General features: G+C 40.2%; 1 long non-coding RNA gene across 1 annotated transcript; it reads left to right on the plus strand.

Moving 5' to 3' along the window:
* Positions 1–44,120: 44,120 nt before the first annotated feature.
* LOC121314625 lies at positions 44,121–112,325 on the plus strand. The gene is made up of 3 exons (XR_005950123.1): positions 44,121–44,208; positions 44,319–44,439; positions 111,441–112,325. It is a non-coding gene; the product is annotated as an uncharacterized LOC121314625 (long non-coding RNA).
* Positions 112,326–144,179: the final 31,854 nt, after the last annotated feature.

Below are 144,179 nucleotides of genomic sequence, written 5' to 3' on the forward strand. Positions count from 1 at the left end.
GGGTAACAAAAGATTGACTTTCAAGATCTTGTGTAATGGGACATATGTGCTGGCTATCTGACTCATGCATGATTCTGCAGGAGGAGGTCGGCAGACGCGCAGGATCCTCCTGTCAATCATGGCAGTGACACGGAGAGATTGGGTGAGGGTGTGTTATCTTTCCCTCTCTCTGAGTAGTCAGGAAGCAGGCCTGTGGGGTCGCTCTAGCTATAAGGGTGTGACTTTGCTATTCATTTGGGCTAGCCCCTTACAGAAGAAATACAGTGATGCTGGGTTTTGATGCCAGTATAAACAAACCAAGGTAAGAACACCAGCAGCTGGAGCGAGAGAACAAGACAGACAGGCAGGCATGGCAACAGCCACTATGAAAAGAAAATATTAGTAATTATTACTTACCCATGCGGGACGTGTGCAGTTAGCTGGGGAGACCTGGGCAACCCCAGAGAGTATAGTGAGGGAATAGCAAAGCAGCACCTTTTATTTTGTAGTTTTGATTACAGTGTTTTATTTTCCTTTTTCTTTGTGCATTTTGTTTTGATTATTATTTCAGGCACCTGTGTGTGCCCCACAATCAAATTGCTAACCTTTTACCATTGCTGGTATTGGGCTGAGCTTTGCAGCAGTACCACCTTGTGGTTTAATTAAATCAGTGCACCTCAGAGGTGTTTCAAAAAAAGCTCCTCTTTCCCATGTAGAATAAGAGTCAGGAAATTCCATTACTGTTTTATGCATGTTATTCACCACACAACATGTCATAATAATATGTAATATTTCCTGTGCAATGCACTAATAAAAATATTTAGCAGTGTATTAAACAGAAGATGTGCATTAATGCATTGAATCTGCTTAATAAAAAGGCAACACAACATGCTGTCTTTTTAAAGTGGTTAATTGATATTGACACTTCCTCCATCTGTTTGGTTTTGGGACTAAGTTGGTTTTGTGTGAAAAATACTGAATACCATATTCCTTCTAATTTAAGACACTTCTTTAACCATTTTTTGCTTCTCAAAAACAGCCTGCGTCTTAAATTTGACTACAGCATAGGGATGCGTGCTTTTACAATTTCAGCATTTCTAACAAACAGTACCAACTTGGACAGGTCGGAAATGCTGATCAGACCTCCGTATTTTATGAGGTAAGCAAGCAATACCACAGTTTACAAATTAGTAAAAAAAAAAGAGGTGTGAGTAATCACGACTGTATATAAGAAACAGCACTTAACTATAATGCTTTGTGTGATAGCAGACAGCTGCAAAATGCCCCCAAATACGTAATTGAAGTTGTACCTTTGAAAGTGTATGTTTATCTTATGTTTAATTTTTTTCTCATATTGAGGGTGAGAAATGTGGGCTGCGTCTTAAGTTCGAGGGCGTCTTGAATTCAAAGGAATATGGTACATTAAATGAACATAAATATTACATTTAATGCCAGGCAGAATTGATTTTCATGCATTTGTTTCCTAATTACCTTCACAAGGATTAAATCATTTAAAGCATGTATAATTAAATAAGTACGTATCCTAAAAAAATGCTATTCACCATATAGGATGACCATACATCTTTTCCTTCCATTCTATGCATATTGCATACTTTTCAATCATTTTTGCAAAAGAAATTGGAAACCGTTCACAACTACTACATAATTGTGTTTTTACCTAACACAACCTTGTTCAGAAATCACTAGGCTGTTACTGACCTCTGCTCCTTACAAACCAATAACAACTAAACTTTAATTCCATGTTGTCCGAAAATCTCATGCCTTCAATGAAAGCCCACTGTAGACTAAACCTGTTAGTGTAGTGCTTGTGCATACTAAAATAAAGACAGGCCAAAGCACCTTAAACACAGCCTTATATACTGAACAAAAATAAAAAACCACAGCCTTATAGACTGAACAAAAATAAAAAAAAACACAGCCTTATAGATCAAGCAAAAATAAAAACGCAGCCTTATAGACTGAATAAAAATAAAAACACAGCCTTATAGACTGAACAAAAAAAAAACACAGCCTTATAGACTGAACAAAAAAAACACAGCCTTATAGACTGAACAAAAATTAAAAAAAAAACACAGCATTATAAACTGAACAAAAAATAAATAAATGTAGTAACAATATGAATCACTCAGAATGATGCTTAATGCGTTATACGCTATGATTATAAAATGCCCTAATGCTGTAGGTTATATTCTAACTTTGAAAAACGACCAACTTTCTCACCGGTGACAGACTTTGTTGTTTACCCTTGTTGTTGTCATTGCACCACTGAGACCTCTGTCAACTTTCAGTGAAAACAGAATGTCATTTCTAAAAACCTGGGATGAAAGGGGCTGACTCATCCACAGAATGAGACGTGCACTTTGTACACACAGTGCCTAGCTTTCATGGACTTGTAGAACTCTTGCCACACCCCTAAACATCTTAACCTGAGTTTTAAAAGGTGAGACAAAAACACTGACAGTGACAATGCACCCATAATCACTAAAAGCACGCTAAACTACACAGAATCCTCTGCTTTATAATCTTTACAACCAGTTGTCTATCCCTCTGAGCAATTGGTTGAATTGAATTTAAACAGTTTGAGTTGAGTTCAAACCACTACAGGTTAAATTCAGTTAGACGGGAGTACTGCTCATTCAGGACCTCATCTTTAGCATCTTATCATTAATGTTTAGTCTTCAGTTTAACTGTTAGCAAACTGTTATAATAAAACAGACATGTGAACATTTTAAACTAATTTCAGAGTGTAATCATAAAGCATTAGCACTGTGGTAGATGCACTGCAATGCATTGCTCCTAGGGTTAGCATGTTGGTGCTTTTGTAAAAAAAAAAAAAGCTTCCTATCCATTTCATTTTAAAGATGGCACAACTTGTTTTCTATGTCACAAAATTGCTGTGGTCTTAAAACCCCAAGTCAAATGAACACTTCTCTGTAGGTGCAAGAGTCACACAGCACATAGCAAAATCACAGTGGAAACCAATATGCAGATTATAAAAGTCAGATCCAAGACTTTACATACTCATTAGGGCTGATTAAAATGAGTCGTGATATAGGATTCAAAGAGCAGTATTGAAATGCAGTAGGTGATGAATAATGAGAAGGGGCAGTGGTATTATCTGTGGTATCCTTGCTCCACCCTGAAGAAATCTACATTTCATTTGTATTTTATCTATGGACTGCCCTTGTAGACACGGTTGATGCACAATATCAACCTTTCAGTTAATTTGCTCCCTGCAGCTGTGCAGGGGTACAATCTCAATGGACCTATTGTCTCACCATTGTTCACAATGAAAATGCAAGCTATATTTAACATTTTAGCAATTAAATGTTTACATTGTTTCAAATATGATCATAACAATGTGTTAGGCATTAACGTTGAGGCTAGCGTTGATGATGGTGATATGATTGTTATATGCTCATGGGCACAAAGCATTTATGATTTTATCATATCCTGCAGCTGCGATTGATTGGTATTTCACAACAACTCTTTATAGCCTGCAGATGTAGGAGATTGACAGGTAGTAAATAGTTTTTGGTGTCCTTTTCCACCCTATGTGGGAAAAGAACAGAGGATATAAGGCCCTTGAATATGATAACAAAAGGTAGCTCAGGCTTCAAACTTATTATTGTTAATTAATAATTTAACAGACACTTTTATCCAAAGCGTCTTCCCAAAGGCTGGAGCACAAAGAGGTTAAGTGATGCTCAGAGTCACACACACAGTGACTCAGTCGAATTCCTCAAAGATATAGGATAGTGCAGCTCCATAAGGAGCCGTGACAGATTACATAAATAAGACTGTCTGAGATAAAGCAATAAGCACACAGAAAGGTAAACTGTAGTGCGCATATGCTGCACATTGTTACACTAAAAAGAATCATGAAAGATGGAAAAGAAAAAAGGAAAGGGAAGATTTAACCCTTTGCGATCCTAAGTCAGACCAGGTCCGACATTAAAATTTTTCCTTTCTGGTTCGATGTCAGACCCTGTCCGACATTATCAACAAGGCGTCAATCACAGGTCCCTAGTCGGTCTTTCTCCGGAAAAAGCAGAGAAAAGCTTTCAATGGCCAAGAGAGGTCGAGAGAAGCTGGAAAAAAAAATAGAGGCAGATCTGAGCAATACGCATAGTCCCTTCACCACAGATATAACACGGACATAAACAAACACGATAGCTGCTTCCACATCCAGCGCTCAAAGAAATCAAATGCTTAGAGGTGCAGCTGAGGCAGCAGGGAGCTGTAGTACTGGCAGTATGGTTTCAGATACCCCTTATGATAAAAATTCAGAAAGATTATTGGGAATCAGAAAAGGTTGATCCCGACAATTGTATAGATGAGGAAGCTTGGAATTGTGAAGCTAATAAATACATGCTAGACATTGCTAAAGATAACCATGTGCAGGTTTTAAAGAATAATGGATGGCCACCCCCAATAGCACTTTTCATCACTAAAACACGATTTGACATGCTGGTGTTGCAGAGTGAAAGCTCAAAATGTGTGTGTATATACACACACACACATACACACACACACACACACACACACACACACACACACACACACACACACACACACATATATATATATATATATATATATATATATATATATATATATATATATATATATATATATATATATATATATATATATATAGGGTTGGCAGGGGGCAGTTTAAAATCATCACTGCCAGAAAACATGTGGGTATGTGGCTGGGGTCTTAATTGAATGATTGATGGTTAATTAGGCTCCAGCCACATGATATACAAAGAAGAGAAAATCCTTTATTGTGGTGGGTGTGAAAGGAGATAGGCCAGTGAAGGCGTTGCTCAGCCTGGTCTGTGTATTTTTGCCCTTGTGCACTGTTTGTTTGTTCCTGTTTAATGGGATAGTGACAGACATATTATGATTCTTGGTAGTAAGTCTTCCTCCCGACTTGTGAGGGCGCTAACCAGTGAGAACAGAGTACCTTGGACAGTAGAAAGGGGAACGTCGGTGCATTAACTCATCGACCCGGAAGGGAAATGATGTGGCAGTTACGGATTGGAGGGGCGGCTTTCACACACACACAAAGTAAACTAATAATAAAATACAGTACGTGGCTAAGAAATAGAACAAAATATAAACGCAACATGCAACAATTTCAAAGATTTTACTGAGTTACAGTTCATATAAGGAAATCAGTCAATTGAAATACATTTCTTAGGCCCTAATCTATGGATTTCACATATGCATCTGTTGGTCACAGATACCTTAAAAAAAAGGCAGGGGAGTTGATCAGAAAACCAGTCAATATCTGGTGTGACCACCATTTGCCTCATGCAGCACGACACATCTACTTCGCATAGAGTTGCTCAGGCTGTTGATTGTGGCCTATGGAATGTTGTCCTTCTCCTCTTCAATGGCTGTGCGAAGTTGCTGGATATCGACTGGAACACGCTGTCGTACACGTCGATCCAGAGCATCCCAAAAATGCTCAATGGGTGACATGTCTGGTGAGTATGCAGGCCATGGAAGAACTGGGACATTTTCAGCTTCCAGGAATTGCGTACAGATCCTTGCGACATGGGGCCGTGCATTATCATGCTGAAACATGAGGTGATGGCGGCAGATGAATGGCACGACAATGGGCCTCATGATCTTGTCACGGTATCTCTGTACATTCAAATTGCCATCGATAAAATGCAATTCTGTTCGTTGTCCATAGCTTATGTCTGCCCATACCATAACCCCACTGCCACCATGGGGCACTCTGTTCACAACGTTGACATCAGCAAAGCGCTCGCCCACACGACGCCATACACGCTGTCTGCCATCTGCCCGGTACAGTTGAAACAGGGATTCATCCGTGAAGACCACACTTCTGCAGCATGCCAGTGACCATCGAAGGTGAGCATTTGCCCACTGAAGTCGGTTACGATGCCGAACTGCAGTCAGGTCAAGACCCTGGTGAGGATGACGAGCACACAGATGAGCTTCTCTGAAACGGATTCTGACAGTTTGTGCAGAAATTCTTTAGTTGTGCAAACCCAGTTTCGTCAGCTGTCCTGGGCTGGCGTGGTTACACGTGGTCTGCGGTTGTAAGGCCGGTTGGATGTACTGCCAAATTCTCTAAAACAATATTGGAGGCGGCTTATGGTAGAGAAATGAACGTTCAATTCTCTGGCAACAGCTCTGGTGGACATTCCTGCAGTCAGCATGCCAATTTCATGCTCCTTGTATTGTGTGACAAAACTTCACATTTTAGAGTGGCCTTTTATTGTCCCCAGCACAAGGAGCACCTGTGTAATGATCATGCTGTTAAATCAGCTTCTTGATATGCCACACCTGTCAGATGGATGGATTACCTTTGCAAAGGAGAAATGCTCACTAACAGGGATGTAAACAAAATTTTGCACAAAATTTGAGAGAAATAAGCTTTTTGTGAAAATTTCTGGATCTTTTATTTCAGCTGATGGAACATGGGACCAACACTTTACATGTTGCATTTATATTTTTGTTCAGTTTAATAACGGCTACAGCTAAATAATGTCTCTGTTCTTCACACACACACACACACACACACACACACACACATACACACACACACACACACACACACACACACACACAGAGTAAACTAATAATAAAACACATGGCTAAATAATAATAATAACATCAGCTAAATAAGTTTGTTCTTTACATAGGCTAATGTAGCAGGGCAGTAGGAAAGCCCTGCTTAAATATATTTTGTTTGTTTATTTTTAGAATGGTATCTCCCCCTCCGTCCCTGTGTTATTTATTTGTTTTTTTTTATGTGTTTTTATTTTGTTTATAGATGTCGGCGAACGGCATGTGTTATTGTTTTGTAGCATGGATGGGAAGCCCCATCCACATTAAAAACCTTGTGTTAATGTGTGGCTGTCGGCTAGTGTGTTGTTAAACTAGCCAGCAGTCACACAAATTAATGAACTCATGCAGATTGTGGCCGAGGGGTAATAGAATAATTACAAACTAGTTAAACCCCTCGGCCACGGTATTTAAGCCTGCAGCTCTCCCTGCTCTGTGTGGGTGTTCGGAGGAGAGAGAGAGAGAGAGAGAGAGAGAGAGAGAGAGAGAGAGAGAGAGAGAGAGAGAGATTTAAAATAAATAAGGGTCAGTGAAGGCAGTTGCCCAGTCTGACCTTAGGTATCTATATTTTTGTGTTCGAGATTTGTTTTATTTCAAACCTTTTATTTTGCTGTGTGAGCAAGTGTTTATTTTTGTTTAAATATTTTATTTATTTTTGTATTCTTTAAATAAAATGGCACACACGCCACTGCACCGTACCCGTCTGTTGTTGTTCCTCCTTCTGATCTGAGTCACCACAATGTCATTTCCTGCCACAGCTACATACAAAGTAAAAACAAAAACTAAACCAATAATAAAATACCTTTAACTCATCAAATAAAAAAAAAATTAAGTTAAAAAAAATAATAATAAATGCATAGCTAAATAATAATAACAACTACAGATAAATAATGAATCGACTGGAAAAGGTAAACAAAAATTAGCTGTGTAATACACAGACGTACACAAACACCTAACTTTTGGCATCACATGTGATAGACCTATTTAGTTTTGCCTCCTCTCCTGAGGAGAAATTAGGCTCCAGCCACATGCTGTATAAAGGAAAGACAATTATGTGTTGTGGGTGTGGAAGAATATGTAAATGTTTGTATTATCTATAGTCCTTGTTGTGTTTTTATTAATATTAGAATGACCATTTTGACAGTTTTGGGAATTTAAATTGAAATTGCTGGGCTTGTGTTTAAGATAAGGAGCTGTGCTTTCCTGAATTTTCCTAAATATGTGTACTAATTCCCATAACAAAGAAAAAATCATGTAGCAGCAAAAATTTGCAAGATAAAATACTGTCATACCTATTCTGACCAGGACTGACAGATACATATAAAACATATTATAACAATTCAATGTTGCACTATTATTTGTGTTTATCAGTCGTGACTTGCAGCCTGTATTCCTCAAGTGAGCGGTCTGTTGACATTTCTATTGTTTCAATGAGCCTCTGATAGCCCATCAATCAGCCTTGACAGCTCATTGTGCAAGGCTGTCTGTTGAGGCAAGCAAATTGGGCATATACGATGTAATTATGCTGTATATCATGGGGCAAAGGATGGTCAGATGCTTCGTTCAATTGCTATTGGTATTGCTTGACAAAATAAAGTTTCTGCTCTGTCGAATAATTCTGTGCACGACCACTAGCCATGCCTTCTTTGGTATGAATACAACAAATATTACACCTTTATATACTTGGGTGACTTGATTTCAATATAGCTGCCCTGAACCTCGGAAACTGTCTGCTGCTGCCTTCACCCACAGTACGAAGCCTTGGTATACTTCTTGACAACAACCTCTCCTTTGATGCCCACATCTCCTCTGTGGTCAAATTTTCCTTCTACCATCTTCGAAACACACTTGGACAAAGCTCATTTAGCTTCATGGCTCCGACTCTGTGGAACTCTCGCTTTAAATCAAATCTCTTGCTTTCCATGCTCCTTAAGCCTGATATCTGCTATTAGCTGCTGCTACTATTTCAGGTATTGTTACTGTCATGTAATATGCACTTTCCACAGTATTTAATGTACTCTTTCATGTACTATGCACTTTCCACTGTATTTAGTGTACTATTTCATGTATGTTGTACTTTCCACTGTATTTAATGTACTATTGCATGTATTTTGTACTTTCCACTGTATTTAATGTATTATGCATTTTTTTAAACTGTATATCATGTATTATGCATTTCTCTGTATTTGAAGTATTATTGACTTTCTTGTTTTTACCACATCTTGTAAAGCGCTTTCTGATGGTGTTCCACTATGAAAGGCCCTATATAAAATAAAGATTGATTGATTGATTTATATCTGATTACATTTACAGCTTTGATAAATTCTTGCTCTGATTTATGGTCTTTTTAATTATGCGGATAAATACATTTTGTAAACCACGCAAAACTATTAGGCCGATTAAAATGTATTATCTTCATGTTTTACATATATATGGTTTTTTATTGTTATTTATTTTGTTGCAGATAAAATACAAATGTGCAATTACAATTTAATTATTATTTGAACTATAATGAACTGGAATCAATTGGTTTTTGTGCGCGCACCCCACACTTGAGGTTTGGAGATAGTTTTGATCCTGTGCTGGGTACTAAACCTGAGGATCAGCTGATCCACAACTCGTTTGTTCGTCCCTCCTGATGTGTTTTATTTGCAGGAGGAGAAAATAAAATGCCATTGAATTGACCAGCGAGTTTGGGAGTACAGTATTGAAAGAGTCTTTGAGTAGGCGGAGCCAAGGCCAGGGACACTGCATGACTGACAGCCTTTATAGCAAGTAGCGCCAATCCTGACCGAGATTAGAGGAAAATTTAATTTTAGAGTAGAATAGCCCCATTTTTCTACAACTTGTCTAGCCCATTTGTTACTATATAACCCCATTTAAGGTTTAAATACTTAAGTTAGCCCTGGTTACTGATTTAGTCCCATGTTAGTAGTGGTTAGAAAGCTTGCAAGTAAGGGTACATAGGCAATATGAACCCATTTATTTAAAAACAATATATACTTATTTACATCGTTTCAGTTTTGTATGTATATAATATACATGTATATATAGAAATTTATTTTCAAATATTTATTTTTTTTTCCATTTTTTGAGGATGTGCGTTATGTAGTTTGTCTCAATATTTACAATGTTTCGGTTGTGTAGATGCTTTATATGATGTTACTGAGTAAAACTATGACTTATATTCAATTGTTTGTCCTTTCATTATAATATTTATGTTGTTTTTAATATGCCAGTCAAATTGACTGACTGGTCATGGTTGTTCCAGGTATGTCTATAAACGCGGTCGTTCTAGTTAAACTCATTATTTTGACCTTCATGTCCTGTTTGTTTGTTCCTCATTCCTGATGCTACCCGGTCCCAGCTGGTAACAGGATGAGTACTGAAGTATTTTTTGTTGTTTTTCATTATAATTATCACTGATTGTTTTGTGTGAATAATATCTGTGTAATATCTTATTGATGTCAGTTGTATATTTTGTTTCTGTTTGTCTATAAATGCCAATGTATTGCTGGTATTGTTTTGATATGTGGATTGTATTTATATAGATGGATGATAGCCGTCAGTCACTATTATCGTTTGATTCAGCAGGGAGAATCAAGGCCATCTGATGCAGAGTTAATGAATTGTCAATTATGTCATTAACTCCTAGCCACCTGATATATAAGGAACTGCTTTAGCACCATTTAAGGGGTGTTCAAAGTGGAGAATGGGAGGAGAGAGAGAGAGAGAGAGAGAGAGAGAAACAAACTATAAAGAAGCTATTGCTATGCATGCTGGTTAAACAATAGAACCACCAGATTTTCGAACCTAGAACCGCCATGTGGGTCACTTTGACCCATACTTTTTTAATCTGCTTGGTTATGAAAATGAAAGACATACTATCAGATACAACTGAAAGGTTTTATTCATGAACATCATATCTATCATGTGTGTTGCAGAAACACTGTATTTAAATGTAAAATTAAACATAAAAGGCTTTATTTTTAAGATGCGCGCATATATAGCACAATTATAATGAAAAAATATAATAAAATACACATTTAAAAAGAAACGGCTAAGTACATATACACATGTACAGGTGTAAACGGGTATATGTACACACAAAACTATAAAACCAAAATCATTGTTTCTAATACTACATAAAAAGAAAACATAACACTACTTCCGGTATGACGGCTGCTTTGTTCTTTATGGAGGAGTGTATGCGTCTGCCAGCTGACTATGCCTGCATCCACAGACGCAGTTCCATTGAACACTATTGTGTAAAACATGTGTAAACTGGTACATACAAACCTGTACAACCATTTTTTTTTCTAAAAGTAATATAAACAAAAAGTTGTTATCCTACCTGACACTTTTGCTGAGTGCGGTTTGCCGTATTCCAATCTAAATGACTACTTTTAATATTCAATATTTCCTTCTGATCCATACCCAGTTGCATTTGTGGAACAAAATAAAGAATTGTTGTCTCCCAGGTACATTGAAAAATAATGCAGTAGGCTTTGACTGAGTTGGCATCTTGACAAATCCACAATCATAGCAATCTTTGTCTCGTAGTCAGTATACAAACAAAGAAAGGTAACCAGCTTTCATCTCTGGATTCCAGCAACAAGTGTAGCTGCCTTCCATGGGAATCCAGTAACATCTTGGGTCCCTGTCATCTCTCTCTTTTTCTTATGCTTATATCTCTCTCTGATCAAACTTCTATCCTATGTATAAATACAGTATCATTATTGATCTTGCTAAAAACTGTATAGAAAGATTAATCTTACTACCTTCTAGTTGTTTCCTCCCCTGCTCTGCAGGCAGTGATACAGAAACACACATGCATTTGCAACTCTCAAACATGATTGTGGCAGGGTTGCTGTAGAGGAGATAATTCCTGCATCACCACATTCAACACAGAAGCAGTATCCTACCCCTACTGATGCTGATGTCCACATACAAGCCACCATAGACAGCCAACTACAAGAAGAAGTGCTGCAGTTGTGCATTTCCACTACCAACTCCCCCACTGACTGGTAAGTGCACCTGTAGTGGCTGACATATGTGGGCAAAATGCACTACCTCCAAAAGCGAAGATGTTTACAACCCTGGACATATCCAATGGATTTTAGAGTATATCAGTTTTGGAGTATACATTTGCTTTTACATTTAAGCACCAACAGTACACGTGGAACTGTCTGCTACAGGGTTTTCATAACTCATCCTTTTCATAATGTTATGCAGCAGCAGTGTCCTCCTCACAACCACAATGCCTTCTGCAGTATGTGGACAACTTCTTGTTGGCAACAGGAACTATAGAACAGCATCTCCTCCTCCTTGATTAACTGTTAACTGTTGACAAAAGCTGGACTGTGCAAGCTAAGAAGGCTCAGCTTGGATAGCTTCAGGTAGATTTTCTTGTCCTCTCATGCTCTCAAACGGAGCACACTACTGATCAACATAAAGTTGAAATCATCCAGCGACTGCCACTTCCTGTCACCAAGACAACACTGCCATCCTTCTTAGGTCTAGTGAATATCAACAGGACTTTATTCCAGACTTTGCTACACACGCTAAATGTTTGTACAATTTACTGCACAAAGATGTACCTGAGGACAGTATGAGAGAAAAGTGAACTCCTGAACACACCACTTCAGGCAGAAGCAACCAGGCAGTTGCTTTTGGACCTGCATTGTGTTCCCCTGACTCACAGCTACCATTCGACTTGGAAGTAGCTGCATCAAACACTGCCCTGGTGACTTTAGGAAACTAACTCCAGTCGCTTATGCATCAAGAGTTAAACTACAAGGAAAACTACAGTACTTGGCCTGTGAGTGACATTTATTCAATACTTTTTGAGCATGACCTTGTTACTCCATCCCTCCAATAACATGGTATCTTCACAACGGCTGTCTCACTGGACTTCTTGTTTGATGCAAAGAGACTTGGACATTGCTTGCAAACAAACCATGTTACTTCCCACCTGCCGCCTTTTTGAAGGTAAAAAAAAAACTCCTGCCCACTGCCCTCTGGTAACAACCTGCCACTGAATCCTGTTTCCACCGCACCTATTTCTAACTCATTACATCCACTCACTGTCTTTTTAAATGGGTCATATTATCAAATATATGATAAGCCACACCCTGGGCTTGCTGTCTGTTGTGATGACTGGGAAACCATCTACCCATGCACACCACACTCCGCACAGTACTCTGAACAAGCAACAGTACACACAGTACACGCAGTACCGTGGTACTATGGTTTCTCTTTACTCCTTTAGAGGTTTCTGCTTTGCTGAAGGCAGACACATGCATCTCTTGTCTGTCATCTGGCAGCTTTTAAAGCAGTGAACTCAGCCTGTTTCTCCTTGAAAGTTAAGGCACATTCTAAATCTTCTCCTTACCATAAAGAAAACTCCAAGGCAGATCGGCTCGCTAAAGCCGCTGCACTGGACGGACCTTTATGTGATGAACCTCTGCCCTACCCCCCCACCTACACCCCCTAATTTATTTTCCTTATGCTATGGTGCATGACTGGCATCTGGATGGCTGTCCCTTACCAGCACCTACATCTTGGGTTCACTGCACCTCTCTTTCTCCAGGAAAAAATCTCATCCTTCTGTTTATCCCTCCCCCTACCCCCACTACTCCTTCTTTTTCTGTGACATTCTTTCCTTCCTTTGGGAAAAAAATGTTCTATTTACTGGGGATCATTATGGGTATGCTATTATGTTGGAGCAATAGTGAAAATAGGATGGCATTCATATCAAGAAGCAGAATTAGAAGATATTAGAGATGTTATGATTTAAGCCGAATTTAACAAGTTACATTTATTGATTCCAATAATCAAAAGTCACACTTACAGCTTAATCATTATCATTATACATAATAATGAGGCCACTAGTTATTAACAGAAATTACGTTCAAATACACTCTCAAATGCCTGCTCATGACAAGTATCCTTACATACAAAGCATGTGTCAGCAACGTCTTGAACATTCAACTGTTGCTTGCACCGGGCCAGGTTAAGTCAGTTTTATTGAGCCTTCTCGGCAATAAAACATTCTTACCCTGATAGCAGCCAGATAACAGCATACTTTGCACAGCTGCTCTATTAATTTCAAAAGAAAAACAGGACAGCTTTAATCATGGTCATCCATGTAATGGATAGTTTTAATTTATTATTATAATTTGTTAGTGTGGTTTGCTTTTGTACAGGGGAATAATGCTTTGTTTGGTTTTGTGCATATTGTTTATATTTATATGAATCATTATCCTTTCCTGCCAGGCAACCCGGTTGCTCAGCGGAGACGCACTGACAGTCAATTGATTGAAAAGGCTTGGCCAAGGTTTGGTTCATCAGAACAGGGGTGGGCCCGTGTACATCCGGCATAGCCAGGACAGAGATCGCCGGATACATGAACCAGGATGTATACATTTGGGATCACCAGGACAGAGATCGCCTGATACATGAACCAGGACTTGTACATCCAGGATTAAGCTATAAAAAAGGCCAACAAGATGCTCGGATACATTGTGAAAAGTGTTGAATTTAAATCAAGAGAAGTAATGTTAAAACTGTACAATGCATTAGTAAGACCTCATCTTGAATATTGTGTGCAGTTCTGGTCACCTCGCTGTAAAAAAGATATTGCTGCTCTAGAAAGAGTGCAAAGAAGAGCGACCAGAATTATTCCGGGTTTAAAAGGCATGTCATATGCAGACAGGCTAAAAGAATTGAATCTGTTCAGTCTTGAACAAAGAAGACTACGCGGCGACCTAATTCAAGCATTCAAAATTCTAAAAGGTATTGACAATGTCGACCCAAGGGACTTTTTCAACCTGAAAAAAGAAATAAGGACCAGGGGTCACAAATGGAGATTAGACAAAGGGACATTCAGAACAGAAAATAGGAGACACTTTTTTACACAGAGAATTGTGAGGGTCTGGAATCAACTCCCCAGTAATGTTGTTGAAGCTGACACCCTAGGATCCTTCAAGAAGCTGCTTGATGAGATTCTGGGATCAATAAGCTACTAACAACCAAACGAGCAATCTTTCTTATGTTCTTATGTTCTTATGAACCAGGAGGCGTACATCCAGGATTGCCAGGGCTGAAATTGTTGGATACATGAACCAGGATGTGTACGTCGGGATCCGGAATCGCCAGAACAGAGATTGTCAGATACGTGAACCAGGACTTGTACATCCAGGATCGCCAGAACTGAGATTGCCAGGTAAGTGAACCAGGACGTGTACATCTGGGATTGCCAGGGCTGAGATAACCGGATACATGAACCAGGACGTATACATCTGGGATCTCCAGGACTGAGATCATCGGATACATGAACCAGGACGTATACATCCGGGATCGCCAGGACTGAGATCACAGGATACATGAACCAGGACGTGTACATCCAAGATCACTAGGACTGAGATCGCAGGTACGTGAACCAGGATGTGTACATCCAGGATCGCAAGGGCGTGTACATCCAGGATCGTCAGGACTGCGATCTTCGGGTACGTGAACCAGGACGTGTTGTTTCATATGTGTGTGTGGCATTAGGGCGAGTTTATGGGATCCGGTTACCGATCCCCAGTAGTACAGTGAGGATTCAGTTGAGCATTTTAACAGCGGGACCCTCTTTATAGTGGAGATAGCGAACGACCCGACCATGCCACCTTTTATTTTCTTTAGTTTTCTTTTCAATGTGTTTTGTGGGACATCCTTTCACTGTTTAAAAACACTGAGGCCCAAATTTATAAAGAGTTAAAACCGACCGCAAAAAGCCACAATTGCGTGTTCAGTACGGCCGCACTCATCATCAAAATAACAATGTATTTTGTAAGACTAATTAGGTAAAGCAGGCGATTCCGCAATCAACCAATTTAAATACCCCTCACCGCAATTAGCGGTGGAGAATTACACACCTCTCACAATAAATAGCGGGTTTGGGTCAACCCTGCGTGTGTAAGCTACACATTCCAAAAGAAAATGAATGGCACATAAAGACCTCAGCCTGGTACTAGCACTGGCGATGAGCGAAAACTGAAATTTACCAATATGAAATTGGAGATTTTGGTACATGCAGTACTTGTTTTTTGTGATCAGTTGTTTTTTTTTGTTTTTTGTTTTTTTTTTAATAACAGAAACAACGCATAAAAACAAAACAAAAAAATAATAAACAATTTACAACATTGCCAATGCTTGCACATTAAAATAATAATAAAATAACTAAGAAAAAGTTACTACAATATTGTTATCTAAAAATAAAATTACATAGCAAAAATACAGGCTAGTATGAAGGTAATGGAAAGGAAGCCCATGTCATTTAAACATCAGTGTAGCCAAATTGGCAGCAGTTGCTCTCCATGCCTGTATAGTTGTCAGACGTGCCTTATTAATCCTGGCTGTGGAGCTTTCCAAAAAAACAATGCTTCTAAAGTCCAAGAGCCAGGTAGCAATCATAGAAGGCGTAGGGTCTATCCAAAGCCATAAAATGGATTTCTTGGCTGCAGTTAACCCTGCCAGAAGTATCCTGCTCTGGTGTAGAGAAGGCCCAGGGAGGAGTCATCATTCAATAGAAATACAACCTGATTTTTTATGATCTGAACCTCCGTCAACTCAGTAATAGTTTGAGCTACACTGTCCCAGAATGCAGCCACAATCGGACATTCCCAAAACATGTGTAGGTACCCACTGCACCAGTCTGACAAACTGCACAGAGCGGACTAGGGGACCTTTTCATTTTAAAAAGCATGTATAGAGTAGCCAATGCTTTATGGATATTTTTAAAGTGTATAAATTGGTGAGCTGGCTTCTTGGAAGCTAAAAACGTATTGTTGCATACATTGTCCCAATGAGGAGAAAATCCCAGCTTTTCCATTTCACTCTCCCAAATTTTTGTAACTGGCAGAGTATTACAGCCACCATGCTGCAGGGTGGAGCTGGTCCGAGCTCTAGCGAGAATGGCCTGGCGGTCATTGTAATGCAGCAGTTTGAAAAACAAGGTGTGCGGCCTATTTCTACGGCCTTCCTTTCCGCTGTAGATGCTGTAGGCTCTTTTGATCTCAATAGATCTGGCCCCCAAAGTTGGAATCCATTTAGGAAGATTGCGTTGGAGAAATTTGATAGGGTCACCCTTCTCTTTGCCCTCGTCTAACCCAACAAACCTTAAATTATTTTGGCGCTGTTTGTCCTCGTACTGAACCAGTTTCTCCTGCAATCTATCAACAGTGAGTCTGGTTTCAGCTGACTCCTGTTTGACCGCCCGAACAGTTACCTGCATATTGTCAAACTTAGAAGTAAATGTGTTCAAATCCTTTTCCAAGGATCCAAGCCTCTCCGTTAAACCGTGAAGTTCTTCCCGAATCACTTGTCTCATTAGGGGCTGCAAATCCCCGAGGTGTTTTCTCAGTAAATTCATAACGGTAGCACGCAGCTGTGACTCGGTGAGGTCGGTACTCATATTCTTTAACTTTTTCTTTAATGGGGAGGAACTCATGTCTTTATCACGTTTCATTGCCATCTCCAATATTTTATAATAACTTTTATCAAATTAAGTGGCTGAAAAATGCCCGGATAAAGTTTAAAGGAAAAAAATAACGGGTGGAAGGGAATAGCAGACTCAGGTGTCCATTCCTGTCTGCAGGTCACATGATCTCCTACAAGCAGTATTTGTAACACATGAAGATGTGTTACAAGCTCAAAATACATCACCAGGACAAATGAATAAAATATGGAATGTGCGGTGGATTCTTAATAAACAAATGTACCACTTCAGAGTTTATAGTAGGTTGCTTATACATTACAACGCATCATCCAGTTACTGTGCTTTGCATATTAGTTCAACTTGTTATTTCATATAGAATAATTCCAGGCTATAGCACGGCAGTAGGAAAGCCCTGCTATTTATAGGTATTTGTGTATTTTAGAACAGGGTTTCCTCCTCCGCCCCTGTCTTATTTCGTGTTTGTATTACGATTTATTTATTTATTTGTTTTTATATACACTGAGAACCGCTGTGTGTTTTGTATATTTTTGTAGGTGTAAATATAACGGGAAAGACGCATGGTTTTGTTTTGTTTTGTTTTGTTTTTGTATTTTGTTGCAAGCCCATCCACGTTAATAATTAAAACTTGTACAGAAGGTGGCCATCTCCCAAATTAATTAAGTGATTAATTTGTTGCTAATCGGGAGATGGTCACCTGCATAAATATCTGCAGCTCTCTGCACTCCGGGTGGCTGTACGAAGGAGAGCGAGAGAGGAGAAAATAAATTTAAAACAATATAGGAACAGTGGCCCAGCCTGACCTATATTTGTTATTGTTTGTGTTTGTGATTTTGTTTTCGTTTAAATATTTTATTTGTGCTCTGTGAGCCAGTGTTTATTTTTGTTTAAACATTTATTTTTGTATTCTTTAATAAACTGTGCATGCCCCGCCTGTGAACTGCAGTTACCTGGTTTGTTACTTTCCTGCCTTCTGGCCTGACGTCACCGCAATGCCATTTCCTGCCACACAGACGTATAGACTTTTCAGACTTCAGAAAAAATAAGTTTTATTTACTTGCATCCATGGCAGTCAAACGGGTGGATAATCCTTCCATTGATGTACAGCAATATGTTCAGCAACAATACAGCTGCATACAAACAGTCTTCAGTTTAACTATGACTAATATCTTCTATTTTATCTTCTTAAATTTTCACACGCGCTGTTTATTTTACACACGCTGTTTAATTTTTTTTTTTTCACAGTAAAACAGGTTTAAAATGCATTAAATTGAAAAAGGACACTCAGTTCTGTATCTCCAGCCAAGCTCCACCCCTTGTTTACTGTATTTTTCACATACCTCTTTATAGACTTGCATACTGATAAATCCTCTCCTGATCACTCGTTTTATTACCAAACTCCTCAATAATGTGATCCATGTCATTATTTTATTACTATAACATCTCAAAAAGCTCTGCAAATGTCAATGATGGATGCAGAAGCAGCTATCTCCTTTGTCTGTGTCCATGTTACCCCTGTGGTGCATGGGGCTATCAGATACGCCCTTTTTCTCGGCTTCATTAGGCTCCTATCGATCTCACTCGGCCATTGAAAGGTTTTCTCTGCTTTTTCCGGAGAAAAAACGACTAGAGACCCGTGCTTTACATCCGACATCAGACTGGAAAGGGAAAACTGTGATGTCGGACCTGGTCTGACATAGGACCGCAAAGGGTTAATCTCCTCCACCTTTCTTTTGCCTACACTCTAAGAAGTAAAGGCTCTCGTTAGAACCTTACTTTGCCACTGTGGGGAGACTTTTTAAGGTGCTTCTAAGAACGTTTTTTTACATGGATTCTATATTTTCTATTTGCAGACTTTCTGTTTTGTCATGTAATCTATGAAACATGTATTGAAAAACAATATGGTACCAGTATTATAAACCATAATTTGCAAACTAACTTGATCAGAAGGGTTAAAAAATTAACTCTTTGCAAAATACTATCAAATGTTTCTTTGTCCTTAAAAACAATGTCTCCTTGCTACAGTCAAATCAGCTTGCCTTTTATATAGCCTACTGTCTGACTGTGGCAAATTACCAGCTGTTTTTCAGAATTATTAAAATAATAACGCAAATACAAGGCCTGCAATTACTGTCAGCTTTAATTACTAATAATTTAATTAGACGGAATATTTAATAGACCTCATTTGCAAAATCCCCTCCCAATTTTAGTGGTTTTGTTCAGAAACACCCCAGAATTACATATGAGTATACAGAATTACATATACATCAAGGGCTATAGTGCACAGGGACATTGCTTCCACAAATCACGTCTTAATTGCGTGTTTATGCTATTCTGTGTGTTTTATAAATCCCATCCAATAACTCAGAACCATCTCGCCCGTTTTACAATTATAAAACATGCGCAATCTTTAGAAATCTGGGCCTGAGTGTTTTCACCAGCCCTAGGGATACCATTGCTGGGACCCTAGTGGTGGCCACCTGCCACTGCATGCGTTGAATAATTGTAAATAAATCTGTGCACCGGTATAGTAAGTGTCCTTGCCCAGTGAATACCCACAAACCTTAAAAAGTACCCTTTCACAACATGGAATTAATGTATCTAAGAATGGGGCAAAAGCTGATGCACCATATTAAGGTTGTGAAGAATCAAAGAGTTGTAGTATCAGAGTAGGTCAAAATATCATTATGTGTATGAAATTAACAGAATTGAAATATATAGGGAGTGCTAAGCCATTCTGTGTGTCTACTTGGTTTCTGGTTACAAACTTCCCCACTGACAAAGAATGCTTTTAAAAAGAGTCGTAAACTAAATACTGCACACGTGGCTTACCTTCGCGATCGCTGAAATTTTTTCAGACAGTTTTGGGTGCCTTGACACCTAGGACACAAAACAGTCCAGCTCATAAATCCAGCCAACAGGAGGCAAAACAATAGACCAGTTGAGAACAAGGGGCCGTCTAGGAACGAGAACAACCAATGCAAAACACCCCACATGGACTCGGGTACAGCTCAAAATAAACCAACTAGCCAATCACAGGGTTGAAAAAAGAATCATAAAAGGAGCCGCGCAACTTTCAAAGGATGTGCTTCCCACTCTAAGCGAGAAACAGGGCTTCAGACAAGAGAGAGCTCCACACACTAGAAACAGTACTCCTGGCAAGAGAAAGAAAGTTGTGCTAAGATGAAGTGGCCTGGAGTTCAGAGGAACGAAATGGAAGCCATGTCTGCTCTGCTATTCCTCCGGTCCGCCCTTCTAGGAGAACGACAGTGGGAGCTCTGGTCAAAAGCTACCACAGAGAACAAAACAAAACTCCAGCGTCTGGAGCTAGGAGAACAGACCAGCAAACCATGCAGAGGAAGATAGACTGAAATCAGGGAAGACAAACTTTTAGTCACGGTCCCAAGGGGGACATGTGTAGTCAGCGGGAAAACCTTGGGCATCCCCACACAGTGTTAGTAAAGGAATAGCGAGCAGACACAGGCTGAAGACTCGAGCCGTACAGGTATCGACGGTGGGGGAATGCTGCTAAAGCAGCAACTTTTATTTATAGTTTTGTTATTGTGTTTTACTTTCTCTTTTTGCTTTTGCCTTTTGTTTAGATTATTATTTTGACACATTAATAAAGTACACCCCTGCGGGTGTCCATGCAGTGTTTACTAACCCAAGAGTGAAGTAAATCAATTACTGCTCATTTGACGATTAATTTGATATCCCATGCTATACTGGTAAGGCTGGACTAATATAGTTTGTAGGAATACAATTAATTGAAAGTCCAATATTAACAAACGATCATGCACTGATCCTGAGTAATTGACTTATATTTCAAAAGGGATTGAAGTAAACAGGATTAAATTCCTGGAAGGAATAAAAAGGTAAAAATTAACCAATTAATAATTTTCTGAAAATTATTGAACATAATATACTGAAAAATACAGAGGTGTTTGTGAAGGATGCTTTAATGATAAGTAACCTATCATTGTACAACTGATATTCTCAATAGTTTGGTTATGAGACTGACGTGTGCAAAACAATGTAATGTAACATTAAGGTATGAATCGATCAATACAATGATTACTTAATTCTCAGTGGAGATTTAGTTCTCTTGGTGAGCAAGCAATTTGTTCAAAAAGCATGAATGCTTTCATTGCCAGAGGCGTTATGACGTGTCACATGGATACTGTCTTAGAGATTGAGTTCTCTTAATGAACAAATAAGTTGTTCAAGAAAGTTTGTAAACTTTCATAGCCTAGTGGTTTATAATGAAGCTAGATTGAATTCTAGACATTTTAAGGAGTAAAGTATTTCACTTGTTAAAGATGTTACATAACCTAAATCTCCTGTGGGAACACAGTGATGAGGTGTACTGACTAGTGTGCTGACGAGCTGCTGTCATGAGTGTGATCTGCAAGGTTAGATTTTACAATACAAGTTATTCTGACTAATTATGATGAAGAAATCTTCGTGTGTAAAGAGTCAACACAATGCTGACCTCCCCACATAACCCTCTATATGATTTGGATATTGTATTACATAAATCAGTTAAATTACCGGATATGGTTTAATATAGACTGGTAAAGGTGTGAAAATGTTTAATCAGAACTACCTGTAGTTCTAATGGACATTAGAATAATTCCAGCTATGTCTACTGAATGTTCATCCCATAATGAGTAAGAATGGTCTCACTCTATATAATTTACACATAGTAAATAAGGAAATGTAACTGATTAAGGAGGAAGGGGGTGTACATTTGATTTAATTCAATGTCTATCTTTTTCACATGTAATACACTTGAAAGAAGATATGCAAGAAACCTTTGCTGTCGTGCTACAAATTAAAAAAGATAAATCCTTAGTTATATTATCTTATAGTTTACTAAATTCAGCATAAGTACTCCTAAAATGCCATTTTCAAGTATGTTCATATTAGCTAGTTGAGGTAATATTCTCCTGTTACACAAAATATTAGTAAGCCTAATAATCTTTTAAAAAACTATAATCAGAAGAAAGAAACAATGAGATTTGGCGATTTAAATATCTCCAGAATGGGAAAATAATTCCAGGAAATATCACAGCAACCACAATGGTAATTATTCAGGTCTCTGGGTTAAATATGTCATACTTATAAAACAACTGGGAAACTTGAAATAAATAACTAGTGTATTGTTGTTGAGAAGTCTATAATCAATGACATGTTGTTGTTTTAAAGTTAACTGAAATTGATAAATGTAACACTCACCGTTTTATAAGAATGGCTCACTGAGGTTTCATGACTAGGTTGAGGAGGTGACTGTTATTAGCATGTGTACTGTGTGTAACAGGCAGTAAGCCTTTCAGTATAAATCTCATGTTAAGAAAACATAATAGATGTGGTCTATGTTGCTGTATATTGTTTGTCTTAAGGATCTGTAAGTGAATCTATTAAGATTAGATTACAGTAATTCCATTCCTATGAATGCTGATTGTCATATATTGAAATCAGCAGACATGTTTTGCACACATGATAAATGGTGAACTATAAGTTCGTAAGACCCTGCCACGAAAATGCTTTAGATCTCCTGATTAAGAACACTGTTACAGTAATGCTGTTATATGCACTTTCTAACGTAGAACTGGTAACTATTGGTAAAACTAACCTTAATATTGTTAAGTAATTCTTTACCAAATTTCAAGCTTTTTACTCCCTTTTACAAGAAATACCTGAAAATTGTTGGAGATAACTGATTCCTGGTGCATGTAAAATGTGTAATACATTTTCTCTCATTTCTTACATTTTGATGTCCCTGAGTGGGCGACTAGAGACAAATTTATATTTAAATAAATTGTATAACAACAATTCACTAATTCACTACAGAGTCTTTCCATGCCAGGTGTGGACTGTTTTATTATCAATGTTTTTGGGCACCAAGCATTTTTGGGGTTAACATATCCTACAGCTGCAGGGGACTGCTTTTTCACAACAACCAGTTGTATGGTAACAAAAAGCAGATCATGCACCAGGCAGTCCTGTTTCCAACACAGAACCAGCAGATCACATCCAGGCCGCCTGACTGTACCATATATGAAGGGGTAATATCCTTTCTTGGTGTATGCTTATGGCTTAAAATAATATGTTGTCATATTATAAGTAAATAATAACTTTGCATCTTTGTATGATGTGTTGTCACTTTCGGGCAAAACCCTTAAAATCTTACAATGTGAATGCATGTTATTTTGGTTTTACATGTTGGAAATGATAATCAAATGACCCTTAACTATGAGTGCAGGTTTAGAATATTCATATAAAAGCTGTTGGGTTTGTAAGTTGTTTCTGCATGGTACTGGCTTGGCTTTTGCTGTCTAATCAAATTACTGCTGTATTAGTCCTGCTGTCAGGAAAAATCTAAATCACAAGAACTTTAAAGGAATCCCTAAGGAATATAATCAGTGCCAAGCAGCGAGGAGGTCTCTGGTGCTCAGAATTTCTGAGAGGAAGCTAAAATAATCTTCTATTAAATGAGCAAAATCAGCATTGTATTTTAGTAGTTGGCAGGAAAGTATCCCAAAATTTAATGCAGCATACTGCATACTATAAATTTATTTAGATTTATTTAGATTCCTTTTTGTGTTGCATACATGCATACAAATATACAAAATACATATTTAGGAACATAACAAAAAGCTTATTTTTCAAACAGGAATATATTTATTTATTTTTATACAATGGATCCTGAGACATGTTTAGTATATCCATTTAGTCATTGTAAAATTGTAAACAGGCAAAGGCTTTATAATTGCCTCACTTTTGCCTCTTTGTTTTAATTAGGTTTTCATTTTTAATTTCTAAAGCTAAGATAATGAACTCTGCTCTGGTGTCCAGGTTTTATTAAACACATACAGAAAGTTGCAGAGGTAGATGGCCGCCACTAGGGTACCAGCAATGGTATCCCTAGTACGGAAGAACATTCACACGTGTACATTACACAAAAAAACAAAAAACAGTGGGTAAAAACAGCTAATAAACAAGCCAAGCTCGTGTCCCACTAAAAGGGACGTCCCATTTCAAGAACCTTCTCCCTGCACAGCTAAATGAATTTAAGAGGGATTAAAATCCCCTAAATTAATCCCTCCCATAAAGACACACACACATACACACCTGCTGCACATTAAACTTCAATTAAGCAGGGAGGGAAGTCTAACCTCCCATCCCTGCCATATCTGTCACATGCTTTGTTTTCATACAATTGTAATACATTTTATTTTTAAACCAAACAAAACTATTTTATTTATAAACCCAAAGTAAAACATACTATGTACAGGGGCAGGCCTCAGTCCTGCTACATACCCTCCCTCTCGGTCCATTCGAAATTTTCACCCAAGAGGGGGAAATAAACAATAAACACACAGGTGGGTGGGAGGGAATGATGGGGCCAGTTGGCCCCAACACTAACTCCACACTACTTTCTGGGCTTCTGTAAGGTGGAGTTTATTCAATCCCCTGGCCTACCCCCTAAATCCAGTGTCCCATTAGCCCCTTCTTGGGTCCACTCCAGAGGACAGCCCTAGCACTGCTACGAGCCCCGGGCTTACTGCTGGTGTCACTTCCAAGGGGTTCTCCAGCAGAGGTACTGGAGAGAGGCACTCCGGCAGTGCTGCTGGCTCTCTGGTGGCACAGTAGTTCCAGTTCCCTTACTGCTGGTGGCTCCTGTCTCTCTGGCGGTCGGGAAGGTGCCCCCCCCCCCCCCCCCCCCCCCCCCTTTTTGTACACAGCTCATGTCCCTGTGACGCGCAGGCAGGCAGCTCCTCCTTCTCTGGCCCTTGAGCAGACAGCTCATTCTTTTGTGGCTCTTGGGCAGGCAGCTCCTCTTTCTCTGATTCAGAATGGCAGCCCGTTCTCTGGTTCCCTCAGCAGGTCCTCCGCTAAAATAGGTTAAATGTGATGGTGGCTCTGGACACGGCAGGGGCTCCTCACTCTCTCTCTCTATCTCCCCCTCCTTTTTTCTCTTTATTTAGCGCCTTTCATAGTGAACCGCTATCACAAAGCGCTTTACAGAGATAGGCTGTGTACTGTGTATTATATACAGAGTCACGAACAATAGGACATTGATTTAACATCTCATCAACAGGATAGAGCACAAGGAGGTTAAGTGACTTGCTCAGGGTCACACAGTGAGTCAGTCAATGGCAGAGATGGGATTTGAACCTGTGACCTTCTGTATACAATCCCTGGACCTTAACCACTGGACCACACTGGTTATAAGCACTGGACCTTAACCACTTGACCACACTGCCTCCTACTCTGTGCCTGTGTCCCTGTCTTGCTCCGGGCAGTTGGCCTCCCTATAGAGCAGGCAAAGGAAGCACCATGGAGCACCCTCCTGGGCCAACCTTGGCGTCATGGCATCCAAGGTCCCCTTTAGCACAGGATACTGCCCTTGAATCCCCTTGACCTGGACCGTAGGTGGCAACTGGACAAAATCTTGGAGGATCTTGCTGTTTATGATCTCCAGGTGTTTTCTCCCTTGTCTTTAGCCACTGGAGGGTGCTGGAGTCCAAAAGCTATCTCTCGGCTACATCCATGTCTCTCTCAGGTGGGTGGTCTTGCCTTGCCTCGGCAGTACTCAGTGGATCCCACTCTAACACCAGGTGTAACAGGGGTGTTCTGTTACTGTGTGGGTATCCATTGAGAGATGAGAGACAGAGGTTTTGAGATTGAAAAAGCCAGTCAGGCATCCCAGGTTTTATTAATCATAGGCGGTTGCAGTGGTTGGTCTGCCACTAGGGTACCAGCAATGGTTGCTCTAGTGCAGAAGGATATATAGAAACAGGTACATGGAAATACAAAGCACATTGTTCCCAGGGGCAGGCCTCAGCCCTGCCACAGCATGTTATAAAACATCACGCTGAGGATATTTTGTTGAATCCCGGTTCTCAAATCTTTGCTGAATATTGAATGAATGACGCATAACAAAGAAAACACAAGGTACAGCAGGTATGAATCTGAATGGTAAGGTACACAATTATGAGCCCATACTGTAACTCAACTCAATAAATAGCCATTTAGTAAAAAGACACTCAGACACACAAAAGAAACTTGAAACCTGGAAGGTATGAGTACCTTTGACTATCTATCTGGAAAATAATTACTCCAGATGACTGAATTAATGTATTTGTTTTGGCAGAGGAGATTCTGGGTTCAACTGGAAATACTGTACCTCCCTCTCCTCTGAGCATTCAGACTGATACTGCTTATTTAGATAACATATTAAGTTCTAATGCTCTTCAAGCAATCTCACTATATAAATTGATAAGAGCTGAGAACATATAATGTAACCTTGGTTATAGACTATTGCAAGTGTAAATAAGTCTCTTTTTAAAATTTTACATTAAGTGCATCAAATAAAAAAATGAAATAGTCATTGTAGTCAAGGACAGCATTAGAGCTGGCAAATTCAATTAATTAGAACTGCATTTTTGAATGTATCAGTTGCTTGAAATCCCGATGCTGCCTTTCTAGACAACATCCTACAACATTGCACACTCTGTTTGAGGTTCTGCACCACAAACAGGTTGTGCCTTAATAGTCTGTGCTCCAATTTCTGCTACTGAACAGGTGCGATCATTTTGGTGAGTACTCTGTACAGAATATGGAATGATCAAGTAGTAACACCAAGGGAATATTAGAAAACATGAACCAAAGGCTAAGTGTAAGCTAATGCAACATGGATGTTAGATTATTTTTATCTGAGCATTTTTAGAATGGACAGATGTTGTGAGCTCAGCAGTGGATGGTGCAGCACAGTCCAACAGAAGGAGGCATGTGTTGTGTTGGAGCTGAACCATGTGCTGTGTTGGAGTTGAAAAGCTGTGACCAATTTAATTGTGATGAAATAAGTTTCATCAACCTAAGAGGGTTACATGACTAGACATTTTGTAGAACAACTGCATGGTTGAGGGTACAGTACTGTGCAAAAGTTTTAGGCAGGTGTGAAAAAATGCTGTAAAGTAAGAGTGCTTTCAAAAATAGACATGTTAATAGTTTATAGTTATCAATTAAAAAAATGCAAAGTGAGTTAACAGAAGAAAAATCTACATCAAATCAATATTTGGTGTGACCACTCTTTGCCTTCAAAACAGCATCAATTCTTCTAAGTACACTTGCACACAGTTTTTGAAGGATCTCGGCAGGTAGGTTGGCCCAAACATCTTGGAGAACTAACCACAGTTCTTCTGTGGATTTAGGCAGCCTCAGTTGCTTCTCTCTCTTCATGTAATCCTAGACAGACTCGATGATGTTGAGATCAGGGCTCTGTGGGGGCCATACCATCATTTCCAGGACTCCGTGTTCTTCTTTACGCTGAAGATAGTTCTTAATGACTTTCGCTGTATATTTGGGGTCGTTGTAATGCTGCAGAATAAATTTGGTGCCAATCAGATGCCTCCCTGATGGTATTGCATGATGGATAAGTATCTGCCTGTACTTCTCAGCATTGCGGAGACCATTAATTCCGACCAAATCCCCAACTCCATTTGCAGAAATGCAGCCCCAAACTTGCAAGGAACCTCCACCATGCTTCATTGTTGCCTGCAGGTACTCATTCGTGTACTGCTCTCCAGCCCTTCGGCGAACAAACTGCCTTCTGCTACAGCCAAATATTTCAAATTTTGACTCATCATTCCAGAGCACCTGCTGCCATTTTTCTGCACCCCAGTTCCTGTGTTTTCGTGCATAGTTGGGTCGCTTGGCCTTGTTTCCACGTCGGAGGTATGGCTTTTTGGCCGAATGTTTTCCATGAAGGCCACTTCTGACCAGACTTCTCTGGACAGTAGATGGGTGTACCAGGGTCCCACTGTTTTCTGCCAATTCTGAGCTGATGGCATTGCTGGACATCTTCCGATTGTGAAGGGAAGTAAGCATGATGTGTCTTTCATCTGCTGCAGTAAGTTTCCTTGGCCGACCACTGCGTCTACGGTCCTCAACGTTGCCCGTTTCTTTGTGCTTCTTCAAAAGAGCTTGGACAGCACACCTGGAAACCCCTGTCTGCCTTGAAATTTCTACCTGGAAGCGACCTTGCTGATGCAGTATAATTACCTTGTGTCTTGTTGCTGTGCTCAGTCTTGCCATGGTGTATGACTTTTGACAGTAAACTGTCTTCAGCAACCTCACCTTGTTAGCTGAGTTTGGCTGTTCCTCACCTACTTTTATTCCTCCTACTCAGCTGTTTCTGTTTCAGTTAATGATTGTGTTTCAACCTATATATTGAATTGATGATCATTAGCACCTGTTTGGTATAATTGTTTACTCATACACCTGACTATATGCCTACAAAATCCCTGACTTTGTGCAAGTGTACCTAGAAGAATTGATGCTGTTTTGAAGTAAGATTTTTCTTCTGTTCACTCACTTTGCATTTTGTTAATTGATGAATATAATCTATTAACATGTCTATTTTTGAAAGTATTCTTACTTTACAGCATTTTTCACACCTGCCTAAAACTTTTGCACAGTACTGTATGTACTGTTAAATTTACAGAATTCGGTTGTTGCGTAATAAATTAATAGTGAGGTGTTGTGATTGGTTGAAATCTTTCCTTAACTATAAATACTGGTATTGGTACAGTATATCTAGTGTTCCGCATTTCTGGTTAATTTCTAATTTTACTGAAAAATTACTGATTTTTTTTTTAACTGAATGTTAGTTTTTACTGATTTATACCTGATTTCTTGTGTACTTTTCAATAGTTTCCCGGTACTCTTTTCTAGGAAATACAAAATATTTTGATTAAATGCTGTTATATTTTGACCCCGACATTGTAATAAGCAGCACTACACTGTATCATACAGCAGAAATTTAGACGTCAGAGGATAAAATAACATTCAAAAGTCACACATTGGTTCTCTGTTCACAGACACAATATCACCTGATTCTGTTGGCCAATCAAACTAATAGTAACTAAACACTATGGGTACATTTGATTTGATCGTACAATCATTGTAACTATACGTATCATTGCATAACTAACTACTCTGACTGAATGAACTTACTGAATACGTTTTATGAAAACTTTTTTATGAATATTCAAAAAGAAAACTAATATTTCGAAGTATTCAATAAACCAAAAGCAGAAGGGTTATTTGAATTTCGCTTCCCGATCTACTGCGGCACTACTATGAGGTAACATGTTCGTGCTGACAGAATAAAATAACATATTGAAAACTAATGCGACATACGAGAATTCTTAGAACGGGGATCTCCCCCCTCCGACCCTGTGTATGGGACACGTAGGTTTGCGTTTATGATCGCGCGTTTAGGCCACATTTAACGCACGAGGAAAGACGGTATGTTTGCCAACATAATGTGTTCTGACAGGCGCGGGTTGGCAGCTTCTCTGCAAAAGTAGTTAATACTGCCGCTCCAACCAGCCGAGGCGAATAGAATCATTACAGCTAGTTTAAACCCCTCGGCCAACAACGTATACCCAACGACGCGAGCTCTCGCACTGGGGGTTCAGAGGCTCACCAAAAGGACGACGAGGAGTCCTGGACTTCGAGCACGACCGACGCAAGATTTAAAATAAATGGCAATTTAAATAATAAACTTCCTGGGGATGACCAGTTTGCAGATTGTAACCGGGGACCCAGTTGGCACATTGAACGGGGAAGCCTGCCGTTAATTTGCCATTGCCTGGGGATGCCAGTTTGCCATTGACCGGGGATGCCTGCCTTACACCGCTCAGGGATGCCACATCCGCATCGCCTAGGGTTGCTGCTGCTCCTCATCACCTGGGGTTGCCTGCTGCTCCGCATCGCCTGGGGTTGCCTGCTGCTCCTCATCACCTGGGGTTGCCTGCTGCTCCGCATCACCTGGGGTTGCCTGCTGCTCCTCATGCTCCACATCTGGGGTTGCCTGCTGCTCCGCATCACCTGGGGTTGCGCCTGGCTGCTCCGCATGCCTGCTGCTCCTCATCACCTGGGGTTGCCTGCTGCTCCGCATCACCTGGGGTTGCCTGCTGCTCCTCATCACCTGGGGTTGCCTGCTGCTCCTCATCGCCTGGGGCTGCCTGCTGCTCCGCATCGCCTGGGGTTGCCTGCTGCTCCTCATCACTTGGGGTTGCCGGCTGCTCCGCATCGCCTGGGGCTGCCTACTGTTCCGCATCACCTGGGGTTGCTGAAGGCTTTGCTTGGCCTGGAGTTTCCTGTGTCCTTTCTATCCCAAAGGGTTGCTGAAGGTCCCACTAAGGGGAGCTGAAGGCCCCAAAAAGGGGAGCTGCCGGCTAGGAAGAAGGAGGGTTAGGAGACCAACTCCCCGAGCCGCATTTCGGCCATGAAGCGGGGGGGGGGGCAGGAGACCAGCTCCCCCCGCAGCAGTTTCGCTGCCTGATAGTGTGTGGTGGGAGCCCTGGAAGAGGAGTCACCCCCATAAACACCATGCTCCACCTCTTCTGGGACTTGAAGACTGAGGGGGGAGATGGCCTTTGGGGCCATGTGTGCGTTGCACAAGGGGGAGGGGGGGCGTATGTAGCATGGCGGTAGGAAAGCCCTGCACATAAAAAGGGGGCAGGGCAAAGCCCTGCTGTGTAATTATATTTATTTATTTATTTTTAGAACGGGGTCTTCCCCTCCGCCCCTGTCTACGATTGGTGTATTTGTGTTTATGATGGCGCAGCTGTGTTAGTATTTGTTTTATGATTTATTTTATTTATATATGACAGCGAGAGCCGTATGTTTTGTTTATTTGAATGTGTTCTAGCAGAGGCGAGGTTGACAGCTTGTCCTCTGCCAGTAGTTAATAAACTTGTGCAGATTGTCGCAGAGGGGTAATAGAATAATTACTAGCTAGTTAAACCTCTCGGCCATGGTATAAAAGCCTGCAGCTCTGGATACTTGGTGTGAGGGTTCGGAGGAGAGAGAAATTTACAATAAAACAAACGTATAGGATCAGTGAAGGTGATTGCCTGACCTGTGTTTTTGTGTTTGTGATTTTGATTAATTTTTTTAATTTGCTCTTTGAGCAGTGTTTTTGTTTAAATATTTTATTTATTCTTGTGTTTGAATAAACAAATACTTCCTGCATTCTGGCCTGACGTCACCACACATGGCCAGCCTGTCACATATATTATAAGGCAAGGAACTGAATATAACAAAATCATTGTGGACTTACTTGATTGATGAAACTTGACTGATGGCATTTGAGAAATCCATGGGGAAGATGAAGAGCCAGCCAGTCAACCATTTTGTTTTTTTCATACCATGAGCAATTAAAAAGGCAATTTTGTTTTGCTCCTCCCTGTTGAAGGTCCAATTTAGGCTTTGGATGACCTATATTGCTATTTTTATTTTAATTTTTTCCTCAATTGAAAGCGAGGAAAATGATGTATTAATTTAAAAAATCTACAACGTACTGAGCAGCCACATATGACAAATAACCTGCCTGGCAACAGACACATCAAGATAGCATAAGCACCATCAGCCATCTGTTTTGCATTATTTTGAAATATGCACATGCTTCAGCACGTCATTACTTACACTATTATTATTATATATATTATATGTATTTTTAAAATGTTAACTTTCCGTTTTATAAATGAGATGCACTTTTAAAACAACAAAACATATCTCAAAATAATGCAACATTCAGCATGACACCGTGCTTAATACTTTTAGAGGTTTCGTGAGTCATGTACACGCAGAGCAGCTGACGGTTCAATTTCTTCCAGATTGACTAAAGTCTGTATGCAGCGAAGCATAGAAATATTCTGGTTTTAAGGTGGCTGATGATGAAATAGTAAAATGTAGGGACCAAATTTTAAATAAAGATTCTCCGAGAGTTGATATGAAACAGCAGTTTTATTAAACAGAATTCTGGAGAGACAACAGTTCACAGGCAATCTGTTAATGATTCTCTGACAGGTATGTACAATATATAGTTTGTTATATTCATTATTTATTTATTTATTTTAAAACAACCTTTCATTCAAATCCCATTTTTGTGGGTGTTACAACTTGGCGTAGTCGTCAGGATGGTTACTAGTGATGCTCGGGGGATCCAGAGTGAAGAAATCATTCTGTGTGATCAGTTTGTGACTGGGTTGCGGGATGCGGCCTTGCGTCGGGAGCTGCTCATAAAGGTTGCTAACAGTAAAGATCTTACTTTTGCAGAACTAAAATGAAAGGCATTGAGGAGGGCAGAGCTTGATGCAGACTTGGACCCTTATCATTGTGGAGCAGTTGGGGCAGCAGCCCTTGCCCCTAGTAAAGTTGAAACATGCGTCAGGAACTGAAAGCTGAACTGGCTAAAGACTTGGAAAGCCAGATGAGTGACCTGTCTAGGAATGTGCTGGATGAACTGAGATTGGAGATGCGAAGATTGAGCGCAGAGTTACGTCCACTAGCCGGGCCCCCACTGTTGCAAGAGTAGGATTCTGTTGCAATTGCTCCCTATAGATCTCCAGCAAGAAAGATGCCACAAAACCAGTATGATACACAAGGTAGGCCTATTTGTAAGGGTTGTAATCAAGCTGGACATTTTGAAAGATTCTGTCCCCTTAGATGTGAGCAGGGCGCCAGCGGTGCGTCAGCTTTAAACTAGGATTACCGACTGTTGTGGATCAGACAGTGGGTAGAGTAGGCCAAGGTACATTAATGAATCAACCCACCGAAGAGGCTGTTGGCCAAAGCCCTGTGGTTGAGGTGTGTATGGAGGGTGTACTGGTGCCTTGTTTGGTCAATATCGGGTCAATAAGTCCAGTTTGGACAGACTGGTAAGCAATTACAAGACCCCACCTCTTGGCTTACTTTGAGGGTGGCTAATAGGCTTTCGATTCCTTAGTTGGGGTATGTGGAGCTGGACTGAGGTAGCTGGGGTGAAGATTATGAAACGGGATGTTGTAGTTGTAGAAGGTCTGTACTCTGCCCCAGGGCTGTTGGGAATGAATGTGATTAAAGAATGTTGGAATGTTCTTTTTCAACAGACTGGTTCCACTGTAGTAGGAAATGGTTGTTGCAAAAACTCCCGGTTAGCAAGAGTGGCAGCAAGCTCTCCAGAAGTGCAAGAAGTAACAAGGAATAAGGAAGATGGCCATGTGGGGGCTTTGAGAGTCGATGCCAGGGTTTCCATTACAATCCCTGGAGCTACAGAAATGGTTCTTCGCTGCTGTGCCAGAGTAGGACCAGGAGGCAGTGATTACCAAGCCTTGGTGGAGCCTGGCATGAAGAGAGGATCGGTGTTTGTCACCTGCACTGTGACCAATTTGAGGGGTGGTAAGCTACATGTGAGGGTGAAGAATGTCAGTGAGATGCCAGTTGTTTTACATAGGTACCAACTGTTGGGCTCTGTGTTCTGGTTTGAAGACACTGATGTGCATGAGGAGGAAGAGCTGGAATGACCTCCATTAGAGGGAAGTATTGTTGAAGGGTGTCTGCAGCAGGCCCTGGACTCAGCTGTTGGAACCAGTGGGGTGGAGTTGACCAGTGAACAACAAAGAAGATTAAAGGGCCTTTTAGAAAAACATCAAGGGGTCTTTTCAGACCATGTTGAGCACCAGATTCACACAGGGACTACTCTGCCTACCCGGGAACGCTATAGGCAGATACCCCCTAATTTATATAGAGAGGTCAAGACATTGCTTCAAGGTATGGTGGAAGGGGGGATAATCCGAAAGAGTTGTAGCCTGTGGGCAGCACCAATTTTGCTAGTTAGGAAGAAGGATGGGACACTGAGATTTTGTGTAGATTATAGGAAATTAAATGGGGTTACACATAAAGATGCTTATCCTTTGCCCCGAATAGAAGAGGCTCTTACTACCCTTAAAAAGGCTCAGTTTTCCTCCACTCTGGATCTAGCCAGTGAATATTGGCAGGTTGAAATAGATCCTCAACATCTTGAGAAGACCGCCTTTACTACCCCAATGGGCTTATATGAATTTGATATAATGCCCTTCGGACTTTGTAATGCCCTGGCTACCTTTCAACAACTTATGGATAGTTGCTTGTCTGAAAGAAAGTTAGAATCTCTATTAGTCTACCTGGATGACGTGATTGTTTTCTTTGCAGATTTTGATACCCACCTGGATGATCTAGACTTTGTATTGAGAAAGCTGTAACAGCACAGCTTGAAGTTACAGCCCACTGTCAACTTCTACAAAATTAGGTACGTTACTTGGGGCATATAGTTTCAGAACACCGGGTGGCACCAGACCCTGAGAAAGTGGCTGCAGTTCAGCAGTGGAAGACTCCTACTAATATTACAGAGCTGAGCTCCTTTTTGGGTTTTGTAGGATATTATCGGCGATTTATCAAACACTTTTCTAAGGTGGCAGTTCCATTCCATGCAATGTTAGGTGGAGTCCCTAAAAATAGATGCCCTCGGAGGAACCTGGCCGTACCAAATTGAAATTGGACCATGCACTGTACTGAGGCTTTTCAAAAGTTAAAACAAGCTGGTGAGCCACCAAGGATTGGGTGCTGTACTGGCACAAGAAAAAGAGGGCACTGAAAAAGTGATTGCTTTTGTAAATAGGAGTCTCCAGCCTTCTGAGAAGAACACTGATAACTATAGCTCTTTTAAATTGGTGTTATTGGAATTAAAGTGGGCTGTAACTGAAAAAATTCAGGAGTATTTGACTGGGTCACAGTTTACTGTATACACCGATAATAATCCTCTTGTCCAAGTTTCTTTTTTCTTTTTTTGACTAAACAGACTTAGGATGGTTTTTAGTCAATCTGGTGCCCTTTCTCTGTGTTAGAATTGTTATTGTGCTGTGACATTTACTTTTTTTGTGTGTTTTGGAATTGTTATTGTGTTATACAGTATTTTCTTTTGTGTGTGCCTGTTTTGATGCACCAGTTATTTTTGTTTGATTGTTTTATTTTTTTGTTTGCGGTGATGTACTTGTGCTATTTATTATTATTGCACTTTACTTGCTGGGTATTTAGATGGCTGGATAGAAGACTAATAAATTGCCTTAAAGTCAAGACTGTGTTTTTGTGTTCGTCCTGTGGTTGCACTTGTCAGCTTGCCCAGATTTAAAACAACCTTTCATTCAATTCCCACTTTTGTGGGTGTTACACATACTTACAAAGTACAGCTTTTATAGTAATGCACAGACAAGACAAAATAATGTGTGCATGCAGCAGAACTTATATTCATCTTAAAAGGAAACAAACTATCACAAGATGTTCTCGGCATACAGCCAAAGTGTGATGTCCTTGTAAAGTGCTGACTTTCCATATTTCAACATAGCTTTCACAGACATACTCAAACATTTTTATACTAGATAGTGAACTGATATTTATTTTAACCCTTCACAATATAACAAGACCTTGTTTTTCACAAAGCATCACTAAGTTAAAGTAAGTTATTGCTTGTCATATGTAAATACCAGTTAATGTCTACGTATGTTTGATATTGCAATTGTGTTATTATAGTTTTGTGTTTCGGAAGACTAATATTATCGATATCAAAATACATGCATGATATTGATATACAATTTTCATATTGTTGCTCATCCCTAATATATAACATATATATATACAGTAGAGAGTCAATTATCTGAACCAATTGTTACTCATACTAGTTTGCATAATCGATTTGTATGCATAATTGAACAGGTATTAATAACCATTACTGTACATTTAATAATGTATAGAATAAAGTTAACATACACAAGTACAAGTACCTACTGATAATATATAACTAGTAACCTATTCTGTCACATTAAGCATACAGAATTACAAAGCTTTACAAATAATTAAATTAATGCAATTAAATAAAACTACAGTTAAGGTAATATAATACTGTAATTAAACGTACCCTATACCAAACTTTGAAAATCATCAAAGAATACAATTCAGTACAACTTTATATTACAGAACTTTAGGAATCATAAAACTTCAAAAATTCAGTAAAATGTTTCTATACTTTGATACTTGCTGTTTAGGTACTGTAATATCGTGCAATTAAAATGAATAAAATAAAAGCTCTCAGCTGCTCAATAACAGACAGGTTCTCCAGCCCTTAGTGATGAAATAGAAGAAAAATCAAGAATGAGGTGACTGTTTTAATTTGCTTAACTGCAACAATTTAAAGCACACAGTGCTCCATCTAATGTTTTAGTGGTCTGAATCATTCTGTAACCTTCACTTGCTTCAGAATGCTGGTCCTTTTTTGGCAGCTACATCTTGTAGCCATTTTAGTAACAGAAGCTGTGTACATAATACACTAAGAGTAATCCATCACGTGATTACAGGAGCGTTCGGTTGATTAGACAGTATGGTTGATCAAAGATCGGATAATTGACTCTCTACAGCAGTGGTGGCCAATACATCAAACACTGAGATCCATTTTGGTGGATCTCAATAGCTCCACTATCCATCAGCAAGCTAGACTAAGAATTATTAGTGGGATTTACACCAACACGTAATAAACGTGCAATCAAAGCATTTTTAGTATTAAGCATGGGTAGTTATAAAACAGAAACTTACCAGCATTTTTCAGTCTTGAAACCTGGTGTCGGCAGGGCTATGCTAACTTTTTTTTAGGCACACACACACAAAAAAAATACAATTTTGCTAATATGTATTGTTGAATATCTCGAAATATTGTTTCCTTCCTTTCTTACATAACATGTGCAGTTAAATACTTTTGCATCAACAAAATTATAATGGACAACTTTTTTCTAACTTAAGTGATTTTCAACTGCCTGGTGACATCTTCCTCAGAATGTGCTGCTTGTCTGTTTATGGTAGTGTAGTGGACACTGCAGTCACATCAGGTTGTTGCTGGATATTAATATGCACCGTTTAAACATGTGTTTGAAAGTTACAAGTTAATGTCTTTCTCTTCTCCCATCTCTTGGTCAAAGTGAGACAGATGCAGTTTTCGAAACATTCCTTTGTGTAATCACAAACTGAAATCTCTGCAAACAGGCAACTCTGGACATTGACAAGAAGTAGGTCTCTTCCCCCCTCAAGAACGTGGACAGGGGGGAGAACGGTCAATCACCCTTGACAAAACAAAGGAACTTTGGTCGAACTGTCAAACATGAGCTGTGGGCATGGCCAAGGAGTGGACCAGAGATAAACCAACCAGTGTTTAGGCACCACCCATGAATTTAATGATCCAATCAAGATGGGTCAAGGTTTAATTCAAAAGGCTGGGACAAGAAAGAAGTTATGGTCTGAAATCTGCTCTGAAGTGGAGGTAGAAATTGGTCTGAAAAATGGCTAAAAATCATGTTCTGAGAAGGCTAAGAGGAGGCTGAAATCAGCTCTGAAGATGGCCATGCACTCTGCTCTGCAAGAGACTGACCCAGGACACAGGACACTGCATTGATCCAAAAAGAGGTCTTATTCCGTTACTTGAAACCATGAAATGAACTAAAGCAAGGAGTGAGCAGCTGTGCCGCTGAAAGGTCCTGTAGTCCCTACCAAAGGAATTGCAACAAGAACACTTTTACAAACTATATCACTTTTCAATTGTAATGCATTCTTTGAACTGTGAGTTACGTCTGATCAACAGAACTATTTCCAGTTGGAAACCTGCCGATAAGTCAAAGCTAATGTTGCAAGACTATAAGACCTCAAAAGCCGTCTCCCTTTGAAAATAACTATTGTTTTGCTGAGAGCCAACGCAATACAATACCTAATTCCCATGGACAACTGTCTTCTTTTCTTTTGGTGGAACTTCAGATAGAGATATGGGAGAAACTGCAGTGTTCTCATCACCCTAAGAAGACTGACTTCTTTGTTGAAAGTATTCAACATATCAAATATATAAAATTTTATGACTCAAGCAATTAACTTTTGCAAATGCTATCAAGTTAGTGAATAAATTGTTCTAAGTATAGAATATAACTTCTTGTTTTGGAGTGTGCAAGAAATGTATTTTGCTTGTTGAAATGTGTCATTCAAAGGAGTTGCCTCATAAATGCAGAGAATTTGATCATTGCCCCATTTCTGAGTTAAATTGAACATAGAATCACCTGAGGTTGGTAACATATTGTCACTTTGGTTGATCACATCCAAACTAAATTAATGTGGTAAAAGTAGTTTGATAAATTAGTTATTGAATGGGAAGTTGAATTAATTTGTGTGCATTTTGATATGAAATATGATTATTAAAATGAGAAACAAGTATTGAAAATACTAATACAAAGTACACCATTTTGTGCGATTAGTCATAATTAATATTAGTACCATAACCATGTATGCTAATAATGTTGTGGTCATAATCGTTTGACTAAGAAATCAATAAACTGTAAACTATTCATGCATATTTCTAACCAACAGCCTTGTCTTTCTGTAATATTTGATTAGTTATGTAACCTTTTTATTCTTAAATAAAATCCTGTTTTATATTCCTGACACATGGTGTGAATGTTGATTATTGTCAATGGAATCCTGGTTCTACCTGATGCTAAACTCATAAAGTTTATCTAATTTCTTACATTTTGACGTCCCCAGGTGGGCGACTGTAACAGCGGGAGTTCTGTGCTGACTCGTCTGGTGTGTTCATAGTGCTGCAGGAAGAGAGCAGCAGCCGTTCAATATCCATCTGTTGGTCATGGCAATGACACGGAGAACTGGAAGAGAGGGTGTGTGGGGTTTCCCTCTCTGTGAGTGGCTGAGAGGTGGGTCTTTGGGGGGGGGGGGGTTGCTAGCCCTATAAAATAACATTCTGTTGTTCCCTCAGGTCTGCCCTTCTAAGATATGCTGAGCGTGCAGAAGCTGTGGTCCAGGACCGAGAACGGCTTGGAAAAAAACCGTGCAAGAAATCCAAAAGAAAACAAAAGTGTGGTAGTGTGGAAACCTTGGTCACTCCCTCACTTGCAGGGGACTGGTGCAGCTCTCCCTCACTTGCAGGGGACTGGTGTGGCTCTCTCTCACCTGCAAGGGACTGGGGCGGCTCTTCCTCACTTGCAGGGGACTGGGGAGGCTCTCCCTCACTTGCAGGGGACTGGTGTGGCTCTCCCTCATTTGCAGGGGACTGGTGCAGCTCTCCCTCTGGCAGGGTTTCTCCCACCGATGTTGGACACTTAGGAGCTGACGGCAGGAGGGGACCCTGGAGAGGCAATGGCAGGTACTTTTCCACGGTGATGGAGGTAAAACCAACAGGCATTCTCCCTCTGCTGGTTTAGGTGGGAACAGCAGGTATTTTTCCTCTGCTGGTGGAGACTTGGGCTGGGGACGCTCTGCCTTCCCCTTCTGGAGCTGTGGACACACCGATGCCTGTAGGTGTGTCCAGAGCTCCAGAAGGGGAAGGCAGAGCGTGTCGGCTGTAGAAGGGGAAGGTAGAGCGTGTGGGCTGTAGACGCCTGTGCTCAGGCTCCTCCTCAGACGTAGGACGTTCGGGCTCCTCATTCTCTGGCTCCTGCTCTGGGCAGTCCTCGTCCTCATGCCCATAGGCAATGCACAGGGTGCACCACCTTGGATCCTTCTGCTTCCTTCTCACCTTTCCCCCTCTCTGCCTCCTTCTCCTCACCTTCCTCTTTGTATGGACAGTGTACCACTGGGTGCCCGAACTCCCCACAGGCAAAGCACCAGCCTTGGTCCTCTAGACCACCGAGGAGGTCCTCCAGTTCTTGGCAGCCATCATTCTAACCTTCCATTTCTTTATTATTTATTTATTTATTTTTTACCAAACACAAAAAAAATATTCCTGTTGCGCAAAAAAAAGGTTCACCAGCCGTATTCCTGGTCTGACACTTGGAGGCGCTGTAATCTCACTTTTAGACACCAAAGACGGCTGTAGTGGGTGACGTCAGACCCAGGAACCGAAACCAAAACACGCTTTTGCTGGCAGGTGCAAACTGAGCCGTGGCACTCAGTTTATTTATTAAATAGTAATACAAAAGAAGAGTTAAACAAAAACAGCATACCAAAACAGTACACGGCACTTGCGGCCAAAATAAAAAGGTAAACAAAATGGACAACACTAAACAAGACAGTGGACAAACAGACAAACAAGTACCGTGCTGGTTTTTAGCCAGCACGCTGTAGCAATTGCTTATATTTTTAAATCACTCTCCTCTCTCTCACCCATTCTCCACTTCTCAAACACACAACCCGAGTGAGTAAAAGCATGCTACTTTTATGCAGCTGTACCAAGACTCGATTGCTAATCAGTCACACTGGAGTCTCGGTACAACTGCATGTGAATTAATAAAAGAGCAATTCCCTGTGCTCACATATCATTTTACCTGCACGTGAAGTGCTGTGCAATCCTCGTTCCTAAATACAAATATACATTTTAAACACTCGTGCTCGTAACCCATATTTATATCCTGTGTATTTTATACATAAACACCAACATTAACACACTACATACAACTTAAAACATTAATAAACATAAAGGGGCGGGACACTCCGCCACACACCCCTAAATAATAATAATAATAATAATAATAATAATAATAATAATAATAATAATAATAATAATAACAACATCTTTATTTTTATATAGCTCCTTTCATAGTAGACCACCATCACAAAGCGCTTTACCGAGGTAGGCTGCGAACTGTGCATTATAAGCAGTCACTCACAATAGGACATTGTTAGTGGGGCATTGTCCGTAACCAATTTGAATTCCCTTCCCAAGAGGAAGTACCTGAGTGACTCTATAGCCCATTTGATTGCCAGGCACTCTTTATCTAGTACCGCATAATTCACTTGTCTTGGAAGTTACTACCTGAGACAACACTGCTCCTAGATCCTTGTCTGATGCATCAGTCTGTAGTAAAAATGGTAGTGTGAAGTCTGGGCAGTTCAGGATCGGAGCACAAAGCAGCTTTTAAATCTGTCAATGCTGCCAGGTTTCATGTTACCATTTAGGGGGTCTTCTTTCCTTTTAGAAGCTCTGTTAATGGAGCTGCTCGGGAGGCAGTCAGGTAAGAACCGCCTACAATATCCCAAAAATCCCAGAAATGCTCTAACTGTGAATGTGTGGTTTGCAGTGTTCTGGAAATGACAGGCACAAGACAGTTCACAATTAAACAGCTGTTTGGCTGGGTTAAACATCAACAACACGTAAATAATAAGCACAGGCTCTGCACATGTGTATCACGCCGTGCAAAACAAGGGTTTTAATCTGAAATAATAAGACACAACACAGACACGGTCACTTCTCCAGACAGCGAGTGCTCTTTCTGCAGATGTGGTGCAAGACAATGATTGTGAAACAGTGGTGCAGTGTAGTCCAGCTTTGGTGCTGGCTTGTAGCGACAGCTCCCGTTTAGTGTTAGCCATCTAACAATGACAAATAACAACAGTTAGAACAACAAAAAAACAAAACACGAAACACTCACGGTATGTTTACACTCGGTCTCCTTTACAGGCCCTTACAGTAACCATAACAAAGGAGCAGATTGCTTCATCACATCCCTGAAATACCCTTAGTCACGCCCCCATCAATAGCTAGTGCAACCACAATCCATGACTGACCCATTGCTTACCATATTAAGTCGATGACTTCTGGTATTGTGACTCCGCCCCCTTCCTAGATGGCTGGCTGACCCTGGAATGAACTGACAAACTATCCAGTATTGGTCACACTGTTCCTGTTATACAGCGCCTTCCCAGTTCAGGAGGGAGATTGTTGACTAGGATTCATTCGCTCTCTGTCACACCTGTTTTTTACTTACTGGTTGTGGGCACACTTTAATTGCCTCCATCTTACTTACCTGGGGTTTAATAATTCCACCACCTAGAATTTACCCCAAATATTTTGTTTCCCTCATGGCTAGGGCATATTTGGCAAGATTGGCCCTCAAATTTGCTTTTCTTAAGGTCTCTAATACTGTTGCCACCTTATCCAAATGTGACTCCCAATTGCTACTATATATGACCATGTCATCCAAATAAGCTGCACCATACTCTTAACAATTTATCCATTAGCCCTGGCTTCTTGGGAGAAAGAAACTTGCCAATAACTTTGGTCTAATCCAGTGTGCTGATATACTATGCTTTCCCCAGCCTTTCAATTAGCTCATCAATGTGGATATGCATCAAACTTTCAAATCATTAATTTTCCTGAAATCAATACAAAAACAAACACCGGTTTACTGACCAACACCACTGGACTTGACCAATCACTATAAGATTCCTCTATGACCCTTAGGGCTAAATGGGACATTACGAAAAAGGCTTTGAAACAAACTTTAAATTTACAAGTGTATAAAGTTGTCAGGATGTTACCCCTTTGTGGTCCATTTATTCAGCGCCTGTCAGGGCCAATTTATTTTCACACGCGCTGTTTATTTTACACTGAAAGGAAAAATTATAATGTCGGACCTGGTTCGACATAGGACCGCAAAGGGTTAACAATAAAAAGAACAATTACAGGTATTTTAAACAGTTGTAGCAGCACGAGGAGACATGTAACACTATATTTTTCAGAACCCCGCTAGTTACTCCTTAAACTTGGTGCTAAAGCCGGTAGCCTGCAGCAATAGTAGGAGACCACTGGCACACATTCCCAGCAATGCTAATTTAACTTCTATTACTGTCTTTCTTCTTGATAGGTTCCCGACCCTTGATAGGTGCTACTAAAGACTAGTTTAACATGAATTGTATCTTATTGCTAAGGGACAGAAAAGTTCAAGCTTAAACCAGGCAGCTAACCAGTCACCAAACAAGATAATTAAAAAGGGTAAAGAAAAAAAAAAAAAAGCGTTGTATCCGATTCTTTCCCCGTTTATTTATTTATTTATTTATTTATTTATTTATTTGTTTATTTACTTACTTATTTGCATAGGGCTGCACTTTTTTATTTTTTTTACTTTGTAATAGTTTCAGTATTTTTTGTATAACTTGCTTATAAAACAAATAAACTATGGCACTATTGTTTTAGGAGTCACCTGCAAAGGCAATAATTTGAAATGTTAAATAAATGGTGTCACATAAATAAAAAGAAAATACTGAATGAAGAGGTCTCTAAACCCCTCATGCTATGTGCTTACTTTTTCCTATTGGGTCAAAGAAGCTTGCCAGGGCCACTTCCAGCAGACCTCAGTTGTTAATAAAGAATTGCTTGGTACAGCCTTTAATTACATTACAAAGTTGTATATGGTTACGTCACAAATCTTCAGTGCTGAAGTCTGGTAAACATATGGTATGGCTTTTGGACATGTTTCCAATGTCAGAAAAACTTGTTTATTTGGTCAATTTGTGCAGCTTTTTAACATGAGAAGCCAATTTACCCACCCTTTTAAGTCGCACCATGTTTTGGCCGTGCATGTGCTATAGCATGAGGAATGTGCATGGTATGTGCTGCTACAACACTTTCTTACAACAATGGAGAGAGAATTTGGAGTTTCTAAACACATGGTAACCATGCCAGTGTATGAAATATTGTATAGTTTGGACTACCAGGGTTTGGACTAGCAGAAGTCTAACATACATAATGTAATAATACAGATTAAGATACAGTTGATGCAGTATAGTATTCTGTATTTCTTTGCTATAGCAGTCTGGCCCAGCACATACTTCATTTTTGGATTTTCATTCTGTATTGGACAGCTTTGTAAAAACTACCTCCATCTATCTAGAACAACGCTATAAAAAAATCAAGAGAAAGGATTACAGTTCAATTTACAATTACTAAGTGACACTGACAAACCTCTCCTGATACAGGCTACTCATTTTATATAACAAGCTGTTCAATTTAAGCATTTTCCCATAGAGTCCAGTGCAAGTCTAATAGTAGGAAAAAAAAGGGGAAGATATTATATTTTCTATAAGAAATCTGAAGAAAAAAAGTCTGAATCTTTTTTTCAGGCTTTAGGACATCCCCTTTTTCATCTGGCTTCCTTATTTGAATCTTAATCAGGGACAGGCACAGGTTTCCGATCAGTGGGTAGCTGCTGGAAGGGACCACTTGAAGGCAGACAGGGGTACACAGCATCAGCAGTGTGCTGATAACAGCTCCCACTCCCTGATATTTCAGCAGGGTGGTACAGTCTGGCAGATTACAAAAATCCCCTCCCATGTGTCACTCAGTTCTCTGTGCCAGATCTGATTCTTTAGCTGGTGAGCGCTACGAGTGACTCCAGGTGTGCTGAACAGACAGGCAGAAGAATCCAGCACTAGCATCAATACTACTACACTAGAAGAGACCAATGGTGAGTTTTAACACAATGCTTTATGTGCATCTGCTGATCCCTCCTGCATTGCCTTGTAGAATTCACTGAGTATGTACCATTTTATGCATTGTAATGCGCAATTATTACAGGATGAACTAAATGCAGAGGGCGATGTCTTGGCCACTGGATACTGATGCGCAAAGTAGTTTTGATGTACACTATGCAGACCAGCACTACCCCACAGTGTACTATACTTGATGATGAACACAGGTAGAGTACATGTCCCATTTAACTATATAATGCATGACTGAAAATTGCATCAGAGTCTATTAAAGTTGCATTAAAACCTGAAGTTCTCTAATTGCTATGCAGCTCATCAGTGACATTTTTACAATATAGAATATGTACATTCAAATAAAAATCTACTGTAAATGCCAGAAGAATCTACTATAAAAATCTACTGTAAATGCCAGAAGAATTTACTTTGGGTGTGAACATCAATTTTCAAATAATGTATTTATAATTATAATGATGATGCAACCCGCAAGACAAAGACCTGCTTTTATATATATATATATATATATAAACCAATACTTTGATCCCAGCACAATATGTATGTTGACAAATTAGTGAATCACACAGTCTTTCTATAATTACAAAAAAATTGCTTGCTGTTACTTTGTACCTTTAGTGTAATAATTTAGAATTTGAAACAACATTTTAATATGGAACGAAAATGAAATGCATATGCATTTATACGGTTCTTATATAGGCACATATATGTTTTAATCACCCTATTTCAGGATGGAGAAACTAAACATATGGCTGTTTTTAACACATCATGGGTGTTGCATGCATCTTTAAGAGGATGTTGCCTTATCATTGTTGCCAGCGTCCCCTTACCTCCTGTCAGCATACTAGGAAAAATATCGCAGTTATGCAAGTATGGGGAATCTGGGTATGCCTTGGGAAGACATTTTCAAGGTTTGCTCACATGGCCAACCTGTCTGGACTGAATGTCTGCCGGTGCTGGGATAAAGACAGGCGTAGCCTGGGGAGCTGACTTTTCTGACAGCCTCAGATACCTGTAGGGTTTCGTTGTGTGTGTGTTAGAAGGGGCTCTTATTAGAATACCTAGTGGTATGAGCCTTTTGTGACAGAAGTGGCTGCAAACTGTCACTTTTGTCTCTAAGACTAAACACCCCTCTGTTCACCCGACACAGACCATGCTCCTTTGTTTTCTACACTGAGAATGAACAATAGGAAGGTTTCAACACTGACCACAGGGTGAATTATAAACCATTTACAAGTTAATCTATTGTTAATATTAATGAAAAAATACAAAAAATGTAACTGTACTGTAGCATTTCAAATGGATTTAAAATGGATTCTGATTAAAGTCAAATATAAAAAAAAAATACTTATGCATTCTTTTTTTTTTTTTTTTTTTTTACATATTTAAGCATATTATAGTTAAAAATTAAACAAATGTAAAATTAATCTTATTGTTAGTCAATGCTAAGGGATCTGGACTTCATGAGATGCTGGCATTGAAAATGTCTAAACATAAAACATTAGTGCAGTACGATCTATGATGCTAACATAGGTGACACATGACAGAATATTCCAGAATATGTCACTTCATAGGCCAATAAACTGAAGTATCCTGGAAAGCCCCACCTACCTATTAACACGTATAATAAACACACCCACAAATACTACTGAAAATTGTTAAAATGATGTTTGTCAAACAAAAGTGGATTATACAAGCATTATTGTACAAAGCTATTTAACTTGTTCACAATGTATCCATTTACTTCCATTTACTAAACCAGTTCTATATAAACACTTATAATCCAGGTCTGGCAATGGAATGTGAAACAAACAATGCGATTGGTCGAACAAGGTTCCAGCTGTCCTTATATTGATTGGATGAATAAAGCCTTGTCACATATTCAAAATCACTGTCTGCCTCACAGAAGTACCAGTAGCCATCTTGTTTACAGTTACAGATGTACAGTAACTATAAAACTGAATGACCAATTAGCTGCAAAAAAATCCCAAAAGTAGTAAGTAGACATGCTGATTTGGATGAAGAACAATTACATGAACGTTTAGTTATTATCATAACCCTGGTTCCCTGAAATGGGAATATTAACCATTACAAAATGAGCATTTCCCTTTAGACACCCGAACTGAAAACTGTATAACAAAGACTCTCGCTAGAGCAGGAAGGCACTGCTGAGGCTCCACCCCGCAACCACAAAATAGCAGAGTGCCCTTCCAGCAATGTAATTTTCTTTCAGATTACGACCATGAACGCTGCGACTGCGAAGTTAATGGTTAATATTCCTATTTCAGGGAACCAGGATTATGATAATAACCTAACGCTCCCTTTCAAGTAGGGAATATCAGCCATTACAGAATGGGTGAGTATACCCAATCTGTCACAAGGTCATGGCATCATCCCAATTGCAAGCTAGAGACCGCTTTTGTCACCGTAATGTTCCATATTGAAAAACATTAAGATGGACTCACCTCTAATGCTCTATCATGAGGGTAGACTCGGAAGCCACCCTCAGGACTCTTGTGCCAAATCCAGGAGTCTGCAGGTCCATGACATTCAGCCGATAGAATCTGGCAAACATAGGGAAGGAAGCCCACACTTCTGCACTGCATATGTCCTAGACAGATGCACCGTGGAACAACGCCCATGAAGTCACCTGACCCCTGGTGGAATGGCTGGTGAGCTTCTTGGGCAGTGGCAGATTGGCCAGTTCATACAGTCTGTACTGCGCCTGCTAACCATTTGGACAGATGCTGCTTAGACAGAGCCTGTCCCTGGGACTTAACCCTAAAACAAACAGTTGTTCCGACTGTCTCCAGCTTTTAGTTTTCTCCACAAAATATGCTAACGTCCGCACTGGACAAAGTGTATAGAGCTGGTGCCCCTTGCCAAACTGGAAAAGAGGGGAATTGAAAGCCTCCAATTCCACCGACTGATTCATGTGGAAAACCGAGATGGTCTTCAGCAGGGGCGCAACTAGTATTTTACAGGAGGGGGTTTAAAAGATAAGGTTTAGTACAACAATAACAAAAAAAAAATCAGCTAAAGTATTACTCTATGTAAATATGAAACAGCAGTAGGACCACTCCATTACTGAGCGCAAACCAAGTAGATAGACAAATAAAAAAATAACCTGTTTATGAGTCACTTTGGAAGTGCTACATCGTGGCACGTCATGATTTCAGGCTGGCCCATCTGTCAATCATTTCACTAAATCCAGTAGATCTTGCAAGTTCATTTTCAATTGAAATTATAGCTAGCTCGCTGTTCATAACATTGACAAGGACATAAAATATGTCCTGTTTAAATTCATGCTCTGGCACTCTGGAGCTTTGAGTGTGGTCAGTATTGTCGGTGACCACTTCATCATGGAACCATTTTCGTTTTCTTACTCGCTTTTGCTCAAACTCCTTACTGGCAACCGTGACCGGATGTTCCCAGGTGAAATAACTTGTACAGGAAGTCTGGGTGGACCGGAAGAGAAGCAGGGAGAACTGTCGGCTGTTCATCATAAATAGAGCACCTTTCAGTCTGCGCTGCAGGCCAGGGCACCTGTAACGTTGCAATCACTGTCTGCATTAAAGGCATAAGCTCGGCTGAAAGCGAAAGCTGTGCCACTGGCTACTAATGATCCACCTCCTCTGAGGCAGCGATGGAGAGCATGTCATCTATCTCATCAGTCACTGTCTGCAAGCGTGCAGATGGAGTGATCGGTGACACTACTGGCAGTGACTGTGGAGCTGAGCGCTCTTTCAGCAGCTCTGCAGGGATAGCTTGCTGTCCTGAAACTGCTTCCCAGATCTTGTCTATCTTGGCCTTTCTTCCTCCTCTGCTTTGGAGGGAGGAAAGGTGAGGGGGAATGAGAGGTCAAGCTAGATAAAGGGATCTTCCAAGCTCAACTCCTACCCTCTCTCTGGACAGGGCCATGAGAGGAGGGGCCAGCTTCACTGGTGGAGTGCGGTGATGCTAAGTGCTGCGCAGGCGTGAGGGATCATTCCCTAGAGTGACGTGCTACTCGGCTCTCGAGAGTACGTTTCTGGAATGAGGCACAGATATCACACTAAGTGCACTCCACATTACTGGCCTTACAAGTGTTACATGCATGGAACCTAGATATGTTAACAATGCCATGCAATAGTGTGCAATACACTATAATGTGCACTTGTACTGTGTATTAGTACCTGTACAATGCACCTGGTGCTAGGGACTGACAAGCAGTGCAGGCACTCGGCACTCAGTGCCAACACTTGACACTCTGTACCGACATTCGGCACCGATGCGTCGACCCTCGTTACCGACACTCAGTGCTGATGTGTTTACTTTGTACCGACATGGGCCACTCAACACTCAACACTGACAGAGTGTACTGAACACAGACAAAGTGTACTCGATACCGACAGAGTGTACTCGATACCGACAAAGTGTACTCGACACTGATGCATCTACATGAGATTGGGGCGATAAATCACAGTTAGTGTAAGTGGCAAGTTAGCAGGGATGCCCACCTGCAGGTCAGCCACTGGCTAAACTGCGTAGTCAGTGCGAACACCAAAACAGCAGCGGCCTGCACCGAAACAGTAACCTCGGTCTCTAAGGATTGGAGACGACGAGTCGCAGTTACTGTATGTGGTGAATCAACAGCCACTGGCTAATTCTAAATTAATGCACGAAATTAGAAAAAGACTACTTCAAAAAAGCCTTTGTAATAGTACTGCAGATGCAGTACTAAATCAGCATTGAGCTGTTGTTAGGAACGTCTACAACAGCTGCTCAGAATTTTAATTTTTTTTACTTACCCCTCTGTAAGAAACAGAAAAGCATATATATGCATCAGTGAAACGAAAACAAAACCAAACGGTCCACAAAATACTCCTACATTTATCTACATGTAATAATTACATACTAATGTACTAGGATCCTGGGGAGGAACTGCCATTTGAGCTAACCCAACACAGACTAACAACAGAAATATGGCTCAAAATAAAGAAAAATACACTTAATCATCTCAGCAGTAATCAGCACGGCTGAAAAAAGAAAATGGCATTGCTGACCTGCTCTAGCAAGAATCTTTGGGATAGAGTTTCACTTCTGGTGTCTTAAAGGAAAACACCTATTTGTAATGGTTACAATTCTCCACTTGAAAGGGAACTGGAAGATAGCAAAACAAACAAAAAAAAAAAAAAAAAAACGCTGTCTTTCAGGACTGGCTGAAACAAAAAACTAATTGTCTCCATGTGGAACATGCACATCTTAAGAAATTCTTTAGAAAATACTAAGGAATTTCTATGGAAATGTAAGAAATGCCCATGGAGAAGAATATCACATTTCAAGCTACATTAGAGCTGGAATAAACCACTGTCTAAATAAAAACAAAACTAGGGAATCTGTTAATATACACACTCCCTCTGACTTCATCAATTCAAGTAATGTCATTTTAGCGGTTTGTGAACACTATAAAAAACACAAAAAAACACAAAAAAGACATGTCTGCACATTATCTACCCGCTTGAGGCGTCCGTATAGTCAACGTGTATGGACACCCTGTAGGGCCTTATTGCAGACTTACAGGACATCTTCTGACAGCTTTCTGTTGCCAAACAGCTGTTACTTTTTAAGAGGTTATACTATATTATAGTTGAGGCTACGATTTTGTCACGGAGGTCACGGAAACTGTGAAAACTGTAAATTTGAACAAAGGTCTGAAATCTTTGGAATGGATGTAAAAGCACATTTGGTTTGGCACTTCCTTTATTTCCTTTAAAATGCAGTATGTCGTGCATTGAAAATACAAATAGGCGAGTATCTGTAAATTGTTTGGTTTTGTATGAGCACAGCATTTACATGTAGCTATGTAGGTCAGTGAATGAGATTTGTCTTTTGTAGCTGAGCGAGTATGGAAATGAACACAGATCATATGTTATTGTAATCTTCACATACATACAGGGCTTGTTAATTTATCTTTTGAATCAAAGTTGGCTTGCATCTTCCAGAAATATGAATTAATATTTACTTTTTATTTCTTGAAACATTTTTGCATACAATGTAGTGTACCCAAGTAGTCTGTTGAAAATAAATACTCACTTTCTCTAAAACTAAACATTGCTAAACAAAATACTTCAGACTGCTGTTGAATGTCTTTTTTTTTTGTTTCCTGAAAACTGTAGATAAAATGTATCTATTTCTGGTCTTTTTTCTGATCTTTGTGATGCCCCATTTCTTGGACACAGTGCCTGCCTGTATGATTTGACTTTTTAACTCTCAGTTTTTTTGTTTGTTTTTATTTTTAATGGGGCAGTGCTCTGTAGGCTACTCAGAAACAACCAAATTGAAACACCTTGTTCTCATTATTGAAGGAAAAATATATACTGTTTCATTTTGCACATGATAATAAAAACAATTATTTGACATGCTGATTTTGTGTATATATATATATATATATATATATATATATATATATATATATATATATATATATATATATATATATATATATATATATATATATATATATATATATATATATATATATATATATATATATATGTAATGTACGCACACAGAGAAATAGGAACATAAAAAAAGATGTTACGTTGGTGTGAAAGGATCTTTAACTAAGTTTTGTACTCTAAAGTAACATATTAAAAAAACTGTTTCCTTGTCACTCCAGTAGTAAGCTGCTTCCTTCTGACGAGACAGCATGCTCATTGTAAACACTTGTTCTCCCCCATCTGTTTCTACTGTGTTATTGCTGTCTGCCTTCAACTGGCCTACAGTAGCTTTGGCCCTCGTGTCCCCCTGGTGCATGCTATGCGCTGACCAGGTGTGTGACCACATGGTTAGGGTAGGCACCGTTGCATAGCTGCCCTTTGGTGCAAGCATAGACCGCTACATCGCTAGTGCATGGACACACGCTGCCGCATGGTACATGGTGCGCGCTGTGCCCACGGTACTCTGTGTGCTTGGTGCTCGGTGCCCTCTGCTACAGCACTACTGCATGAACGCACGCCACTGTACTATATAATCTGTGCTTGAGCGCACGTTGCATCCAGTGCAAGCGGTTTTAGGCGCACAGCTGATGCAGAACACTGAACTGATGTTGGGCCTGCAAGGCAAAGATAAACATACCCTCTATGCGTGGTGCTTGGGTGTCCAGCATGCCACCTTGGTCATGGTCATTGACATCTTTTGTTCCTAGATTTATTCCATAGCAACCATGTCCATATCTTTACACTCTATGGAATAATAAGCATGTTTTACAGTTGTAGGTCTCTAGAACTGTGTAAAGTTTGAAGACTTTCAATGCAACGTTGTTCTTGTTATGGAATACGCAAAATGTGGGCGAAACGTCAAAATGCCCACTAACCATGTGATCAATCAGATTCATTTTGTGATTGTCATTACTTCCCTTTGGTCTCTACAACTGTGTGAAGTTACAAGAGATTACGTGCATCTGTGTTCATTTTATGGAACATGCAAAATTTGGGCAAAAAGTCATTATGGAGGCAAAAACCATGTGACCAATCAGCTTCATTACATTACTGACATTACCTCTCATAGTCTGCTACTATTATACAAAGTTTCATAAGTCTACTGCATTGTGCCACTGACATATACTGTAATATGTGCAAAAAGATCAATGCTGAAATCTCAGTAGCCATGTTTTTTACTGTAACAACTTCCCTTGTACAAGAGTAAAAGACAATCATACTTAGATCATGTATGCTCATTTTTGCTTCAATCGGATAAGCGGTTTGTGAGAAGATGTTTGTTTGCTATTGATGTTATGCAACATGGTTGCTATACCACACAACCGATCAGCTTCTGATGCACGTGCCCCAATCTTGGACTATCCCTTAACATGTATGGCGAGTTTCAGAACTCTGCATGTTATATAAAAACCATCTGCAGTTTAGGCATAAGCAGCTTTATAGACAGTTTTAAATTTTACCTTTAGCAGACGTCAGAGGTCACAGGCAATGACATTTTTTACATGGCATATATGGGTTACTATACATGTTACATAACAACCACACCTCTATCTGCAGTCAATAAGAAGTTATAGGCAGTTTTATAGCCAGTTGAGTATGCAGATGATGTCATCCAGCGTGGCCACCATTATTTTCACAGCAGCAACTTCTCTTGAACAAGCGTAACAGATGACCATACTGAGATGTTTTATTCCAATTTTCTTTTCAATCGGATAAGTGGTTTCAGAGAATTTTTGATGATTTTATATTTTTTATATTTTATACTCAGTTTGAATTGTGATGATTTTATATTTTTATGGTAATTTTATGACATTACCACAGTACCAATCAGCTTCATATTAACAACGGTTAATCAGGGCCTATCCCTCAACATGTATAGCAATTTCCAGAACTCTGCAGTAAGTAGTTTTCAATACACAGGCATTTTAACAAATTCTGCAAAATCCAATATGGCTGCTGAACTATGTGACTTAGGCAAATTTGCCGACTATCACCGACTATTGCACATAGGCATCTACCAGCGTACCGAATTTCATGATTTTTTGAGCATTCAGAAGAGAAAAAAAATAATCTTAACAAAAACAATAGACTTCCCCAGCCTTTAGCTTGGAAGCCTAATAATAAGAATAATCCTAACAGGCTTGCCTATTAGCCGCCTGGGAGGACAACTTCGCCCTCCCGAGTCAATGCAGGGGTGGTAGTGGTGAGCTGACTCTAAATACTAATTGGGAATTTTAAACTGGGAGAAAATAACATAAATTATTGGCAACGACTAAATTAAAAAAAAAAAAAAAAAACAATATTAAGTCATAAGAGGAAAAAAAAACACGCAATCAAGAGACAACAACTTCAGTGCAAAATGATCACTCAAACATTTAAATTATAACAAACACAAATAAGTTAGATTAATTGCTGTATGAATAATTGAAAAGACAATGGCAACTCACTAGACACAAATACCCTAACGGATATTATACTAGTTTACAAATACAATACTATCAGTAATTCATAAACTATCTGGAGCAAATCAGCAACAATTAAAGTTACGTTTAGAAATCAGGTTATATTATATCAACATTTCATACCCAGCTGGTGTATATTAGCAACAGTCAATATTGCGTTAAAACTAGATTGTGTTATATCAGTAATTCATAGACTATTCAGGGTGTTTCAGCAGTACTTGTAAGCTAGGTTATTTTGTTTAAGAAAAACAATAAATGCACCGAGGTAGGTAACAGATTCAAATGTCCACAGTTATCAGTAGGCGATTGCAAGGAACCCAGCAAAAAGATAAACACAAGCAAATACAATAAAATAGTTCCCCCAGAGTCTCACACAGCGCACACTTCAATTCAGTTCATTTAGTTACGTTTCAGTTCAGTTAAGTACCACAGGCAGCCCCGAACACCGTCAGCAACAACAACAAACCAAACGGAAGTCAAAAACCAAAAATCTGCTCTCTAGTCCATTCTGTACATAGCTTTTATCCACTTTGTTTATAATATCAATAACAACAAATATGTCATCATTGCTCGCAATGCTTAGTCTATTTAAGGTTGCCAATGTTTCAACCAATGCGTGTCTGAGCCAGCTGGCTCGTCACAGTAATATTTTAAAACATCATATAATATATGCTCACGTAGACAGACAGACGGCAGTTCTCCAAGGAACTGATAAGATTACAATAGAGACTTGGATAACACATATCTAGACTTCAAGCACAATATTTTATTCAAATACATACTGCTGTAAACTCAGAGGAGGTAGAGATAACAAACTGGCTTGTATACCTATATTGACAATAAAACATGTATTGTAACACACCGTCAAAATGACTACTTGTGGCGGTTTTAGGTAGAAGTGCTTATAACTTTTTTTATTTTTGAGATTCTGACTTTCAAAAACCATCAGAATATTTAATATATGTATTTAGGAAAAGTCAAGAACAGACAACCGCGGATCTTTAACACACGCAGAGTAAATTACATTTTAAAAGTGAAAACCATCAAAATGACTACTGTGGCGGTAGTGTAGTGTTAAGGCCCCGCCAGTGGGTGGGTTGGCCAGACACCTGGTGTGCCCAAACCCTCAGTGCAGGGTTGCACGCTGCTGCAGATCTCTGGTCTCAAAGGGCAAACTCTTGGCCGAAGCGTTTGGGTCTGATAAGGCTGCGCTGCTAGATGCACCTATATCCTCAGGACATACCTTTTGGCCAGCCTAGCTCCTTGTACATTTTCAAAGTGTGTGGACGCTATCCTGGCCCCCTTGCGGCTGCAGGGGATCAGAGTAATAAACTATCTTGATGACTGGTTGATCTGTTCCCAGTCGCGAGAGGGAGTAATAGCCCACAGGCCGGTCGTGACAGAGCATCTGACGAGGCTGGGCCTCACCATTAACGTTTAAAGACATACTTGGGGCTCCGGCTGGACTCCAGTATGATGCGCGCATACCTGTTGGATGACAGAGTAGCAGCTATCCTGGGTTGCCTCTCCCTGTTTCGACAGGATTCGCAGGTCACCATCCTATTGTGCCAGGTGGCAGAAGCCATATCAGCCGTTCAGCTGGGTCTACTTCGCATGTGCCCACTACAAGGGTGGTTCAATATGTTCCACCTACATCCCAAGCGCAAAAGACACTGTTGGCTGACAGTGTCTCATATGTGCTCAGCAACCCTAAACTGGTGGAGGACAACCTCTCACCTGCGCAAGGGTGTACATATGGGGGTGGTTTTCAACCACCAAGTGGTGACGACAGATGCCTCCAACTTTGGGTTGGGGAGCAGTCTGGGAAGGCAGGCGGTCTCCCTTGCTCTCCGCTATTTCCTCCCAGTCTTAAACGGTAAATGTGTTGGTCCGGACGAACAACACAACAGTGGTTGCATATGTCAACCAAGGTTCACATGGATCTCCTCAGTCAGATGACAGGCACTTTTTGGCACTCGGAACTGGGCAAGTTCCGACTATGGGTTTGGCCCTGAAAGGGATTGCTGTTTAGCCCTAGGGCTATCAGCTGCAGTTGTGGATACTTTGCAGAACACTAGGGCAGAATCCTTTCCTTTCCAAGGTGATCACAGCCTTCCACCTAAACCAGTCTGTGGAACTGGAGTCCTTCCATCCACCCCCGTTTTCTTCAAATGAGAATTGACATGTTCCCTAGGACAGCCCCTCTCAAAGCAGCGTCTGTCACATTGGATTGTGGAGTCTCGATTGCGTATGATGGTGCTGGCTTGCCCCCACCTGGGAGGGTAGCTGCACACTCTACTAGAGTATTGGCTACATCTTGAAGCCCTCTTCAGAGGGGCCTCGCTGTATGATATTTGCACTGTAGCCAGCTGGGCTATGCTACATACTTTCTCCAGGGTCTACTGCCTTAATGTGGTAGATCCTGCCCTGCCTTTATTAGGCACGAGGGTCCTTGAGGGAGTAAGGTAACATATGCATTCGTTCCTTCTCCCTCACGACTGCTCTGATATACATTATCCCATGCATAATGTTGTTGGTGGTCGTCTTTCAATTGAAAGGGAACATTAGGTTACTTACCATAACCTTGATTCCCTGAAAGAGAAGACAACCACCAACGGCGAGAACGCATCAGTCACCCTCACGGAACAATGGAAAAAGAGAAATGGCTTCCTCAGGATGACAGTTTTTATCCCAGTTTATCCCATACATAATGTCGTTGGTGGTCGTCTTTTCTTTCAGAGAACCAGGGTTACGGTAAGTAACCCAATGTTTTCACCTTTGTGGGCCACCGTTCTTGGTGTTTTCTTTAAATAATGTGATTGAGGATCTTCTGGTGTTTTGGTAAAAAACGATAAATCATCACTTTATTTTATCAATTCATAGCACCAGCTTTCAATGGGCTCTATTTTCAGAACTGCACATATGATTCAATTAGATTTTGTACATTCAAATATGTCAGGAAAATCAATAAACAATAAACATATTTTATGTTATATTAGAAAAGTTTTACATACATAAATAATAATAACATACTTGTGTACTAACTCAGCAGAGAAATCAGGGTTCAATATTTCACTATATTTACACAATATTTTCACTTTTTTTTTTTTTTTAGTGAGATTTCCTACTGATTTTACTTATGGCTTGTTGTTAATACATGAGATTACCAAATTTATTAAACTGAAATATTTAAAAATACATTTTAGCTACTAACAATATTCAGGAAAAAAAATGCATTGAAATCATCTAAATAATATAAGTGTTAGAGTCTGACAAATGAAAAAATGTGTTTGAATAATACAGAACAGCATCATTCACATTGTAAATGATATGTTATACACATTTATATACCATATATATATATATATATATATATATATATATATATATATATATATATATATATATATATATATTCATTTTTGATTATACTAAATGTGAGCACTGGGTAGAGTTCGGTTTACATTACACTGTGTAACAAATTTTTTATTTATTTTTTTGTTCTTGGGTAGTCCTGGATTTCCTTTCTCTCTACCACCACTAATAACACCATGTAACACAATTTTTGTTCCTGGGTAGTAAGTGTTATTTCCTAATTGCTTATGCCTCAAAAGTATAGAACATGGCTATTATTCCCCACAAACTTTGCTTTTGTGACCAGGACAGTGATATTTCAAAATATCACTATTTCCAATGGGAAAATGGGAAAATGTGTGTCTTTTTGTTCACATAAAGTCAGAAAAAAACAACATATGAATCCAAATTAACATGTATTTATACTAAAGTAATACAAAGATGACTACAAAAGATTTACAAGTGAGTAGTTTTTTGAGATTTACAATTATACTGTAAATACACAATAGCCATTTTCTATACTTTTGAGGCATAAGCAATTAGGAAATAACACTTACTACCCAGGAGCAAAAATTGTGTTACATGGTGTTATTAGTGGTGGTAGGTGAAAGGAAATCCTTTGTTCTGCGAGGAAGTGTTACTAGAACAAAGGCAGTTGGGTATAAATGAACAAGATGTGTGGATTGTATAGTCTGGACAATAATCACTGAAACAACCGTCATTGTTAGCTTCATAGGGACAATGTGTCACTTTTGAAAAAGGTATTCCAGTATATTCCTAATAATACAAAATATGTCTGAAGCAAATCCATTTCATATTACTGTCATTTCTTGACCATAAATTTTTATTTGAAGAATAAATGCAAGGTTATAAATTGTTTTAACATTGGATTTACAGAGCCATAATTAGAGGGGGAGACAGATATAAGTATGATCACTCCCTCACTCCTTGTAATCTGATTATCATATCCAGGACCTGGGTTTCATTTGTGCCATGTTTTCAGTCTTTTGCAAAGCTGCAGAGACAGGCAGCATCAAATCCAATCAATCAAGTTATTCCTGGAAAATGAATGGCACCTTCCAGTCATATGACAAAACAGCGCCAGCTGTTAGGTTAAACTTCTGCATTAGGATAAGCCATATTCTGGAATCCATAGAAATAAGAATAACGTCAGTCATACCGTTTATAATGAAACTGCAGCTAAAAAAAACTGATTTGCAAGGGTAATAGACATAAAAATATACAAGAGGCACATGCTATGTTAAGCATTGCTAATTTTTAAGCAATGACACTTTCAGTGAAATTATTCAGTGATAGGGGTTTCATACCGTGGAAGAGAAGTGCAAAGAGAAAGCAAATCTGCACAGAGATGCAGCTGCACCCAGGGGATTGAAATGGGGCGGTATCTGCAGCTACATCAAAAGAAAAGGCAGGCGTATAGTTTAGAAAACAGCAGGTGTAATCATTATGGCGTTTTTCTTGGGGGACAGGGGGCGGTAAGGCAAGGTTCTGGAGAATGTCATGATATTTACGAGTAAGCCACACCTATTTGCTAAGGAAATATAAAAAATAGACAAAGGCATTTGTTTTTGTTTTATACTGCAGCATTAACTCCTTTATTATTTCATTCTATAGTTTGCTGATTTAGTTAAGAAGACCATATTCATTACAGAGTCCATTTCTGAGATAGAAGTAGATAAATACTAAGATAAATAAGAAACCAGAACCTCCAGCTGCAGTTGTTTGGATGTCACCACCCCTTTCTCTGATGTCACCACCCCTTTCACTGATGTCACCACCTTGGTCCAGTCTCCTGGTTGCTGCTACGTCTCTGTGTAGATTTGCTACCACTTTGCACGTCTCAGCCACCATAGTTTCACTGAAATATCATGTTTGTTATATTGCATTTATTTCAATTTTTAGTTTACATCACAGAATGCACACAGCATCATTAAATACAGTAAAAACCAAAGTAAGCCTGCTTTCTTCATTTTATTTGTTTAAATTTAAACAGCTGGCTTTATTTAAACTCAAGTGTTAATAATTGCTTAACAATTGTGTTTAACAATTTACGAAAGGGCACTAAACTTTATGGTGCGCAATAATTGCAATTACTGTGCACGATAATGATGTCCATATTTACTATTGCAAGTTTATTCATTGTTGCGCAAAATAGTGGGCATATTATGGTGCACACTTATTTTATTGTGCCATACTATGATAATCATAATAAATATAATGAGATGATCTGTATTCATGTGTTTACTGAAGGACGTTAATTTTACTGCGTGCATTAAAGTGATCATTTATTAGTGCGTTTGGAAACCAGGCTTTAACCATTGATAGGCGTGCTATTTTTCCAGCCTGAAAATTTGTGATGTGCAGTTTGATTCTTTTTACTCACTCGACTAGTTTAATTATTCACTAACTAAGCTAAACTATTCACTAACGCAAGATAAATACATCTAGCTGAATTAATTGGTTTGTTTGAACAAAAAAATTTGGCAGCAAGCACACACACACACACATATATATATATATATATATATATATATATATATATATAAACACTCCCGTCTGTGCAGTTCCCATGATATATATCACGCCTGGGGTGGTGATAAGGTCCGAGGCGTGATCCGAGGGTCTTTAACCACCCCAGAACCACATGGCCCAAAGTGGTTTATACCGCTTATAACAAGACTACCTGTCATTTGTGGGAAGAAAAATAATAAATAATTAAAGCACATTTAAATTAAGACAAAACCAGAAACTTTTATACTAGCAATATACTATAGTCCCAAATTGTATTTAATTTTAGTTGTTCATTTATTAAAAATAAATTCCACATGTTCGTTTATTGTGAATTTCTGCATCGAAAGTGCCACCTCACTAGAAACTAGAGGGCTGAGCACAAACTGTGATGATGGGCGGAGTTTCAAATTACACTAAGGAATTAAGGAGAGCAGCTGCGATGAAGACTGAAGCCGGATCTTATAGTGAGTTTGTTAATTCGTTATATGCGAGGTACACATATTCTAGTATGTTTTCATTCTTTTGTTTCTCAAAATATGTTTTTGTTATTTGTCGGACATCCTCGCATCCAAGTCAGGACAGATTAAGTTGACTATCGAACCAGACTTTATGCACAGATCCGACCGCGGTGTCAGGGGACAGTACCTCAGTTTCCCGCAGATGTTTAAAATCCAGGTCGCTAATTCTGGGGGTCGTGTCTGGCCTTGTCATTACATGCTTTTCTAAGAGTTTTCCTGACTGACACAAATACATTATTGCTGGTTTTAAACTCGCCGTCAGTAGAGATGTTAAAACTTCTACTGTTAAAATATGTCTTTAGTCCAGTTCAACGCACACACAGCTTTTAGAGAAAAGCCTTCTCCAAACCTTGCAGCAAAGCACACATTTTCAACATGCCATATTTACATTTGTCTGGATTGTTACTCATTTTAATGTAACTGATTAACATTAACTTTATTGTACAACTATACATCACTTATCACAGATTTAGTACATTACACCATGTAACAATTTTTTTTTTTTTTTTTTTTTTTTTGGTTCCTGGGTAGTAAGTGTTATTTTCTAATTGCTTATGCCTCAAAAGTATAGAAAATGGCTATTATTCCCCACAAACTTTGCTTTTGTGACCAGGTGTGGCACAGTGGTTGGTAAGGGGAACAGATGTCGCGGTGACGCGGTGCAGGAGTGATGAACAGACAACGATATCCCGTGAAAAAAGTGCTTTTATTTGTAATCCAGGTCTGGTGACTGTCAAATAATAAATCCCCGGCTATACACAACAATGTGTAAAGTCCGGGGATAGAAATAACAGGGCACAGTCCCGAACAAAACAAACACACGGTCACCAGTCCTGGGTGAGTGCAGACGTGCGTGTGCGGTGGTGAAGACACGGGTAATTCGTGAAGGTTGGTGCAGTGGTGATCCGGTTCGTGCTGACCCTCGCGGCAGCTCCGGAGTTGTGCGTTTAGCTGTCTAGTGGTGAAAACACAGACAGTTATTTACACAGACACAAATAACACACACCACTCTTTCTTTTCTTTTACTGAGAGCTCCTCTCTCAATCCTTCTGTCTCTCCAGCGTTTTACCCAAACGAAGGAAAAGATCAGCGTTACCCTGGCCCCTATATGTAATCCCGCATGATATCGAGGTAAACGGTTGCAGCTGCCTTATTACTTGCAGCTGCCTCTCGTTTACCTTTTAAATCAATACGGTCTTACAACAGAGTCTTGCTTTTCTTTCCAGGCTGACCCACTTCCCTGACCCGGAAACGAACTGTCAGGCCAGCCCTTCCAGATATTTCTCCTCTCGTTCTTTAGCGCCCTCATAGGTTGGGAGGAAGATTCATCACCAGAACTCATGTTTCCGTCACATATCCCACCGCTCAGAGTGGAGCCGAAGGAACACTCGGCTAAATCTACCTCCCATTACTCCCCCCTCCCGGGAAAAATAATCCGCATTTTGGTGGTCTTTCCCCGCACGGTGTATCATGTGGTACATGAAGGGCTGCAATGCCAGATACCACTGAGTTATCCAGGCATTGCTGTCCTTCACTGTGCTTAACCACTTGAGTGGGGTGTAGTCTGTGACCAGATCAAATGAGTGTCCCAGCAGGTAGTATCGTAAAGAGTGAGTAGCCCATTTAATGGCTAAACACTCTTTTTCGACTACGGAGTAGTTGCGTTCCCGAGGTAACATTTTTTTACTCAGGTACAATATCGGGTGTTCTACTCCAGCTACTTTTTGGGACAAGACTGCACCCAAACCTACATCCGATGCGTCGGTGTGGAGGAAGAATCTCTTGGTGAAATCTGGTGTGATAAGAGTGGGGGCCTGGCAAAGTGTACGCTTAATAGTATCAAACGTTCCCTGACACTCAGCTGACCATTTAATTAAATTTGGAGCACTCTTTTTGGTGAGGTCGACTAACGGGTTAACCACTGTGGCGTACTCGGGGATGAAGCGGTGGTAATAATTGGCTAAGCCCAGTAGTGACCTCACCTGAGTCTTGGTTTTGGGGATCGCTGCATCAACCAAGGCCTGGATTTTGGTGACCACAGGTCTCACCCTTCCATTCCCCATTAAAAATCCCAAATATTGAGTCTCTGTTTTGGCAGACGTACATTTCCTCAAGTTAGCTGTCAGCCGGGCTGCCCTTAGAGACTGAAGAAGGACTGTAACCCTAGCCAAATGCTCTCGCCAGGTGGAGCTGTATATCACCACGTCATCAATATATGCTGCTGCATATTCATGATGTGGGCGTATAACCTGGTCCATCAGTCTCTGAAAGGCAGCGGGAGCACCATGTAGCCCAAATGGCATGGTTTTAAAGTGGAACAGCCCTTCTGGTGTTGAAAATGCGGTTTTCTCTCTGGAGCTGCGGGTTAAAGGGATTTGCCGTATCCCTTCGTCAGGTCCAGAGTGGAAAAAAACTTTGCTTTTCCCAGTCTGTCTAAAAGTTCGTCGACCCGAGGCATGGGGTATGCATCGAACTTAGCAATAGCATTCACCTTTCTGAAATCCATGCAGAAGCGGTTGGTGCCGTCTTTCTTAGCCACTATGATGATCGGACTGCACCACTAGCTCCTGGAAGGCTCAATCACCCCGAGCTCGAGCATATCCCATACCTCTTTGCGAACACCACTTCGTCGACTTTCTGGGATCCGGTACAGTCTCTCTCGCACTGTGACACCTGGTGGAGTGATAATGTCATATTCAACTAAGTTTGTTCTGCCGGGCACGTCAGAAAAAACATCGCTGAACTCCTCAATAAGCTTACGCAGCTCCCTCTGCTGATCCGGAACCAACTGTTCCCCCATAGAAATCGCTCTTGTGCTCGGGGTCTCTCGACAGGGACCTAAATCATCCTGCATATTGCCTGGGGCTATAAATAAGACCTCCCTTGCCTGCCAGGGCTTTAACAAATTGACATGATAAATTTCACGTTCATTTCGGCGATCGGGCTGTCTAATTTCATAATTTACTTTCTCTATAGCCCGAATCACCTCATACGGCCCCTGCCATTTAGCACACAGTTTTGATTCGGATGAGGGAAGTAGCAGCATTACCTTGTCCCCTGGTCGAAAGGTTCGAATCCGTGCATTTTTGTTGTAATGCTGCTGTTGTCGGTGCTGAGCCGATCTGAGGTTGTCTTGGGCCAAACGACCGACCAAACCGACCATCGCATTGCATAATCCACCACTACTAATATATGTGTATACCCAGAGTCAGAAGGTAGCAAAGGGCCCATTATGTCCATTGCAATGCGCTCGAACAGAGTGGAAATAATCGGCAGTGGGATCAAAGGGGCAGGACGCACTCGACCCGGCGCTACTCGATGGCAGTCTGGGCATGTGGCTACATATCTCAACACATCAGTATGAAGACGAGCCAATAGAATCGAGCCAATATTCGTTCCCTCATCTTCTCGGCTCCGAGGTGCCCCGCAAAAGGGATGTCATGCGCCAGCCTCATGACCTCGGTCCGACAAGACGGGGGAACCAATAATTGTGTTACAGGCTGTCCTGTGCCCGCGGCTAGGTTTACCCTATATAGTAATTGCTCCTTTATACTGAAATGTGGATATACTAGCGGCCCAGCGCCATCAACATCCTTACCTTCAATGGACCGGACCTGCCCCCAAGCGTGCGCCAGTGACGGGTCGTTCTTTTGTCCCCACACTAGGTCCGCGCTTGAGTACCACGGGTCCGGTATATTGAGAGGGGCTGGAATAACCTCTGCCCTAGTCGGCCCAGTAACCTCGCTCTCTCGGTCACACTGCATTCCCACTCCCTTCGACTGGCGTTTGTTACCATTACAGCACTCTCCCACCAGACCCCAGCCTTGTCTCAAAGACGCTCCCTCCCATTTCGCGGTCCGTCTCTCCTTATTTGTTTTTCTAGGACGGAACAGAGGGGAAAACATTTCAGTATGAAAAGGAAACATATCACCAATTCCCTTTTTCTGCCACGTTTACGTGTGTGGCTGAGACTGCCATTATTTGCACTAATTCTTTGAATTATGGCCAGTCTCGGCACCACCCCTGTTCCGTCCAACCAGACAAAACCGCGCGGACATTTTACGACGCTCCTCAAAGATATAAATACTAACCTTTCCATGGAATAACTGGGTGCGGCAACCTTTCCGCCACCCCGACTACAAGGTGACATTTTATCGGTCCTACCGATAAATATACTTTTATGGTGGGGTATGCCACCGTGTCTCCATGGATACAGGAGATGGCCACCTGACATTGTGGCCGCCACGACACACCGCCCAAGAGAGCTGTCCTAATCAAGGTTTGCTCACACCCTGTGTCCACTAACGCGTGGGTTTTCACATTCCCTAAAACCACGTCAATCAGACAGGGCCCCTCCCAACCGTTTTCCCCCTGCTTACCCATTCCAGGTGTCCAGTTGCACGCAGCCACGTCACACTCCATGGCAGCGGGGCATGACCTGGCCCTATGTCCTGGCTGGTTACACCTAAAACAGAGTGGGGGGACAGAGAGGGCATAGGTTAAATATCTGTCCCGCTGCTGGTAGGGCAACGGGGCAGGGGCAACACCTCTACCCCAGCTGGGGGCCATCCTCGGTCTCCATGGGGGGGAGGCAAGGGGGCCCAACGGGGTCGGCGGCCTGGGAGGTCTGGGTGCCGGGACCGAGGGTGATGGTGGTGGTGGTGGAGAAGAGGGAGGGAGAGGTTGGTTCCTGAGCAGGGCAGGGCCTGACAGGATCCCGACCCGGGCCGACGTCAAGGAGTCCTCAAAATCTTCGGTCAATTTGACCCTACAGGGTGTCACGGTTGTGGCGCCGTACTCACGCCTGAGTTTCGGTGCCGACCACATGGCAGAATTGTTCCACCACAATGGCTTCCCCCATTTGTTGAGCGGTCTTCTTCTCTGGGGTCAGCCAATGGACCATGTGGTTGCACAACCGCTGTGCCACCACCCTGGGGCGTGTCTCCGGGGCTCTCCGGTATTTGAGGAACCGCGTCTGGTGGGTCTCCACGGTGATGTTGAGACGGCGGAGGATAGCCTGCTTGACTAGGTCATAGTCAGTGGCGTACTGGTCACTCAGGGCTTGGTAGGCTGCCTGCGCTTCCCCGACCAGGCAAGGTCCCAGCTGGCTTGCCCAGAACTCCCGCGGCCATCCCGCCGCGGTTGCCAGCCACTCAAGCGCCACCAAAAATGCCTCCGGATCATCCTCCGCCGTCATTTTCATGGCCCGTGCCTTCGGGGCCGACATCAATGATGTTCCGGTAGGGGTCTCTCCTGCGGCAACGATCAGCCCTACCCATTCAATGAGCGCCGTATAGTGACCACCAGATAGGTATGAGATAACCTATACCAAAGTCGTCGTGAGGGAGAAGGAACGGCACCAACTGAGGGACACACAACACTGACTAACCCAGGGGTTAGCAGTGTGAAGTTACACCTTCAAGAACCCTTGTGTCGACAGAAGGCAAGACAGAGTCTACCACATTGATACGGTAGAACTTGACCAAAGTATGCAGTGTAGCCCAGCTAGCTGCAGTACAAATATCAGACACCGAGGCGCCCTTGAAAAGGGCCCAAGATATAGTGGAGTGTATGGCTACCTTACCTGGAGGGGGCAAGCAAGCATCATCATATGCAGTTGAGATCACAATCCAGTGTGACAGGTGCTGCTTAGAGAGGGGCTGTCCTAGGGTCCATGTCCCATGACAAACAAAGAGCTGGTCAGATGCAAAGCTCTTGTCCTATGCAATTTCAATGTCCACACTGGGCAGAGGAAATTTAATCACTCATCCTCCATAGAAGCAAACAGAGAGAGATGAAAAGACTCCAGTTCCACAGATTGGTTGATGTGGAAGGCTGTAATTACCTTGGGGAGGTGAAAGCGGGGTTGGTGCGCAGCGACTCCCTACTGCCATCTTCCCAAATACGCATGCAGGAGCTGTGTACAGACAGTGCCTGCAGCTCACTGATCAGCTTAGTGGAGGTGATAGCCAAGAGGAAGGCTGTCTTCATAGATAGGTACTTCAGCTCTATGGAGTGTATGGGCTCAAATGGGCCCTTCGTGAGAGCATCTAGTACAATACTAAGGCTCCATTCAGGGAGAAGTCCTCCTAGGAGGGCATAATCGCTGTGCGCCTTTAAGGAAACAGGTAGCCAAAAAATGCGCACCCAGAGACATGGAATCTACAGGGGCATAGTAAGCAGAGATAACTGCTAAATACACCTTCAAGGTGGAAGGTGATCTTCCAGCATCGAGCAGTTCTTGCAGAAACTGCAAAATGGCTGGCATAGAGCAAGTAATGGGGTCATGGTTCCCAGCCAGACACCAAGCTTGAAAATACTTCCACTTACAAGTAAACAAAGACCTAGTGGTGTCTGCCCTAACGCTCTGCAGAGTGCCCACAACCACATCCGATAGCCCGAGGGCTAGACAGAGGTCACTTTCAGGGGCCAGACTCATAGTCGGAACATGCCCGGTTCCAGGTGCCAAAAAAGAGTCTTTCGTCTGACTGAGGAGATCCAACAAAGTGGAATCACCCATGGCTGGTCAAGCAACATCTGGCAAAACCAGCCTCTTCTGGGCCACTTGGGGAACTGACACTTTCTCTAACCGGACATTTCGAGAAAAACCGGGGGCAGTGGTATAGGCAGGAAAGCATACAAAAACGCTTTAGGCCACTCGTGGGCTGCTCTTAGCTCCATGCATTTATGTGTAGGGATATCCAGCAATCTGACCAGGGCCCCCGAAGTCCTCTACCTGCCCAGACCACCCCCCCAACCTTGGGTGCATCTGTCACCACCAATTGATGGTTGTGTATCACTCCTATCCTTGCGCCTTCGCTCAGGTGAGAGGCTTGCTTCCAGCAGCGTAGAGCTTCCCAGCATAGACGAGACACAGTCAGCCGACAGCGTCTGTCACGCTTAGGACAACACCAATTGTACTGTGAACCCTTGTTGAACAGGGCCAGACAATTGCAAATGGCAGCTACTCTGTCATCCGGCAGGTAGGCTTGCTATTAATTAGCTCTGGCATCGTTGAGGGTGAGACCCAGCCTCAAACAGATGCTTCATCACAAATAGCTGTGTGGGCCACTGCTCCCTCCTGCGACTGGGCAGATCAACCAGTAGTTCAGGTAATTCACCCCTCTGATCACATGCAGCTACAAGGGAGCTAGATGGCATCCATGCATTTTGAAAATGTGCGAGGGGGGGAGTAAGGAGAGGCCGAATCACAGCATGGAAAACTCAGGACACCCTGTAAGGCTAGAATCCACGTTCTTTTGGTCCAATGTGATAAACCATTCGCCGGCCCAGACAGTTTGGCGAGTACAGCAGACGCCAACATCTTGTTCTCTACCTGCTGAGGTGCCTTGCGTTCTCAGTAGGAGCGCTGCAGCAATTCCTCAACCTCTGGTCCAAAGTAATGGTCAGGGGAGGTAGGGGCTGTTTTTGAAGGAAGGAGACACTTTCCCATGAGGCTACGACATAATCGTATCATGGTCCTCCTCAGCAAAGCTGAAATCCGGTTCTGTAACATCTGGGGCAACCACTGGTGCAGGCAGGTTCAGCTCCAGGGCCAGCGTTATCGGCTGAGTTGGGGCCACAGCAAGGGCTTGAGCCTGCTGCCTGGACAGTGGCTCCCAATGTCACGTACGTCTCAGCTGTGTATTGAAGCACTCACACACCAAAGGTGCAGACACACCAAGGACACTGAGTGAGGTAGAATACATTACTGGTGCACCGAAGCATCAGGGACACCAAATGCAGGTGTTATTGACATGCTGTGGCGCTAAGCACTGAGGCATAGAGTATCTAAACACAGAGGGTGCCGAAGCACTGAGAGGCGCCCAGCTTTAATTGCGTGAAGTCAACACAACCCGGGGTAGCACATAGCATATACCGGGGTGAATACACAGGCTCAAGTGGCTGCGGTAGGCAATCAGGAGAGCAGCTAAACTGGTCCTGGACGGCGTGCAATCACATGACATGGCAGCGAATAGCGTATGCCAGAGTGGAGCAGAGGCTCGAGAATGTCAGTCAGGAATAAAAGTGTACTACTTTTTTAAACTGCAAAGGCAGTAATAGGAAAAAAAATGCAGGCTTATACACACAGCCATTAAGCTATGGGAGAAACACATTCACCATGCCAGACGGGTGACCAAGCATGCAGAGTAGGCTTGCTGAAATAAGCCTGTTGATTCAACTCAACAGCGGCACCCTGCAGAGCTGGGTCCATGTGGAGGAATTATGCTGCTATTACTTTTTATTTTTAAACTGCAAGGCAGTAAAGAAAAACACATACACACATACACACACCAGCAAGTTGTGAGGGTAAAATAGCAGTCGCCACAGCAGCGCATGTGACTGTTTTGTTTTTGTAAACAGCACACTGAGTAGGTGGGCTGAAACAAGCTGGCGGATTCAACTTAACAGCGGGACACAGCAGAGCTGGGTTCCCATGGAAGAATCACGCTTATTATTTACTTATTTCTAACAGCAAGGCAGTAAAGAAATGAATACACACACACCACAGCAAACTATGTGGGTAAAAAATACCAGTCACCACGGCAACGGGGGTAACTGATTTTGTCTTCTTTTCCCAGCCCATCGAGTATGCGGGCTGAAACAAGCCGGCGTATGCAACTCAACAGCAGGGCACAGCGGAGCAGGGTCCTGGTGGAAATCATACTACATTTTATTTTTAAACTGCAAGGCAGTAATTAAAACACATATACACAGACACACACAACAGCAAGGTTGTGAGGGCAAAATAGCAGTTCTTTAAAATAGTAGTTTTTAAAAACAGCGCCGATTAGGTGGGCTGAAACAAGCCGACGGAAGCCACTCAACAGCGGGACCAGCAGAGCTGGTTCCCGGTGGAGAATCATGCTTGTATTATTATTTCTAAACTTCAAGGCAGTAAAGAAACTAATACATACACACTCCACAGCAAGCTGTGTGGGTAAAAATAACAGTTACCACGGGAACGCGGGAAACTGATTTTGTTTTATTTTTACCAACCCACTGAGTAGGCGGGCTGAAACAAGCTGATGTAAGCAACTCACAGCAGGGCGCAGCAGAGCTGGGTCCCGATGGAGGAATCACGCTTGTATTATTTTTATTTCTAAACTGCAAGGCAGTGAAATAAAACCACACACAAAACCACACATACACACACACAACTGCAAGCTGTGAGGGTAATACAACAGACACCACGGCAACGAGAGTGAACTGAAATTTTTAAGCGCACCGAGAGGGCGGGCTGAGGCAGTCCAGCAGAGTCAACTCCACAGCGGGGCACGGCAGAGCCTGGGTCCGGTGGAGGATCACGCGTCTCTTTTTCTTTTTAAACAGCAATAGCAGAGGAAAACACAAAACAACAAGCCCTGTAAGGTTTTAAGCAGACTGTAGTCGCAAAACTATGTATGCTGGCACACAGAAAAAGAGTAAACACAGCGTAGTAACTGGACAGGGGTGTCTAACCTAGACTACGACCCCAGTCACACGACCAGGGCAGCGCGTAGACTACAGCGGACTGGAGCACCTTCTACAGGCAGAGGGCAACTAGGCACCTCGTGCACCGAGCACCCGAGGGCGCTATGCACACTGACGTACTAGACATTTGCCTACCCAGCGCTGTGCGCACAGAATACCGTAAGCACTATGTGCAGGCCATACAGGGATGGGACCCCATACTGCAACGTATTGTGTACATCCAGTAGCGTTGCAGCAACGGTATTAACACTGCGCGTCGTGCACCAAGTACCGTGGGCACCTTGTGCACCGCGTACCCTGCAGCACCTTATGAGCAGTAGTACCAGTTTACGTGATGAAGGAATAAAACTCGGAGATCGTCTTTGGGTTCATTCAAGCAGATAGGTCTTTCAATATTAAGCGCACTGTAGTATGGAGTCCTTGTCTACTTGCTAGGATCAGCAGACTGAAGCAAAGGCAGAAGACATAAGCTTTTAACAGGGATCCCATAGTAGGAGTGAAACGACGAGATGGGAGTTCCCAAACCCCTGGATAGGTTCTAGCAGCAAGACAACATGAGCACACAAGCCAATAAACTAGAAGTTACAATGGTGTTCCTCCCAGGGGCAAAACAGTAAGACAGTAACAGGTGATAGACAAAGGTCTGAGTTGTTCAGGTCTAGAATTCTTCCATCTACTAACGAGCCAGCCTTAGATCATCCTCCCAACCTCCTTATGCCATCTATGTCCTTGTACCTTGAGAAACAAGCATTGCACCAGGAAGGGAGGAACACCTTATCCTTTCTGGTACTGGTGGGAGAGATGCCACCATCAAGTGACCCAGACATTCCAGAAAGAAAGAGGCTCCATGCTGCTGAAAGAGATATACAGCATAGAAAGATTCACTGAAGGCCATTACTATGCCAACGGCAAAGTTCTAGGGAGAAAGTTTGAGAATGACATGAGAGTTATGTCATCTAAAACACTTATTTTATTTCTAACTAATCAACCTCCTCTTTGGTCCGAAAGTTGTGTTAGTTTTTTAGCTAATACCAGACTTTTCTTGCCACATAATTTCTCCAGTGCTTCAAACGGCACATCCACTCTTACTTTATAGATATGAAACACTACCTATTCCCAGCAGACCCGGTTCTAAAAGCTTGCATTTTCCTTGACCACGACAGGTTAACAGCATTCTCCCAGGTTATTATTACTAGCTGCCCACTCCCCACCCCCCCCTCAGCCAGGCAAGAAGACCAGTCTTCTTCCCATAGGCACTCCCTCCTTTCGCACAAGATCCTGCCCATCATCACAGGTCCCACCCACAAGAGGAGCAGCGGCAGCAGCAGCCTGGTTTTCTGCATCTGTGGGCACAAGGTTATTGTCTGTGGGAACAGAAGCATTTCTGGAGCAGTTTTAGTTCATTCTGGTGTCTCCAGCAACATCCAGCTTGATTACCTACTTTGGCACAAGTATTGGTAGTTAGTAGTACAGTAAATGGCCCGTGCCATTACGGCTTCAATATTCCCTTCACTTCTGGGAAGATTCTACACGTAACCTTGTCTCCCACCTTGAAGGCAGGCTGATTACTGCACGTCTGATTGTCTAATTCTGCTTGATTTTCCCTTGTGCTTGACTACATAACCTTGAGTTGTTTGCCTAATTCTTTCACATACATTTTTAGTTTGTCTGAAAGGGGCCCGAATTTTCATGTTTGTCGTCCTGTGAAGGGGCACGGAATCTCAATATTGTGGTATCTGTGACAAGAGTAATTAGCATTGCTGATCGCCTTCACATCCTGTGGAGACAAAATGTAATTAGTCATTCAGTGGTTGAGGGAACTCAGCATATGTAAATTCAATAATTTCCTGCTGATTTTGTGCTTGTTTATATAACTCTTGCAAATGGTCTGACATTGCCACAACCTGACAACTGACTGGAGGTATAAGTTTGCCAATAGCAAGCCCAAATCCCTTCCTATCCGTATGTCAGTTGGTAAGCACATACGTCTTCCTACATTATGTTGTGCACATATTAACATTGCTGGCAGTGCTTCGCTATGTCTCGCCCCATTCCCTTACACCACCAATCCTTGGACACTGTGCCAGTGTGCTGGTGGGTCCAGGATGGATGGATGAGTGGCAGCATGTGTGATTGAGCATCGTAGCACAGTGGGGGCTACTACAGCATCGTTGCGTCTCCACACTCCCTTGCTATTCAAATAGCAGCCTTGCTTAATCAACACGTTGACCTGTGTCTGTGTGTTGAATTCAGCTTGTGCTTCGGTGACGTCAATGCTCTTTGGCTCAGCAGAGGCCACAGCTGTAGGGGAGACCTGTAGAGGGAGAGTAACAGCAGCTTTAGCTCTCTTATCAGCTTCTGCATTGGCTTCTCTAAGAATTTCACTTGACCTTGCAGTAGTTTGATTAGAGTGCCTTTGTAGTTCTTTAAGAAAAAATAGTCACCTGCGTTCATTTGGTATGTTTTTACAGCTCTGTGATATTTCATGTCTATTACAGTATGTATATTACAGTTGCTCTACCTATTTGAGCTTTCTTTGGGTTAGTTTTTAACCCTGCAGCTGCCAGTTCCTTAAGCACAGTGCTAAGCACATCTCTTCACTTCTGTTTCACTAGCAATTAATAAATCATTGACATACTGCAAAATCACATTTCCCTCAGGAACAGTAATGCCTTCGATTATTTTTGCCATGTCTTTAGGACATACTGGAATACTCCAAAATCCATTGCTAATGTCAAGTACTGAGAACACAGTATGCTTTGGACTAAAATCATTTAGTAATGTGCTTGGGTTGGCTACAACTGGTGTCATTTTAGGCAATTTATCATTAATGATTTGATAATCAATAGTCATGACCCGTCAGGTTTTTAACTGGTCAAATCGGTGAATTAGCTGCTGCTGATGTGTCATATACAATTCCCTGTTGCTCTAATTCCTTAACTATTTCTTTTACTGCCTCAGCTCCCTCTGGCTGTATTGGATACTGTTTCTGTGGTGGTCCTGGTGTCCCTGGAATTTTTACAACTTCATATATACAATTATACACACAACCAATGTCTAACACGACTGGTTCAGATTTAAAAGCACTATTTGTTCTCAATCTATATCATCCTCAGCATTAACCAATGCTTTCTTGCTTCCAATGCCTGTCAGACTGCAAACCTTCCTAGTAGTCCTCTTTACCTATGACATGTATTTTTGTCAACTGCTCTTTCAGTAATCCATTCTTCTTGCATGCTCTTAACTTTATCTAAAGCGTTCTCTAGGTCTCATATGAGTCAATGCTCATTTGCTTCTTCTATTATTGTCTCGTTTAGACCACCACTCCTAATGCTGACTTGAGGTCCATTTCAGAGCCTTAATCATTGTTTCATATATTTTGGTATTCTTACTATTTACATAATCAATCAAATTACTTGTGATTGCCTAGTTTGGCTACAACAAGCCTAATCAATTAACTATTACTCACACACAGCACCATACTGTTTTTCACAGCTTTGCAATCTTGTTGATAATAATACTTTTATTCTGTATTGCCCAATTTATGTATATCTTAAAACACTCTTACAATTTGAAAAAAAAAAAAAAAAACACTGATACACAGCGGGTTACAACACTTAAAGCAAAGACACCCAACACACATACACATACCTGTATATCATCATAGTATTCTCGTTCTACCTCCTGTACATCGTCCCACATGTCACCCACCGGCTGCGGCGCTGAGGCTTGGACATGTGCTGGACCTATTTTAAAACGATCCTCGTTGGGTTTGGAGTATGGGTATTTTAAAGTATTATTTAACTCCCTTACCCTCTGTTTTAAGCAATTTTGTTCTTTTCAAATCGAAAATAGGTCATCAATGATTTTCTGATCTTTTTTGTTTTTTGGTTTTTCCTAGTTCTACCAATTTAGAGGTGAGTATGTGTATCTCGCCTTTTAATGCTTTTCATTTTCTAATGCTATGTCCATTGCAACGATAACAGCTTTGTCTGTTTTATCGAATTTCTGTTCTGACCACCATTTATTGAGCTAATTTTCAGGTAGAAATGGATTGTACCCTTTCTCAGTGATGTTCTGACGTGTCTTTGCAAGCTTGTATTCTAGGTATGCCTTGGCTGAGATCTCCTTATTTACAATTGAATCGACAGCCCGTCGTGTACTATGCGAACTCAAAGCACCCATATGCCTGTACAGGGGGACGACCGCTCGGTCTTCCAGTTGTCACGTGCAATGACGTCAGGATTGTTGGTTCGACACTGCCAGCCACTCACGTGCCCAGGCATTTCCAGGCTTAACTCCAGTCAATCGTCTACCAACAATATAGCCCCGTCCTTGTAACTGCTGCTTACTCTCAAAACACAATTGATGCTCTGGCTCTTGTACACCGGCCCATAAACAATCACTCATATGGTACCCCTTGCCTTCCCTTGAACCCCACATTTACATCTCCGTTCCTTCTTAATTCAAAACTTATCAAGTGGATACAGGGTTTATATAGAAAAGCTGTGAAAATTCTGTCCCTAATCTATTGAGGTGGTAAAAATAAAATACTCACCACAGTTGGACATTGGGTTCACCACTTTCTAGATCGCACCACTGTATCCCATCCTCGTCACCAACTGAAGGAATAAAATTCGGAGATCGTCTTTGGGTATATTCAAGCAGATGGGTCTTTATTACACACTGCAATATTGAGTCTATTTCTGCTTGCTAGGCTAGATAGATTAAAGCAAAAGCAGAAGACATAAGCTTTTTACAGGGGTCCCATAGAAGGAGTGAAGCGACAGGGTGGGAGTTCCCGAGCCACTGGATAGGTTCTAGCAGCAAGACAACATGAACACACAAGCTGATAAATATTAAGTGGTGCTCCTCCCAGTGGCAAAACAGTAAGACAGTAACAGGTGATAGACAAAGGTCTGAGTTGTTCAGGTCTAGAATTCTTCCATCTACTAAGGAGCCAGCTTTAGATCATACTCCCATCCTCCCTATGCCATCTGTGTCCTTGTACCTTGAGAAACAAGCATTGCACCAGGAAGGGAGGAACACCTTATCCTTTCTGGTACTGGTGGGAGAGATGCCACCTGCAAGAGACCCAGACATTCCAGAAAGAAAGAGGCCCCATGCTGCTGAGAACAGCATAGAAAGATTCACTGAAGGCCGTTACTATGCCAACAGCAAAGTTCTAGAGAGAAAGTTTAATAATGACATGAGAGAGTTTAAGAATATTAGGAATAATAAGAATTTAACCCTTTATGTGAGCACCTCGCACTACGTACACAACGTGCGCTGTGTATGCTGAGTTCCATGCACAATGAGTACCCTGTTTGCACTGGGTACTGTGCAGCACTGTGAGCTATAAGCTAAGCTGAGTAGTGCCTATGCAACTAGCGCAACGTGCACAACCTGCACTGTGCGTCCCAAGCGCCGTGCGTACTACATGAACTGTGTGGTAGAGGTACTAGCACATGTGCACTAGGTGCACTGTGCGTATTGAGCACTGCATACACTGAGTACTGAGGGCACTAAATGCACCAGGTACCGTGTAGCATTATTGTGCACTGCTGTAGAGGCCTTGGCACCGTGTGTCACTATTCTAAGCACCTGAGCACCGAGATAGGGAGAGAAAGTACACCTTCTATACAAGGCCCTACTCACTGCAGTGCAGGCCTGTAGCTGGCAGAACTACTCGACAACGGGGATACGGCAAAGCCTACCCCCGAGGAGGACACGTGTAGTCTCAGTTTATTCCCTCGGTAGGCGGGACCGAGTGTGTCATCCCAGGAAGGGGCCTTTCGACAGCTCTGGTATAGAGAGCTCAGCAATACCTACCCGAAGGGCAGGAATATCCCTTACCTATCTGGTGGAGGTCATCTTCGAATTAAAAGTGAACCGCATGACAGCTGTGCTATGTCTTGACACAACATTTAACCAGTCAGAGAGTTGAAGGGGTGGGTTTTCTGTGTTAAGCACTTTGAGAGGCTAAAACATTAAAATGACTGCTAAAAAAATAAGACTATTTTCAAAGCAAAAATAGTGACAATGAACACAGGGATTTTAAAATAAGCCAGCGATCGGCGCAATCCACCCCCTAATACTATATTTGCACCGGCTACTTTATTAAAAAAAATATTAAGATTAATTTCGGGTGTTATCATTCAGTCCATTTTTTGTCGTATTATTGTACAGTAAGGTGATATATAGTACATAAAAGCTATTCATATGCACTAAAAAAAGCATATTCATTTTGTTGTGATATTGTAATAATGATGTACCCAGGTGCTTGTGAGAGATATTGGGTTCATGTATAGAAGCTGTACGCCTTTAAGAAAAAAGACGTGATGGGATATCAGCTGAACACTTGTTAGCTGACATACAAATGCTTAAGTGCAGAGGTGCTGGATTTTCACACTCCAGTTTCATGCAACAGTTACAATGGTGACCAAACATGTGTGAGCACTGTTGGGTAAAAAAAAAAAGTTGTTAAAATGAACAGTTGCATTCCAAAAATGTAGAACAGCGAAAAGCTAAAACAGACGCGCATTAACAAAATGCTCTGAAAACTTATAGCAATAAGCTCAATAATTAAGCTAAAAAGGAAGTGAAAAGGTTGCTGTTTATATTTTTTTTTACGAATTTCAATAACTCTATGTTATCTTTCTCCAGTCAAATCGCAGAGTGCCTAAATAAGCATGGTCATTTACCATAATAAAAAACAGTAGTAAAAAATGTAGAAAACAGAAAAGAGCAACCAGATACAGCCAACAAAAGAAAACACATTATTCTAACTCTTTATCATATTATATATTTAAGGAAATGCTAATTTATTTTTTCATTGAAAGTGCTCCCGGCTATAATGTTCTGCCGTCCGACTATAAAGAATTCCTGGGAAGAACCCTGATATATATATACACACACACACATTGTAATGTATACTGAGCATCAAAATAAACTTATCACTTATATTTGAGCATATAAAGAAATGTATCACTTATATTTGAGCATCAAAAGAAACGTATCACTTATATTTGGATAAAATTTTAGAGCAGGTGCAGTGACTTTTTATTATGCTGATTAACAATTGATGCTGCAAAATGATCTGTCGATCTTGGGCAGGTGTTGTGACTCTTGGTCTCCCAGTTCGTGGCCTGTCATTGACAGAGTGTGTCTGGTTATATCGACCAGATTCTGTATTGATGTTGGTATCTAGCTGTGTCCATTTATTTTACTAAACTTATTTATAAAATAGATTGCTGAAGGAAAAAACATTTTAAAATTGAGACTATTTAGTGTTTCAAACATTTCTGTAAGTTAGGCTACTGTATCATTTTTGAGCAGCTTTTTTTCCTTTAGGCATTCCATGTTACATAAACATAATGTGCTGTATAATAGGCCCAAATAATGTGAATTTAAATAAAAAGTGTTTACATTATAAACTGCAGAAGGCCTGTAGGTTAGTCATTGCTTTACAAAAATACTTGTTTTTACCATTAAAATGTTGCTGTATTATATCTCCCGCCTCTATTTCAGTGCCGTAGTTTTCTGGAATTTTTAGAGATGTTGCTGCTTAAGTGAAACCACAAACTGAAAAGGAACACATTTCTTGCAGTTTGTCAAAATGTATGTAGAGCCTAAATTAAAGATGTAATCAGCCTCTCTATCTTGTATTAAATTGCTACGCATACATTTTATCTTGTTTCATTAACACATATATTCAAATGGTTTTTACCTACTAGCCTTAATATTTCCCCCTATGCAAGTTATTCTAGCCCTTTTAGCCTTTTTACAAGGACACAAAACTGAATTTTATCTATACATTTCTAAAACACCAACCAGAGAACAAAGAATGGGCAATTATTGTAATGGTTTACACCTTTTCAAATCGATTTTGGCTACCAAATGTGTCCAGGTAAATTTTGGCTACCAAATGTGCGATTTTGGCTACGAAATGTGTCTTCAGGTCAGCAGGACAGCAAAAGCTGATTGCTATCTCATGATATCAGACTAATTTCCATATTAAACAAAGAAGCAGCTTCTATTCGATATAATGGAAGCATTAATATGTATTAATAATGCAGACGGGGTAAGTAGCTGAACTCCTCGGGGGGCTGGTAAAGCAGATGTGCACTATAATGCTTATAATATATAAGTATATAATGCACTATAATTTGCTGGCTGCTGGGGTCGGGGTCGCTTTGGTTCCTGTTTTATTTCCTCTAGCAGTGGCTTTCAAATTCAAGCACCCCTGCCTCTTGGCTACAGATGCCTGCTGTGAGGCATAGTGATGCAGAAGGGGAGCATTCAGACATTGTCATGCATGGTGCCTTAAACAGGGTACTTGTTTGCAGAATAATTTACACAAGCCATGGTGCTGGAGACCTGCTTTCACAGTAGGCGTGCTGCTCATTGATAGCTATAATAGAATGGGTGTGGATGCGTTACTGGTGTTCACTGTTGCCACAGTATGCTAATGTTTAGTTTAGGATGACAAGAAAAGGTGAGCAGTTTTTTGTATTATTTTTATTGTTTATATTTATTGTTTCAGTAAGTGTTCTAAATATACTGTAAGCATTGTACTGTATGTTGAAGAACATAGTTGGAATCATACACTTTTATTAAAATAAAACTATTTCAGCTATAGTAAGTGGCCAAATAAGCAAGGATCTATATATATCACATTTTTATGGGACTGAAAAATATAATTGGATAGTCACAAGAAGCAAACAAATATTAGCTATTAGATAATATTTTTAACTGATTAGCAACATTGTTCAGGTATACGTACAGGCATGCATACAGGATTGTTATTTATCTTTGTTAAATTATTTACTTTACCAACAGAGCAACTGCTGTGTCTTCTCTTTTTAGACATTGTTTTACTTATCTATAGTAATTACATTTTTATCTTTTTAGTGAAACTGTTATAGTTATAGTTATAAAAGGATTTATTATAGGAGGCTGTGTGGTCCAGTGTTTAAAGAAATGGGCTTGTAACCACGAGTTCCCCTGTTCAAATCCTAGCTCAGACATTAACTCATTGTGTGACCCTGAGCAAGTCACTTACCCTCCTTATGCTCCGTCTTTCAGGTGAGACATTGTTGTAAGTGACTCTGCAACTGATGCATAGTTCATACACCTTAGTTTCATATTTTGTAAAGAGCTTTGTGATGATGGTCCATTATTAAAGGCGGTATATAAAAATAAAGATTATTATTATAGGAAACAGATTTTTCATAGTTAAAAATACTTGTTTTACATTGAAAGAATCAAGGTGGGTGGAATTTATAAATTCATTATAATTTGTTACGCTTATTTGATGTTTTACTGAATAAAGTATTGCCAATGCCACTGTAATCATTCAATTGGTCGACTTACACACTGGCAACTTACATAGCTGAGCAGCATATATATTGATGTGGCTTAAAGTTCAAAGCATGGAGCGCAAACAAGGGCAGCATAAAACTCAGTAAAAAGTTGCACCATTTTTATTATATCAAATAACCTTAAATTTACTAGATGTGATTATTGCAGTAACCAGAAACGTTTTTTTTTTTATTATTATTATTTAATCTTTTACATTACAATAAGTAAGAGGCAAATGATATTTTTCTAAAATGACTCAAAATTATCTATTTGCATCATTTTATCTACATTATACACCAATTATCCAATTTTAAGGTATCTGTTTTCAGTTTATATATATATATATATATATATATATATATATATATATATATATATATATATATATATATATATATATATATATATATATAGATGCAGTTTTGAGACTGGGACTGTTTTAACAGCAACCAGTTTGTAACAGTCGTATTATGACCTGAATAAAGAAATCATCCTTTATTCATGATTAAAACATGTCAGTGTGTCCTATACAAATTTGATGACATGTTTTGCGTAAGGTGGACCATTGATAGGTGATTTTCAGACTTGTTTTTATTGTTAGCTTGTTCTTGACATGCCTATTATTTCTTCAAACTTCCCTAAAAGGAATGTAACATTTCCATATCAAAGGTGAGCTCAAACCTAGTAACCTGTAAAGCATTGTAAGTGCTCCATAATTGGTTTGATGAGGCTAATATTAGCAGCACTTCAGTGACAACTAATGTGATAGAGGAAGTGACATTTCAGAATGTAGATTTAATCTATTTTTACATGTGACATCAGCATTTGCATACTATTTGCCAAGTAAAATTACAGAGAACGCTTGTACTATTTTGGATTCAGGCATCTATTTATCTATTGTTCAAAGAATGATCTAAACTCTCAATTCACTGTAATCTATTACAGTTCATAACAGGCCACTACCTGTTACCTTCAGCATTCTGCATGTTTTCTAGGTCAAAAGGATATATATAGGCTTGCTACTTTTCAATATTAAATCGGTAAAGCTTATTAAACATCAAATTCCCAAAAAATAGGAGTTTGACTGAAATAAATGTACATAGGATAAATGTCGCTATAACACTCGCTATTTTTTTTTCTTACCAGAAATAATAATTTAAGAAATCATCTCTGGTCTGTGTAGTTTTTATACGGTCTGTCCCATCCACGTTCCTCTCTGAATGGCTAGGGGTTGCTGTCAGTCAACTCACTGGTTCCTTAATAGGCTAGTGTAGTTTCATCATCAGTCATTTCATCCTGTCCAAAGCTAGAATGCTCTCATTTGTTTAAATGACTGTCACTCAGACTGACTGTGCACTTTCATTTGCCAGCTACAGCGTCTGTCATTCAGAGTGCCTATTTTGAAACTAGCGGATTAAGGTGTAGGTAAGATTTTTGCTATTATAGGTATATACAGTGACAGTTAATAGTTTGATTTGCAAATGGGGACATGTGGCAAAGTGGTAAATACGTGCAGGTGAGTGCAGTGCAGGATGGATAAATGACACAGATGTGATTTACAGGTGCAAGGGTGTTTATTAAATGATTGTAATGCCCAGTGCCTTATAGCGAACCTGTAAATAATAATAATGTTGGAAGTGGTACAGCGGCGTGTATCACTTCTGATATCTAAAGTCCGATTCCTTCACCCACACAAAACACAGACACAATATTGACAGTGCGTGATTTTAGTGCTAGTGGTGCAAACGACAGTTCCTGTAGTGGGAAGGTGAGTGGTCATATCCAGGTTTGTCGCTGGCCTGCGGCTGCAGCTCATAAGAACATAAGAACATAAGAAAGTTTACAAACGAGAGGAGGCCATTCGGCCCATCTTGCTCGTTTGGTTGTTCGTAGCTTATTGATCCCAGAATCTCATCAAGCAGCTTCTTGAAGGATCCCAGGGTGTCAGCTTCAACAACATTACTGGGGAGTAGACTCCAGACCCTCACGATTCTCTGTGTAAAAAAGTGCCTCCTATTTTCTGTTCTGAATGCCCCTTTGTCTAATCTCCATTTGTGACCCCTGGTCCTTGTTTCTTTTTTCAGGCTGAAAAAGTCCCTTGGTTTGACACTGTCAATACCTTTTAGAATTTTGAATGCTTGAATTAGGTTGCCATGTAGTCTTCTTTGTTCAAGACTGAACAGATTCAATTCTTTTAGCCTGTCTGCATATGACATGCCTTTTATGCCAGGAATAATTCTGGTCGCTCTTCTTTGCACTCTTTCTAGAGCAGCAATATCTTTTTTATAGCGAGGTGACCAGAACTGCACACAATATTCAAGATGAGGTCTTACTAGTGCATTGTACAGTTTTAACATTACTTCCCTTGATTTAAATTCAACACTTTTCACAATGTATCCGAGCATCTTGTTAGCCTTTTTTATAGCTTCCTCACATTGTCTAGATGAAGACATTTCTGAGTCAACAAAATCTCCTAGGTCTTTTTCATAGATTCCTTCTCCGATTTCAGTATCTCCCATATGATATTTATAATGTACATTTTTATTTCCTGCATGCAGTACCTTACACTTTTCTCTATTAAATGTCATTTGCCATGTGTCTGCCCAGTTCTGAATCTTGTCTAGATCATTTTGTCCAGATTGTGCTCAGTATTCTTAGTGAGAAAACGACACACAAGACAAACAGTGCTATTACACAGACAACGCAGAACACTCACGGTTTTCGATACACACTATAAGCTCCTCAATTATTTAGCTTAACCATTTGTAAAGGAACAGATCACTGAAGCTACCCCCCCCCGTTTATACCCTCTCCCATGACCCCTAGGTCAACAAGGGCATCTGCTCCTCCAATCCTCGGATGCCACGCCGTCTACCATCCGGGTCAGTGAGCTTGGGTGCCATAGTTCCGCCCCTTTCCTAAATGGCCGACTTCCACCTACCCTATGAAATAAATTGTCTTGCCATTTGCTTAAGGGTACTCTGTTCCTTCTTTCTAGTGCCCTCACAGGTCGGGAAGGAGATCTAACACCAAGCATCATTCGATCGCTGTCACATATCCCACCGCTCAGAGTGGAGCCGAAGGAACACTCGGCTAAATCTACCTTTCCCATTGTTCCCCCCTCCCGAGAAAAATAATCCGCATTTTGGTGGTCTTTCCCTGCACGGTGTACCATGTGGTACATGAAAAGCTGCAATGCCAGATACCACCGAGTTGTTCGGGCATTGCTGTCCTTCATTGTGCTTAATCACGTGAGTGGAGTGTGGTCAGTGATGAGATCAAATGAGTGCCCCAGCAGGTAATATCTTAAAGATTGAGTAGCCCATTTAATGGCTAAACACTCCTTTTCGATGACGGAGTAGTTGCGCTCCCGAGGGAGCACTTTTTTACTAATATACAGGATGGGATGTTCTATTCCATTTGACCTTTGGGACAGGACTGCACCCAAACCCACATCTGACGCATCGGTGTAGAGGACGAATCTCTTTTGGTGAAGTCTGGAGTAATGAGAGCGGGGGCCTGGCATAGTTTCTGCTTGACAGTATCAAATGCCCCCTGACATTTTGCTGACTGTTTACTTAAATTTGGTGTGCTCTTTCTGGTGAGGTCAATTAAGGGATTGACCACTGTGGCATACCTGGGGATAAAGCGGCGGTAATAACCGGCCAACCCCAATAGAGACCTCACCTGAGCCGTTTTGGGGATTGTCGCGTTCATCAAGGCCTGGACCTTGCTGACAACGGGTTTCACCCTCCCATTCCCCATTATAAAGCCCAAATATTTTGTCTCTTTTTTTGCAAACGCACATTTTCGCAGATTGGCTGTTAGCTGGGATGCCCTTAGAGACTGAAAGACGGCTGTGATCCTAGCCAAATGCTCTTGCCAGGTGGAGCGGTAAATGACCACATCGTCAATATACGCTGCTGCATATTCACGATGTGGATGTAAAACCTCGTCCATGATTCTCTGAAAGGCAGCAGGCACGCCATGTAGCTCAAACTGCATGGTTGTGAAATGGAACAGCCCATCTGGTGTTGAAATGCAGTTCCCTCTGGATCTACGAGTAAGCATTAAATATATAAGCACTAAACTTAGCAATGGCGTTTACCTTCCGGAAGTCCATACAAAAACGGTTGGTGCCGTCCTTTTTGATCACTATGACAATCGGACTGCACCACTCGCTCCTGGAAGGTTCAATCACCCCAAGTTCAAGCATGTCCCATACCTCTTTGCGAACGCCATCTCGTCGACTTTCTGGGATCCGGTAAGGACTCTCTCGTACTGTGACACCTGGTGGAGTAATAACATCATATTCAGCAAGGTTAGTTCTACCGGGCAAGTTAGAAACAACATCACTAAATTCCTCAATTAACATGTGTAGCTCACACTGTTGATCAGGAAGTAAGTGTTCCCCCATTGAAATATTCTATGTCCTATAATAATATATAATAATAATATGTCCTAGAGGTTACTAGCTCAGGGCCCAAATCATCCTTTATATTGCCTGGGGCTATAAATAAGACCTCTCTTGCCTGCCAGGGCTTTAAGAAATTTACATGATAAATTTCTTTTTTGTTATTTTGTCTCCTGCCTCTAATCCTTACAATATCATTTTTAGCCAGCGGGCTCAGAAACTTTGTAGATCTGTCAGACAGCTGTTTTTTTCTTTGCGCTGCCAACTGCGTGAGATTCCTGTTTGTTTCTGGGTTTCACGGTTCCAGTAGATCTCTTGCTACTGGCAGTCTTGTTTGCAGTTTTCAGTTCACCAGAGGATTGACTGCTTTCAAGTGGTGCTGCTCTATATGCTAATAGGGATCCTCTGAATTTTCTATTTCTAGTCTTTTTACTATTTGTACTCCCTTTTCTGCCTCTCCGTTTGACTGGGGGTAAAGAGGGCTCGAAGTGACGTCTTCAGATCCGTACTCTTTTGCGAATACTTGAAAATCCAGTCTGCTGAATTGTGGTCCATTGTCCGTAATTACAGTTGTTGGTATTTTGTGTCTTGCAAAGATCGACTTTGTGTGTTTAATCACTTGCTTCGCTGTGGATTCTGTCAATAGTGCAATTTCTGGGCAGTTAGAATGATAGTCAATGACTGAAGGTAGTCTTTACCTTTAAGTCGAAACTGCTCCAACCTTTCGCCAAGGTGCTTCAGGTTTGCTGTGTGCTTTCAGTGGCTCCTTTGTATGTTGGAATCTGTGTCTTTGACATGTTTCACATTACATTTTCAATGTCCCTGTTCAAATATGACCAATATAATACGTCTCTAGCGTGTCTTTTCAATGCCTAAGTGTCCCTCATGTGCTAGCTGTGCCATTGCAGATCTCATGGAGGTGGGTACGATGATTTTTGTCCCTTTCATCAAAATGTTGGTATGGTTTTGTGGCAGGCTGGCGAGTGGATAGAGGCCCAGAGACAGTCTGCAGTTCAAAAAAAATAACTATTTTATTATAAATAAACACAAAAATGAAAGGGCACAAGGGCCAAAACAAAGCAATTTAAACACAAAAAGATAAAAAGCAAAACTTACAAAAAATAACAGTTTCCAGGCTGGGCGATGCCTTCACTGGACTCAAACTTTCTAAACAACCCCAAAAAAACCAACCTGCTTCCTCAGCTCCCTCTCCCCAAATGAGAAGCAGAGGCCTCCTTTTATATCAGGTGGCTGGGCGCTGATTGATCGTTAATCAACCTAATCAACTAATCAACCCCAGCCACCTGAACATAATAAACCCAGGCAGGCAGGGGAAATTAACCCCATCCCTGCCAATTTAAAGGGCAGAGCTTTGCTCTGCCACAGGTTTACTCAAAACACACTTCACTTTTATGCTGGATTTTTTTTTTAATCTTTTTCAGCGTTTCGTCCTTTGCAGTTTCTCTGGCAATATGTTGCAATTTCTGGTGAGAAACAGGAAGCATTGCTGTTATCGTGCCAACATGGATCGCCACGTCATTTTCACTGGCGCTGGGTACCAGGTAGTCTCTGGACAGCACGTCTGTGACAATCAAGTGCTTCCGTGGTGTGTACTCGAATGTCAGATTGTACTTTTGCAATCTTAACATAAGCCGCTGTAATGCATTATTCATTTTTGAGATAGCTATCAATGGCTGAAGATCTGTTTCCAGCCCTACTGATTGTCAATATATGTACAGGCAGTCCTCGCGCTTACGACACAATTTGTTCCTGAAAGTTGCATTGTAAGTTGAAGCGTCGTAAGTCGAAGCACATTTTCCCATAGGAACAATGTTATAAACTGGGGTTATGTTCCTGACTCTTCAGCCAGATAATATAGTTTTACAAATGGTCCATTATATTGTACGCATGCAAATATTTATTTAAATCTTTCCACTCAGCCCGGTGGTTACGCGTAAATTATTCAGACACCTACCTGGCTTGTTTAAAAGTACAGACTCGGGGCTTTCCAGTGACGTTTTTAGTGTGTGTATGTGGTACTCCTAGCAGGAAATACAATCGCTTAGGTTTTGTTTTGAATTAATTGCCCTTATCAGACATTGTTAACGGCAAATAAATAAATAATAATAAAAGACAAACAGGTTACTAAGTCTAAGTTACTAAGACTAAGTCAGGACGACCACGACAGGTACACCTAGCATGCAAACATGAGCCTTGGCTCAGGTCTCACCATCTCATAAATGCAGTATCGATGTCGTAAAGTCAAAGCAGGGTAATAATGCAAAATAGTTGCAAGTGCCGTGCGTAGTAAGTTGAAACGTCGTAAGTCGAGGATCGCCTGTATTTGTGAAATTTTTCACAGCCGCAAACCGCTTCAAGTGTCTCGTGTTCAATTTGTGCATAATGTTTTTCAGAAGATGTCATTGAACGAGATGCACATGCTACAGGAAGCCAATCTGTTTCATGCTGCTGCAATAACACTGCACACAGTCCATCGTTTGATGTGTCGGTTGACACTTTCAGTGGTTTACTTGCATCATAGAATTTTAAAACCTGTTCTCTTGTGACAGTTGTTTTCATTTCTTTTCACTCTTTTGCTTGTTTGTGGTTCCATCGCCATTCTGTTTTCGCTTCTAAGAGGCTAATCAGCGCTAATGTTTTTGCTAAGATTCGGAACAAATCTTCATAGATAACACTATGTAACACACAAAAAAAAAAAAATTATTACACGGTGTAATTCACCAACCCAAGGCATCTCTGTAGTTCGATTTGTTGCTTGGGTCAGGCATTTCATTAATTGCTTTAATTTTTTCAGGGTCTGGCTTTATGCCTTCAGTAGACAGCTTGTCTCCCAGGTAAGTTAGCTCTTGTACCCTGAACAGGCATTTCTCAGTGTTTAATTTCAAACCAGCTTGTTCCAGCACTTTGCACAGTTGCTTGTCATACTCTGATTTATTGTTTCCCCATATGATATCATCCAGGAAAACTCCCAAATCCCTCGAATAACTGGTGTACAGTTCTGTGGAATATTTCTGGTGCATATTACATATTACAAACAGCAAATGCAAAAAACAGTGCATGCCAAAAGGTGTCTTAAAAGTGCATAATTTTGCGCTTTTTTCATTAAGTGAAAATTGGTAAAAATCTGAAGAAGCATCGAGTTTTTAAAAAAAAATGATGTCTGTTTTGTTGGCAAGCGGTAGTGTTCCCTTTTAATCCATTTATTTCAATCCTTTGGGGCTATATATAATCTTAGGTCTCTGTTTTTTTTTTTCAACGATGACCAGTGAATTTACCCACTGGACTTCAATTCTATTTTCAAATCACTTGTCAATCAGTTCATTTAGTTCCACACATAATCTTTCTTTCATTGTTACTGGCATTGTCTTTTAGCTGTATTTTATACTGCACTGGCAAACAGCAATTCCTTTGAATACTTTTAGAAAGTCTCTGGCTATGTCACATGTTATAAGCACATTTCTGTGCTCTTCTTTATTAACTGGCTTGCTATTTGCAGTAATGACCTCATTATTGATTACGTGAACTCTTTTAATCAGACCTAACTTCTCACATGTTCTTAATCCTAAAATAAGTTGTCGTTTCCCTTGTACAATTACAAACACTGCGTCTGCAGTCTTTCCCTTGCAAGTCACTTTAGCACTGCATGTACTGTGTTGGGAATTGGTTTCTCATTGTAGGTTCGGAGGTTTACTTGTTTTTTTAAGATTAGGGGTCTGTTCTTCAATTGCAGAAAACTTGTCATCATTAGAATGTTCACCTGAGCTTCTGTGTCCACTTTCGGTGAAATTATAGTTCCTGAACATCTGTGACTGTTCCGATGAAGAACCTGCTTCCTCACTTGAGTCTCCATGTGCTCTCTCCATGTGTTCAACTAGCTGCACTGTGTAGAGAAGTGATTCTTTCCCCCACATTTTCGGCACAATTTTCCAAAAGCTGGGCATTTTTTTCGGGTTAATTCTCACACCTTTCACATTTATCAATTTACAATACCCTGACTTTTTTGTCACATATGCCAATCACAATCAGATCTTGTATCATTGAATCACACAGAGCCCCAAAATTGCAAGTCTGACTTTTTCGGCTGCAGATCTTTAACAAACTGTTCGATTGATTCAGTCTCTTTTTGTAATCTGTTTTTGAAGACATACCTTTCATAGGTGTTGTTCTTCTGTAGTGTGCAACATGCTTCAAACTTATCCTTCACAGCGTCATACTAGTCCTTTTCTTGTTCTGTGAACTCAAGGGTATTGTAGACTTGTAAGGCTGCGTGGCCTGCCTCCGTTAGGAGTAAAGCAATCTTCCATCGGTCACTTTTTTCATCTGCACCTTGCTAAAACATAAAGCTTGAAGCTCTGCTTGAAAACATTTTCTTGTCAATTTGAATTCCTTTGGTTGACAAATCACATCCATTTTCGCTTTTTATATGTAATAATTTGGTTTTACTCCTGGTACTATGTTTTGTTATGGCTGCACACCATGCCAGTTACCATTTGAAGACCTTTAATTAACACCAACACACTCTTATATATCACAATGTAACACTGCCATTGGGTGTTAATTGACTGAACAAGCGCTTCACTAACTTTTGATTAATATTACTAAATAAATTAGAGATCAAGTTGAGCAAACAAATATTTATTGGATTTGCAAAGTTAAACATAAATGTTCCATTAACAATTACTTTTTCTGCTTTGACTGTCTCACAGGACGCTGTGAGTCTTTGGGTCAAGCAAGAAACTGGGTTAGGACAGGTATTTTAAGTTTCCCCAGAGTGAAAGTAAAACCTTTGTTAAATTGATATTCTTTTTATCGCGAAGCAGATTTACAGTAGTCTGTTGCAAAGAAGAGGCCTGAAGAGTCTGCGTTCTGTCTTGAGGACACCCTGGCTGACCTAAGCCCTCCCCACCTTGGGAGGCACCCCCTGGGAATTCCCATTCATGGCCGCCAGCGGAATAACCTGAACCCAAACCAGCAATCTCCAGGCTATAGGGCACATTCCTGCACCTCACGTGGCGTGCCTTTACTGGATGCACCACTCGGGAACCACTGTTTTCACTAGCTATAATTACGACCTCTTACTATACAATTTTACAGGTGTTTTAAAAGGCACTATTTACTGTTACTATAACCCCCATGTTTGTTTGGAGCCACCTGGCAACAATCACCACGGATGTGTCATCACACTAAAGAAGCGTATAGCGACTGCTGCTTCATTTTAGCTCATGAGGCCCTCAAGGTCCTGTATAGCCAGAACGTGTTAGTGCGACACTATGATTTATTTTGGGCTAATTGAAAGTAGACTAAGATAAAAAGAAAATATGTTGAAATAATTTAGTTTCAATTTTATATTTTATTATCTACAGCAATGTGAAGCCTACAAAGCATCAGCATGGTTTGTTTTGTATTACATGTAGGACAGATTGGGTATGGGTATTTGTGGCAGGCTACCAAGTGGATAGAGGCCCAGAGACAGACTGCAGTTCAAAAAATATATACTTTTATTATAAATAGATACAAAAATAAAAAGGCACAAGGGCCAAAACAAAGGGATTGAAACACAAAAACAACAAAAAGCAAAACGTACAAAATAAAGGTTTCCAGGCTGGGCAATGCCTTCACTGGATTTAGAAAATTGAAAAATCACAACCAACAAAACACCAACCTGCTTCCTCAGCTCCCTCTCCCCCAAATGAGAAGCAGAGGCCTCCTTTTATGTCAGGTGGCTGGGCGCTGATTGATCGTTAATTAACCTAATCAACTAATCAACCCCAGCCACCTGAACATAATAAACCCAGGCAGGTAGGGGAAATTAACCTCACCCCTGCCAATTTAAAAAGGGCAGAGCTTTGCTCTGCCACAGTATTCATTTGATTTTACTGTACTATTTAATCCTATTGTACATATCTATATGTTTACATAACGTAATGTACAGAGAACACGTTAATGTTATTTTAATATGCCCTCATATTTATTAGGCTTTTCATATTTTTTTTACTGAACAAATACAAATCGATTGAAAACATACAAATACATATATACAGTAGTACTTTAATGTCGAAATAGTATATATTCAAATATATGAATAACATACTAACTAAACTAACAAATAAATAAATAAATAAAACCTCCTAAGATAAAGAAACACCTCCCTAAAACCTGAATTAAAAAAAAAAATGTAACTATATTCTTAACCTCAAACAAAAAAACAAGAGGTCGATCTGCAACTGAACTCAGATCTGGAGTTGTAGTCCTGAGAGCTATACATCATACATGTGTGCAATATGGAGTAGTGGTTAGGGATCTGGACTTTTAGTGAGAGTCCTGAGTTCAATACCAGGACACCCTGCTCTACCCTTCAGTAATGTATTACTCCAGTAAAAACCCAACTGTATAAATGCATATCAGAATTTGTATGTAAAATAACTAACTGTAACTCGCTTTGGGAGAAAAACCTACCTACACTTGAGGCATGTAATAAAACTAAATGAGTGTAATACAATATTACAACCACATGTTAACTGCTTGATACAATGTTATAAGATTCACCACTGTTGTAATTAAACAGTTACTAAAATTGTAGAGTTACAATGTACATTTTTCTGTAGGTTCTTTCCGGTTTTAACTAAGGTGGGAGGTTACGTTGTAACAGTCTTAATGAATCTTGTAACATTGCATCAAACAGTTGAGTTCAAATTCTGGTACATATTTATACATGTTTTTACTGGAGCCAAACAAAAAGAAGAAACATGAATGGAAGCCACACAGAGTTTTTATGGCACTTGGATATGACGTGTTAATTAGTGGGGGAATTCTCCTTCCAGATATATGATCAAGTTCTTACAAGAATTTTCCCGACCGGTATGTTTGCTTCTAATTAGTTAGTAAATAGGGCGTGACACTGTGGGAAATACCATGAGCAATAATTTCAATTTTCCCATCTAAATAGCTGATGGATAAAAATATGTTGAAAGAATGTATTGTGAGCATGCCCCTCCTGAGGGAAGTGGTAATAAATTAATATGTGTTGTGGTCCATGAAACTAAGTGACAGCGTGAAAGATGCAGTTAAGAATAATTTTGACGACTGTAAATCATATTAAAACATGATGTATACTTTGTTTTTATTTATATACATCTATTTGAGTTATAAAATGACATAAAACAACATTTTAGTGGATAAAACGCAATAAAACAAAATTTGTAAAGAATAAAAAGAAAAAGTATATTTAAAAACATTATTTCATGGGGCTTAGTTATATTTAACTACAAAAAAGTATCATAGTATTAAGCCAGATGACATACAGTGTACAATATGACTGTCATTAGTATAATACTGTTATACCTATTTTTTTCTGCGTAAAATTAAAAACAAGATGTTTTTAAGTAGCTGTCAGAATATACAGATATTTTTTTTTATAAATCAGTGCCCTACATGTGTCATCTCTGAAATTAATCAAACATTAGAATTATTTCATTTAAATGCTGTAAGAGACAGTATAGTGGAATCGTCTGCCTTACATTACAAGGAGTGGTTGTGGTAGGAGACCGATAGAAATAAGCCTGAAATAAATAAATAAATAAAATGCACAGAATAGCAAACCTTTCACTGGCGATAATAACCAAAATTATTATTCCAGGCAGCTGCACACAAGTCTGAGACACCAGACAGATGTCACATACTTAAAATGTGTTAATCATCAATGGAGGAAGAAACCAAGTTATAGGTCCAAGAGATGGGAAAATGGAAGCAATCAGAAACCATTCTCCATTACCAACTCTCAAAAATATAGACTGACAAATGCTCCAAGAGAATATGGGGAAATTAGTGTCGGTAATTTAATATGGGGAAACAGGTTTGTTTTGTGTGTCTTTTTGAAATTGTTTTGTTTGATTAGTTGGTTGTATGCAGACGGGTGCTCGATTGGGACTTGTTACCTGCTGCTGGGCTTGGTTGAGATGAAGGGCAGCAAGTGATTGGCTGTGCCGGTCCTCAATCAGCAGATGGGCGAGTCTCAACCAGTGTCCAACAGTTTAAAAACATCTGGTGGAGATTGCTCGGGGTGACTGCACCGCCATGCTACAAAGGGGAGCTGTGTTTACTCAGGAGGAGAGGGTCTGCTATGCAGGAATGACAGCTACGTAACCCTGAAACTGCAACACGGTGCTTGTGAAGGCAATGCCCAGCCAAGCAGGAGTCATCCTATGAATACCGGCTCATCAGTAGGTTAGTTAGTGAGCAAAAGCACAACAAATAGGTTTCATGATTGTCTTCAAACTGTGCAGAGACATAAATTCACACTGAATTACTTCAACAAGTACTTTGAAACTATGGCTATGACATTAAGCACAAAACTGGGTGACTGATGCATCAAAATATTCATCACTTCTAAACAGTGTTGAACTTCTGATGCATTTTGTAGGGTTCTGGAAATGTACAATAATAATAATAATAATAATAATAATAATAATAATAATAATAGCAACTTATTTTATTAGATAATGTTACAAATTCCAACATATAACACTATTTGCTTTACTTTAATCTTTGTCCCGACATTTAAGTGCAAGACATGGAGTTGACCACTGTCAGTGCCGCGGACCTCTCTCAATTCAGACTGCTAATAGTGTTGAACTGTGTAACCCTCCTCACTTTACCTTCGATCTGCTTTCAGATGATACAGGCATGCCTGCTGGCATACTATGGCAATATTAGAAAAGCTGCATTGCTTTATTTGTGGCAGTTTCCATGGAAAAAGAAAAATAAGTCTCACATTTCTCGCTCTATTTGGTAATAATTACGGGTTGTGTGTGTTTCCATCTAGTTTTCTTTGAGCCAGATAAAATAACCTAATTAATATTAAAATACTGGCGGGTATATTTAAATATTTCTGAGTTCCAGTTTGGCCTTGCGCGGCTATTGCTATTGTACAGTTTTTTTTAAAACTGCGTTTTTCCACAAAGTGTTTATGTTGAAGCACTACAAGTGCAGCCTGCCTTATTTGGCCACCAAAAAAAATGTACTGTCCTTGTATTATTTGCTAAACATTTTATGACTGCATATATATTTATTATAAACATATTATACATGTATACGCACACATATAGATAGATAGATAGACAGACAGATGAGTCAGTGCTTGAAAATTCTGGCCTGTGATTGGTTAAAACTTCATCATAGGCGCAAAAATTGATTGAACTCTTGCCCTAACATCCTTATACCACCGGGCAATATTCTTCCTCTGACATGTGAACAGTTTACATCACTGTCAGCCCAGCCCCTTTTCAAAGGAACACCCTCCACCTCCATTCCTAACAACAAGAGAAAATGGCTGAATGAAAAAACAGCAATTTTGTGACTTAACAGAAAATTAATTACAAAACATTGTATTGTTTGGTATACAGTGTATTTAAAAATAAATAAATTGCCAAAATGTAAGAAACTATATACTCATACAGCTCCAAGAATTTTGCTGTTTTCACCATGTTGCAGCGGCAAAACTAAATCACTTAGAATTACCATCTGTACCAGTACCAAAAGTCTGAAACTTTCTTACATCAAATGTGAAAAAAAACGTAAATACCTCTTATACACAATGAGATATAAGTCACCAAACTAAGGTAAAATTATTCTTCTCCTTCGTCCTGTTTACATTCTTAAGAGTGTGTAGCGACTGTTCAAACAGAAAAGCGAAATAACTGGACATCTACCAATCATTCCACATGTTGGTCAACGTCAAATTATACCAGGGATCGCAAGCAGTTTGATATCCACACCATTTATATTAAACAGTGTATTTGTTTTAAAACCGCATACATCACACAAAATAAATACATTTCTGTGGTTTGAATTTTCAACTTGACATCCTTGAAGAACACACCGCCTTAGCCTGCTGTGCCACTGAGAAGTTGTTAAAATACATTCTTTTTTTAAGCTTACATCCATGCCTGACCAGCTTTGGCTGAAAACCTGTAGGTTCTGCTCGATTCTAGAAATGCTCTATTTCCTGTTTGAAAATATCTGGTTTCCTGTTTGGTAGAATGCAGTTTCTTGTTTTAATTAAATATAAATAAAGGAATAATGTATTTAATTTATTTAATAGATTAATGATTTAAAGAAATACATAGAGGAATAACTACATTTAGAAATAAATATTTTTAAATAAATAAATGTAGAATGCATGTTTGTATTGTAATGGGCACAGCTGGACTGACTCGCCATTGCCACCTGTTGGTGAATGGTGTGCTGTACTCAGAGGCAGTTTTCTACATAGGTTAATGTGTAGCAGAGGCTGCTGGGAGTGAGAAATATGGAAGGGGAAAGCTGAATTATGATTGTTTTGTTTCTTTATTATTTATTGTAATGTTCCAATATTGGTAAATGTATTACCCTGTAATTGTTGAGAGGCAGAGTAGTGCTCTGGGGTTGGGAAGGTCTGTCTGTGACTATGTGGGTGTGTGTGTTTATGGTGCGGACAAAAAAAATGTGCAAGTAAATAGATTAAAGTTCTTTGTGCTTTATGATTTAAAACAAAAATTACATTCTTAAGAATTAGACCTGGGACAAATATTAAAATATCTGAGAAATTGCTCAAAATATATTCAGAGGCAAAGATTTGCATGTAATTGTCAGAAGTGTCTAACATAATTTATACTTTAGTGTACTAAAAACAGATAAACCCTCCAGCCACCCTGTCACCTGGTTTTATGTATTGAGTTTGCTCAGTTAATTAAATAAAATGCATTCTACTGCACAGAATAGAGAACTTTACAGTGCATTGTTTTGTACAATAATTTGGTTGAGTACAGTTTTGTATTACTTTAATGCAACACAGGAGTCGAGAGTATGTGAACCATTCTTTTCTAGCTAATTAAAAATGAAAGAAAATCTGAACAATAATGAGAATATTTGAACATGAAAACCCTGTTTGCTCCAGCACTAGTACTATAATTGTAGTTTTTGCCATCTATGTAAGAATAACCTCTTTGGGATGTGTTTTTTATAGCAATAAAATAAAAATGGTGAACATGTCTTATGCTGTTTTCCATGCTGTACTTTGTGTTAAAGTAACCCATCCAACACGAGTTGCTTCTGGGAGTTTTTAAGTCCCTGTAGGAAAAAACTATTTTGAATATATATATATATATATATATATATATATATATATATATATATATATATATATATATATATACACACACACACACACACACACACACACACACACACACACACACACACACACACACACACACTGTGCAAAAGTTTTAGGCAGGTGTGAAAAAATGCTGTAAAGTAAGAATGCTTTCAAAAATAGACATGTTGTTAGATTATATTTATCAATTAACTAAATGCAAAGTGAGTGAACAGAAGAAAAATCTACATCAAATCCATATTTGGTGTGACCACCCTTTGCCTTCAAAACAACATCAATTCTTCTAGGTACACTTGCACACAGTTTTTGAAGGAACTCAGCAGGTAGGTTGGCCCAAACATCTTGGAGAACTAACCACAGTTCTTCTATGGATTTAGGCAGCCTCAGTTGCTTCTCTCTTCATGTAATCCCAGACAGACTCGATGATGTTGAGATCAGGGCTCTGTGGGGGCCATACCATCACTTCCAGGATTCCTTGTTCTTCTTTATGCTGAAGATAGTTCTTAATGACTTTCGCTGTATGTTTGGAGTCGTTGTCATGCTGCAGAATAAATTTTGGGTCAATCAGATGCCTCCCTGATGGTATTGCATGATGGATAAGTATCTGCCTGTACTTCTCAGCATTGAGGAGACCATTAATTCTGACCAAATCCCCAACTCCATTTGCAGAAATGCAGCCCCAAACTTGCAAGGAACCTCCACCATGCTTCACTGTTGCCTGCAGGTACTCATCCGTGTACCGCTCTCCAGCCCTTTTTCTTCAATATTTAAAATTTTGACTCATCAGTCCAGAGCACCTGCTGCCATTTTTCTGCACCCCAGTTCCTGTGTTTTCGTGCATAGTTGAGTCGCTTGACCTTGTTTCCACGTCGGAGGTATGGCTTTTTGGCCGCAAGTCTTCCATGAAGGCCACTTCTGACCAGACTTCTCTGGACAGTAGATGGGTGTACCAGGGTCCCACTGTTTTCTGCCAATTCTGAGCTGATGGCACTGCTGGACATCTTCCGATTGCGAAGGGAAGTAAGCATGATGTGTCTTTCATCTGCTGCAGTAAGTTTCCTTGGCCGACCACTGCTTCTACGGTCCTCAACGTTGTCCATTTCTTTGTGTTTCTTCAAAAGAGCTTGGACAGCACATCTGGAAACCCCTGTCTGCCTTGAAATTTCTGCCTGGGAGAGACCTTTCTGATGCAGTATAACTACCTTGTGTCTTGTTGCTGTGCTCAGTCTTGCCATGGTTTATGACTTTTGACAGTAAACTGTCTTCAGCAACCTCATCTTGTTAGCTGAGTTTGGCTGTTCCTCACCTACGTTTATTCCTCCTACACAGCTGTTTCTGTTTCAGTTAATGATTGTGTTTCAACCTACATATTGAACTGATGATCATTAGCACCTGTTTGGTATAATTGTTTAATCATACACCTGACTATATGCCTACAAAATCCCCTGATTTCTGCAAATGGAGTTGGGGATTTGGTCAGAATTAATGGTCTCCTCAATGCTGAGAAGTACAGGCAGATACTTATCCATCATGCAATACCATCAGGGAGGCATCTGATTGACCCAAAATTTATTCTGCAGCATGACAACGACTCCAAACATACAGCGAAAGTCATTAAGAACTATCTTCAGCATAAAGAAGAACAAGGAATCCTGGAAGTGATGGTATGGCCCCCACAGAGCCCTGATCTCAACATCATTGAGTCTGTCTGGGATTACATGAAGAGAGAAGCAACTGAGGCTGCCTAAATCCATAGAAGAACTGTGGTTAGTTCTCCAAGATGTTTGGGCCAACCTACCTGCTGAGTTCCTTCAAAAACTGTGTGCAAGTGTACCTAGAAGAATTGATGCTGTTTTGAAGGCAAAGGGTGGTCATACCAAATATTGATTTGATGTAGATTTTCCTTCTGTGCACTCACTTTGCATTTTGTTAATTGATAAATATAAACTATTAACATGTCTATTTTTGAAAGCATTCTTACTTTACAACATTTTTTCACAGCTGCCTAAAACTTTTGAAATGTTTCTTTTTCTTCTGAAGAATTATATATATATATATATATATATATATATATATATATATATATATATATATATATATATATATTTTTTTTTTTTTTTTCTTCAAAAAAAAGAAACATTCTGAAGGTTTTCCATTTATTTTTCTTAAAAGGACTCAAACTCTCAGATGCTATATATGCTATACATCACTGCTTTTCCTACAACTGATGTGTTTGAAAATTGCTAATTAGTTCCTTCATGCGACTTTAGGAAGTTGACTGGAAGAGCAGCATTGAAGTATCTGCAAGAAGCATACAATAAATATTCTTCAAATAAATTACCATTAAAAAATCTAATTCTCCTTTACCATAATCTCTGCTGAAACCAACAAAATAATAACAATACATATTAGGTAAGATTTATTGGAATTATTTTGTAGCACCATGGAGTTTTCCCCTAGTATGATACAGTGACCCACTTATTAATATCACTACATACAATAAAATTGAAGTGAATTGAGGTGGGTGGCAATATTAAGTTCTGCCACGGTTTAGATCAGGGGCCTCAAACTCGCGGCCCACAGGCCACATGCAGCCTGCACAACGCTGCAATCCAGCTCGCTAAATAGTTACACAAAAGTAATTTAATCTGGCCCGCATGGAGCTGCATGCATAAAACTCGAGTAAACAGTTGTAAAATGTTGTGCATTGTTTATGGTTAGTTCTGTTGTAATACATTGCTACCACTTTAAGAACTGTCGCATTAGCTACCGTAAATTGACACAGTCCTGGTTTATAGCACAGATAAGAAACCATACCGACCAACATGAGTGGCATGGAGACTGTATGAACTATTCATCGTAGCAGTCACTCGAAAATATATCGTACAGGGATCCCCAACAAACGTAAATGTGCAAAGAAATGTCTCAGTCTAAAAGAAAAATTGACCATGAACACAGGCAATTTCAAGAAAAGTGGGCGGTTGATTTTTTTTTTGTGGAGTACAAACAGAGTGCGACATGTTTGAGTTGCAATGAAAGAGTTGCTGTTTTAAAAGAGTACAATATTAAACGGCACTATACAACAAAGCATGCAGAGCAGTATGATAAATATCGGGGAGGAGAGAGAGAAGACAGCTGCAGTTAGAGAAAGGATCAGTGTTGCAGCAACAGCATTTTCAGAAAGTGAAAAAGGAGACAGAGGCAGCAGTTTTGGCAAGTTATGTGCTGAGTGAAATGATTGATAAGTCTGGGAAGCCATTCACTAATGGTGAATTTATTAAAGACTTCATAATCAAAGTGTCTGAGGTAGTATGTCCTGACAGGAGAAACTTTTTTTAGCAATATTAGCCTGTCTGCAAATACAGTAGCAGAGTGTGTTGTTGAGCTTTCAAAAGATCTTGAGGAGCAGCTCTGCGAGAAAGGCAAAGCATTCAGTGCATACTCAATCACTCTTGATGAGAGCACCGATTTGGTTGATAGTGTGCAACTGGCGATATTTGTGAGAGGTGTTGATGATAACTTTCAAGTCACGGAAGAACTGCTAAGCTTGTCTACAATGCATAGTAGAACAACAAGTAGTGAGATCTTTCAAAACCTAGAAGACGCACTAGAGCACGCTGGTCTGCAGTGGCATTCTTTAGCAGGCTTAACAGATGGCCCCCAGCAATGATTGGGAAAAAGAACAGGTTAGTAGCGCTTGTGCAGAAAAAGATGGAAGAACAAAACTGAGAGCAACCAGTAGTATTACACTGCATCATTTGCCAGGAGGCACTGTGCAGTAAATCTTTGAAGCTCGAAAACGTTATGCCCGTTGCTGTGAAATGTGTGAACTACATTTGACCAAGGGCTTGCAGCACAGACAGTTTCGTGCTTTCTTGGAGGAAATTGAATCCAAATATGGTGACTTGTTGTACTTCACAGAGGTTGTTGGCTAAGCAGGGGCACTGTTTTAAAGAGATTCTTTAAGTTAAAAAAACAGAGGTGAAAAGGTTCATGGAGGAGATTAATATGCTGAGTTTGAAGACACAAAATGGATGATGGGTCTTGCTTTCCTTGTTGATATCACCCAAGAGTTGAATAACCTAAATCTGAAGCTACAAGGTCCTGGTCAGCTTGTGACAACAATGTTTGATGATGTGAAAGCATTCACAACTAAACTGAAACTGGAAAAATCAGATTTCTCAGAGAAATCACACTCATTTCCCATCATGAAAATCACTTCTGGAAAAGTTGGACATTGAAATGCAGTTCATTGGTGCTGAATAAGCTGCTTAACTTGACCTGCTTTTGGAAGAATTTGATCCATTTTCACTTGATGTGGAAACAGCTCCAAGTGATTTACAGATGGAGCTCATTGATCTTCAATGCAACACACCTCTGAAAAATAAATTCAAGGAAGCCCAAGGAGATGTCACACAGTTCTTCAAGCAGCTACCACTATCTTTCCCACAGCTTTGCAAAAGAAAAACAATGGCTCTGTTGGGTAGCACATATATTTGTAAGAAACTTTTTTCCAGTATAAATATAAACAAGTCAAAATACTGAGGATATCAGACATATTTCTCATTCCTCCTTAACAGCAACAGCAAATCACAGCAATATTTATTATGATAAATACTTTCCTATGAGTGAAAGCACTTTATGGCTTACTTCATTACTATCATTTTAACATGGTAACTTTGTACTGCATTATTTTTTTACTAGTTTTTAAAAGGCGTAACAAACACTTTAATTAGTCTCTAGTATTTGCATCACTCTTGACTGTTAGAACCGGCAACCATACGGTATCCTGTAGAGTATCAGCTTTGTGTCCTGTCTAACTGGAGATTTTTAATAAACAGTTCAAGCTGCCTTCAGTCCAAAGGAAAGCCACAGAAAGCTCAAAGAAAGCCAGGCACTATGTGTGGCATCTGTTTAAAACATCTGATCAAGACTACAATGGGCATTGAAACGACAGTAGCGTAACAAGCTCCCTTGTATCCTCCTGGTACCACTCTAGCACAGCTGTCAAAATTGCATATCAAGAATCATTGTACCCCGGCAATTATATGCATCTATTAAGTGAGGCGCCATTCTTTTCTAAACCATTTTCCAGGTTCTGCTCTTCATATGCAACCCATATCTCATCTTCATTTCTGCTTTTGGAAGTAGAAATCATTACTCAGGAGAGCAATGCTATACTGTTGCTGCAAAGCAATCCTGCAAAATGTACTACTGGTATTAATAAACTGGCTGTTCTGTTTATCTCTTGCCTCTTCACAATTCAAATGTTTACCTTAAAGTTTGAAATGTGTTAAATAATAAGCAATAAAGGCAGTGTGATTTCTAATTGCATTTTCTAATTGTACTGTAGTAAAAACTTAATTAGTATGCTCTTTCCTTCCTGACACGGTCAGCTGCCAGACGGTAAAGCCCTCTAATTAGGATTCTATTGCTTAATTACACTCCAACACTTCCATAAAACATTAAGGATTTCACCTTTCAGTTGCCACTTGTTATAGTGGTAGAAATAGGTCTGTGTTAAAGTGGATTTGTCATTTAATTAAGATTGTGGTCTGTCAGAGACAGAAATGGGTGTCGTAGTTTTTTAATAAGATTTTTTAAAAAAGGTAATTCTTTAGTTTTGTTCACAGCCTACCTCTGTAAAGCTCTTTGTGATGGTGGTCCACTATGAAAGGAGCTATCTAAAAATATTATTATTATTATTATTATTATTATTATTATTATTATTATTATTATTATTATTATATTATTATGTGGAGATATTCAAAGTAAATTAAGCAAAAATAGTCCATTAGGCATAGTTGCTTCCTTAGTTAAAGCTGCCTATCTCATTAGCTTTGAACAGGAGCAGAGTTTTTAAATACTAACAAGACATATTCAACTATTTCAGCAATTTTTTGCCATAATTAAATCTGTCTTCCATTCCTACCACAAAACAATCAAGTATTATTTGGTAAAACATAATTAAATTGCATTTGTTTGTTCAGTTTTTATTTGTTTGGGGGTGATTTGCAAACATGATCCGAACAAATAATTTAATGACACAGTTTTATAAAAGCCAAATCATATGATATGGTTCTCTTCTATACTGTAATGCTGTTATGAACTGTACCCTCATTCTGAACAGTGATTGACAAGGTGTGCGTTCAGGTAACATGTATTAGAATACTTAAAGTAGGTACTTCTATTAGTTATTAAGAACGAGAACAGGCCATTATTAGAACGAGAACAGACCATTAGGCAACTTTGCTTGCTTGCTTTGGTGCCAGTGTGGTCCGTTCATGACACCATCCAGTCTACTCTTGAAGGATTCAAGAGTCTCTGCTTCAACAACTCTGTCCGGCAGTCTGTTCCTCTGGTTCATCACCCTTTTGTGTGATAAAGCTTCTGGTAACAAGCCCCTTTCTTAAACTACTGGACCACCAAGCCTCACTTATAATACCTTTATTAAGTTGCCTCTGACTTCTAATTTCTTGGCTATATAAATTCAGCGCTTTCAGTCTATCTTCATATGAAATGCCTTTTAATCCTGTAACTAATCGTGTTGCTCTCATCTGCACTCTTTTCAAGGCCTCTCTTTTTTATGCTATGGGGACTAGAACTGTCACAGTATTCTAGGTGTGGTCGTACCAGTGCATTATATCATTTTAATATATCTTCTCTAGATTTTAATTAAACTTGCTTGATTACACTAAGTAACACAATTTTTGTTCCTGGGTAGTAAGTGTTATTTCCTAATAGCTTATGCCTCAAAAGTATAGAAAATGGATATTATTCCCCACAAACTTTGCTTTTGTGACCAGGACAGGTAAATTTCAAAATATCACTATTTCCAATGAGAAAATGGATGCTTTTGTGTCTTTTCGTTCACATAAAGTCAGAAAAAAACAATTAACATGTATTTATTCTAAAGTAATACAAAAATGACTACAAAAGATTTAGAAGTGAGTAGTTTTTTGAGATTTACGATTATACTGTAAATACAGTATAATCTTATTGGCCAGGTTACGCTTGTCTTCCAATGCTAAGGCCATGGTCATGGCGCCAAGTAAACCATCTTTGGCTAAGACCCACCTTACATCCTGTCAAAATGTGCCTTAATGTTGCAGGTGATGAACACAAAGGACATGAGGGATCATCACACACCCAGAGGTTTAGGTTCTGTGGTGATGGGAGAACATCATCATGTTGATCTGATGAGGAAACTGATCCTGCTCTGTTCCATTGTCCATAGGTCTCGCCACTCTCCCATCTCATCCATTCTCCCTGCTTGGCCTGGGAAACAGCCTTTACACACCTGATCCTCTCCTCCTGCTTTTGCACCTCATTGACTACCAGCTTCCTCCGTTGAGCTGGGGTTGCCTTGTGCCATGTAGGAGGAGCTGAACTGAGACCAAGACCTCCTTTTCCATACTGAACTTGCCCCATAATATCTCCGATTCGAAGGGCAGCCTTAGCATCTTCCACAGCTTTCTTTGCTGCCCATTTTCTTCCAGTTTTCAAAACAGGTGCTGCCTCCGTTACGCATTTGTCGTATTGCCTCGTATTTCAACACAGGTATTGCCTCACCATTAATGTAGAACCTTTTATCTACTACTTTACCTTTACTTATAGAGATGCTCCTTCATTTAGTGGGCTTGAATTGCATTCATGCTCATTTAATGTTATTGGTTAATTTGCCCAATAACCGATTAGTGCAGGTTACTGTTCTAGTCATTGTTGTCATGTCATCCATGTATGCTCGGATTGGTGGTAGTTGCATTCCAGAAGCCAAGCGCTCTCCTCCCACTACCCATTTTGATGCCTTAATAATTACTTCCATTGCCATGGTAAAAGCCAGTGGAGAAATGGTACATCCTGCCATTATTCCAACTTCTAGGCATTGCTATGTAGTGCTGAATTCTGAAGTTGAAAAACTAAATTGCAAATCTCCAGAGTAGGCTTTCACTAAATTTGTTATTGTCATCGGTACGATAAAAAAAAAAAAAAAATCAAATGCTGCCCAAAGAAGTTCATGTGGCACTGAACCATATGCACTATAGCCAAATCCAGGAATGTCACATGGAGCTCCTTCCTCTCCTTTTTTGCTGAAAAAGTATTTATATTCATTTTCAAATTCTCTCCCAATTTGGAATGTCCAATTATTATTCAGCCTAGCTCACCACTGCAACCCCTGAGCTAAGCCATAGGGATTGCTGGTGTGTGGTGAGCCTAGGACTCCCTAGCCAACCTAACCCCTACCCCACCCATGCTGCGATTGGCCAATTGTGTGCCGCCCCCTGGGAACACCCGTCCACAGTCAGCATGGCATAGCTTGGATTTGAACCAGCGATCTTTGTCCACGGTCAGCATGGCATAGCTTGGATGTGAACCAGTGATCTCCAAGCAACAGGGCACATCCTGCACTCTGGGCTGAGTGCCTTTGCCAGATGTGCCACTAGGGAGTCACAAAGTGAACCTTTCTATCTGTTTAGAGAGGGATGGGGGGTTACAGAACAGCAGACAGATATTCAAGAAGTCTCTCATTTCAGTTTATGTGTCTGCAGAGACAGTCTATATGTGCCTACGAGAATCCCACAAAAAAGCTCATAATAGATGCAGGAAGATAAGGACCAATGACTTGTCACTGGATTTTACTACTCATTCCTATAACTAATGAGCAGGATGTCTTTTAATGAGCCATAGCTTTCAAAGCTGCTACTGATCTTTTTTTTTTTTTTGCTTGTTCTGCTTCTAATGAAGATTTTATAAGATGTAAATACTTCAAGGCTTTTTTCGTCTGTATGTTTAATTATATCCAAATGGTTACTTTAAGGGCAAATGATTGAATTACAGAATAAAATGAATATGCATTTTAAAGAGCTTGATTAAATAACTTCCCATAAAATAATTTTAGTGACTTACACTGAAAAAATTATTTTAAAAATGACCAAAAAAAAAATATAATTGAAAAACAAATGTTTTAAGTAAAAATAAATACAAATTGGCATACCTTTTTATCTTACACATACAGTCATAGACAAAAGTATTTGGGCAGTTAAAAAAAAATTAGAAAAACTACAAAAAAGTGATTTCTATAATTTCTAATGGTTCTGTTGAAAGATATAAATTAAAGTAGAGATTAGCTTTATAATAAAACAACACACTACACAGCATGCGTACAATGAAAAATAACATGTAAAAACTAATTTCATACTTTGAAAAAAGTATTTGGGCACCCTTACAATATTTTATATGCCGACCCTTTGCTTCCTTTGCAGCTTGTAGTCATTTATGTATTTTGAGACCAGTTCCTGGCATCTTTCTGGAGATAGTTTTATGCATTCTTCAACACATACAGCTCTGAGTTCTGCAGTTGACTTTGGTTTCCTTTTTGCAACAACAGCCTTCAAGTCAATCCACAACATCTCGATGGGATTCAAGTCTGGGACTCAGATGTCCAATCCTTAACTGTAATCCTTCTTTTTTTCAGAAATTCCTTTGTACACTTCATAGAATGCTTAGGGTCATTATGCTGCTGGAATACACATTTCCGTCCAATAAGCCTTCTAGCACTGGGTAACAAATGAGAGTGCAAAATGTCTTGATATTTTGTAGCATTCATTGATCCTTCTACAATACAAAGGTCGCCAGTGCCTGAAGAAAAAAAACAAACCCATACCATCACACAACATCCACCATGCTTAACACTGGGCATGAACTTTTCTTTAAATTCTTTAAAGAATTGGAGTCAGCACATGGCATAAAATAAACAGAAATTCTTCCCAGCATTGTAATATATGAGGAATACTATAATTCAGCAATTAATTTTTGATGTAGAGAAGATGATTAGCATTTAGAGTATACCTCTCCAGCTGCTGCACCACCTCTTAAGTGACATGTATGTAGGTATGATACAGTATTTATTTCTTGTGTCTGAGGCTAAGCAACTAATTATCATTCTTCTACTGATATATGTATTCTCCACCACCCACTTTCCCACATTTTACAGACTGCATAAATATATAGCAAATCAATCATGGGGAGACATTATATTAATTACAAACACAGGGAGCCTGTCTGGTCCTGTGTTTGGTTAATCTTAAAGGAGGGATTGCAGTAGGAAACGATTGCTTCCTTTTATCCAGTAAGCAAAGTTCAAAGATGTTTACATTCTGCTAGGTAAGCACAGATGTCTGAAGACGGGAAGATGGATGGACTGACCTGTCAACATTAATTGATGCCAAGGTAAAAACCTTACGTGCCTCTACAGGCCTTCCTCTCAAGTCACAAGGCTGTGGGCAGAATTTTTCAAAGAGCTTTAATTAATGAATCTCCTGATTACCACAAGGGTTTTATTTTTGGTTTTAACTGATAAACACTGATATAACCCTTAGGGGTCGTTTGGGATTGAGTATCTATTGCAATATGTTGCAATGCTGGAGATAACATTGCGATACATATTGGAATTCAACGCCAAATGATGCTGATGTTGATTTTTTTGCTACCAAAATAAATTTACAGATATAAACTCTGCTTTTTGTCATTTTTATGGAATTTAAAGTATTAGAATGTAATATGACAAATTAAACTCTCATATGAAATGCCCAGTAACTAATTTGTGTTGGAACCTCTGAAGTATGTGCATGTGCTCCCAATTTAAAAAACAAAAACAGTGCTTTTTTGAAAGTTATATAAAATCATCTAAAAACATTACTTTTAAATGTAATTTTAAAAATGTTATTATAATATATTTAAATTTTATATTAAACATGTTTTTCAAAAGTGCATCCTATGACTGTGGCCATAAACACGGGTTTAAAGCTGCTTTTATATATCGATCAGTGTAGAGACCCAGGGTTTGGAATAAACGACTGCCCTCGCTTTTACGATTTAATATATATATATATATATTACAAAAGCATAAACAAGTGCTACATATTGATTTCAAATTAAAAACAAAAATACTGGTAAGTAAGGTTATAAACTATTTATTTATGAATCTGCTTTGCTCGTTTTTTTTTACTTAAAAAAAAAAATATTCAGGACATAGTGTAAAATTGCATTGTACAGAACTGACAGCAGATAGTCTTTAAAAATAAATGCAAAAACAATTACACTGATAGTTCTTAAATTGGTGACGAATAAAAAATAACTGAGCGTTTGTGTAAACCAAACCACCAAAGACAACACTTACCCTCTACATGCTTTCAAATCAAATATGGCTGGAAAACCACCAGTCTGGCAGCACTGAAGTGGGAGTAGCCTAAAAAGTCGCATGTGAGACGCATGCATTACCAATTAAATGGTGCCTCAAGTTCAATATACAAATAAAACGTCAATTTGTATAATTTGTTTGAGAAAAATCTATATTTTAATTGTCAATCCATACTTTATGATTCCATACTGTATGTGATGAATGTCGCAATATGTCAAAAAACAAGTTACATTTGTTTTTATCTTAAGAACTGAAAGGGCACTGGAAACCACTACTCATTTGGTGTTCATGGTGCAGTTTACTCTATTTTGTTTCAATAGAGGTGCAGCACTCACTGTCATCTTATTTGATCTGGTCAATTACTTTTCTTACAATATAAAAAATAAGCCCAGAAAAACTAAATTTTTGGCTGTCTAGAGTTCAAAATAAACTGAAAAATGTAATAATAAAACACTGAAAAACAGATTATCTTGATTAGATCTTCTCTTGAATAAACAGTACGTCAGGTAGATTTAGGCATAACAAGTCATTTCTCACTTTTGCAGAAACCCTTACAAAGTAATAAATACATATTTTTTTGTCCTGAAATTCCAAAAAAGAATTATAATTAGAATAATTATATGTGTATATCTAGAAATAATCACTTTTGTCCTGGATAACCAAAGAGCTGGAGCTGGATTCAGTAGAACCTGTTGTAAACCAGATACAAAAAACACCCTGCTAAGAGCGATATACTATAATAATTGTTAGTAAAAGTCCAATCTAAACATTTTACATGCCATTACAATATTTGTGACATATCCATCAATAAAGTACTGCAAAACAGAAAGCAATTTATTATTAATTATAGCACTATATCAAATACAGTATATTAATGGTCTGCTCTTTAATCATGCAGAAGCAGGATGGGGTATTGTTTCAATACATAAATGTCAAGAAGGTCCCCATTCACAGCACAGCACAAAATACTGTGGAATTGTTGATTCAGAATCTTTGCAGAAGCACGTTACTGTACCGACTTCAAATCTGCGCCTGTACAGATTACATGCTTTGACATTATTTGTCTGAAGGACACTGGCTCATGTCCAAGTTCTGTGCTCTACGCTCAAGCCATTTAATTGAAACCATAGTTCTTGGCACAAACCCACTTATGTGGCTTTTGTCACGATTAGATTGACCAGAGAGGGCAACAAAGCTGATTAAAAAAGGGTTAGGAGCAATATTTCATGCTGAGTGACAAATTCAACGGCACGGGAATTAGGTGGGATTGACACGCTGGGGCTAAAGATGTAACAGATAATATGGACAAATTGCAGAATAATACACTAGCATAACTGAAAGGGAAACCTACTTAATGTACATAGAAAATTCCAGCTGTAAATGTATACAGGTCAAGTGACCTGTAGCAGCTGAAGTCTTTTAACTCCATTCCTTCTGGCACAAAGACATCTGAATTGTCCTCATTGTTGATCCCTGGTTGTTTTTCTGCTTCGTTTGACTGTTTAATGAAACTTGCTCGTCTGTAGCAGTTGGCAATGGTTGAGTCCGTCATTTTGTTCCAGGTTTCTCTCTGCAAATGCAACGATTCCAAGAGGGTCACTTTTTCTGGATAGTTGTGGTGCTGCAATGTCAGTTTCTGTGCTATCGATAGTGTTTACAAGCTGGCGAATGACAAATGATCTGTAGTGCTTCTTGAAGTTGGCAATGATTCCTCTATCCATTGGTTGGATTAGAGACATAGTGTTTGGAGGTAGGAAAATTATTTTGACGTTTGTTAATCTAACGTCATTCACGTGTGCAGCACAATTGTCGCATAACATCAGGATCTTTTGTTTCTTGGCTCTCATGGTATTGTTTATTTTTTCAGCCATGCTTCCCAAATTTCTCCTGTCATCCATGCATTCATATTGGCCTCATAGGCAACTGGCAGTCTCTTTACATTCTTTAAAGCAGCGTGGATTCTTACTCTTACCGATAGCCAAGGGCTGTCATTTTTCACTGCCATCCATGTTACAGACAAACTGTAGAGTGACGCAGCCTTTTGCTATTTTTGCTCCTGACACATCCGACCCCTTAACTGACAGTGTCCTGCCTGGAATGGCTCTCCAGTACAACACAGTTTCATCTGCATTAAAAATGTTGGCAGGGTTGTAGTTCTTGATAATGTCAGGAAGAGCCTCAATGACCCTTCGTTCTGCACCAAAGTTATTTGCAACTTGCTTCACTCTGTGTTGCTTCTTAAGCTTGAGGGAATTGTGGTCTTTCCACCTTTCAAGCCACCCACTTGAAGCTTTAAAATCTGTAAGTCCGAGCCCTTTTGCTAACTGTCTTTCTCCATCAGTAATGGACCGGTTACAGGAATCTGTCTGCTTCTGGCTTGACAAAACCATGGCAGAAGAGCTGCATCAACATCCTCTGCTTTACCTGCCCATTTTCGCTTCCTGTCAGGATTCGTATAATTGCTCCATTCTTCTAAGATCTTCTCCTTGTTTTACAGTATCCTGGAAATTGCACTCTGATTTACCCCCAAACTTGAAGCAATTGATGTTTCAAGTTTTTTTAAAACGTCAAAGCGCTCAGCTAAGGACAATGTTTTACAGGTTCGCTTTGCCATTTTCTTATTTTTCTCCCACTGCCAAACCGTGGCAAATACGTAAGCACATAACAACAGCACTTTGACTTAACGCGTGGACTGCATTATGTAATTAGCCAAAGTAAAAGGCATTGTACAACCGACTTCGGGAGCACACAGCTTCATGCAATGAAGCGAATTATGCATTTAGACGATATGCATTTAACCGAATCATATAATCATATAAGCATTAAACAACGGGACCAGTTGCAGCCTATGCAATTAAACAATGTATGCAATTATCCAGTATGCAAATAGGAGGAGTCGACTGTATTCTTTATAAATCATGCCCTAACCTTAAAGTTACTGAAGTTTTGGTTTTTACAGGACGAGTGTTCCATTAGCTAACTTCCAACTTGTTTAAAACGTTCCACCTTCTCAAACATTAAAAAATAAATAAATTAGCACACATTGACTTCAGAATCTGCCTGCTGTCTTACAGAACTGTCTATGCTCCATGTTGGTGTATCTAAATAAATTAGCCTCTGGTCCTATAGGTCTGTTCCCAGCTGTATCTTTAGATTCACAAATGCCAGCTTTCAGTCTGATACTCTTGTTTGACTGAAGTTAGCAGAACTGTGGAATTAATTTTCTAATTTGGTGAAAGTACCTATACAAAAGAGATGGCTAAACCTAAAAATGTATCTGTTTGACTTACATACATATTTTTTAATCCATTCTATCATACAGTGACTTGATTTCTTTGTGTATAAAGATTGGTACAGCTTAAATCACTGCCAAAGTAGGTACTTCAAATTCTAGAGTACTGTCCTTACTTAAACCACAATTCAATGCCTTTACCTTGTATTTTTAATCCTAAACCTTGCATATTCCAAATAACTGTTCAATCCCTGTGCTTGTCTGTCTAATTAACAAATCAAATCCATACATACATGCTGCTGGTGGTGGTGATGAAGACCCATGACTAAGCTTTATAGGCCTTTTAAATTATTAGGACCCACAACCTGCTGGAAGAATATTTTTAAGGATAAAGCTTACATGCCTGCTGTCACAATTTAGAGAGGATTTGAATCCAGCAACTCAAAACTCCCATACTAGCAAACTGTGAAGTATCTGCATGGGGCTTTTATGTATCATGAGGTAACTTTTCTGATCTGTAATTTTACAAACACTGGTTTGTTTCTGTCAGGTTATCAAGCCGCCTCCACAGAAAGCACAGCTCTGTTACTTTCACCCAGAGAAACAACAATAGATCCCACTACCACAGCTGTACTACTGTATGCTTCTGCATCAAATAATAGTAATTCAATCTTGAACGTAGCTCTAAAACATAATGGGCCATATGTTCAGTGTTTACTCCTGTCTTTAATTACATTAAGAGGATTATTTCTCCTTTCCAAAAAATAGGAGTTAAAGAATGGAGGAAACACTTTGAAATTACGGCCCTATACATCAAGCCCAAACACATTTCAACCACCAGAGAGAGCCTCGTGACACACCCCACCTCTCTGTGTTATCACCATGATTGGCAGACGGGTCCTATAGGGCTTTCAATCGCCACCCCTGCAGGAGCATGCATGCGCCTGATAGCCAGCACAGACCTCCCCTGTTACAGTCCTCATTTTGAAAGGACTGAACTTTAGAAATGCAGTCAACTTTCGCTTATCCAATCCCAGGTGCCAGTTTAATGGAATATTTTTTTTTTTTTATGTCACTTAATCAAGTACAATGCATTAATATTTTCAATAACAACTATATGCTTTTTAATTAGATGTACTAATGGATATACAATGCCTATAGTAAATATTCACCCCCCTTGGACATTTTCAGTTTGGTGTGTTCCAACCTGAAATCTTGATGCATTTAAATGCGATTTTTTTCCTTTGATTTACACAACCTGCTCAACGCTTTGAAGAGGCAAGATAATTTTTATTGTGAAACAGTTAATGAAAAATAAAAAAAACTGAAATATCTTGGTTAGATAAGCATTCACCCCCCTGAGTCAATACTTGGCAGAACCACCTTTGGCAGCAATTAAAGCTCTGTCAGGTTGGATGGGGATTGTTGGTGGACAGTAATCTTCAATTCTTGCCACAGATTCAAGTCCGAGCTTTGACTGGGCCACTCTAGGACATTCACATTCTTGTTTTTAAACCACTCCAGTGTGTGTCACTTTGGCTGTGTGCTTGGGGTCACTGTCCTGCTGAAAGCTGAATCTCCGTCCCAGTCTTTTGCAGACCAAAGCAAGTTTTCCTCAAGGATTTGCCTGTATTTAGCTCCATCCATTTTGCCCTCTACCCTGGCAAGCTTCCCGGTCCCTGCCGATGAAAAGCATCCCCATAATATGATGCTGCCACAACCAAGTTTCACAGTAGGGATGGTGTTACCTGGGTGATGTGCTGTGTTGGGTTTGCACCAGACATAACGGCTTGCATTTAGGCCAAATAGTTGACACTGATAAGATCATTTTGCTGTACAAATAACACAAATAATCTCATTTATATTGTAAACATTTTGATTTATAAAACATTGTCTATGCAACTCTACAGATGTGCAACAAAACTGAGTTGCATCTCATAATGGTGGCCTCCTGTGACAGAAATGTAATGAACCTTGGTTGTAAATCTCCCTCCTGACCTGTGAGGGTGCTAAGCAAGGGCAGAGTTCTTTCCTCGGGTCGGGAAGTCAGGTCAATATGGAAAAAGCCGAGACTCTGTTGCAAGAACTTTTTTCGACCTGGAAGGGAAACAATGTAGCAGCCGCAGATTGTGAAGGCAGCTGCATTCATTTACCAAGGGGTGATGCACATCAGCATATAAGGGGGGCGGAGACTCGTAATCTGTTCCTTTGCTTAGTTTGTGAACTTGAACCTGAAGGACCGTGAGAGACACAGTAACCACTGCTGAAATAAACCTGGGTTTCAAGAATATTCGTGAGTGTTTTGTTTGTGTGTGTTAGTAATCGTCTGTGTTTGTAAATCACTAGACAGCTAACACACGCCGAAGCTGTCACCAGAGGCCAGCACAAACCCGGGACAACACTTCACTTGTATCACTGTAAACTCTGTTGTACCACAATCGCCTATTCATGTACTAAAAAAAGACTTGTGTATGTGTTTTGTGTTTAATGTGGGGATACAATAACAAGACTATTATTTCTGGACCAGCCCAGGGATTATAAGTGTAATTAATACATGCCGCTGTATTACTTAACCAGCATTATAATTTACTGTTTGTTTCGCCATCCAGCACTGGACATAAAAATAAATAAAACAAACCTTTTCACCTGGATTACAATTGTCTGTCTGTTCTTTAATCACCTGCACCTGCACACTATCAACCACTTTGCCACACCTCCATAACTGGTTATTTGTGAATGCTGTATTTTCTTTAACACCTGCACACTTTACTTACAATAGATTGTAGTGTACTATCAAACAAACCAGCTACAGGGCTGCAATAAATATGAATGGAAAGAGACTGACGCTGTGGATACTAACTTGACAGCGATCATTCCTAAAGGCAGGACTGGGTCTCTGCAAAGATGAGTAAACACTGTAGCAGAAATACAAAGTTTGAATGTAACATGATCTTAATTTACCTCAGCTCTCTGTGTTCTCCCTCTTAATTCCAGCTCTCCACATGAATCAACACTAACAGGAACCCAGAAAACAAGTATGCTTATCAACAAATATCTCTCGCCTCCTACGAAAGACAGTGCGTCCACTCCTGGTAGGGTGTGTCAGCTGGTGTTGTGAATCACCTCTCTCCTTCTATGAGAGGCAGTGTGTCCACTCCTGGTAGGGTGTGTCAGCTGGTGTTGTGAATCAGGCCGCTACAGTGCTGAGAACGGCTACTTCACAACACCAGGGTTGCACCCTACTCCTGCCAGCAGCTTCATACAGACCAACCCCATTCATCACTCCTGAGAGATGCCAGCCTGATGGTTCACAGTACTTGAAGCTTTCATTCAAAGCCAGCAAGAGCACACAACGTTCCTATTTCCAGAACAGTGTTGGTGAGCCAAGGGGACTAAGCTGCAAGCTTGACCTCCTCAAATTACAGAGCACTCTAGTTCCACAATAATAAGTGTAGCAGTGTTCTCTGACAACTGGCTCAGTAAACTGCTCCCCCTGCTGCTTATAGATTAGAAATCCTACTACATCCAAAATGTACAGAAGTTTTTAGGTTTCATTGTTTTCTACTGATAAAATCAAAACTTTACTGTATCTAAATTATAATTATTTAGTTTTACAGATTTTCATCTACAATTTTTACAAATAACATCAATCAATTATCAACACTGTTGGTGCATACAATTTTGATAGAGACACCATAGGCTTGATAAATGTGCTTTGATACTACTGTATATTGCTTAACATTCTTGTATGGATGTCCATTATTAAGTGTAATTGTGAAGTTTATAGATGACTAATTGAAATGCACCAAATTGCAACAGCTTTATGAATATCTTGTCTGTCAACAATACTTATCTGGAAAATTGGATAAATCCAGTATTTGCTCTTATTTTCACTAGTTTACATTTATGAAATAAATACTGAAACATGACAAAAAATAAAATGTCAAACAAAAAATAAAATGTTCTTATGCAGTACGAGTGACTGTTTGTTTCTTTTCTCATTGCCTTGTCTTTTGCTAAGTAATTGTGGGCTAGTTCATTATAATTGCAGGACAAAAAGGGTCACAACTGAATAACAATTTCAACACATGTGTTACAGTCTTTTTTTAATTAAACATGCTTCTGATACATTCTCTGGGAAAGTCTATGTAATTAATTATGAGTATTGTGGACTGCATTTGTTGTATACAATATATACTATTACCAGCTCTTATTGCTTCAAAATAGTTGTATGCAAGTGTGCAGACTCTTTGCAAAAAAAATACTCAAATCGGTAATTGCCATACAAGAAAGAGCCTTGATCAGCATCTGGAATTAGCACAGATTAGTGCTCTCATTTATTATTGGGTTTTACTACTGTTTAGTGCCAGACTCAGGGCCATCAAGCAACTTGGCTAAGGATCCCAAAATAACTGAGCAGTGCCTTAGGCAAGGATGCAACTATTAATCAATCAAGTATTGATCATCATGGCTTTTATTGTGTGAGCGTTAATTAAACATTTATTAACTGATTAATATTCAGAGCCTCACATAGCTAGCTACCCAGAAACTAAAGCTCATCCATTTAAATTTGTTTTGAGAAGAGAAATTGCAAAATCTAAATATACAATCTCAAATGTTGATACAATCATGTTTTCTTGGTTTTATTTTTAATAGTTGTTTTTTTTGTGCTTGTGCTAGTGTGATTTTCCTTAGTTTGACTCATCACGTATGACCTGACAGATTTCCCTGCTGGCTGTGTAAGCCTGATTTACTGAGAACCCGACTTGAACTGACCCCTGCTATCCTCGACCATGTGTGCTGCCTGGTGCAGCATGGGAAAGGAAATAAATATACAGGTACTGTCCTGTTGGAACTAATTCTCTGTTGTGTTTGTTTATATATTAGGGGTTTAATCAATTAATCATGCCTGTGTGCCTGTGGTTGTTGATAGATTAAAAAAAAACACTGATTAATCTAGTCTAGTGCTGTAGTATAAAGTGGTGAGTGAGAAAGAAATCCAGAAAAATGTCAGAGAGTACTTCAAAAGACGGTGGCAAATGGGTTACAGGGAAATATACCCAACATTTTGCCATCGCTCAGAATACATTGTTCTGACTTCCTGCCAATTGTAAAGGCTCCATGGTAAATGGCAGACTCAGTGATCCTCCAGGATTATTAACTCAATCAACTACCCAGACAGGGAAAATTTCAACTAACCAACCCCAGTCCACAGAGCTTGTTGTTTCAGACCTATTGTAGCTCAGCGCCTCTCTCGCCCAGCCCTCCTTCATTTGAAAGTGTAGCAATGGTGGGTTTTAATATCAAATAAAAATCAAGATTTAGATACAACTTTAGTTTATAAAGGGGGGAGGGGGGGTGTCTTAGCTTTTAGCTTCCCTCTAAGCTTTTTAGATAGTGAGAAACTTGCCATTTTGACTGAGAAAGGGTAAATAATCAGTGAGAAACCTTTGGCCACGCATTAACCCTTTTAATATGTTTTTGTTGAATTATACAATTTTGAAACAATATTCCAACGCAAGTATCTCAACAATTTTACAATTTACTTTAAATTCAAACAAGACAGTTATTGTGGCTCTGATCCTATGCAGCCCTGTCGGTTGTTATCATAGATATAGACTGCATGCTTAACTGGTGACCTGCATAAAATTGCTTTATACTACTGCATAAAACACTGGCATCTGCACTGCCTTCAATTGTGACCATCTTTAGGGCTTCTAATTGTTCCATTCTTGGGAATACCAAATTCCGTTTTTCAAAAATGTCAATTTCATTTATTCCCATTTTTATCAGTGTATTAATTAAATATAGCATTTAAACATAAATATATTGTTGGTAGTTAAAATAAGTAAATTTAATGTATATTACCACTTTTTTTTTTTTTTTTTTTTTTTTCAATCAGACTCTTGCTGCTGTAATAGATAGTAAAGCATCTGCAGACACTTCAGACCTGTCACAATGTTTGCAGACATCACTTGGCTCATTGCTGGCATTAAAATAAGCAGGACAATCTAAGAATTACATTACAAAAGTTCAGAAAATCAAATGTCCAGCACATTGTGAGTATGATATTTACAGTTTTCCACTAATACAATAATTCAGTCTACAAATAAAGATGTTTTGAAAATACCTGTTCAGCTTATAGCTGACATTTACAATAACAATAAAAAAAATATGAAACAGTTTAGTAACAGTCCAGCAATGTCATGTGAGAGTAATCTTATGTACAGTACTCCACAAATGTAGTTTTACTGGCATTATAATAATAACCAGGAGGAGGATAAAATCTGAAACACTGATAAAGGCGTGTTGACAGACTCATTGCTCTAAAACAGGTTCACTGCTATGTATTACACGATTGTAATTTAAATAGTGCCCCTTTTAATGTAAATGCACACTTAATCCTCTCACTTGTTTCTTTCCTAATTCTGCAGTGTTATTTGCAAGATTTAAAAAGAGGTGTGTCTCAATTTTAAAACGGGATAGTAGGAAAGTAAGAAATGTTTAGAAACTACAAGATTTCTTAAACAAACACCCCCCCTCCCGAGCGCCATGGAAGTTATTTGAAGGGGGAAAAGTAAACAATAATCTGAGGCTCCACTTAATTTATATGCAGACCGCAGTCCTGAATTACTGTATTAAAGTTCATGTGGTTCCTTTCTTCCCATGCGTTGTCTCATATCATCCAGTCAACACCAGCCGCCAGCAAACTTCCTATCCCGATCTCTTTCTCTGTCTCTCCTAACAATCACTCTCTCTCCTTTTTATTGGTATCTCAACTACTGTCTCACACCTGAGGTTATTCACCCTCTCTCCAATGGAGGGGGACACACCCTATCCCCCTTTTTCCGCAATTAGTACAATACTTCTAAATAATGCAGGAAGATTGTTCTTCACTGATTTTAGTATTCAATTATACTAGGAGTTAAAAACTGTAAAGTTCATGAGCAGCAGCGAGCAGCACTCTATAGAGGCAGAATCGCCAGATGCCGGCTTTATCCATCCTGTACCACCATGTAGATTCGCTGGTGCCCGAGTGAGCTCTGCACTAATGTGACATGCATTTTTACAGAGGGAAATCAGAGAATCAGCTGCAAGACAGACACAAATATATTTATGGTAATGCTTTGTAAGAATGGTCCCAAGGCTGGAGTCTCAGTTGAGGTTGATATTTATGATAATAATGTAGGAACAATTCAATAATTAATAATTGAATGTTTATCTGGATTGATTAATTCTCTTACTAACAATATTCAATTGACGTGTTACAAAGATCGAGGATTTACTATGAACACACATTCATGCACAGACACAAGGAATGGTTAATCAATAGTAGCATTTTATTAAGTACACAAATAATAAACATAAAGGTAGAAAGTAAATGTCTTAGTCTCTAAGCACAAACACAATTCAAAAACCCTCACTGCCTTAACTCGACTAGCAGGCAATTGAAATATGACACTGTCAGTCTCCTCACACACCAGCAAGCAAGCAAGCAGGCTGTGACGTGGCTGGTACCTTGCTCTCACACACACGCCCACATACAATCACAGCCTCAAACTGAAACGATGCAGGCAATCTTAGAATATATCACAATAAGCTTATTAATGGTACACAGATTAAGTATATGGCAAGTTTACTTTTAAAGAAATTCTTCATACAAAAATATGAGGTAGATTACTTACTCATGTAGTTCCATGAAAGGAAAATGCAACTTGAATTATACTCAACGGTTCCTTGAAGCTTAGATTTTTGGACTGCTGGCTTGGAAACTCAATCTGTTGAAGTGTCCAGTACAAAAGCTCTCCTCTCACCAATGACGTCTTCAATCCCACGTTGGATCAAATTTGGCAACAAAAGCTTTCATCTCAATAGAATCAACAAACAGCTGCAACAAAGTCTTCAGTCCTCGGTATAGGATCCAGAACAGCACCCGTCTGCTCTGGAATACATCCCTCTGCAGTTTTGCGGTCTTCTCACTGTCCTTTTAGCCTCACCCAGTCCAGATGCTCCCCTCCTAGCCCTGGTCATCTTCAGTTCAATATTTCTGCCAGGAACCAAAGGGCCGTTTTTCTTAAGACACAACAGTTTGTTTTTTTATTTTCCTAAGACACAGCAGTTTCATTAATTAGTCCAGTTATAATATTAATACACATTCATGTATTGTCATATTCAGGGAAAATGTCCTACAATAACTTCTGAAAGTTAGTAAACTGAGTGCAAAGGTTGTGCCAGTTACTGTGAACAAATGGGTGCATTTTAGCCTTAGAGGGAACGTTGATTACAATTACTATTCAGAATTGCATGGTGATGAATTATATGGCCGAGTGGTAGCATATAGGTAATAAATAACAAAGGCCCCAGAATCGAGCCCTGTGGGGCACCTGTGCAAACCAGACTGGAATAGGACGAATAACCCCCCATTTCTCCCTCTGCAACAGATAAGAAGATTTAAGCCAGCACAACGCAGTACGGAGATTCCAACAGAGGTCTCCAGATGGCTAATAAGAATATCATGGTTAACTGTGTCAGATGCGGCACTATGGTCCAAGAGTACCAAGATGGATAATGCTGCAGGATCTGCATTCATTCATTCATTCATTCATTCATTCATTCACGGATCATTTACCACCTTTACAAGAGCTGTTTCAGTGCTGTATAGAGGTCTAAATCCTGACTGAAGTGGGTCATAAAGATTATGTTGCACTAGGTGATTACGTTATTGATTAGCCATCATACATTCCAATATTTTTGTCAGAAATGGCAAATTAGATAAAGGCCTATAATTACAGAAGATTTCCGGGTCTAAGGTAGGTTTTTTTCAACAACAGTGTGACTGCTGCACGTTTAAATGCTGACGGGACTGCACCAGTGCTCAGAGACACATTAATGATCATGGCCACCACAAGACTGACAACTGGAACATTCATTTTAGTCAGGCTTGTTAGAGTAACCTCAGCGAAGTTTGAGAAAAGAGGCCCTGTAAACTCTGTTGTAACAGGTGACAACACACCAGGCATAAAAGGAGGTATAAGCTGTTGTTTAATGTTGTCTATTTTAGTTTGGAAAAATTTCAAAAACTTATTGCATTGCTCTTTAGAACCAGAGGATGTGGACTAACAATTTGGCTGCAGTATCATTCAATTTATTGTTAAAAAAGACACCTAGGATTGCCAGAGCCATGATTAATAAGACTGGAAAAAAGGATGATTGGGCCAAATTTATAGCAGCCTTGTAATCGTATTTATGCTGCCTCCAAGCCTGCAAATGCAGCTAAGCCAGTATCCCTCCATCTGCATTCAAGCATACACCCTGCTGTTTTCAAGGAGTGTAACTGATCATTATATCAGGGAGAGCAGCAAGTATATGAGACTAGGTATGTTTTTTCTGGTGCTAACCTGTGAAGAGCGTTATGAAAAGTAGTATTGTAAGAGTTAATCATATCCTCCAGTGCGTAAAGTTCTTCATCGAACAAGGGTGTAGATCAAACAGCCTCAGTAAATGCAGTTTGACTGATTATTGTATTATATTATGTAACCATACGCTTAGTTTTAAGCAAGGGTATTGGTAATGCAAGTTCAAATAGTATAGCCATATGGTCAGACATAGCCAAATCAACAGCCTGCAGATTGTCAACTAGCAGGCCAGAAGTAATGACCAGATTCAAAATATGACCCCGATTATGGGTTGAAATATTTACATGCTGAGTAAACCCAAAACAATCCAACAGAGATGAAAAATCACTAGCCAATGAACAGTTCTGGGAATCAACATGGATGTTAAAATCACCCATAATCAGAAGTTGATCATACTTTGAACATAGAAATGATAATAAATCAGATCATTTAAAAAATATCGCATTGTGTTTTGGAGGGTAGCTTTGGCTGTGTGCTTTGAGTCATTGTCATGCTGAAAAGTGAACTTCCATTCCAGTTTCAGCTTTCTTGCAGAAGGCAGCAGGTTTTCCCTCAAGGACTTCTCTGTACTTTGATCCACTCATTTTTCCTTCTATCTTGACAAGTGCCCCAGTTCCTGCAGATGAGAAACATCCCCATAAAATGATGCTGCCACCACCATGCTTCAAAGTAGGGATGGTGTTCTTTGGGAAATGCGCTGTGTTGGGTGTGATACAAACATAACGCTTGACATTTTAGGCCAAAAAGAAGAAAGACCATAAAACTTTTTGCCACATGGCTACAAAATAGTTTTTTTTGCATACTTCAAAACAGATTCAAGGTGGGCTTTCTTGAGTAATGGCTTCCTTCTTGCCACCCTACCATACAGGCCAGCTTTGTGGAGTGTTTGGGATATTGTTGTTACATGCACACTTTGACCAGTCTTGGCCTTAAAATCCTGTAGCTCTTGCAAAGTTGCCATTGGCCTCTTGGTAGCCTCTTTGATCAGTCTCCTACTTGCTCGGTCATCCAGTTGGAGGGACAGCCTGATCAGGACAGGGTCTTGGTGTTGCCATACTCCGTCCACTTCTTAATAATAGTCTTGACCGTGCTCCAAGGGATATTCAAGGACTTTGATATTTTTTTATATCCATCCCCTGATCTGTGCCTTTCAAAAACTTTGTCCCGGAGTTCTTTTGAAAACGCCTTGGTGCTCAAGGTTGAGTCATTGCTTTGAAATGCACTACCCAGCAGAGGGAACCTATAGGAACTGCTGAATTTATCCTGAAATCATGTGAATCACTACAACTTAACACAGGTGGAGCCCACTTAACTTGGTGTGTGATTTTGAAGGCAATTTATTTTTATTTTTAACAAATTTCTAGAATTTCTAGAATATTTTTTTCAAGTTGTGGGGTAGGATGTATAGATATAAGTGAAAAAAACTATTTTAATGCATTTTAATTCCAGGCTATAAGGCAACAAAAGGTGAAAAATTTGAAAGGGGGTGTAGAGTTTCTATAGGCACTATATATATATATATATATATAATATATATATAGGATATATATATAGGGAGAGAGAGAGAGAGAGAGAGAGAGGAGAGAGAGAGAGAGAGGAGAGAGAGAGAGAGAGAGAAAGAGAGAGAGAGAGAGAGAGAGAGAGAGAGAGAGAGAGAGATATGGAGATATGAATCAGTGATTGGAAATCCTGGCCTGTGATTGGTTAAAACCTCATCATAGGAGGAGAACTGTTGTACCACCGGTCAATATCCTCGGTCTGTCATGTGCTTGGTTCACATCACTGTCAGTCCCGCCCCTTTTCAAAGGAATGCCTGTCTCCCCTGCATTCTTCACAAGAGAAAATTATTGAACAATGAATCTCTGAGTTAAACCAAAAATTCATTACAAAATATACTACAAAAGAAAGATGCTACAAACACTAAAATTGATTAAAACATCACTGTCACAGTTTTCGGAATTTCCAAAGTTCAAACAAATTATAAACTGGATTTATTTATTACTTATGCTAAATCAGCTATATTTATCAAAATATATGTCAATATTTATTTACGTATTCTGTATCAGCTAGATTTAAACAAAATATCTAAAGTCGTATTTACTATCCAACTTTGCCTCACTTACTTTCTTGACTGATTAATATGTACTGCAGACTAGTGGAATAGCGGAAGATTAAATGCCCCTCGGGAAGACTATTGTTACTTCCTGCGGCATTACAGCCCGTCAGTAGCAACAGTCTTCCCTTGAGTCAATAATGTTATACTGTAGCCCTCATCTCCAGTCCATATTTACTATGATATTGTAGTGTTTTGGGTTCTTGTGATAGAAATGAGACTGATGCTGGATTGAATTGAAGGCTCAAGCCATTTATTTTTTTACACAATGATTAAAAAAATAAAAGCATAAATCAAGGGAAGGGAACGGGAGTCAAAAATAAAAATAAAGCGATTAATTTATGTTTCTTTTAATTCCTACCAGCTTAATCTTTCTCACTCATCTTCTCTATCTCTTCATCCATGCACCCTCTCCACTATCCTGGTCATTTCCACGCATTCCCTTACATCCAATCGCTCTCCCAGCCCTTACCCCTGCCCACCACATCTTTTGCACCATTCCTGCAACCCAATTCCCCAACACACACAATGCACCATATATATACAGTGCTCTCACTCTATAAAACTCTCGGTTATAACGCGCCTTGGATATAACACTCCTACAGCATGTCCCCCAAATCCCTATACTAGTGATTCATGCAATATTTCTACAGTAAATACAGTACTGGTGTTGTTCAAACTATAAACAACTTCTCAGTCGAACTTCAGTTTTTGTCTCTCCCTTTTGATACAGTATCTGAACTGAAGAAAAGCTGCGCTGGCACTTTATAACACAGACATCTTATTCAGCATTTGTTTTATAACTAAATAAATATTAGGCCTATTACGTGGCTATCTTTCCTAATGTATTTATTTTTTTGCTGTGAGAGGAGCTGTGGCTTTCTCCGGGAGATGAGATGCTTCAGCCCCACTCCGGCAGCCGAACCTGGGGCAAGCCCATTCCCTCTTCCTCTCTTTATGCCACCAACCTATAAGTAGAGTGTTCATAGGCCATGGTGGCGTACAAAGGAACCAGAGCTGGCAATCTCCAGCAATACATAACCAACAAGAAAGACAAATGGGGGTACAAGCTGTTCTGTCGGGTCAGTTCCTCTGGCATAACGCATGACTTTTTGCTCTATCAAGGGAGCTCCACCTTTTTCAACAGACTGAGCAGGAGCTGCTGATGGGAGCAAAAGTAGTAACCACCCTTTCCAATGCAATTGCACAGCAAGAATGTAATGTTGTCTACCGTGACAATTTATTTATCAGCTTTATCCTGATTCAGACACTGCATACTAACTTGGTGTCACAAAGATGGCTACAGTGGGTGACATCAGATCAGAAACAGGAAATAAACGACAGAGAGGTGGAATTTGGTGAAGCCACAAATACCCCCCCTTATGCAAAGCACACATGGCCTCAATGGCCACCTCCCCCCTTAAAATCCCACAAGTCTCGCTCGAAGTCCTGGGACGAGAACAGGGACTTTAAGGGGTTGATGGGCGGCAATGTTGCCAGTAGCCAGGCTGCTACTGGCCATGCTGTCAGCAGACGTGCTGACAGTGGGGCGAATCTCTCCTCCCGCTGTACCACTGGCAGCGGAAATGCTGCCAATGGTGCGGCTGACAGATCCCAGACTGACTCCTTTAGCCAGGGCGGGAAAAGCTGCTGGAATTGGTAGTCCAGACCTCCTCCAAGATCTCCGGCAGCGAAACTGCTGCGGGGGAAGGTAGTCTCCTGACCTCCCCCCCCCTTTATTGCCGACAGCTCCCTCTGGGGAGACTCCAGCCCCCAGAACTCCTGCAGTGAAACTGCTGTGGGGAAAGGTGGTCACCTGACCTCTCCCCCCTTTTTCATAGCCGGCAGCTCCCTCTGGTGGGTCTCCGGCCACACTGAGCCCTGCGGCCAAGCAGAGCCGACTGCAACCCCTGGCGAAGCAGTTCCAGTGACCCCAGGCGATGCAGAGCGGCTGGCAACCCCAGGCGAAGCAGTTCCAGCGACCCAAGTTGATGCGGAGCGGCTGGCAACCCCAGGCAATGCAGAGCGGCTGGCAACCACAGGCGATGCAGAGTGGCAGGCAACCCCAGGCAATGCGAAGCAACAGGCAACCCCAGGCAATGCGAAGCAACAGGCAACCCCAGGCGATGCGAAGCAACAGGCAACCCCAGGCGATGCGGAACGGTTGGCAACCCCAGGCGATGAGGAGCGGCTGGCAACCCCAGGCGATGCGGAGTGACAGGCAACCCCAGGCGATGTGGAGCGGCAGGCAACCCCAGGTGATGCGGAGCAACAGGCAACCCCAGGCGATGAGGAGCAGCAAGCAACCCCAGGCGATGCTAGGCAGGCATCCTTGGGCGAAGCGAGTCAGGCATCCTTGGGCGAAGTGAGGCAGGCATCCTTGGGCGAAGTGCGACAGGGAGTCAGGACAAGCTGGGGTGTGGGTGTTGGCCCTCATTTCGGCCACTGCGGCCAGGCGGTTCTTCCCTGTGCTTCCCTCAGCAGCCTATGCAAGCCTATCCACCAGCATCTAGTCCTGGTCCTTCTGGTGAAGGGAGAGGCAGCTCCTGCTCCTCTCCCCCTGATGGCAATGGAGGCAGAGCCAGCTCCAGCTCCTCGTGATGGTGGGGGAAGTGATACCAGCAGGCATTCATCCTCTGCTGGTGGGGGAAGTGATACCAGCAGGTATTCATCCTCTGCTGGTGGAAAGGAACCCAGCAGGCATTTACCCTCTGCTGGTGGATAGGGACCCAACAGGCATTCACCCTCTGCGGGTGGACAGAGACCCAGCAGACATTCACCCTTTGCTGGTGGTAGTCTCCTGGCGTCGGAGGTGGGAGCGGCGTGTAGTCTCCTGGCGTCGGAGGTGGGAGTGGAATGTAGTCTATCCTTATTACAGGGGACTGGTGTGGCTCTCCCTCACTTGCAGGGGACTGGTGCAGCTCTCCCTCACTTGCAGGGGAAGGTGATGGAGGCAGAGGAAGCACCTGCTCCTCTCCTCCAGGTGGTGATGGTAGGGGAAGTGATACCAGCAGGCACTCACCCTCTACTGGTGGAGATGGGAACAGCTCCCTCTCTGGCTTTGGATACCTGCGGTCCCCCCGTCTGGGCACTGGACTCTCGCGGTTCCCCCGTCTGGGCGCTGGACTCTCGCAGTCCCCCTGCCTGGGCCTGGAGACCCTGCTACTTGGGCTGCTGTTCTGTTTATAGCAGCTTCCTTCAGGGAGTTTGGGGTGTGTTCCCTCTCATACTCCTCCCATCGCTCCCTTTTTTTTAAACAACAAATTGCGGTTCCTGCTCTGGTCAATATCTAGGAGGCACTGGTAACCCCACGATGACACCATGTCACAAAGACGGCCGGAGTGGGGGACGTTCGACCAGAAACAGGAAAATAAACAAAGAGAGAGGTGGAGTTTGGTGGAGCTGAGCGAATGGTTTCGCTCAGCATTTAATAAATGAACAGACAGCCAGAAAATACACGATTGTAACAAATACAAAAACATAGGACACGGCACATTCGCCAAAACAAAAGAGACAAACAAAACGGTCTAACACTACACAAAACACTGTGAGCAGATATTTTAACTTTACGTTATTATTTTGTTATTCATTACCTCCGTCTCCAATCCTGTTCTTCAACCCTGAGTGGGTGAAAACATGTAGCTTTTATGCAGCTGTACCAAGACTCGATTGCTAATCAATCATTCAATTGGAATCTCGGTACAACTGCACCTGAATTAATAAAGTGCAATTCCCTGTGCTCACATATTACTTTTTACTTGCACGTGAAGTGCTATGCAATCCTCGTGCCTAAATACAAATATACATTTTAAACACTCATGTAACCCGTTTATATCCTGTGTACCAATGACTATACACCAACATTAAAACACAACACATAACACAAAATACACACCTTGATGGAAGACAAGGATTTGACATAGCAAAAGCGTGGAGCATAGGACTACTGCTCTTCTGAAGGCATGATTGCAGTTAAGTGACTTGACAACAAGTGTGTCAATTTGCTCAACACTGCCTGTATTATTTAACAAAGAGGCTAAACAAAAGATTAATGTCCCATGCTGTGACAGAGCAAATGAATCCAAGTCAACAATCTCCCTCCCGACCTGTGAGGGTGCTGTGTAACAGGAACAGTGTGCCCACGACTGGATGGTTTGGCAGTTAATTCCAGGGTCAGTCCGAAGCCTGTCACCCAGGAAGGGGACGGAGTCACAATACCAGAAGTCATTGCCTTAATATGGTAGGCAATGTGTCAATCAGGAATTGGATGGTACGTGATTGGCCGCGCCCCCGAAAGAAGACGTGACTGACAGTATTTAGGGTAAGTGGCCAAGCTATTTGTTCCTTCATTATGATTACTGAAAGGACCTGTTTAGGAAACATAAGTAATTAATTATCGAGTGTTCTGTGTTTTGTTTGTTTTGATTGTGCTAACTGTTTGTCTTTTGTCACGTTAGACAGCTACCACAAACCAGGATCTGTCGCTATTAGCCAGCACCAAAGCTCAGACTACACTGCACCATTGTTCCAAGAACTGCTGTCTTTCACTCCACCTGCACTTGAGCACTCACTGTCTGGATCAGTGATCGTGTCTGTGTTTGTGTTATAAAGTATCGTATTATTTCAGGGCTGAAACCCTTGTTTTGCATGGAGTGATACATATGGCTGTGTAGAGCCCATGCTTATTATTTAAGTGCTGTTGACACGCAACCCAGCCAAACAAAGGCGTTGTTTTATTGAACTTTCACTGTCTTGTGTGTGTTATTCCTGAGCTCTGCACCAACTACAATTGTAACTGCAAGCCACTTTGCCACACATGTCCATCAGTTATTTTGGCCTACAATCAACACATGGGTGGCATTGACCTTTCTGATATGCTAGTTCATCTTTACAAGAGCCTCATGAAGTCACAACGCTGCTACCTGCCTCTGTTTGGCTACATTTTAGACCAATCCATCACCAATGCTCGGCTGATGTACAAGAGGGACTGTTATCTTCTTAATGAAAAGCCAAAAACACTCAAAAGGTTTTGTCTGTCAGTCTACCAGACACTGAAATGAGTCAACAAAACTCCAGTCAAGGTTGGCCGACCATCAATTTCACCAAAGCTGAGAAAGCCTGAAAAGAAGTGCAGCCAAAATCCTAGAGCCCCCAAGACGATACCTGATGTGCGCTATGATAATTATGGTCCCTGGCCAGTCTTTCGTGACCAGCGTGGTCTTTGCAACCTGTCCCAGTGGAGGTGTTCCAAGTGCAGTGATGGAAAACTGTTCCTGTGTTTCAACAATAAGCGGTGCTTTGTTGAATACCACCAGAAGAAATAACTCATTGCATGTGATCCTTCCTTGTTGTATACAGTCTAAATAACAGAATTATGATTGTAACTGATAGCTAAAAGTGCTAGTTTCATAATTTAATCAGTTAATGTTCAATTTGTATTGCCTCAGCCTCTGTGTAAGTGGTATGCAATCATACAAAAATGGTTTTAAGTGTATCTTCATATATTTTATACTTAGTTGTTAAGAAAGGTTGTTAAAATCTTTATTTTACCATCAAAAGGCAGCTCAACTGGCTGGTTGATGTTTGTAATTCCTAAATTAAATGTCCAGTAAAAAAAAAAGAAGTCATCAAATATTGTACCCTTTGATGCAGCAATCAGAATCTATAGTGAAAAAAACTGAAAAATAAACATTTTCAAAAGGAACCATATTGAGAGCTTGTGACACAGATGGCTTGTGGGTGATGTCAGACCAGGAAGAGATGAACACAAATAAAAGATTTAAACAAAACAGAAACAAAACACTGAACCCAAAACAAAATTGCACGATGGCCAAAATAGAAAGACAGCACAAATATCAACAAGTAGCGTGCTGGTGTAAAACCAGCACAGGTAGCAATTGTTATATTTGATTTTAGCTTTTCTTTTTAATCACAACTCAGTTCAGCCAAAGCTGTGGTTTTTTTTATACAGATGACCATCTCTAGATTAGTAATAAATTAATCAATCCATCTGGCAACAGTCACATTCTTCACAAGTTCATCATGGATGGGGAATTTTAACCAATAACAACAATAACATCATGGTTGTACGCACTAAACAATACATTTAAATAATAATAATACAAAATACCCACAGGGGTAGGGTGTACCCCGTCACAGAGCTCCACTGGGCTACTGAGCCTCATTTTAAAACACTGTTTAGAGAATAAGAGTCAGGTAAAATTAAAGTAGTTCAATCACATAGATACATATAAATAAACCATAACAAGCTCATTAAAAAAAAAAAATCACAATTTATATTTAGAAACATACAAACATACACTTTAATTTTATTTGTTTTTGCAAGGTTTTAGAATTTAACTGAACACCCTTATGCACACAGAAGCACTTCTTTCCTTGACAAACTTGTTGTTCTTGCAAGAAATAAAGCCTTGCATCTTCAAAATCAGTTTGGAAACTGTGCATTTGCCATTTTGTTATTGTGTTTTATTTTCCTTTTTGCTTTTGCCTTTTGTTTGTATTATTATTTTGACGCACCTGTGTGTGTGCATTCAGTATTCTGCTCCTCCTTTACCATAAATGGTATAGGAGTGGACCAGCAGCACAGTGTCACCTTGTGGTGAAATTAAAGTGCATCCCTGCGGGGTGTTTAAAACTCAACTAACTTTTTGTCTTGTGTCCAGTGAATTCCCCACCATCCCACAAATAACAATGCAAAGCTCTGTTTAAATACAGTCATTAATGTTACATGCACTTTATGCTGTAGTATTTCTTGCAACATATATTGGCCATATTCCGCTGTTGTTATTGTTGTTGTTGTTAACATGGCTGTTATGTTCAGTTTTAAAACTAATGAAGTAGTACAGCACCGCTATTACGTTATGGACTGTGGCAATAGCTACCATAATTTGAGGCAGCTGGGTTTTGATGGCAGTCGCAAAAGAGTTAGTGGGACATGTGCATCTGTTTGGCTGTAACAATAAGTGTCATTCCTAATCACTAAATTCTGTTTTGTGAATACGTAACAATGGCATCCAAGCAAAATATTATGTGGAATTTTTATACCAAGCAGGAGAAAACTGAATTTTCATTCACTTACTTAATGTGCGCCACATTATTTTTATTTTATTTATTTGCTTATTTATTTTTAAATAAAGGCTACTTATTTTACATTAGTGATTGGATTGGATTATTAGTGATGGATCACAGAGTTATCATTGACATAAACATAACAGGATGTTATGTTTTTTTTTTTTCCGATTTACTTCCTGAGAAGAATAGCCGCTACAGTTATTATTATTGAGCTGTGCTTGTCGCTGTGTGTTGCTGTTTTCTGTAAAACATTGATATCCTGTCAGTTAAGAAAAGGCTTAATGGAAAAGCTTGTTTTAACATTGTCTTTATTACACCGGCCAGAGACCCGCGCTTACAACTGTATTGTCATATTTTCTATATTTTCCTTAAATTCTTAAATTAATAAATTGATACCAGGGTAGTAAGAAGAGACCCGGGTCAGGTCATTTAAAACCCGACGCGTACCTGTGCCGACTAGCACATTTACCTGTCAGTATAACCAACACTGTTCTGGCCCCAAGTACTCATTTTTATTATTACACTATTATAATAGAGCTCCTACAGCATTGTTGCACAAGTTTACTTTGCTATTGCCCACCTAGAACACACAATACAGACTGTTTCTCTGTTTTTCTTTTTGGTTCATCTAGCCTTTTGCAAAAAATCTGGCTCCAATGCTGCATACATGGAAAATGAAACATCTATTCTTGATAAACTTTTATGACAGAGTCTGACAGCCCGGAACTGATTACATGAGACTGCATGCTTTTCATTAAAGATTTTGTATTCAGAGGGTTGGTTTGACAGGGTAGTGTCACTGGCAAGGCTGTTTCTACCAAAGGAGACTCAGATGCAAGAAAGCTGCAGGTTTAAGTGCTATCACACTCAATGCTCACAGCGGTGCAGGGAACTCCAGCCATGGCAGCGGAAATGCTGATAACAGCATGGGGCACTCCAGTAGTGAAATTGCTGCTAGGGGCAAGCTGTCAGTGGAAATGCTGGCAGCAGAAATTCTGGCAGTGGAAATTCTGGCAGTGGAAATTCTAGCAGTGGAAATGTTGACAGCGGCGCAGGACACTCAGCAACGGTAATGCTGACAATAGCACGGTGCCCTCCGTCAGTGGCAACGCTGGCACCAGCAATGCTAATAGCAATGCCGGCCCCTCCTGCAGTAGCAACGCTGGCACCAGCAATGCTGGCCCCTCCTGCAGTAGCAATGCTGGCAGCGGAAATGTTGGCTGCGGTGCGGGGCACTCCAGCCACAGCAATGCTGGCAGTAGTGTGAGACTGTGGCCCTGGGCACTCTGGACCTGGTGATGGCATTGTTGGACACAGAGGGCTTCTTCCTGATCATTTTACCTTAAAAATGGTCTCTTATAAAATAAGTTCAATATGTATTTGCAACAACATCCTGGAATGAAACTAAAAATATTTCATAGGGATAGGTTTTGGAGTTAATTGAGCCAGTTTAAAGAGGGCGTTTCAGGTTTTGACAACTGAACTGGTAAATATGAAATATTTTTTCTTTAATCAGGATGTTTATGCAGACATTTTATGATTTACTACATCTGTTGCATGCCTGGTGTCATTATTGTGACTTTACAAACTCATTATTGTGACTTTACAAGCTCATTATTGTAACTTTACAAGCTCATTATTATGACTTTACAAGCTTTTGGATACTTACTCCTCTGCAATGAACTTGTTTGTAAAATACAAAAAAAAAACCTTGGGGTGAATTGAATTGATCTAAATACTGCTATCTTTTCATTTACCCTCCCTAATGTTTTATATACTTTTACAGACATAAATGACCAACAGAGACTCACATGAAATGTTACATGTCTGGGTGGCAGTGCTCCCATGCCACCAGCACTAACCTGTTGCAGCTGCCACAGGGAAGGGGCCAAGATCATCCGCCCACCTTCTCCATGGACGCCACCACCGGGAACTGCTGGAGTGGGGTGTGGGACTACCCAGGGGGTCCTTTGCAGGCTGTGCAGTTGTCATACCTGCAGCAGTGGTCCGCCATGTTTCTCCCACAGCTGCTCCAGTAGTAAGATTGCTGAAGGTGCCACGGGGTCTTGGCTAACCCGAAGTGTCCCATACCGTGGACTCCATGGACAGCGCGGAGGACGATGGGTTGAAGAGTCTGGTGGACCACAACTGCCACTACTCTTCTCCGGATGTCGGCTCCACCCAGCGTCACTGCAGCACCTCCTCCCAGAGTGCCCGGCCACTCCATTGTGCCTATAGGCCTCTGGTTGTGGGGGAGCAGCCTACAATGACCTCCCACAGGGGCCATGTACCTTCTGCCAGCCACCGGAAGGCAGACTATAGGTCAGTGTCCTGCTCCTGTTGAGCAATCCAATCTGCGGCATATGATCGGTCTTGCTTTTAACCAGGTTCCTGGGATCCTCCCTCTCTCGGGTCCCACTGTATGTCTTCTGCTAGTTCATTTTCTATCCCGCTTTACTTCTGACACCAGTGTAGCTATGTGTGGGCTCCAGAGGTGAATGAAGAGGTACACCACAGCATGCAGTTCAAGCAAATATAACTGCTATTTTATTTCCCGCTCTGCACAGCAATGGATTTTGTTCTTTCACAATGCTCTCTAATACATCATTACAGTATGTGCTGGTCAAGAAACACAATCTTGAATCTTTTGTTTTGCCGTGATGGTAAAACACTTACAAGCTGATTGCATTTGTTCGGTAATGGATTGTGGCAGGCTGGGGTGTGTGGTGACATCACAGACCCAGAAGGAGACAGACACAAACATCTCTGGGGTATTATTAAATACAATAAAAGGTTTAAACACAAAACTGCATAAAACAAACCGCATGTTGGCCAAATTAAATACAAACAAAACACTGACCCAAAACAAGTAGCGGGCTGGTGTAGACCCAGAACGCGTAACAATTGTTATTTAGTATTACTATTTTGTTCTCCTCTTTCTCTCTCCTGTACCTCCTCGCTGTACACCCAACCACGAGTGAGTGACTTGTGCACCTATATATACAGCTGTGCTGGGACTCAACTACTAATTAATCATTCACTTGAATCCCGGCATGTTTTCAAGCAAGGCGATTGTTGTGCAACACTATAAACTGCATGGCGACGTGACAACAATGCTTGCTGGTCACCCTGCTCTAACGACTGTCAGGCGATGGAGTATAAACCAGCCTTAATGCTAACTCCAGGAGTCAACCAAAGTGTGGCCACACCAGTGCCTCAGCAGGGCAAATACATGTAAACAAGTGTTTTATTTTTTCTGAACAATCCAGTATATGTTATACATACTGAATAAATATAATACAGTATACAGTTTTATAATATGCAATATACATTATAATGCATATTGTATTATATTTATCAGTATTTATATTATTATAAATAAATAGTTAAATAAGTATGAAAAAGTAAAAACAAACATCTCAAAACTATTAAAAACATCACAAACAGGAAAAAAAGACTTTAAAAAAGAGTGAAGAAGTATATGGTGTGCAGTGTCTTCAGCCAACAATGAAACCTGGTCCCTGCTGGTTTGAGGATGCTTTAGAAACACTCAGCCAAGAGCAATATTCCAGACTCCATGAGGCAGTTCCTTCTTTGTGAATAAACTGCTGACAAGAATTTTGGCAAGCTGACTGCCTTCAAACCACTCTTCACACTAATCAATCAATCAACAATCTACAACAACAGGAAGAATCTCAGCAAGTGCTTCAAGTGATGACTTGGCTGTCGCAGTTGGCAAAACTTTAGATTAAAACATTTGAAATAATAAAGGATAATGACACTCGTGCCTCTTGCAATTATTGTTATATAGTTGATTCTGCTGATGGAAATGTGTAACATGCATTTTGTGGTGAAATGAGGTGATGAGGTAAAAAGATTGACCTTACTTGAAACAACCTCACATTTGGATAACCAGTTCTCTAAATTAAGTGAAAATGTAAGGATGACATACTTATGATAGACTGACTGACTGATTGATTGACTCCTGTCCATTAATCAATCAATCAATATTTATTTTTTATAGTGCCATTCAGAGGACCACCATCACAAAGCACTTGACCAGATAGTGAGGAACAATGCATAATACATTAAATACAGTGAAATACAGGACATAGTACATTAAATACAAACAGTAAAAAAAAAAAAAACAATGCAAATACATGCATAATTCATTAAATAAAAGGCTAGGAAGTGAATTCTAAACGTTGTGAATCCGTGTTATACAGAATCATGCGAATAAGATGGAGTGAAAAACCTGAAATAGCAATATAGACAACAGTTAATAACAGATATCCTGCTTAAAGAGTATTGAAAGCAAAAGAGAACAAGTGGGTCTTGAAGGTTGATTTGAAGCGAGCGATTGTGGGAGCTATATGCACTAAGGCTGGGAGAGAGTTCCAGAGAGTCAGGGCCATAAATCTAAAAGAGCTCTCTCTGAGTGTGGTGCACTTTTGCTTGGGTTTAACAAGCAAGCCAGTCAGAGGAGTGCAGGGACATAGTGGGTCAGCAGGTTGGAGAGATCCTGAACTTTACAGGTAGCCAGTGCAGCTGGGCAAGACAGGGTAATGTGATCATGTTTTTTTTACATCTGGTACGGATCCTAGCAGCGGCATTTTGAACCAGCTGCTATCGGTTTATGGTGCGTGATGGAAGACTACCATAGAGAGAGTTGCAGTAGTCGACAGGAGATGAATGCATGACAGACTCTGGATAATGGAGGGAGACCCATGAAAGATAAATTAAGAAGGTCTAAGAAAGGACTGTAGGGGTATTTTTGCTGTAGAAATTTTTTCATGAATTTTTGTTTTTAGTGATTCAGAATGTCATATTATATACTGACTGCCAGAACATTATATTCAAGACCTACCAACTGTTGCTATAGCTTTTTTATTATTGTACACAGCACACAGCACACAGACAGGGATAATGTCACACACACAATATCAAACAGGTGGAAAAAAAATACCTTTCTGTATGATACGTAACTGTATTGTCTACTGTAAGGTATACAATAAAATAAAATATTCATGCAATCAGGTCAACCTTTAAAACAGTGTCACTTTACAAATAACATAACCAAAACTTTTCAAAATGTACTGCAGGCTCAAGTAGAACATTATCCATACATGTCAGTCTTTTAAACTTGCAATCAAGGATCATTCCTTATTTTCAAGATGAGACAAACCATAGCTCCCCTGTGCAAAAAGTAAATCGCTAAATATTTACAAACAAGGTGTGTAATGTAAAGTTAAATCTAGTTCTATGAAGAACTATAAAGTGAATTGGCCAGCATGTATTAATAGTTTTTAAGGCTTATCAAAAAAAAAAAAAAAAAATGCAAATAAAATAATTTCAAAACATTTTGATGTATATTCTAAAGTCTATATGCAAATACATTTCAGGGCTCAGCAAGATCAAATTACATATTTTGCAAGAATGTACCCTTCAATAAATCTGTTTCTACAGTGCTTTAAAAAACATATAGTATATATAAGTGTATAAAGTGTATAAGTGTATAAAATATATACTACTGTATAAAGTAGTAAAGGGAAAGGCTAAAAACTACAGTATTATTTGCTGGTTAAATCACATTGACATTAGGTATTACATATGAAATTAATGCAATGTAAATACCATGAATACAGGATCCCCATTTCATATCCAATGCAGTATTATCAATATTCACTTGATACCTGTCATAAAATTGTTTTCAAAATCTGCTGGGACATTCCAACCTACATATTAAATCTAAATACACTATCCACATTACCACTATGAAAGGCGCTATATAAAATAAAGATTGATTGACTGATTGATTGATTTGCACCAAACTTGTGTGGTGTCATCTGAAATTCACTACTACTAGAGTTTATGAATTAGATACAGAGTAACAGATAATAGGTTAATACTTAGCTATACACTGACAATTGGCAGTGTTCTCACTGCGGCTTCTAACTGTGGCGAGTTTAACATTGTAAGGCACACACAACCAAAACGATTGTGAAGAATTGACAATCAATTAACCCTGGTCACCTGCCTTTAAAAAGGGTCTAGAAAGCCAATCCGCTGTGCTGTGCTGTGCTGCACTGTCCTGCACTGTGCTGTGACCAGTAGAAAGCCTCATCACTGCGTGTTTAACCAGGTTGAGCTAAGAACAATCACCACGTGTGCAACTGGGATTGTAGATTTAGGTTAGCAGATTAATTTAGGGAATTTTAATCTCACCAATGTTTATTTAGTTTGCTGTAGGAAGAAGGTTCCTGGTGTGGGAGCTCTAGTTTAGTAGGAGTAGCACACAGCCCGAGCTTGGCCACCTTTAGTTTTTTTTAATTGTTTTTGAACAGTGTTTTGTTTTGTGTTTTTGTATTATGTACGAGTGCCCCGGAGAACAACTGAAATTACAAACAGTGACTGAATACTCGAACACAGCGAACAGTGAACTAAGGGAAGAACTTTGAATCTACTTATTGCTTCAACTTAAATAATAGTCGTTGTCGTAACTACAAGATTCTGGGGTTTATGACTGGAACTTTATCAATGCATGAGAATCAGTAAATATGTACTTGATAATTCATGAATTGGATAAAGAACTAAGGAAAACACTTTGAACTTGCTAATTGCTTCAAGCTAACAATCTTTGTTTATCAATTCACATGACTGTGGGGCTCGCGGGGAAAGGGAATACCACTCTCACAGAGGGAAATGTGAACCAGGTTCAGGAGAAAACAGGAATGTGGTTATTGCTGTTTTTGCAACCACAACTGGAACGCAGCTCGACCTCCCACACCAGTGCCATGACCCAGAGAGATCCTTGAGCTATTGCGAGACTACGGAGGCGGTGGCAGCGACCTGACACAGAGGGTCTCAACATGGAGGCGAGACCCCTGATTGTCCACCTCGCTCTAGCCATAGTTAAGTATCTGAACTAGGGTCCGGCCTAGTGCAGGTAGAACGTTGAGACCGACCCGACCAGTGGGATGATTTCTGGGTGCAGACTCAGGATACACTGGGGTGGGGGTTGAAAAGAGACAAGTGGGATCATTGCTGGGTGCTGACTCAGGCTAGACTGGGGTGGGGGTTGAAAAGAGACAAGTGGGATCATTGCTGGGTGCTGACTCAGGCTAGACTGGGGTGGGGGTTGAAAAGAGACCAGTGGGATGATTTCTGGGTGCAGACTCAGGATACACTGGGGTGGGGGTTGAAAAGAGACAAGTGGGATCATTGCTGGGTGCTGACTCAGGCTAGACTGGGGTGGGGGTTGAAAAGAGACCATCGGGGTAGTCTATGTATTCTCTTTTTTGTCTCTCCTCCCTGCCAAGTAGCCAAGGACTAGCGGAAGTGACGTGGGAGACCTGATCCGTGGCCCCAGTGATATCAGGAGGGAGGATCAGGACAGTTGTTTCGTGATAATCAAGGCCTTTACTCTAATTTTAACACTGAGAGTAAAATGCAACATTACCTTAAAGTACTGATAAATACTGTACAATTTTTAATGGTAATGGGGTAGGCATTAAAGAGCCTTCCATTTTAACAGCAATGTTACTTTGCACTACTGTACAATGTGTGTGTTCTACAAGGTTCTTTGTCAGCTCAGGAATTTTTTTTTGAGGTAACAAGAGTTACTCTGCAAATTAATTATTGTACAACACCGACTTCCTCACTGACTACTGCACGCAGCTCCTAGTTCAAGCCCTGGTACTGTCCCACCTTGACAACTGCAACTCCCTCCTGGCGGCCTCCCTGCCTCTGCTATCTGTCCACAACAGCTCCTCCAAAACTCTGCTGCTCACCTTGTCTTTTCCCTTCCTTGTTTCTCCCACGCTATACCACTGCACCGCTCCCTGCACCGGCTCCTTATCACTGCACACAGCCAATTAAAACCTCTTGTGCTCACCTATCGCTGTCTCGACCTTTCTGCTCCCTCCTATATCTCCAGACTATTATTCCTCTCTACACCCTCTCTCACCCCCTCCGCTCCTCCACCACCAGCAGATTAGCTGAACCCCCCTCTCCGCTCCCCCACTTCCACAGCCCGCTCCTTCTCCACCCTTGCTCCTCAGTGGTGGAACGACCTACCCACGGACATCAGGATTGCTCAGTCCCTTGCCATATTCTACTACTGCTTTTAATTATAACTACTTATTTGATTTTACTGTTATAGGTATCCGTGATCTAGTTTTTTGTATTTGCTCTTATTTGAAATCATTCCCATCCATTTATCATATGTGCTCTTACTGGACTCTACTCGTATAAGCAAAGATTTTTACTAGAAGTGAACTGCTCTTAATCAAACTCACTCTCAAATGTAAGTATTTACTGTATTATTTAATTTTCTCTTATTTGAATTTGATATTTTTTGCTACTGATTTTATTGTACTTTATAACTGCGCTTATCTGTAATGTGATATTTTGTACTGTGATATTTTATAACAACTGTAAGCTGCCCTGGATAAGGGCGTCTGTTAATAAATAAATAAATAAATAAATACAGTGGCTAACGAAAGTATTGACCCCCCTTGGCATTTTTCCTATTTTGTTGCCTACACAACATGCCTACCACTTTGAAGATGCAAAATATTTTTTATTGTGAAACAAACAAGAAATAAGACAAAAAAACAGAAAACTTGAGCGTGCATAAGTATTCACCCCCCCCAAAGTCAATACTTTGTAGAGCCACCTTTTGTAGCAATTACAGCTGCAAGTCTCTTGGGGTATGTATCTATAAGCTTGGCACATCTAGCCACCAGGATTTTTGTCCATTCTTCAAGGCAAAACTGCTCCAGCTCCTTCAAGTTGGATGGGTTCCACTGGTGTACAGCAATCTTTAAGTCATACTACAGATTCTCAATTGAATTGAGGTCTGGGCTTTGACTAGGCCATTCCAAGATATTTAAATGTTTCCCCTTAAACCACTCGAGTGTTGCTTTAGCAGTATGCTTAGGGTCATTGTCCTGCTGGAAGGTGAACCTCCATCCTAGTCTCAAATCTCTGGAAGACTGAAACAGGTTTCCCTCAAGAATTTCCCTGTATTTAGTGCCATCCATCATTCCTTCAATTCTGACCAGTTTCCCAGTCCCTGCCGATGAAAAACATCCACAGCATGACGCTGCCACCACCATGCTTCACTGTGGGGATGGTGTTCTCGGGGTGATGAGAGGTGTTGGGTTTGCGCCAGACATAGCATTTTTCTTGATGGCCAAAAAGCTCAATTTTAGTCTCATCTGACCAGAGTCCCTTCTTCCATATGTTTGGGGAGTCTCCCACATGCCTTTTGGCGAACACCAAACGTGTTTGCTTATTTTTTTCTTTAAGCAATGGCTTTTTTCTGGCCACTCTTCCGTAAAGCCCAGCTCTGTGGAGTGTACGGCTTAAAGTGGTCCTATGGACAGATACTCCAATCTCTGCTGTGGAGCTTTGCAGCTCCTTCAGGGTTATCTTTGGTCTCTTTTTTGCCTCTCTGATTAATGCCCTCCTTGCCTGGTCCGTGAGTTTTGGTGGGCGGCCCTCTCTTGCCAGGTTTGTTGTGGTGCCATATTCTTTCCATTTTTTAATAATGGCTTTAATGGTGCTCCGTGGGATGTTCAAAGTTTTTGATTTTTTTTTATAACCCAACCCTGATCTGTACCTCTCCACAACTTTGTCCCTGACCTGTTGGAGAGCTCCTTGGTCTTCATGGTGCCGCTTGCTTGGTGGTGCCCCTTGCTTAGTGGTGTTGCAGACGCTGGGGCCTTTCAGAACAGGTGTATATATACTGAGATCATGTGACAGATCATGTGACACTTAGATTGTACACAGGTGGACTTTATGTAACTAATTATGTGACTTCTGAAGGTAATTGGTTGCACCAGATCTTATTTAGAGGCTTAATAGCAAAGGGGGTGAATACATATGCATGCACCACTTTTCCATTATTTATTTTTTAGAATTTTTTTAAACAAGTTATTTTTTTCATTTCACTTCACCAATTTGAACTATTTTGTGTATGTCCATTACATGAAATCCAAATAAAAATCAATTTTAATTCCAGGTTGTAAGGCAACAAAATAGGAAAAATGCCAAGGGGGGGTCAATACTTTCGCAAGCCACTGTAAATAAATAATGTTACTTACATTTTAACATTACATTCTTAAATTCAGTGAGCACGTTACAACTTCAATATAAAGCAATATAGATAAATAAGGAAATGCATTAATAAGTTATAAAACAGTTTATTTAATATTATAGGCACGTTTTTTAGCGGTTGCCTCCGACGATGGTTCCAGTTTGATTTGTAGCTGGACTGAGGTGTTTACGCTGAAACCTGTGTAGTTACGAATTTCTTATTCTTACTGTGATTGGTTGCAAACACAACAGGGCTAGCCAGATATTGAATATTTTTTGTTGGGTTGTTTTTTCTTGTGTACAGTTTCCTAGTAACTGAAGACATTGTATTCTTGGTGATGTAGTTGTTTGGGGAGGCAGACAAGCTGTGCAGTAAAATTGCTATAGGTATATTTACGCATTAAATTTTAATTTACTGCTTATTTCTGATTTTTTAATGTGTAAAAACGGCAGGTACGCAGCTTATCGGGACCGTTGATTACAACCACTGACAATCAAATTAGCTTAATGTTATTGTGGATTTAAAATAAACATTCATACAAAATAAATAAAATAATGTTTTACCTGCAGTAGAAAAATGCACTAAAAACGTAATGCTGCATATTGAGGCAGTGAGGTATGGCACAGCATATTAAAAACATGGTAAATGCAAAGGATTACTATTGGAAAGCTATAGAAACGTATAGCTGCTATCTAAAGCAAAAAACGCAAGAATTCCATTTTCATGAGATAATTATGCTGACTATTTAAGTTTTCACAAGATAATGATTATGCTATAATGTAATAATTATTTCAGTTTCCACAAGATAATCATTAAGATAAAACGTGATAATTGTCTCGTGAAAACAGAAACAATCCGCAATTTATCAGTTCAGAACATCAGCAGACTAATGTCTATATATTGTCGATATGTTGTAGACATACTTAGAACACACTATGGCTAACTTGAAATCTGCAACTATTCAAAAGGTGAAAACAAGTTAAAAGGTAAAATGAAGCAAATTGTCAGTTCAATTAAGGGTTTAATTAAGTTCTTGAGAACTCGGTTGGAATGAAAACCAGCAGCTTCAGTTTATCTTACATTGGTGACAAGAATGATCTGTGTTCTCTTGTTGTGAAGTACTGGCTCATGGAAGCTAATGCGTCAGTATCTTCAGACATGGCATGCTAATTGTGCTGGGAAAGGACACAAGTTTTTCCAGAAGAAAGATGATCAATTACCTAAACAGCGAGACGTTCTTAAAAAAAGAAAGTCCCTGTCTCAGAAAAGGAGATGAATGTATCCTACCTAGTTATAATGCATACTGCAAAAAACTAAAAACTGCACAGTTGACTGTTGTTGGTATGTTTGCAATACTGGTTCCTTTTCAATTCGAAGACGACCGCCAAGACATTACGTATGGGCTATGCCTGCCCATTGGATAGGTATCGCTGAGCTCTCTATACCAGAGCTGCCAATAGGCCCCTTCCTGGGATGGTGCACTTGGTCCCGCCCATCGAGGGGATAAAACTGCCACCCAAAGGAAGCCATTTCTCTTTTTCCTTCTCAAGATGGTAAGGTAACACTTCTATGTCTAGCTGAGAGTTGATAGAAAGAGCTTCTCGAGCTGATTGCATTCCCCTTGCATTCGTGCTGAAAGCTCGCTTGTCGCTTTCCTGGAATCAACGATTTTAAAAAGACCAAGCCTTTTGCCTTTCTGTCTTTCAGAGGCCTCCTCGCTTGCGTGGTAGGTCACTCTTTGTTATCTGTCTGTCGTGTGTGAGCGACTGCCTGTGCAGTCACCCGCGAGTGGTTGTCTATTTCTTCCTGAGAGTACACAGTTGCTCCATGGGGCTTGGTCTTGCTGTATCCCCGCTGTTGAGTGACTCTTCCAGTTGTGCTCTCCTCCACGGGGCTAGGTCTGCTGAGTGGCTTCCGTGGGTTTATTTCAGCCCTCCTATTCGTTGGGCTGGTAAAAACGAAACAAAATCAGTTACCCGCTTTGACAGAAATATAATGAACCTTGGTTGTAAATCTCTCTCTTGACCTGTGAGGGTACTAAGCGAGGACAGAGTCTTTTTGACGGGCTGGCTTGACAGTTCTTTCTCCGGGTCGGGAAGTTGGTCAGTCTGGAAAAAGGTCAAGACTGTTGCAAGAACATATTGACCTGGAAGGGAAACAATGTAGCAGCCCTAGATTGTAAAGGCAGCTGTATTCATTTACAGAGGTGTCATGTATGACAACATATAAGGTGGGCGAGAATCATAATCTCTTCATTCGCATTGGTTTGTAGTGAATTAAAGCCAGAAGGACAGTAAAAGTGTGTTGTGTTTTTGTTTGTTTGTAACTGTCTTGTACGTTACCAGACAGTTAACACAGTTCTGGAGATGTCGCCAGGGGCCAGCATGAAACCGGACAACACTGCACCTTTGTCAAAAATAAAACTGTATTTGCACCACTAGCACTAATTCACGCACTAACGGACTTGTGTATGTGTTTTATGTTTTGTGTGGGTGTATAACAAAAACAGGATTATTATTTGCGAGGCAACACAGTAGATACCGCTCTATTACTTACCGCCATTATTATTTACTGTTTGTTTTGCCATCAGGCACTGGACTTAAAAATAAATAAAACAAACCTTTCACCTAGATAACTGTCTGTCTGTTCTTTAATCACCTGTATCTGCATACAATCAACCACTTTGCCACACCCGCATTGCTGTGGTGACTGTTATTTTTACCCTCACAGTTTGCTGTGGAGTTTGCATGTATTGTTTCTTTACTGCCTTGCAGTTTACAAATATAAAACAACACAAGCGTGATTCTTCCAACGGGACCCAGCTCTGCTGCACCTCACTGTTGTGTGGCTTCCGCCGGCTTATAGCTGAGCGTCTTTGCGTTCTCTTTTTATAGCATTTAGCAACCTGTCATTGTCTTTTATTCTGTGTGCCACTGGGTGCAGCACTGGCTAAAGGATTATGGGCATTTACCATCCGGCTTTCGTGTCTCTTATCAAAATGTTTCTGCCATAGCTCCAGGGTAATTGAAGCAAAATGAAGTCCCTCCGAGTGATTGTGTTGCCACTGCACACCTTGTACAAAACAAAAGCCAGGTCCAAAACATTATATATTAAAAAAAAAAACAACAACAACCACAGGCCATCTGCGAGTACCACCTTTGATAGAATAGGCTACAGTCGTGCCATTTGATTCAGTATATCCACACTGTACTTCGTTGCGTTGTAAAATGCTAGTCTGGCGGTTGCAGAAGCCTATTCGTTTTTAACCTAACCTATAACCTATTCGTTTTTACAATTCTGCAGCTGAAACACCGTATGGGTATTTAATTCAAATGTTTAGTAACACTTAAGAACGGGCATGCACGAGACACTCACATGCAAGGATATATTTAAATTTGAATTGCATAAATCGTTCAAAAAGCGGCGGTGTTTGTGTTAAGAGCTTCCCTAGCATGTTCACAGCGACCAGCTATTGAAAGAGATTCCTCCAAATCGGTTGTTCCGAGCTCGTGGCATTTTGCCTGTAGTGCAGAATCGAAACCAGCAAGGAAGCGTCTATATTTTTATCCATTCTGAGCGTCAGTGTCATCATAGTCAGGAAAAGCTTCAAGCAGGGTTGCTAGATTTCTACAGTGTTTATAACCCAAAGTCACTTCAAAACTAGCCCTTTATTTATTTATTTATTTTTTTAATAAAACCAAGCTTACTGCTATTAACACGTAGCCCTATGCATAAAAAATCAAAAGTTTTCGAAAGAAAATATATCTAGTATAGATGTGATAAAAATGACGAGTCCCAGCACAGCTCATCCACACGTCATTAAAAAATAAAAAAAAATCATACGAAACTCGGAAGGCACAATCAACATTCATACCAGCAACCGGATTACACTGTGATTCCTTTAATGCTGCTACTGTTTCCCAAAGAAGAAAGCAGTTCAATGTTTTAAGAACATAAGAACATAAGAACATAAGAACGTTTACAAACGAGAGGAGGCCATTCGGCCCATCTTGCTCGTTTGGTTGTTAGTAGCTTATTGATCCCAGAATCTCATCAAGCAGCTTCTTGAAGGATCCCAGGGTGTCAGCTTCAACAACATTACTGGGGAGTTGATTCCAGACCCTCACAATTCTCTGTGTAAAAAAAGTGCCTCCTATTTTCTGTTCTGAATGCCCCTTTGTCTAATCTCCATTTGTGACCCCTGGTCCTTGTTTCTTTTTTCAGGCTGAAAAAGTCCCTTGGGTCGACACTGTCAATACCTTTTAGAATTTTGAATGCTTGAATTAGGTCGCCACGTAGTCTTCTTTGTTCAAGACTGAACAGATTCAATTCTTTTAGCCTGTCTGCATATGACATGCCTTTTAAGCCCGGAATAATTCTGGTCGCTCTTCTTTGCACTCTTTCTAGAGCAGCAATATCTTTTTTATAGCGAGGTGACCAGAACTGCACACAATATTCAAGATGAGGTCTTACAAGTGCATTGTACAGTTTTAACATTACTTCCTTTGATTTAAATTCAACACTTTTCACAGTGTATCCGAGCATCTTGTTAGCCTTTTTTATAGCTTCCTCACATTGTCTAGATGAAGACATTTCTGAGTCAACAAAAACTCCTAGGTCTTTTTCATAGATTCCTTCTTTTAAAGTTATACCACCGATCTAACTAGATGATCACATTAATTACATCAATTAAACATCCACATCAATTAAATGCACCTTAACAAAATGCAAAAAACAGAGCCAACAGCTTGCCTTTTTTTTTAAATAAACAGAAAAAAAGTTAAATTAATTGAAAGTATGCCCCATGCATTGAAATATAACACATACAAATTTTTTAATTCTTACCTTCAATCTCCTCGTGCCAGGGCCAGCTGTTATCATCATACAGGTGTATCTCAAGTCCATTTCAAATATGTACAAAGAAAAAAAGTATGTAAAAAAAAAAAGTATGTACAAAATAAAACATTTGTACTTTGTTTTTGTTTTCTTATATTAGTTTTAGTTTCAAAAAAGCTCCTCTGAGTCGGCACCATCTTCTGCGTTATTTGCTTCATAGATGTCGCCTGTAAACAGTGACAGCATTTCTTTGGACGGCTGAAATTGGTTGCAGCACATCTTATTACGCTGCATATATGCTCTGACCCTAAGAGTGTTTTCCAACAATTTCTCTTGCATTCGGTTTCGTAGTTTGGTTTTGATTAGGGCCATTTGTGAAAAAGCTCGTTCCACTGATACATTGCTAAATAGTAGGGCTAAAAGAGATAAGGCAAAAAGACCAAGTTCAGTGAAATCTTTATCACCAGCTGCATCGGTGTGTTTTGCCACTTCAACCCAGAACTCTTCAATTTGGCTGTCTTCTTCAGTGTGCGCCCAGGGTACATTGTTTAAGCTCACCATTGCTGTTCGAGTTTGCCAAGATCTCCATTGTTTAGTGGCAAAAATGATACATTTACCAGCTGTGGCTTTTTGGAACTGAGTACAACAGTTGGGCTGAGAACGGGAAGTGACTCAAGTTGCTGGATACTGGGAGGCAATCTTTGTTTTATCTCTTTCAGAAAATGTAATCTCTGCATCTACGTTTGACATCCTCTGCTTTCTGAGGTTCGATCTTTGATTCTGACAGTTCTAACTGGAACTTGATCCCGAAGTCCACTGCTGAAAGTGGCAAGCTGTTTCTGTTGGACGTTATGTCAAAATCCATTAGATAGATGACCATGTTGGAAAATCATGAGGTTTCATGATTCGTTGGATCAAACTGCAGTAAAATGTAATAAGATCAGCAAGAAGTTTTGCTGGATTGGCGCTGTCAAGCTGAAACAGCTTGTTTATTCTGTTGACCTCACTGACAACGAGCTGAAGAAAAAACAGATACATTGTGTTTACGTGGTCTGAATACATCTGGTACAGTAGTTCAGTACTGTAGTTCCTTTCAGTGTCCTTTGTAAGCTGAAAGTGCAACTTCAGCTCTTCATACTGAGAAAGCACTTGATCAACACATTGGCTAATTGCGAGCCATCTTGTGTCAGAAATCTGCAAAATCTTCAGTGGGGCTTTTCCAACATTAATGGTGGCATAGAGATCGCGGTACTTTCACGCTGAGTGCTGTGGGAAAACCACGAGTACATCTGTGATACCATGTACTCTATGTTTCGAGGAAGCACGTCCATTGCTTTAGATGAACAGAGCTGCAGTGAATGACAAACACACTTAATTTACACTATTTTTTTATTCACCTCCCTTAACTTTGTTATTACCGAATTATTTTTCCCATACATTGTACTGCAACCGTCTGTTGCCAGACCAATGCATCTTTCCACTTACAATTGGTTTTCCTTTAAGAATTTGAATAAGGCTGTTGCAATGCTGTGAGAATCACCGGCTGGCAAGCTAACAATCCCGGCAAACGATGTCACGATACGTTCGAGTTTTCTGCTGAAGTACCTTAACACCACAGAGTTGCTTGTTTGCACTGATGTCTGTGCTTTCATCTACAATTAAAGAGTATGGCTCTTTGCCGATGTCTTCAAGCATCTCCTGATGAACAACGGGCCAGATGACAGATTTTATAAGTGCTGAGCATTTTGTTCTATGAAGACTAATATCCTTCTGTGCAACTTCCCTGACTCTGCATCTCAAATGATTTACAGTGAGGATGCTGGAATGGCAATATGGGCTGCCAGCTTCAACTCACATATTTTAACGGAATTGTCAACTTTTTTCTTAAATCCCATGTCAAATAAGCTTCTTGCATTTGAAAATGGAGCCGCGTTTCTAGTGTGTTTTTCTGTCTTACAGTGAGCTAACAGATCGCTGTGATCTGCTCGGACTTCACATTTACAGTACCTACACGCTGCTCTTGAGTCATCGCCAGGTACACTGCTAATCCACTCTTTTAACCCTTTTTCTTTCTCCCAGTCTTTGCAGTATTTTTTTCTGTATTTAGCCCACTTACCCAGTGGCATCTATGGTTCTTTACTTTTCTTAAACTTCTTTACTTTTCCTGCTTTTTA

Source organism: Polyodon spathula, chromosome 4 (genome assembly GCF_017654505.1).
Source record: "Polyodon spathula isolate WHYD16114869_AA chromosome 4, ASM1765450v1, whole genome shotgun sequence".
In the NCBI taxonomy this organism is placed as follows: Eukaryota; Metazoa; Chordata; class Actinopteri; order Acipenseriformes; family Polyodontidae; genus Polyodon; species Polyodon spathula.